At 44.1% G+C, this 144,179-nt stretch overlaps 1 protein-coding gene across 10 annotated transcripts; it reads left to right on the top strand.

Moving 5' to 3' along the window:
- Positions 1 to 53,591: 53,591 nt before the first annotated feature.
- Positions 53,592 to 118,294, top strand: UBE2D4 (ubiquitin conjugating enzyme E2 D4 (putative)). 10 transcript variants are annotated; one of them, XM_033949548.1, is made up of 8 exons: positions 53,603 to 53,844; positions 59,366 to 59,429; positions 63,828 to 64,000; positions 74,550 to 74,581; positions 74,690 to 74,767; positions 83,167 to 83,272; positions 108,057 to 108,150; positions 117,588 to 118,294. In XM_033949548.1, the coding sequence occupies exons 4-8, from the start codon at positions 74,573 to 74,575 to the stop codon at positions 117,631 to 117,633; spliced, it is 333 nt and encodes a 110-aa protein (XP_033805439.1). In that variant the 5' UTR covers positions 53,603 to 53,844; positions 59,366 to 59,429; positions 63,828 to 64,000; positions 74,550 to 74,572; the 3' UTR covers positions 117,634 to 118,294. The 10 variants fall into 10 exon arrangements, with proteins under 10 accessions (XP_033805434.1, XP_033805436.1, XP_033805437.1 ...); XM_033949551.1 differs by lacking the exon at positions 53,603 to 53,844 and adding an exon at positions 54,428 to 54,938; XM_033949543.1 differs by lacking the exon at positions 63,828 to 64,000 and having other exon boundaries at positions 53,592 to 53,844; positions 74,745 to 74,850.
- Positions 118,295 to 144,179: the final 25,885 nt, after the last annotated feature.

Raw genomic sequence — 144,179 nt, 5'->3', positions numbered from 1 at the left:
AAATCTGACTGGACTGCGGCCCTCGAGGACTGACATTGGACACCCCTGACCTAATTTCTTTTCTTTGTTTTGTTTTATTTCTGTATACTACTTTGGAAAATGGGACTAACACAGCTACCACATCATTTCACTCAGAGTGAAACACAGTATTGCAGCTATTCCAAAACCTGTCCTGGGAGAACCCCACCCAGTCTGGTCTTTGGACTATCCCATGGGTAGAGAACTCCGGTCCTCGTATTCCAGTTGGGTTTTCAGGATTTCCCCAATGAATATGCATTGAAAGCAGTGCATGCAAATAGATCTCATGCATATTCATTGGGAAAACCTGAAAACCCGACTGGCATACGGCTCTCGAGGACCGGAGTTCCCTACCCCTGGACTATCCACAATGAATATTCATGAGATTGATTTTAATACAACACTTCCTTAGATATCATTCATTGTGGATATAAATTTGACTTGCTAGAGAGCCCCCAGGTTAGGTTTGGGAACTCGAACCACTGGAATAGAGAGAATCTCCACAGTATTCTACCCATCCTACCTTACATATATTAGCTGTCTTCCCTAGGTGCATTAGAGCCAACCTTTCAAAATGATTGGGGAGCTAAACCCAAAGGAAATTACCCCTCCCTTGATACAGTCATAGAGTTTGCTCAATATTAGGGGGTGCTCAAGCACCCACAGAGTTGGCTCCTATGCCTAAGTGTCTGACAGGTTGATAAGCTCTATAATTCTAGAAGCTTTATGCACTCGCGGAAGCTCCTACAATAAATGGTGAAATTACCATCCATCAGTCATCTGCTACCTGGGTGGTCTTTCCTTACAAGCATTCTCTAACCTGCCAAGTCATCCCTGTGAGCGGGACTCCCGTCAGACTGTTGTCAGATACAGATCAAGTTCTGATCCACTTAACTACAGGGCTGCTGGCTGACTCAGGTCCTTCTGAGAAGGTGGCAAATGGAGGGAGAGAGGTAGTGGAAGATGGTCCTTATTCCTTCAGCCTCTCCACAGCAATTCATTCCTGCTGTTTGACTAATAATACTATCACTACTAGATGTGCACAGCACTGTACACAAACATGTAAGAGGCAGTCCCTACTTGACACAGCTCACAAGCTATTCATGACAGAACAGGACAAATAAGGGACTATAGAGTTATTTATTGTGGGCATGATTAAATCAAACATAGGTACTAAAGAGTTAAAAGCAGCTTTTAGCCTAGATTTGAATAACTATGTTTCCAAAATAACAGGGACAAAGTAACAAACAGAGTCAGAAAAAATGTAAGATAACAAAATGGAGACTGACTCAATCAATAAGGCCAACATATGAGAGGAACTGTCAGAACTGCCGCGAAGCTCAGAGACTTGTAACTCAAAAGAGGGAGAGATAATCCCTTCTTAAGTGAAGAGTTTTTCATCCAATCACAGCTGAACATGCAGTAAAGACAAGTCCAACTCAAGAAGGCAAATGTATGTAACTGCTTTCAATACTTTTTAAATGATTCAGCTTTCAAAAATTAGTGCAAAAAGTAATTGCATTCAGGTTGTACAGAAAGTGTGAAGATGTACTTAGCTTGTAATCAAAAAATGTACTCCCAGGGTCCCGACGCGGCCCCGTTTCGGCGTCTGCTTCAGGAGACCCCGCCACACAAGAAATGACTACTTGCAAAAAATCACATTGGTATAAATATTCAAACTGTGGTCGGTCATAAGACTGAAAAGCTCCGTGCAACCAAGCTCGTTGCACGGAGCTTTTCAGTCTTATGACCGACCACAGTTTGAATATTTATACCAATGTGATTTTTTGCAAGTAGTCATTTCTTGTGTGGCGGGGTCTCCTGAAGCAGACGCCGAAACGGGGCCGCGTCGGGGCCCTGAGAGTACATTTTTTGATTACAAGCTAAGTACATCTTCACACTTTCTGTACAACCTGAATGCAATTACTTTTTGCACTAATTTTTGAAAGCTGAATCATTTAAAAAGTATTGAAAGCAGTTACATACATTTGCTTTCTTGAGTTGGACTTGTCTTTACTGCATGTTCAGCTATGATTGGATGAAAAACTCTTTACTTAAGAAGGGATTATCTCTCCCTCTTTTGAGTTACAAGTCTCTGAGCTTCGCGGCAGTTCTGACAGTCCCTCTCATATGTTGGCCTTATTGATTGAGTCAGTCTCCATTTTGTTAGATTTGAATAACGCCAGAGCAAGGAGTACTAACTCAGGAAGCCTATTCAAGGCATACAGCACAGCAAGATAACAGAAATAGAGGCTGGGTTGGCCACGAAGTAGAAGGCTACAGATAAGAGTGATTTTATAAAAGGAAGGGAGTTCTCACAGAGGTGTGTAGGGAGAGATGAGAGAGGAATTTGAACTGTATATGGGAACGGATAGGGAGCCAATGAAGTGACTTGAAGCAGTGGCTTAGTAAGGGGGCGCGAGGGGGCGATCCGACCCAGGCGCGGTCTTCCTTGGCACACGGCACCCCTCCTCCTCTCTGCCCCCCTTCCCACTTCTCCCCCCTGCCACTCGCACGCCCGTGCTCCTTCCCCGTACCATTTTAACTTTGGCGCAAACAGTGATGACCTTGCTTCCCGCATCAGCTTCGGCACTTTCTCTGACATCACTTCCAGTACTTCCAGCACTCAGCTCTGATATGGCCCGGCCCTGAATATCTGGGTTTATGTTAGAAATGCTGCCCACCACTGGCTCAATATTAACCCAATTGTTTCTTGTGTGGATACAAGAATAGCAGGCATGTTTGCACAATGCATCAAAAGTATCCTAGTGAACTGTAATCTGTACCATTACTGATAATATTAAATCATCAATATGTTTAGTTACAGTATGTATTGGCAGCAGTTTTATTAACAAACATAACCAATTAATCACATGAGCAACCTTAGCCAAACTCTAACTCCTCTCTCAGACATAAGTCACTCAGTTTTTGCAGATACAAGGGCTCTCTCTTGGCCAGAAAGATGGATACTTGGACTTCAAAGGTACTTGTATCTGAAGTCCCTCCCTATGTCTCCCCCTCTCTTCTTCCTTGTTCCACCTCTACCATAAGAGCCAGCTCTGTGGGTGTTGTGGGTGCTTGAGCACCCCCAATATTGAACAAACTCCTTGACTCTGTCTAGGGAGAGGTAATTTTGAAAACTTGGCTCCAATGGTCTGTATTGTGATGATAGCCTCATGAATTCCTATTCTTTGTTCCCAATCTTCTTAAAGACAATTGTTCTGCAGTGGTAAGATTGTCTCCAAAACATCTAGACTTTTTAATCACACTATTCTTTCATATCCCGTAACACCACCATTTTGAATGCAGACACAACTAGATCCAAAAGAATGGGAGGAATCCAAGTAGATTTTAACCTAACTCAAGACATATCTGGTACTTCCTCTTGACCTTGAAAATAAACATGGAGTAGTAATGTTCTAATGAACCTTTCCAAATCAATATGAAATTGGAAAAGGTCCAGACAATTGGAAGGAGCAAACGACAAAAGGGATACATCAGAATCTGTTAATTGTTCTGAAAACAAATGTATTACTATTGATTCTGTTGTCTTGTGGCCCTGGCTTGTAACCTCAACCAATACTGATTCATCTGTTCTCCTCCTGAATGGTTCCCCTGTCCCCGGGGGGCCTGTTAATGTCAAGGACTTAAAAAAATCATCAGATGTATCTCCACTGCTCATGTGTCCATCTGTAGAGAAAACATCCTGCTGGCGCACTCCACCCATTTCCTTGGTCCCCCTTCATATCCTATACCCTTATAGTGCTTCTCGCTCTCTTTCCATTCTTTCAAGCCTCCTCCACTATGGGTGCTTCTCTCTCTCCTTTCAACCCTCATCTCCTGCTGCTTCTGTCTCTCCCCTCCCATCTAGCACTACTCTACTCCATGCTAATTTCTCCAGTACTCTCTCTTTTCCATGCTATTTCTCCAGTTCTCCTCCCTCCATGCTGTTTTTCCCTCCCTCTCTCCCTCCATGCTGTTTCTCCCTCACTCCATCCATGCCGTTTCTCCAGCCCTCTTCCATGCTCTATACCCAGTCTCCCTCCTTCCCTTCATGCTGTTTCTCCAGCCCTCCCTCCCTTTCTTCATGTACCTGGACAGTCCTCAAAAAAAATGACATGACCGGGTTTTCCAAAACCTCTGGTAACCCTGCCTTAACAGGCTATGGGGCACTGCATAAAGATAGGACTGACTTTTATGCAGTCTTATTAATGTGGTTACCTTGACTGGTTGAGTGCTTAATATCGGCACTCCGCACCTGGGATGCCCCTAATTTAACAGTTTTGAGTTTGGCGCTAATCAAATGTTTTCAGCAGCATTAACTGGTTAAGTGCCACTGATAGTGACTAGTTAGCCCCAAAGAAGCAATTTAACCAACCATGAACTGTTTCTGGCTTACTAAATCATTTTGAATATCAACCCTATTATTTTTATCATCAAGGGTTCCTTCTGTTGTAGTACTACATAATTCTGTTCACATGTGATATTTTCACCTTGATTAGTTTCAAGGCTGCATGAAAATAGTTATCTGTTTTCAGCCATTTCATAATTAGGATTCTCCTCAGTTGTCAAATTTAGGATACACATGAAAAAAACCCCACAACATTTTACAAGCTAAGAAAGGACTTGAGAAAGGATAAGATATTCATGACATATATATGGAAGGCCCTGCTACCATTGTAGGCCCAAACTGGCCTGCCCACAATACCTCCATTGATAACCTCATACTGATATATTGTGTGACCGGAAAAGGGCTAAGAGAGAGTTTTACCTTCACCATGCTGTACATTTAGAAAGGATAATAGAATGATCATTTATTGCGAAGGATGGAGAGAAAACATATTATGGGAGGTTAGATCTGGGCTAGACCCATCAGCAATACAGGCTGCACTCCTGAGACTGGAGCAGAGCACAGACCAGTGGCAGTGACCTCTCGAATCGCATTTCATGGGAAATTAAAAGGCATGAATGGGCCTGTCAGAGAGTTAAGGCCCTCTCTGGCCTCAGACAGCTTCAAACAGATGTTGGGCTCGTCCTCTGGCGATACACCATCTAGCTGATGGACCGTAGAATTAGCTGAATGCTCCGGAAGAGAAGATTCCTTTGTTACAACCTTGACTTTCCCATACTGGAAAGCCACAGCTGTTAATGAAATGTCTGCTTTTGCTGTCAGAGTGGGGGTAAGTGTTAGTTTTGGAGAATTGCCTGCAGCCCAAGAGATGTGAAAGGCAAAAAAGCTGCTTATCCCATTAGTGGCCTCTTATTAGCTTAATAATTGCCATTTCAAAGTTACGGTGTGCTTCCTTTAGTAAACTGGCATCTTGTCAATATGATCAGTGTAGCATGGACTCTTTTGGCAAACTGGCCTCTTTTCAATATTATTGGTATAGATAAGGTTACCAGACGTCCAGAAAATCCTAGACATGTCCTCTTTCTAGAGAACTGTCCAGGTGCCTGGAGGAATTTTGAAAACCCAGCAGTTTGTCTGAGTTTTGGAAGTCCCTGCCCTCATGGCCATATCTGGAGGGTGTCTACACATGCACGCCATCAATATGATGACAACATATGACATCATTGCATCAACATCCGTGCATGATGCTCTCCAGATGTGGTCCTGATCTCAGGGAGGTATGGGGGCCGGGCGGGAACATAACAGGGCGGAGCTGGAGGCAGAATGGAGCGGGGCTGGTGGTAGAACAGTGTAGGACCAGGTGTCCTCTTTTTCAATATAGGAAATCTGACACCCCTAGGTATAGAGCAGGGGTGGGCAATCACAACCCTCAAGATTTCCACAATGAATATAGAAACATAGAAACATGATGGCAGAAAAAGACCAAATAGCCCATCCAGTCTGCCCATCTGCAGCATCCACTATCTCCTACTCTCCCTGTGCCTGTCCCATGCTTTCTTGAACTCAGACACAGTCTTTGTCTCCACTACCTCTACTATTCCATGTATCTACCACCTTTTCTGTAAAAAAAAAGTACCATATATCCTTAGATTACTCTTGAGCCTATCACCTCTTAACTTCATCCTATGTCCTCTCATTCCTGAGCTTACTTTCAAATGAAAAGGGTTTGATGTTGGGAAGCGGTATTGGTTGATATTGCTTGATGTGGCTTCTGCATTTGACTCAGTAAATCATAGAGTGTTATTGGAACGGTTGCAATCATTTGGAATTTCTGGTGTTGAGACTTCAAGATCTGCTCTCTGTGACATTTCTTTTCCCATCATTCCAATTTCAAGATTATTTATAAACTAGTCTTTAAGCCCGTTACATTAACGGGTGCTAGAACATATGTGTGTGTGTCTGTCTTTATTTCTTTCTCTCTCTCTCCTTAGCGGCTTTCTTTCTTTCTGCCTTTCTTTTTCCTTGGCTGTCCATCACCACCCCTTGCCTGCTCCCCCTGTCCATTTTCCCTTCCTTTTACCTCCCCTGTGTCCACCACCACCTCTTCACTGCTCTCCTTATGCAGCAGCAGCCCTTCTCCCTTTGTTTTACCTCCCCCTGTCCAGCAGCACCTCTTTCCTTCTCCCCCTGTCCAATATTAGTCCTCTGTTCCTTTTTCTTCACCCCCCCTGTCCATCAGCATCTCTTCCCTTCTCCCCCTGTCCAGCAGTAGGCATCTCTTCCTTTTTTATCCCCCCTCCTCCTTCTTATCCCTATGATACTCTTACCTTGCTCTGCCCCTGATCAGAGATTCCCGACAGCCGCCCAGTTGCACCCATTGGAAAAGTTCCCACTGCCGCATCCCGCACCCCTCCTGACGCAGCTCCCGCTGTCCTTTCTGTCTGTCTCTGTCCCTGGCCCCCTTTGCCTGTCTGTCTTTTTGTGTATCTCCCTGGCCCTGTGTCTTTCTTCTTTTCTTTCTGTCTCCCTTCCTCCCTCTGTCTGTCTGTCCAAAGCAGCATTCCATCCCCTTCCATTTCCCTCCCCCCACACCAGTTCCCTGTGCACCTGCCCCTGTGTCTTTCTTATTTTCTTTGTGTTTCCCTTCCTCTCTCTGTCTGTCTGTCCAAAGCAGCATTCCCTCCCCCTCCATTTCCCTCCCCCCCACACCAGTTCCCTGTGCAGCAGCATTAGCGTTTCCTCTACCCCCCCCTTTCCCTTCCCGCGGTCCGGACTACAAACTTGGTGATTCCAGCAGCGCTTGCATCAGTCTCCACACGCTGCTTCGGGTCCTTCTACTGCCCTGATTTACTCTGGCTCGTCCCTGATGACATCATCAGAGACGCGGCAGAGCAAATCAGGGCAGTAGAAGGGCCCAAAGCAGCGTGTGAAGGCTGATGCACACGCTGCTGGAATTGCCATTCGGGCCCGCGGGAAGAGAAGGGGGTGGAGATCGGCGGCGGCAGGAGGAACGGAGATCGTCGTCTGGCTGCGGTCTGGCTTGTGGAGAGCAGGGAGGCTGTGGGGAAGAGAAGGGGGTGGGTGGCAAAGGAGGAACGGAGATCGGCGGCAGCAGGAGGAACGGAGATCGTTGGCTGGCTGCGGTCCGGCTTGTGTAGAGCAGGGTGGTGACGTAAAACGCGCGCATGCGCAGTCGTGTTTCCGCGACGGATCAGGGAACACGACTTTTGAGTGCGCATGCGCGGCCTAGCATTTTATTATATTAGATAAGTTAAATAGCACCAGTCCCAGTACAAATCCCTGCGGCACTCCACTATTTACCCTCCTCTATTGAGAAAAATGGCCATTTAACCCTACCCTCTGTTTTCTATCTGAAAACCAATTCATTTTTTTTTAAATATATTTTTATTAATTTTCAGTCTAAAAACAGTGCATAAAGGAATACATACCAGTAATTTGAAAAACATCACTTATATCAATCAATAAATATATGATGAACCATTTTCACCCTTCTCCCACCCATCCTAATTCCAATATATTCAATACATCATACAACAGTACATACATGTAATTAATAAACGAATCCAAATATAATATCTCTCTCCCTTCCACCCACCCTCCTTCCCTGGATGTGTAAATCATACTGAAAATAAGGGAATAAACTATTTAATTAAGATTGATAAAATTGGTCAATGGACCCCACTTCAGTTTAAACAACTTATTATTATCCATTAGTTCAGAATTCATTTTCTCGTATTTATAACACAAGCATAATAAATTCCACCAAAAAGTGAAATTTAATCTGTCATAATTCTGCCAATTTTTAGTAACTATTTTCATAGCTACCCCAGTCATTATACCAAGTAATCTGCTTTTATGTCTATCTATTGGAGGTGTAAGAGATAACAATGTCCCACAGATTACCGTTTCAAATGACAGTGGAATCACAGTCTCCAGAAACAAATTAATATGTCCCTATATAGATTTCCAAAAGTTAAGTATCAACAGACAATAGAACAACAGATGATCCAGTGTCCCTATGTCTAGATGACAGTGCCAGCATCTATTAGATTTTGAACTAACTAACTTTTGTAATTTAACAGGGGACCAAAAACTTCTGTGCAACAAAAAAAAAACATGTTTGTTTCATAGATGCTGACGCTGTACATCTCATCCTCCAAGTCCAAATCCATGGCCATTGAGTAGCAGAAATTTGTTGCTTTCTCTCAATGCTCCAAATGTCTCTTAAACTAGTTTTAGTTTTTTTATTCAGATATTCATTTATACCACTTGGCTGCCTGATAGCCAATTCCTAATCCACAACTGAACTTTGCCTCCTATCCCATGACTCTTTAATTTTCTCAGGAGCCTCTCATGAGGAACTTTGTCAAAAATGTTCTGAAAATAGGGGAGGTATGGGCTTTCCCCATTTCACTATATATCATTTAGCGGCCCAGGTTCAAATTTTGGCTACTTGGATAGCACGATCTCCAGCACCTTGGGTTCACCTTCATCAAGCATATATCCCTACGATACTGCTGTGGGCCCTACCGTGGCTGCCCTTAGATACATTGCGTCAACTTACATAAGAACATAAGAGTTGCCGCTGCTGGGTCATACCAGTGGTCCATCATGCCCAGCAGTCTGCTCACGCGGCGGCCCTTTTGGTCAAAGACCAGCACCCTGAGACTAGCCCTACCAGCGTACGTCCTTGTTCAGTAGAAATTTGTCTAAATTTGTCTTGAATCCCTGGAGGGTGTTTTCCCCTATGACAGCCTCCGGGAGAGTGTTCCAGTTTTCTACCACTCTCTGGGTGAAGAAGAACTTCCTTATGATTGTATGGAATCTATCCCCTTTCAATTTTAGAGAGTGCCCTCTCGTTCTCCCTACCTTGGAGAGGGTGAACAACCTGTCCTTATCTACTATGTCTATTCCCTTCAGTACTAAGTCACGACCCCATTGGATCTCCCACTGACGTCGCTTCTGGATGCCGCACATAGGAAGCGACATCAGAGGGAGAGCCGATGGGGTCTCGAGGAGCATATTGTTGACCGCTGCAAGCAACAACTTCAACTAGAGGTATGGGGGAAGGGAATGGGGTGCGCACAGCAGGCGGGAGCGGGGAAGGAGCATGGGGGCATGTGTGAGGTGGGATCGGGGAAGGAGCATGGGGGCATGTGGCAGATGGGATCGGGGAAGGAGCATGGGGGCATGTGGCAGGCGGGATCGGGGAAGAAGCATGGGGGCATGTGGCAGGCGGGATCGGGGAAGGAGTATGGGGCACGTGGCAGGCGGGATCGGGGAAAAAACATGGGGGCACGTGGCAGGCGGGATCGGAGAAGGAGCATGGGGGCACGTGGTAGGCAGGATCAGGGAAGGAGCATGGGGGCATGTGGCAGGCGGGATCGGGGAAGGAGTATGGGGCACGTAGCAGGCAGGATCGGGGAAGAAGCGGAGGGGGAGCAGAGAAGGGCAAGGAGGAGCACCACTGCCTTGGACGCCTCTCACCTTCTTTGCGCCACTGGTCATAACCATCAGTTAAACTAAGCAGTTATCTAGGGCAGCAACTTATGAAGGTCAGCAAATAACAGCTACAGTCAAAGCAAAACAATAGAATGTACTCTTGCTTGCAAGAGGAGGAGGGGAGGTAGTTTTCAAATAGCCATTTACCTGGATATATTACTTTTGGAAAGTGCCCTCTTTATCCACACACACATATACATATGAGAGATCTTCAAAACATTTCCACACACTATTTTTTTTTTTAAAACACCACTTATTAAAATATATCAAAAGCAAATTACATCACTTTTCCCCATAATCACCCTGTTTTGCAATTCTTTTCTGATGGCATTAAGTAGTTAGTGGCATACTGGAAAATGTATGTGCGGAAACTTTTTAAAGAACTCTCATACAAACAAAGATTGATTTTTAAAAGTTTGATGAGAAATTATGTGTTTTTACAGTATTGTTATGGGAGGGGTGTTGTTGAGAATTTAGTTGAGATTTCTAGAGCTGTTCAAATACACAGAAAAACAGTCCCTCATCTATAGAGCTTTGAAACTAATTAAGGCATAAGGCAGCACATTGGCAGTGAAGGAAAGCCGTATATAGACTTTTTTTTTTCTAGAAAATGATGTGCTTTCCCCAAAACGGAGGAAGGAAAGCATCTGAACTCTAGCCCCCAGTTTCATTAGTCCATGGGTACTGATAAAAGGGGGCTCTCCCTCCTCCCCACCACTGGTTTATTAAAATATCTAATTAGGGCAATTACTATCAAGCAGTGCCCACCCTCTAAGCCCCCCTTCACCTGTTCTCTCTCTAATTGAAAGGCCTAATGAGGTCCCCAGGGATGTTCCTGCAGAGAGTGAGCTAATTAGGGCTCACACATGAGCAGGGCCTGCCACACCATCAGACATTAAAAAAAAAACAAACCAATAACAGAATGGAGATACTTTCACCTGCTTTTTGCAAGGGGTGCAGAGGAGATGGCCATACCAGATGTCAAGATTCATGGCTAGAGACAGGAGGTTTACTGAGATGCTTATGGAGCTGCTGGCTTCCCTTCCAAAGCAGCTGTTGAAAAGGCAGAGGCCAGACTTAATACATATTAATAGGCATCATTAAATTCTTCCATTTGCTAATTGTTTCTCTCTTTTGATCTTTTATTCTGACCAGATTAAGCCTTGGGGGAAAGGGAGAGGCTGGCACAAGAGAAGTGGCCCGATAAAATGATTTCTATATTTTGTAATTTTTTTACCTCTGAATTTTTGACAAAACAAAAGACACTATTATCCCCTCGTAACCACAGTCACTTAAAATATCACCTTGTATGCAATTAAAACTGCTTCCTGGTGGTGTCTAGGTTGTATTAAAGCATTGACACCTGTGCTGATTTACATATGGTGCTGAAGTAGGACTATAATATAGATGTTAGTTGTTTGCAGGAAATCAGTAAAAGAGATTTTGTAGGGAAGTGACCTGAACCCTGTGGCCAACACAGTTTAAGAAGCAACAACTCTGTACTGGAAAGGTAGCTTGCAAATAAAATCAGGCACAATTGAATTTCCACAAGTGTTGGCACACGCTAACTTGGTAATATGTTATTTGTAAATGGCATGCTCCAGTAGTTCAGTGGCCTGGAGACCCACCAAAACTTGTAACTGTTCCCTTCTTTAGGCTCCAAAGCAAAGATTTATGATCCGCTAAAGTAGCCCTGTCCTCCATCACCACCTGTTTTAAATGTCTGTCTGTTGACTGGATCAATGTTTCTGAACCCAGTCATCTGGGCACATAGAGAGAGTTCGTTATTCAGGGTATCCATGATGAATGAGCATGAGATAGATTTGCATACCAAGGAGGCGGTGCATGAAGATCTCTGTCATGCATATTCATTGAATGATACAAAAAAATAAGTATGCTTACATATGCATTATATATTTGATAAATATTTTATTACATAAATTGGGGAGTGTATGGTGCAGTGGTTACAGCTACAACCTTGGTACCCTGAGCTTGTGGGTTCAAATCCCACACTGCTCCTTGTGACCCTGGGCAAGTCACTTAATCCCCATTGCCCCAGGTACATTAGATAGAGTGGGAGCCCTCCAGGACAGTTAGGGAAAAATGCTTGAGTACCTGAATAATTTGTAATCCACATAGAATTGTAGGATATGCAGAATATAAATTATTATTAAAACAAACAATTCATCATACAACCATCTATACTTAATAAAATGGATCACAAAATATAAACCTAAGAAGATTCTCTATTAAAATTGAAAACCTGGTATTGCAAATGATCCTTGATCAATTGTCCTTTCAATATGAAACATAGGAACAAATGAAAACCTGATGCGGTTACAGCTCCTGATGACGCTGGAATAGCGAAACACAGTTCTGTATTGGGCTGGCTGATAAAACTGTTAGTGTGATCAATGGTGACATAAAGACACAAGATACAATGAACTGATATTACAGTGTTTCATCTGATATAGGAAATACATCTTTGATATATATGGAATTGGAATTGACTTTTTCACATTGAAAGGACAATCGATCAAGGATCATTTTGCAATATCAGGTTTTCAATTTTAATAGACTATCTTCTTAGGTTTACATTTTGTGATCCACTTTATTAAGTATAGATGGTTGTATGATGAATTGAATTTTTGTAATAAAATATTTATCAAATATATATATGTAAGTATGGAGGGCATAATCAAAAGGGACGTCTAAGCCCGTTTATGTCCAACTCGCAAGTCGTCCAAAGTAAAAAACAGCCTAAGATACATTTTCGAAAAATATGTCCAAAATTTGTTTTTGTTTCGAAAATCGTCTAATTATATGTCCTGCCGATCTGATCATCCAAGCCACTAAATCGTCCATCTTTATACCATATTTTCATCCAACTTTTCGTCAAAGTCCAAAACGCCTAGAACAAGCCCTGTTGGACGTGGGAGCGGTCTGCAAAGTGATGGACTGCATACCCAGACATGCCACCTAAATAGTGGGGTACCTTACAGGGCACTGATGTGAACGTCACAAAAAGGGTGCCATATCTTCTCCTCCCTACAGCTCCCTTATAGGTTATAGTGAGCCCCCCATACCACCTCCAGAATCCCCTAGACCCATTTATCTACCACCCCAATAGCCCTTATGGCTGCAAGAGCCACTTATATGCCAGTACAAAATGGTTTTGGGGGTGTATAGGGGAGAGCACATGTTTAAGTATCAATGCAGTAATTACAGGGGCTTATGGGCATGGGTCCTTCTCTCTATGGATCCCTAACCCACCCCCAAGACGACTTAAGCTGCCTCTGAGCTGGACGACTAGGCTTTCCTATGCCAGGTGGCCAGGTGATGATGGTCTGGAGGCTGAATTTTAAAGATGTGATTAATATTTTTATGGGAGTGGGGGGAAGGGGTCAGTGATCACTGGGGTTGTGTGTGGGAGTCTGTTATGTGTTTTCAGTGTTTATCTTTAGGTGGGTTTTTGTGACTTAGACCATGTTTTACATGGTCTAAGTCACAACGTCCAAGTTCCGTCAATCATGGGCTGTAAAACTTTCGGTTATACATGCTGTACGACTAATTCTAAGCCGGCCCATGTCCCACCCAACTCCCGCCCTCAACACTCCTTCTGAAATGCCCCGTTTAGCTTTGGTTGTTCAGCGGCACTATGAAGACCTAGGTCGTTTAGAAATACGTCCAAAACCCGTTTTTAGCATCGGCACTTGGATGATTTTGAGAAATGTTCATCCAAGTGTCGACTTAGGTTGGTTTTTGGATGTATTTCTCTTTCAATTATGAGCCCCATAGCTTCTATTTTTTTGTATTGTTTAAATTACCTTGGAAGCTATTTAATGTGTTTGAAAATTCCTGATTTTGTATTAATGCATATTCATTGTGCCTATCCTGAATACTTGACTGGCTAGGTGTGTCCAGAGGAATGGGTTGAGAAGCATTGGACTAGAATAGATTATATATTTCCTAGAGCAGTGACTGTCTGCTCTGTGTCCATACAGCACTGCTTACTCCTTGTTGCTCTCTATCAGGCTCATAATCAAAACACATAGATGTCCAAAAAGCATTCTAAATCGGCACTTGAATATCTTAATCACCAGAACATCCAAGTGTCGATAATCAAAACCGTCCTTCTGTATGTCTAGTGAAGTGTTCCAGCCTGTGTGTGTCCAAAGCATGAGATGGGCGTGGTGGAGGCGTGTTATGGGCAGGCTTTGGGCAGTCTCAAGAGCAGGTTAGACATGGACATCTTGCAGCAATAATCAAACATTTTGCAAGATATCCCAGACCAAACTTTTACATCTGGAACTAGACCTGTTTTAGAAGGATCTAAGTCAGGGGTAGGCAACGAGGGCCGTAATCCAGTCAGGTTTTTAGGATTTCCCCAATGAATATGCATGAGATCTATTTGTATGTACTGTCTCCATTGTATGCACCTCCACATTCCTCCAGTTCTCACTGACTCCTTTCCACCACACAAAAATGAAAACAGCAGCATCTGGTATGGGGAAGCCTAGTAGAGCTGAACACAGATGTCTTAGGTAGCCTGGTGGTGGGCTAGTGAACCATAGAGTGGATTCCCTGGCCCATAAGTCACTCTAACCACTACAATTAGTGGTTAGAGCCTACCCAAACCCTTCTATACTACCTATAGGTGCCACCTGCAGCCATAAGTGCTATTAGAGTGGTACAGAGGAGGGTATAGTATGTTTTGGGAGGGTGGGAGGGCTCACCATAAATTATAAGGGGTTATAGTGAGGTATACAGCTGGCACCCTTTATGTGAAGTTCACACCAGTGTCCTCTAAGGTGTCCCATTGCTGTCGGGATGTCTATGTGGCCAGTCCTTTATTGTGTTGACTCCACCCATGTACAAATGGTCAGAATTAAGACGGTTTCAAAATGGATGTTTTTCTGATTGAATATAAGGTATAAAGTTAGACGTCCTGGTGGCCAAGACGTCTAAGTAGACAATTTTCAAAAAATATATATATTTGGAGGTCCAGCAGTTTGCCATTTGAAAATGGCAATTTTTGTTCCTCCAACTTTGGATGTTTGGCTGGAAACATCCAAGTTGAACTTAGATGGGTTTTTTTTACAAAATGCCCCTCCACGTATGTTTCACAGTAGTAGAGTCGCCTCCCTGAAATGAAAAATGCCAATCATCAAAGTCAGGCAAGAAGATTTAAAGACTGGCACTGAAGCTCACAAGTTTTACATTTCTTTATTTCTTTATTTCATTCGTTTTCTATCCCGTTTTCCCCAAAGAGCTCAGAACGGGTTACTTGTGCCAATTCTACCCCCATTTGAGGGGCTAGTTATATAACAGAGCACCTAGGTTAAGTGAGCTGGAAGACAGTATGCGATTTTATAAAATACTAATAAAATATTAGTGCAAATTCAGCAGCAATAGCATTCAAGGTGTGGACATTACACTGGCTCAAGAGCAAGTATAAATATTAGCATATATAAGCTGATTTGGGCTCAGGGCAGGCAGGTGGCAATGAGATGTTGAGCTGCTTCGAGTCATATTGCTGAGATCTGATGAATGGATGAATGCTTTGTTCGACAGGAATTGTATAGAGGAAATACTATTGATGCTGGATATTTTATAAAATATACATGAACTTTGTAGCTCCACCAATGCTCTGCCCAAACTCCACCCCTGTGCAAATGTACTGTAAAAGTATACCCAGGCATAATTAGGGTTACCATATGGCTCCAGAAAAAGGAGGATGGATTGAGACATCCAGGTTTTACTTCCATTGAAAGCAATGGAAGTAAGGAGGACAGATTGAGACTTCTGGGCTTTACTTCCATTGGATCAAATTTTATACGAGCCCATTCATGTACAAAGATGGTTTATAAAAATTACCCTCTGACCCACCAATGCTAGCACTGTGTGTAAACCAAGCATGCTCAAGGTGTCAGCCTCAGCAGCTGGGAGCACTGTTCATAGACAAACTTTTGATCCCATACTTATCATCAAGGATCCTCCGATCAAATAATCAAAATTTACTCTCTATACTGTCAATACGGGAATTATTTCACGACACTCGTAAATCCATCTTCTCAGTTACCGCCCCCTCTTTGTGGAATGTCCTTCCACTAGACATTTGATCGGAGAACTCCCTCAGAAAATTTAAAACCAAACTTAAAACCTTCCTCTTTAAAGATGCTTTTACTCTTTATCATCAGCCTCCACCTTTTAACTCTCTGATTCATATGTAGCTTTGAAACAGCTAACACTTCTTCTGAACTGATCCCCCTTCCTAATGTCTTTACCACTCCTCATTTACCGTCCTTTTTTAATTAATTTTACTTCGATGTATTTTAAACAACCTCTCCCTCCCTTACTTTCCTTCCATTCCATGTACATTAATTTGAATTTGTCCAATATTTTTTTTTAATATCTGATAAATTATTGTTTTTATTTACTTATTTTAATTGTTTTCTATAATTTTTTATAATGTACACCATCTAGACATGTATTTTTATAGACGGTATATCAAAAATAAAGAAACTTGAAACATGTTTTCAGCTAGTGGGGCTTGGGTAGGGTTACCAGATTTTCTGTTTGGAAAATCTGAACCCCCCCCCCTAGATCCGCCCCTAGGCCTGCCCAGTCCAACCCATCCCCGCCTCCAATCCCACCCTAGCTCTGCCTCAGCCCTGCCCCACACTGTCTGCTCTCGTCGACCAGGAGGGCATTTGCGCTTGCATGGATGCCTTCCTGCTGTTATGGTGATTTCTTAGAAGTTTTTCAAAACCAGGACAAAGTGTCAGGTTTTGAAAAGCCATTCGGACCCCCGGACATGTCCTCAAAAGGATGTCTGGTAATGCTAGGCTTGGGGGATCTGTGTCAGCTAAGATATTCTGTTTTTAAGATGAGTTGCAGTTTAGTTGGGGGGGGGGGCAGTTTGGAAAAGCTTTATGCCTAAGTAGGGTAAATATAGTCAATTACTGATATTCAGTTCATTAAAATACTATACCAAGAATACCATAACATAAAATTAATTAAATATTTAATTTATTGATTTCTTTAATTCAATTCATATCCTAAAAACTAATATAATTTATTTCATTTACATTTAAAATCTATAATAACATGTAATACAAAGTGCAAAGTGCTACTAATAACAAAATCATAGGCTGGAAAAAGCTACAGGTACTACAGCTTTATGCCTATCCATTCTCCCTGAGATTCTATATCTGGCATTCAGATTTGGGCATGCTACTGAGATGCAAGTGGAACATAATTGGCTAACAAGTTAATCAATAATTGTATGTTAACAACCAGTTATTGAAGTGAATTGGGACCAAAGAGCAGATGTGGTGCCAATTCACGAAAGTGGTCGCAGAGATGAAGCAGGAAACTACAAACCGGTAAGCCTCACTTCGGTTACTGAAAAAATAACGGAAGCGTTACTGAAAGAAAGGATAGTGAAATTCCTAGAATCTAATGGGTTACAGGATCTGAGGCAACATGGTTTTACTAAAAGTAAATCAGGCCAAACAAATCTGATTGAATTTTTTGATTGGGGGGACCAGAGAATTGGACCAAGGACATACGCTAGATGTAATTTATTTAGATTTCAGCAAAGAACATAAGAACATAAGAAGTTGCCTCCACTGGGTCAGACCGAGGTCCATCTCGCCCAGCGGTCCGCTCCCGCGGCGGCCCATCAGGTCTGCGACCTGTGAAGTGGTTTCTGACCACTTCTATAACCTACCTCAAGTTATATCTGTACCCCTCTATCCCCTTATCCTCCAAGAACCTATCCAAACCCTCCTTGAACCCCTGTACAGAGTTCTGGCCTATCACATTCTCCGGAAGCGCGTTCCATGTGTCCACCACCCTCTGGGTAAAAAAGAACTTCCTAGCATTTGTTCCAAACCTGTCCCCTTTCAATTTCGCCGAGTGACCCCTAGTGCTTGTGGCTCCCCACAGTTTGAAGAATCTGTCCTTATTCACTTTCTCTATGCCCTTAAGGATTTTGAAGGTTTCTATCATGTCCTCTCTAAGTCTCCTCTTCTCCAGGGAGAACAGCCCCAGCATTTTTAACCTGTCAGAGTATGAAAAATTTTCCATACCTTTTATCAGTTTAGTCGCCCTCCTCTGCACTCCCTCGAGTATCGCCATGTCCTTCTTGAGGTACGGCGACCAGTATTGAACACAGTACTCCAGGTGCGGGCGCACTATTGCGCGATGCAGCGGCATGATGACTTCCTTCGTCCTGGTTATAATACCCTTTTTGATGATGCCCAGCATTCTGTTTGCTTTCTTTGACACATTGCGCCGATGGTTTCAGTGATGTGTCGACCATCACCCCCAGGTCCCTTTCAAGGTTACTCACCCCTAGCAGTGTTCCCCCCATTTTGTAGCTGAACATCAAGTTCTTTTTCCCTACATGCATGACCTTGCATTTCTCTACGTTAAAACTCATTTGCCACTTTTTTGCCCAGTCTTCCAGTCTCGTTAGGTCCCTTTGCAGGTCTTCACAGTCTTCCGTGTTTCTAACCCTGCTGCAGAGTTTGGTGTCATCAGCAAATTTGATAACCTCACATTTTGCCCCTGCCTCCAGATCGTTAATAAATATATTGAACAGTAGAGGTCCCAGCACCGACCCCTGTGGAACTCCGCTCGTGACCCATTGCCAGTCTGAGTATTGGCCTTTTACTCCAACCCTCTGTTTCCTGCCTGCCAACCAGTGTTTGATCCATCGGTAGATATCCCCTTGCACCCCATGGTTCCACAGCTTTTTAAGTAGCCGCTTGTGAGGTACCTTGTCGAAGGCTTTTTGGAAGTTTTTGCCAAAGTTCCTCACAGGAGGCTCTTGAACAAACTTGAATGGCTGAAGTTAGGTTGATGGACAGACGCCAGAGTGTGATGGTTAATGGAATTCGCTTGGAGGAAGGAAAGGTGAGAAGTGGAGTCCCTCAAGGATCAGTGCTGGGGCCGATCCTGTTCAATATGTTTGTGAGCGACATTGCTGAAGGGTTAGAAGGAAAGGTTTGCCTCTTTGCAGATGATACCAAAGTAGACACTAAGGAGGGAGTGGAAAACATGAAAAAGAATCTGCAAAAGTTAGAGGAATGGTCTAATATCTGGCAACTAAAATTCAATGCAAAAAAGTGCAAAGTAATGCATTTGGGGGTTAGAAATCAGAAGGAGCCATATGTGCTAGGAATTGAGAGGCTGATATGCGCAGATGGGGAGAGGGACCTTGGGGTGTTAGTGACCGAAGATCTGAAGGCAAAGAAACAGTGTGACAAGGTAGTGGCTGTTGCCAGAAGGATGCTAGACTGTATAGATAGAGGCATAACCAGTAGAAGAAAGAAAGTATTGATGTCCCTGTACAGGTCGTTGGTGAGGTCCCACTTGAAGTATTGTGTTCAATTTGGAGACTGTATCTGGCAAAGGACATAAGAAGACTTGAAGCGGTCCAGAGAAAGGCAACAAAAATGGTAGGATGTTTTACACCAAAAGATGTATGAGGAGAGACCGGAAGCCCTGAATATGTATACCCTAGAGGAAAGGAGGAACAGGGGAGATACGATTCAGACATTCAAATACTTGAATGGTACTAATGTAGAACAAAATCTTTTCCATGTGTTGTCTGTAATGACTGTGTAACCCTCTTTTTTTGCCCATTTTTTATATTTTAAAATTTTATACAACTGTAAACCACTTTGGTAATAAAAGCGGTATATCAAGACTAACTTGAAACTTGAGGTTGACGGATAGTAGACTCAAGAGTAATGTTAGGAAATTCTTCTTTATGGAGAGGGTGGTTGATGCCTGGAATGTACTCCCGAGGGAGGTGGTGGAGAGGGAAACGGTGAATCAGAAAATAATGGTATACTGCATGGTCTGTGTCCCGTATATAGCCATTCAGTTAAGGATGGGCTGAGGTGGTTTAGACGGGCTAAAGTGATCTTTGACAGAGACTCTAGTAGATGGAATCTAAGCACAGTACTGGACAGAGCTCTGGGTTTCTGGCCCAGAAATATCTAAGAAAAAGAACAATTTAAATTATTAATTTAAAGAGAATGTATGGTTGGTCAGACTGGATGGACATTCAGGTCTTTATCTGCCTTCATTTACTGTGTTACTATGGGTTCCTTTTTCTAAGCTGCGATAGTGGTATTAACGCACGCTTAGCGCATGCTAAATTGCCACACGCGCTAGACGCTAACGCCAGCATTGAGCTGGCATTAGTTCTAGCCGTGTAGCGTGGGTTTAGCACGCGGGGCGATTCTGTGCCCGCTAAAAACGCTATTGCAGCTTAGTAGGATGAGAAATTGTATTTTAAATTCAAAAGTCCTTGTGCAGTTTTGATTGAAGATTTGGTATAGACAGAGTGAGATAAGAATCAATAGAACTTGTGAATCCCTTACATTGTGGTTTTAGACTGACAATTTAGTGAATTTTTTCTTTAAGTAACTGTCCTTTTATTCTCTTTCCTGTCAGTATCTGTCACGGTGACGGACCAGTTTAAGCTGGGTTGGAACTGACAGCTGATAATTTTGATCTTCTAACACCATTTCTTATATTTTTCATGCTAAACTTCTGCCTGTTCCAGGTAGTGCCCAAGAGGGGTACGGGGAACTCCCCAAAACCAAGGGCTCCTTTTACTAAGGTGCGCTAGCGGTTTTAGTGCACGCAGGGGAATACTGCGCGCTACGCGGCTAGAACTAACGCCAGCTCAATGCTGGCGTTAGCGTCTAGCGTGTGCGGCAATGGAGCGTGCGCTATTCCGCACGTTAATGCCCTAACGCAGCTTAGTAAAAGGAGCCCCATGTGTCTGATCTGCTCAAATAATTGTAAAACAATCACTGAATGAAACATGTTAAACAAAAGCATAACAGCCTGAACATTTATGGAGCACAAACATTCCTGCCTTTTAAATATATACAAAGACTCTTCATAATCCTATAGTCTGACTGACAATCTTAACAACGAAGCTGACCATGAAGCTTAAGATAGAAAGCAGGCACATCAGATAAGTGCTGAGCAGGGAGTTCAGCATACCGTTTAAGTTTCAAGTTTATTAGGTTTTTATATATTGCCTATCAAGGTTATCTAAGCGGTTTTATAATCAGGTATTTTCAAGCATTTTCCCTATCTGTCCCGGTGGGCTCACAATCTATCTAACGTACCTGGGGCTACGGAGGACTGAGTGACTTGCCCAGGGTCACAAGGAGCAGCGCGGGGTATGAACCTAATCTCTTTTTCCAGTGCAATAGGCATGGTATGCTGAATCATAGGGACGTACCTACGCAGTCCCCAAACTCTTGGGTGGGAAAGAGGAGCCTGCTCAAAGGACTGAGGACCCAAAAGCAGCATCCTCCCGTGCTGCTACGTCCACCCTGTGGAATTGCCTGAGCTTCCGCCCAAGAGGAGGCCCCGCCTCTCGTCCAATGCGTCTTTAAGGAGGTTGTTTGCTGCAACCGATGCAGGCTGATTATATAGTTCTACAAATCCATCTAGAGATGGTCTGCCTTGTCTTGCCTGATTAGTTAACCTGAAAAGATGGTCTGAGGGACAAAACTCATTGGTTACTTCCAGGTAACGCAATAGTACTCTTCTGACATCCAAAGCCTTCAAGGCCTCGTCCTTTTTTCTTGGACCCTAGGGGGTGAAATGCTGGCAGTCTAACTGCTTGGTTAACATGAAATGCTGAAGCAACCATCAGCAGAAAGGAGGGAACTGTCCACAAAGTTACTTTCGCTTCCATGATTCGGAGAAATGGCTCTCTGCATGACAGGGCCTGTAATTCTGACACTCTCCTGGCATACGTATTTGCTACCAAAAAGACTGCTTTGACCGTCAGATCCATGAGGAAAGCTTCCTGTAAGGGTTCATACAGGGCTCTGCTGAGTCCCTATAAGACCACATTAAGATTCCAGGATGAAAATGGTGCTCAAATTGGAGGCCGTAGTCTCAATGCACCCTTCATGAACCTGACTATGTCTGGATTGATCACTAGCGAAACTCTTTTCTTTCGGCCCCAGAAACAGGAGAGTCTTGCTACTTGAATCCTAAGGGATGCCACCGCCATTCCCTTGTCAAGGCCTTCCTACAGAAATGCCAATCCTGATGACATGAGAACATTGCCTGGCTCTAACTTCTTTTTGCTGCGCCAGCGCTGAAATGTCTCCCATTCCTTAGCAGACGCTGAAACCGTTGTTGGTTTTTGGGCTTTAAGCAGAGTAGCAATGACTACTTCTGAGTCCCCTCTATGGAATAGTGCTGCGTGCTCAAGAGCCATGCTGTAAGACCAAAATGTCTCAGATCTTCTAGGACTCCCATCATCTCTCTCATTGTCCCTTCCCCCCAGCTACACATCCAATATCTCTCCTTTTCACTACCCTCCCTCCCATTATCCACCATTTCTCTCTTATTTCCCCCTCCCTTGTTTCTGGGCCCATCGTTTCTTTCTGCAGTCCACCACCACCACCAGTGCAGTATTTTCCTTTATCTCTCATCTCTTCCCTTCCCTGCAACTAACTTAAAATAGCTGCAGGGAATCCTTCCTTTTCTCCCCAGCATGGCCCTGACATTTCTCTCCCTTCCCTCTCACCTTCTGGACTATGAACATCATTTTTTGTGGCAGTGACTCGGATTGGCTGCCTCGAAGCTTTCTCTCTGCCACATTCTGATCCCCTCTGACTCAATTTCCTGTTTCCACCTGGGCAGAACGCAGTATAGAGAAAGCTTTGAGGTAGCCGTTCAGCGTTGCTGTTGCAGGAAATGATTTTTTCATAAGACCAGAAGGTGAGGGAGAAGAGAGTGAAACATTGGGCCATGCAAGGGAAAAGGCGGGAGATGCTGGACCATGAAGACCTCTAGAACTTTGGGCTCAAGCAGCTGCCCTGTTTATGCCACCTAATGAGTGAGGAGTGGCCTACTTGGATTAAATCCAAGTACTGCTCCTTGTGACCCTGGACAAGTCACTTAATCCTCCATTGCCCCAGGTTCAAAATAATTACCTGTATATATGTAAACCACTTTGAACATGTAAGCACAAAAAGGCAGTATACAGGTCCCATTCCCCTCCCCCTTTCTCCAGTGCCAGCCCTGAAACTGGCACTATTCTATCACGGACAAGCATTCTTTATAGAACAGCACCTGGCACCAAACTTCTATTTTTGAGTACCATTTATAGAATTCCATCCCTCCCACCCCAAATTTGCCCTTTGCTATATCACTTATCTGAAAGAAGTAGTGGAAAAGCATTCCAGGCTGTTTGTTCCCCCAGAAATTACATCCCTGCTGAATCTTCCCTAGCATGCTTTGAGCTCTGAGTGGGGGTCTGATTCATGGTTAATGATTCAGCATACTTTTAGTGACTAGATTTTGATCTAGCAGGCGTTTGGTAGGCTAGGAGGCTTCTGCATGCTAAGAGTTTGCTGGTGGAGCTGCAACGTTGGCTTCCAGCCTTTCAAGAGAAGAGAAACTGAGACGGATGAGCTGTTTTAGTGGCACTGGTCTGGGCAGGCCGGACTCGATTGAGGATATGGAACTGGAAGCTGTCTGAGAATGACTGAGGCTTATTTTATTCTACTTTCTAATTTCTATTTTGGCTGGGTTGGTTTAATTTTGCTACTTTTCTTTTCTGCTTTTGTTTCTTTTATTTCTGTTTTGATACCGAAATTTTGAAGTTTTCTCTTATGTGTGCCTTTTTGTACTCCTATAGTATTAATAGTACACCTCTTCACTGTATATTTTTCTAGCATGTAAATAGTCCTCAGCTGTCATGGTATTTAGAATTATTGTATGAGCTACAGCTATGTATTTGTACATTTAAAAACTATGAACATCATCCAGGATGTTATGACCTTAGCATATGTCACACCGAATAAATCAGGTGAGAAAACTCTGCACTCAGTAAATTCCAAAAGGAGTTCATTTATTTAGCGACCATTATAATGAGTGATTCTGTTTATCCCTACACAGAAATCTGAAGAGCAGTAACTGCAAGTTTTAATTAATTATACATTATAGACATGACTAAAATAAAGCAAGTCTCAAGTTCTTTCATTCACCTCCAATTATCATTTCTATGCACATGGTATAGTAGAGAGACCTCTAGTGGCTCCATGAGATAAATGAATGATATTGTCAAAAAGTTAAATTGTACGTGTCGGGGGGGAGGGGGGGGTTCTGTAGAAATGAAGTCAGTGTAGGAAAAATTCTCATTAAATGAAAGAATTAGCATCTTTTAAAGCATACACTCAGAAAAGGTTTTTGCCTTTGACTTGGCCACTGTGCCACAGTTTTTGTGCCATTGGCTAAATTCCCAAACTGGGTTTCACAAGAAATTAGACTGTAGACCGGTGTCTCACAAACTTTGTGAAGCCGCGGCACACTAAATTGGGAGCCACGGATCGAGGGCATCTGGAAATGCGCAGAAGTTGACGCGATGATGTCACACGCATGCATGACACATGCTCGTTGGCATCCCCGTGTGCGCGGAAGCTCTCTAGATGGGGCCCTGAGCCACCAGTGAGAAGAAGCACGGGAAGGAGGAGAGGCACAGATAGGAGGAGAGGCGCTGGCGCCGGCTGACTGCTTCCAGGATGTGCCTCTCACTGCAAGAAGCACGTCCTGTAGGCAGTCAGCTGGCACCGGTGCCTCTCTTCCTCCCCAGCATCTCACGGCACACAGTTTGCGATACACTGCTATAGACTCTTTTTGTATGAACATATGTAGGGTGGCTAAAAGCAGATAGACAGGATTTATTTGTTATTTCTTTTTATTTTACAGGTCACATATAACATTTGTATGAAGTTTTTGTACAAATCCGTTCCATTTATTTATTTATTATTTATATACAACTTATATCCTAAATAGTTTACATTCAGGTATTTTATCATATTTCCCTATCCCGTGGGCTCAAACTCTATCTAGTATACCTGGGACAATGAGGGGATTAAGTGACTTGCTCAGGGTCATATGGGACAGCGAGGGATTTGAACCCACAGCCTCAGGGTGCTTTAGCTCTAACCCCTGCACCACACACTCCCTTAATTGTTTCACTTTTACTTGATTATCATTCAGTAGTGTATTATACCTATTCAATACCTGTAAAATAAAATAAAAAATAATGAATAAATACTGTATACATTTGGCCCACTGAGTGTTCCTCAGTGTAAAAGGTTTATAATCACTGCTCTATGCAGGGCCTGTGATGGAGGAGTTTGGGATGGTCTAAAAGGCCTCATAAGGAAAACGAGAAAAGCGGAGCACTTTTGATCCACTGAAAAGAGAATGATGAGTCAGAAGCATTTCCAGGGAGGGTAAGGATCCCAAAGTTCAAGGGACATCAGCCTGGCCTTGAAACTTATCCTACTTTGTGGTAACTGAGATGTTCTATGTATCTGGAAGAAAAACGGCAATAGTGTTTGGAAAAACTCTGGGGAAGCCCAAATTTTTCCACTGATAGTTCTAGTGGCACTATGGATGACATTAAAGCTTGGCGTTTACAACTACCGTATGTACTTCAGCAGAGAAAACGGTGTGAATTGTAATGTCTAACATTGTAGGCCATGTATCTTTTTATTACATTTTCAACCTTTTCCAATACATAAAAGACTTTCACTAAATGTTTTATGGTTCAGAACAAACATCTGGACTGGACTATGCTTTTTCTTGTAGCAGAGAGAGAACAAGTGAACCCAGCTCTAGCTGATCCTGTCACAGGAACCCTGTTCCCAGTAGCCAAATGTTTTGTCAAATGTGTTCTCAGCTTCACATCAGGTAAAGCCCCAAATGAAATGCACAAACTGTGGCAGTTACAACTATAAAGCGAATTACCTCTTTGGATGACGGCATTTGTATAACATTAGTTTCAACTTTTATTAAAATTTGATTTGAACCCATATATTTCCTTTCTGTTCTCAAGTGGTTTTCTTCTGTTATTCTCCATGGACAGTTTGATCTGTTATAGCCTATTTTTGTGATATGGCTTTTGTCTTCCTGTTATGCTCTTGGTTGCACTAATAATAAAAGTTATTTAAAAAAAAAAAAAAGTATTTCTAAGCGAAATACCAAAAAAAAAATTTTTAAGAACATAAAAAGTCATACAACTTAAAAATTATTCACAATAAAAATATTTTAGACAATACGAGTACATATACTAACTGGTACATAAGGACAGTAGGGGTAGAACTACAATTTGTTTTAGAAAAGAGAGAGGTAACATATATGGGAAGCACAATAAGGATAGGGGAGGGAAAATGTAAAGAGGGAAATAGAAATAACTTTTTTCAGAGAAGTTATAGGATTGAGGTGAGGTTCTACAAGCTGGCATTGAAGCTCAAATTTATTGTATTCCTTAGTTGGTTACAAGCCGTCACTTTTCATTTTAAGTTGTCTTTGCACTACAATTTGCAGATTTAAAGCGGCAATCCAACCTTAGAGACTCAGAACTGTCACTTGCACAGACGTACATGCTCTTGTGACTGGGCATCAAAACAGCAGATGACGTTTAATGTGAGCAAGTGCAAAGTGATGCATTTTGGAAAAAGGAACCTGAACTATAGCTACGTGATGCAGGGTACCATGTAAGGAGTCATAGCCCAGGAAAAGGGTTTAGGTGTCATCGTTGAGACTACATTGAAAGCCTCAGCTCAATGGGTGGTGGCGGCTAAGAAAGCAAATAGAATATTAGGAATTATCAGGAAAGGAATAAACAAAGATGAAAATGTTATAATGCCCTTGTGTCGCTCTATGGTATGGCCACACCTTGAATACTATGTCACCATATCTCAAAAAAGATATAGCAGAAATAGAAAAGGTACAGAGAAGGGTGACGAAAATGATAAAAGGGAAGGGATGACTTCCCTCTGAGGAAAGGTTAAAGCAACTAGGACTCTTCAGCTTGGAGAAGAGATGGTTCAGGGGTGATACAATAGAGGTTTATAGAATATTGAGTGGAGTGGAGTGGAAAGGGTAGATGTGAATCGCTTGTTTATTCTTTCCAAAAATTCTAGGACTAGGGGGCTTGTGATGAAGCTACTAAGTAATAGATTTAAAACAAACATGTAATTAAACTTTGGAATTCATTGCCAGAGAATGTGATAAAAATCAGTTAGCTTAGCAGGGTTTAAAAAAGGTTTGGATAATTTCCTAAACGACAAGTCCATTGGTCCTTTTATAAGGTGGTTGGGAAGGTTCTGGAATGTGCCTACCCTGAGACAAATCCCCCTCTGTACTGAAGCTTCCTGGCTCAGGGCTTTCCTATTTCCTGAAGCTATTGGGACTCATTTATCTCTCTCCCTTCCCAATGGGATTCTAGCCCAGGATTCCTCCCCCCCCCCCCCTCAACACTTTGTCTTTCTAAAGCTCTGAAGGAATCCAACGTGGCCCTAGGCCTTATGGGAGCAGTATTATCACCCTAAGCGTAAGAGAACTTTGCCTTCTATGGTTCTCCTCCTAATCCAAACCCAGGGGAAGATTCTCAAAACTAGGTAATTTTTGAAATCATTGATGTATCTGTAACATTTTCCAAAGGTTACAGAATGTTTAAAATAAGGACAAAGAGCAAACTAGATTTAGCTTCAGAAAAGGCTTCTCTTCCATCCCTCAGCCTGTCATGACACCTAACAATTCTACAGAAGAAAATTAGCATCCTCAAATTTCCAGTACTTGGCAAATTAACTGGTTTGTCTCACTGGCCAACCCCTCTGAGCTTGGTTCCCCTCTTGTGCCTGTGTTTAGGTGGATTTTGACCAATGACTGGTCTTTTTGGTGCATGAGGATCTGCTGCTTCTTCATAGATACAGGGTACTCATCTGGTTATTCCTTGTGGAACAGGACAGAAGATTATACTGACCCTGCCTAAAGAGGTACTCACGCTACTTTCTTCTTAAGAATAAGCAATAGAATTTGAAGGGGATAGAAAAACATTCCAGAAACCAGAAAAATATAGACTGTTTTAAAAAGATTTTTTTTTACCAGAGATACAGCACGCCTGAATCAGAGGTTAAACAGACTCAAATCTGTTATATGTCCATGAGTAAGTATGTTGGGCAGTCCTGAGTTTTTTGCATGAATGGACTTGACATTCCATTTTGGCAAGGAAACACAACCAGGACTATCCCAATCTTTTTTTTTTTTTTTAATGACATGAAGCTGATGCAATGGCCCACCCAGTATTCCCTGGACATGCCCATGAGCACTATATCACTAGCCCAAAATGATGTCCAGGTCTGGAATTGTTGTAAATGTAATTGTCATATTAAATGGATAGTAAGCTATTTTCACTGGAAATAAAAAGGGACACTCGCAGCACTCCAGGCACCTCTTGGATTTCTTTGGAAATATAAATTCCTTATAATACAAGAAACAGTTTTTCTTGGGCTTTCTTTTTTCAGTTGTCAGAAAGCGAGAGAAAATGAGAAGGGAAACAGGGACAGAATTTTTCATGAATTGTTTCCAGATGTGAGCGCAGCTAATGAATGCATTCAGGCCGTGCACATGAAGCTGGGGGAGGGGAAGGCCTGTATGGAACTGGAAACAGAATTAGACCTTCCTAAGGTTATCAGCTCACTCCAGGCCATTCTGACAAACTGATCTGCTCTTTATTTTATCCCACAGCACCTCTGCTTTTCTAGGTTCTGCTTTGCTACAGCTACAAGTTCTTAGATGTCAAAGGGATAAAACTAGAACTAGGGTCAGCCTGAACTAATGAACTGAAGCCCATCTGCCTCCTATAGCTGTCTACAGCATGCTTCACTACCCAGTGCCACAGCGCTAAGCTAGGCTTCCTGACAACTTGTGTGTCATTATTATAACCAGGTATCCAGACTAGAGGAGTGGCCTAATTAGGGTTACCAAATGTCCGGATTTCTCCGGACATGTCCTCCTTTTGAGGACATATCCGGGGTTCCGGATGGTTTTTCAAAACCCAGCAAGGGGGCATACCTGTTCATAGTATTTGAAGTAGGGTTACCATTTGGCTCCAGAAAAAGGAAGATGGATTGAGACATTTGGGATTTACTTCCAATGAAAACAATGGAAGTCAGGAGGACAGTTTGAGACATCTGGGTTTTACTTTCACAATGGAAGTAAAATCCAGATGTCTCAATGCGTCCTCTTTTTTTTCAGGAGCCATACAGTAACCCTAATTAGGAGGCTGGGAAACTAGAAGCTCAGATATAGCATGGCATACATATACTGTATACAAAACAATTAGCTGGTGTATACTCTACAGAATTGTGAAGTCTTATCATTGGATAGTGTAGTATTATAAGGTCACTTTAGGGATTCTGTGAAGAGGTCACTGTGAGGTCAGGTCCCTGACACCTGGAAACAAACTCTAAGACCACAAAAAAAAAAAAAAAAGTTTACACAGAATTTTTGAAGTTCCATTTCTTGTGATGGGGAGGTAGTATTCACAGGCCAGGGGTGGAGGAAGTCTCAGTCATTGCTCAATGGTGACACCTACTGTCTGGAATTAGAGTACACATGAACTAGATTCTAAATTTGGAATAGTCGTGTGTGGCTTCTAGCCAAGGACTGTTACTGCAATGGCCAAACTTCAGAAGATTATAAAAATAGAAAAGTATGCCCTGGTTAGTTGTGAATAGGGATGTCACCTGACTTCATGTCGTTAGCAACAAATTAATCCAGTCCTATTGCAATTGTTCCATTCCCAAGAAAATCAGAATTCCAAATTCATGCATGGAACAGAGTAAAAGCAAGAGTAGATAAGCCTGTTCTTTATGATATGAAGTTAGATGCCAACCCTAGTTGTGAATGAAGGCTCATGGCTCTATTACCCCCACAGACTGATTTTAATTGAACAGGTATCCCTAAGAAGCAGAAGAAAACTTCTGATCCAAAATGTAATAATTTCCCCTCCCTTTCTCAAAAACCTTCCAAAGATAACTTTCTCTCTTTTAGCTTATATAATGTTATAAGATGGAGAGAATTTGGGGCGGAGCTAGCCTTCAAGCTGAGTAGAAGCATGGTGTGAGGTCTTTCCAACCTTGAGGTTATTCTTAAGAACGTTTTGTTTTCTTAAACATACTTAAACTTATAACAAGGCGCACTAATTACATCATACAATATTCTGCTCTAAATCTGGGAAATCTGAGGCATTATTTTCTATATCCTCAGGACAGAAGAGGTACAAATTGGATCAAACCACACCTGAAAAAACAACATCCAGAGACTCTAATGCTTGATCAGATTTGAAGTTCAAAGAACTGCAATCTCTCAATGGTCTTAGGAAATCACAACTGGTAGTAATAAAAGAACAGAAAGATCCAGGGCTGTGGAGTTGGTACATAAACCCTTCAACTCCAATTCCTTTATTTACAATTCCAACTCTTTTATTTATATATCTATACATGTGTTGTACTATATGCAAGGTGTGGCTTCTTTGGATTTTGGTTTATGTTTATCATTTTTGGTCAGCTATTATGAATTTGCCATTTGTGTTCTGTGTGTGTGACTGAGGTATTCTGTAGTAATTTGGCTTGTTCAGTTGTCTTAAAAGGAAAATGCTTTCATTTCCTAAAATACAGGGCCCTCTAACTGTCAACTTTAAAAAGAGCTAGATGAATTCCTCTAGTCTTCTGGGCCTAAGGTATACCCAGAGAGTCGGAACTCCCTCCAGTGACCTCCTACAGATAAGGCACCTCCTTTTCCAGTGTGGCAGGTCTCAGTGGCATGCGGTCAGGGCCTTCCTTCAGGGTATTCAGTGAAAGCCCTGACTACCGGCTGCTGGCTGTTCGCTCCTGGCTCTTCCTCCATGCCTGCCTAGGCAGTCTCCAGGTCATGCAGTCAGGGATTCACTACAGGCACAGAATCCCCTGACTGCCAAAGGCTGACCAATCCCAGTCCAGCACAGTATGGACTCCTCCATAGTGTCCTTATGTACTGGAGCATGTTGTGCCATCGTCGATTCAGTACCTTGAGTGAATCTCATAGGTGTATTGTTTTTGCTTTGCTTTCATTTGATTGGTTGGGCTGGCAGAACTTCTGAGCATGCCCAACCAATCAAATTAAAACAAAACAGAAAACACCCAAGGGATTCTTTCAAGGCACTGAATCCCAGACTTTACATGGGGACCAGCAACTAGTGGCAGTAGAGAACATTGTTGATTGCACTGCCTTCTGAGGTCATTTACTCCAATGTTCAAATAACTATATAATCAAGATTTTGTTATTCTTCAGTTTCATGCCCAAGAGCAGAAATCCCTTATTTATGTTTTGGCTTGGTGTTAGCACATATCCATGTGAGTGCATAGAGCAATGGTCTTCAATGCAAGGCCCGCAGGAAACTCTTTGGCAGCTCCTGCAGTCATTCTGTTTTGTTTTGGGTTTTTTTTTAGTCTGAATGCACTCTCCATGTGTTTAGGTATTTCTCCTATCTCTCCCCCTTCCCGGTCCTGTACATTTGTGACTCTGCATCAGAGATTAATGCGGGCCATCATTGGACAGGCTGGCAGCCTTCTCTCGGCCAACTCCCACCTCCTCCCACAGCAGTGCCCTATTGCCGCATAGGTAGGATTGGTGAAGCTAGTCCCTGCCTCTGTTCTGCGACCACCACCTTTACCCTATCACTGACACCAAGAAGCACTTTTGCCTGCTCCCATGCATCTGGTATCAATGATTCTTCCTTCTGCCTCCCACTCTCTGCGGTTCTGGGGATTCCTCCTATCACTCCCTCCCCCTGTGTCCTATAAATTTGCGACTCTTCAGCAGAGATTAACGCAGGCTGAAATTAGACGGCCTTCTCTCATCTTCTCCAACAGCAGCATCCTGTTGCTGCACAGGCAGGAGTGGTGAAAAGAAAGCTTCAGGACTGCCTTCTGTCAGCATGCATTAATCACTGAAAAAGATTGCATGTTTACAGCATCTGGGAGAAGGTAAGAGAAACTGCCAGACCTGAGGGAGGTAAAGGGGAAGGCGATAGGGCCTGTGGCGTACCTAGCATATGTGACATCCGGGGCCCATCATTTTTTGACACCCCCCATCTATATGAAAAATATGATTTTTAGCAACAATCCACATATCGCACAACAAGAGTGTACCTAGGAAAAGACAGCATCTTAAACACTGTAGTGAGCACTAGAACACCAACACATACATTGTAAAACTAAACAAGCCAGATCCCGCACAGTCAATTGATCCTGCAGTCAGTGCCAACTGAAAACTATGTTCTTTTCATACACACAGAACAGAGATACACCCTCGCCCAATATGGAATAATCACAAACTAAAAATAGAAATATGTAGACAAAAGTTAAACTGAACTGCCAAGAAACCAGACTCTGCATACAATGCAACACCACAACACCTCAAAAACAGTAACACATGTCCTCTAATACTGTGCAAAATATAAAGACAGTAGATGTAAATTTGAAAAAACTGATACATAACAATCACCACTTTACAAATCTATATATATAAAATCGGAGGTATGTATGTGTGTATGTATGTGTGTGTGTATGTGCCGCGATCACGCAAAAACGGCTTGACCGATTTGAACGAAACTTGGTATGCAGATCCCTCACTACCTGGGATGATATGTTCTGGGGGTCTCGCGGCCCACCTGCACACGTGGGCGGAGCTACAAACATAAAATCAGATTTCACCCATTCATGTCAATGGAAAAAATGTAAAAAGCTGCCATTCTCACAGTAATTCAAAACCGGCTTGACCGATTTGAACGAAACTTGGTATGCAGATCCCTCACTACCTGGGGTGATATGTTCTGGGGGTCTCGCGGCCCACCTGCACACGTGGGCGGAGCTACAAACAGAAAATCAGATTTCACCCATTCATGTCAATGGAAAAAATGTAAAAAGCTGCCATTCTCACAGTAATTCAAAAACGGCTTGACCGATTTGAATGAAACTTGGTATGCAGATCCCTCACTACCTGGGGTGATATGTTCTGGGGGTCTCGCGGCCCACCTGCACACATGGGCGGAGCTACAAACAGAAAATCAGATTTCACCCATTCATGTCAATGGAAAAAATGTAAAAAGCTGCCATTCTCACAGTAATTCAAAAACGGCTTGACCGATTTGAACGAAACTTGGTATGCAGATCCCTCACTACCTGGGGTGATATGTTCTGGGGGTCTCACGGCCCACCTGCACACATGGGCGGAGCTACAAACAGAAAATCAGATTTCACCCATTCATGTCAATGGAAAAAATGTAAAAAGCTGCCATTCTCACTGTAATTCAAAAACAGCTTGACCGATTTGAACGAAACTTGGTATGCAGATCCCTCACTACCTGGGGTGATATGTTCTGGGGGTCTCGTGGCCCACAACTCTATGTTGCTTGCTCAAGGGTGGGTTCACCCAATAATTTATATGTTCTTGCTCCAGGAGGTGAAACTAAAATTGTTGTTTATAATCACGTTTTGCGTTAGTTGTATTGTATTCATTTTGTCAAATATTTCACATTATAATTTGAATATTGTACTTTTTATTAAGCTGTAAAAAAATAATTTCATTCACCACTAAAAAGTATCTTTATTTGAATCCATTTACAGTGTTATTGCTATAATTAAATACCCGTGCAACGCCGGGGCATCAGCTAGTTAACAAATAAAAATAAAACAAGTAATGAGAAATACCATTTTATTGGACTAATCCATTTTTCAATTAACTTTCAGAGGCCAAATCTTTCTTCAGAACAGTACTGTTATGGTATTCTGTCCTGACCTGAGGAACAGGGTTTAGTCCAAAAAATTGCCTTATTTCCATTTCCTATTTATAAAATTTTATCAATACAGTTACAATATTACTTGATACTAATTAAAGCAACAAAAAATCTTTCTACCTTTTGTCATTTCTGCTTTAATCATCTTCTCTTTGCTCTCTTCTTTCTATACAGCGTTTGTCCTCTCTCCCTTCCATGCAACATCTGCCCTCTCTTTGCCCCTTCCACCCAGCTTGTGCCCTCTCTCTCTCTTTCTCTCTCCCCCTTCCATCTACTGTCCACCCTCTCTCTGCCCCTTGCATCCACTGTCCACCCTCTCTCTGTTCCATATGACATCTTCCCTCTTTCTATGTCCCTTCAATAAACTGTATATCCTGTGCCCTTTCTCTCCTTTGTACATGATTCATTTTGGCTTCACCCCCTCCCCTATGCTCTGGCATCTCTCTCTTCTCCTTTCCTTCCTTCCCACTCCATCCCATGGTCTGGCATCTCTATCTCCTTCCCTTTTCTCCCCCCATGCCCTGGCATCTCCCTCTGGCACCTCCTCTCCTTTCTTTCCCTCTGGTCTGGCATTTTGTCTCCTTTAGTTTCCCTTCCTTCCCCCCATGCCCTGACATCTCTCTCCTCTCCTTCCGTCTCCCCCTCCCACTCCCACTCCATTATCTAGCATCTCTTCTCCTTCCTTTCTCTCCTTCCTTCCACCTGGTCTGGCATCTGCCTCCTCCCCCTGACATCTCCCCCCCCAACCCCCATGGTCTGGTAGCTCTTTTCCTTTACTTCCATGGTCTTGGCATCTCTTTCCTCTCCCTTTCTTGGTGTTCCTTCTCCCCTCTCTCTCCCCAGTTGGGTGCGACAGCAGCACTTCTCTCTTGTCCCCTCCCCAATTAGGTGCAGCAGCATTTCTCTTCCCCCTCCCCCCTTGGATGCACCAATAGCATCTCTCTTCCCCCCTCCCCCCCTTGGGTGCAGCAGCAGCAGCATTTCTCTTCCCATCGGCGGAGTCGCAAGCTTCCCTCCATCGCTGACCTCTTGCTGCTCTTCCTTGCTTTGGGCCTTCCTCGTTGCCGGGTCCTGCCTTCACGGAAACAGAAAGTAGGCAGGACCTGGCAGCCAGGAAGGCCCGAAGCACGGAAGAGCAGCAAGAAAAGTTTTAACTTCCCTCCGTTGCTGACCTGTCTCCCTTAGCTTCCCTCCGTCGCTGACCTTAGCCCTAGCAAACTCATACTCCGGGGCTCGAACGTGTGCGTGCCAACTTCTCTTCTCCTCTCCCCCCGGAACGTAACTTCCAGTTTCGGAGGGAAGAGAAGGGAAGCTGGCTCGCACACCTTAAAGCCCCAAAGCATGAGTTCGCTACGGGCTAAGGTGGGAAATCGCCAAGCTGGTGAGAGGTGGGGGTTGTTTTTTTAAAAAAATGTTGAGCAGCGGCGAGATTCACGATAGATGGCAGCCGGACAATCATCTAAATTAGCCGGGCGCAGCGCACAGCTAAAAGGCCCTAGGGCAGTGATAGGCAAACTCATTAGTCAAAAGAGCCAAAATCAGCAGAACAAGGATTAAGATTTTTTTTGAGAGCCATACCCCGTGCCCGCTTGTGCTACAATGGCTACGTCAACCCGACTGACACCCCGCACGACCGCACGTAGTCGAAATCGGTTTGTGGCAGAGCCTAGAGAATGACAGGGGGAAAAAATTTGTCTCCGTCCCCTCTCAGTAGCTCGGTCCCCATCCCCACAAACCACCTGATTCCATCCACAGAAGCCTTAAATTGTTTTATATTGAACTTATTATATTAAAGTATAAAAAGAAACAATATTCTGTACAATTGTCAATTTATAAATCAGCGTCTTCTCCCCACTCTCTCGTCCCAATTTCCCTTCAGTGTCCTCAGCCCACTCTCTCTCTACTTTCCTTCAGCGCACGCACATAAAAACAAGCAAGTAATTTTATATCATTTTCATTCTATTCATTCATAGAAATTAAAGTCTAAATAATGCCAGTCACGTAACAAAACATGATTTTACAAAAATAATTCCCTGCACAGTCAAGCCTGCAAGGATTACTAGATGTCTTTCAGCAGCTTCCCTCCCTCCCTCCTCCTTACCTTTGTGGCCAAGTCAAAATGATCTACCAACAATAAAATTTTAAAAACACAAAGCACACTGGACGCAGAGAAAATGTTAATTATCATTTATATTCCGCAGGTTTTCAAAGAGGTCAAGGCAGATGTCTTTATGCAATGTCACCTCAGTAACAACTATACAAAAATAGACAAATATATCCCCTCCCTTTTTACTAAACCGCGATTGCAGCTTGTAACGCAGGGAGTTGCGCTGAGTGGGGCACGCTGCTCTTGACGCTCCTAGGCTCCCTGCGCTAAAAACTGCTAATTTAATCTATTCCAATTTTTCCAATTATATGTAATTTGTTGAATGGCAACCCGTCATTACAAGTAATAATTTGTTATTATTTGTAGATATCTGACTTTTTGCTCTCATTGCCATACCAAACAGCACAGAAAAGTGCTTCTAAACCAAGAAACCAGAAAAGAAAAAGAAAGTTATTAACCCTCCCTCCATGCCTTCCAATCAATATATGGCTTCCACCAATGCAGGAACATACCCAAATGATGATGTTTCATTGCAATTAATTTGGACATACGAAATACATAATCAAATTTATTGACCACTTGAATTTTGAAGGGTATCGTTTCCTGACGCCATACAGCAGCCAATGCTAAGCGTGCTGCCGTAGCCATGGTTGCAAATATGAGAAAATTTAGAAGGAACCCCCGGGGGAGTCAAATTCAAAAGTCCATACCCCAAATCTTTAACCATAAGCACTCCACAGATATCAGATAAAATAGAAAACACCATATCCCAAAAGGGACCCACCTTTGGACAAGCCCACCAAATATGGTCAAATGTGCCTAGATCCCCACATCGACGCCAACGCTCATCTGGGACAGAAGGATTAATCTTATGAAGTCTTTCAGGAGTATAATACCATCGATACAAAATTTTATACCCATTTTACATCATATTACTTGCAATAGACGGCTTAAGGAGAGAACACAGTGTAAATTTCCACTGCTCTGCTGTTAAAGCGCGGCCCAATAACGTCTCCCAATAAGCAAAATAATGCACTGGGGGTTTATCATGCATAAGGAGCAGCCCATATAGTCTAGAAATACATCCCTTCCCACTAGAGGCTTCCCACACCTTATCCCAAGCAGTAGAATCTAAAAGAAGATTAGGCAAAGCCTTTCTCCCTAGAAAATCCACCACCTGATTATATTGTAATAAATCCACCCCCTGCAATCCATATTCCTCCTGCATTTGGGAGGTCGGGACCAAGGCCCCGTCCACCACAAACTGTCCCAAAGTAACCAACCCCCCTGCTTCCCAGACCTTAAAACGAAAATCAGAGTGGCCAGGTAAAAACAGGGGTTTGGGAAAAATACACCCGTCCCGAAAACAATTTTTCCCGAAATAACATCCACACACGCAAAATAACTCCCAATACCGGAGTAGCCCTCCTAACAATAGCTCTAAGTCATACCAGGGGACATTTACTTATAATTTTAATGCACCCTATTGTCTATTTTTCTGTAAACCGCTTAGAATCCTAACGGAGTTTAGCGGTATATAAGAAATAAATTACATTACATTACATAACGTAACGGTATGTCACCCAAAAGCCAAGCATCCATTTGTACCCATGTCTTATGTGACTCCTGTTGCCATGCCAACAGATAACGCAGCTGCGCTGCAATATAATAATAATAAAAATTGGGAACTGCCATCCTTCCCCTGTCCCGTGGTTGAAACAACATTTTACGGCTAACTCGCGGAGGCCTCCATCTCCAAATATAGGAAAATATAGTACGATGCAATTGCTCAAAAAAAGCCCTAGGCAGGAAATTCGGCAAAGCTGTAAACAAATAAAGAAAGCGAGGCAACCCCATCATTTTGATCACATATACCCTACCTAACCAGGAAATGGAAAGTCTCTCCCACCTTTCCAAATCCTCCCTCACCTGGTGTAATAAGCGGGGATAATTAGCATCATATAGAGAAGTCAAATCCACCGTAAAATGTATACCCAAATACTTCAACGTATGAGACGTCCAACGAAATGGAAAACGCTGTTGTAAATCCAAACAATCCTGCCCCCTAATCGTAAGATTGAGAATCTCGGATTTAGCCTTATTAACTCGAAGCCCAGAGACCCGCCCATACTCAGCTAAAGCTGCCACAATCCCCTGTAGGGACTCCCCCGGATTCCGAAGCGTGCAAAAAGGAGTATCTTCTGTTCCTGTCCTCCACTAGGAATACCCGCAATATGAGGACACTCTCGCACCCTCTGCGCAAACGGCTCCATAGGCAATGCAAAGAGGAGGGGAGACATAGCACACCTCTGGCGAGTACCTCTAGCAAGCTCAAATTCCGCACAATAAGCACCATTCACCTTAAGGGATGCCAGAGGTTTAACATACAAAGATTTAATCCACTCCAAAAAGTGACCCGAGATTCCCATAGTAGATAGTGTCTGAAACAAAAAGGACCATGAGACCCTATCAAAGGCCTTCTCTGCGTCAATCCCTAAAATCAAAGCAGGGGCCTTCTGAGCCTGGGCAGAATTAATAATATGAAACACCCTGCGGAGATTATCAAAAGTCTGTTGACCCCGAATAAAGCCCGCCTGATCATCCTGAACCAATACTCCCAGATAGCATTGCAAACGACGAGCCAACAGTCCCGTAAAAATTTTATAATCTGTTCCAAGTAGAGATATAGGACGATAAGAGGCAACATCAGTGGGGTTGCACTTTATTTTTCTGACTGTGCATCCAATATTTCTTCCCTTCTTTCAGCCTCCTGTATGCTTCCTCTCCTCCAGACCTCATTCCCTCCCCAAACTTTTTCTTTGTTTCACCCTGCCCCTTTCTTTTTTTCTCTCTCTATGCCTCCTTTCTTTCTGTATGTCTGCCTTTCTCTCTCTCCGTGTCCCATTTCTTTCTTTCACCCTGCCCCCTTCATTCTTTCTCTCTCCATGCCCCCTTTCTTTCTGTATGTCTTTCTCTCTGTGCCCCATTTCTTTCTTTCTTTCACCCTGCCCCCTTCTTTCTTTCTCTATGTCTGTCTTTCTCTCTCTCTCCGTGCCCCATTTTTTTCTTTTTCTTTGTTTCACCTTGCCCCCTTTCTTTCTGTCTGGCTCCCTGTTCCCCCCCCTTTCTTTCTTTCTTTCTCCCTCCCCTCCCCCATGCCACTGCCATTGGGAAAATGCTGCCACCACCGCTGGGGAATAGGCTGCCACTTCCGCCATCGGGAACAGGCCAGCGCCGAGTTCGCCCTGCTTCTCTTCCCCGCGGGGCTAACCAACTCTCACTGCCCGACATCAATTCTAACGTCGGAGAGGACGTTCCGGGCCAGCCAGGCAGCGATTGGCTGGCCCAGAATGTCCTCTCCGATGTCAGAATTGACGTCGGGCGGTGAGAGTTGGTCAGCCCCGCAAGGAAGAGCAGGGAGAACTCGGCGCTGGCCTGTTCCCGATGGCGGCGGTGGCACTCAAGTAGCTAAAGAGCCGCAGTTTGCCGGCCTAGGGAGAACACTGGAGGGTGGCCAGCTGTGCACCCCCTAGTGGCGTGAACCCGGGGTGGACCTCCCCCCCTTGGTACGCCACTGGATAGGGCCCATGTGCCTAAGGCCCCGCCCACAGGAGGGGCCTAAGGCTACTGGGCCTATTCTGGTTGGCCTAGGCGCCTCAGGCCCCACCTATGGGCGGGGTTTGAGCCGCCTGAGCCAATCAGGCCCTAAGACCAGCCATTCAACGCATGGCTGGCCTGCCGGCCAGCTGGGCTTGCCATCCGTCCATCTGTCCAACGATTTAAAGATACGGGGGGATTTGGGGTGGGGGGAATCGAGGAGTCAGTGGGGGAAGGGGGTTGCATCAAGGGCAGGAGGGCCTGGGAGCCCTCCTGCCTGTATCTTAGTGGGGGTGGGGGGTAGGGGGTGTCGCTGGGCCAGGAGGGGGGAGGGGGTTCGGGGAGTTGCTGGGGCAAGAGGGCTTCGGTTTCCCTGATCTTAGTCGGGGGTTCGGGGTGCCATGGAGCAGGAGAGCTTGGGCTCTCTCCTGCCTGGATCGTTGGGGGGGGAGGGGATTCTGTAACCGGTGTTGTTTTTGACAGACACTGGTTACAGAATCCAGCTTTTAGGCGAAGGACTGGTTCCTCCTTCGCCTAAATGCCCTTGTTTTGGGCGTTTGGGACTTAGGCTTTTTTGGAGTTCATTATATGTAGTAAGTGTAGAAGTGTAGACGTAGTGGTGGTCTGGGCGTTTAAACAGCTAAACGTAGAGGTAGGCCATTATTAAAAAAACCCTCCTTTTGGATGTTTTTTTTGATAATGGACATTTTCCTTGCTTCTGCTTTCTTTTTTTTTTTTTTAATATTTTTATTGAGGAGTCAACAAGAGAGACCAAGAGTACAAAAAGAAAAGAGAATAAAACAATGGTCAACAAGAATACAATAAGCTAAGCAGAAGTGCAAAGCACATCCAGTAAAGCCGCTTCTGCTTTCAACGTTTAAGGCCTTAGGCCAAAAGGGGACTTAGACATATTTTTTTTTTATTATGCCCCTCCACGGCCTTATGGAGCTCTTAGTGATCAGCTAACTGACAGAATCCGAACCAAGAGTCTCCCAGAGCAATTAGTTCTTCAGGACAATCAGTCCTCCATTGTATGCAAATAGATCCCATGCATATTTATTGTGGAAATACTGAAAACCTGACTTGGCGAGGGCTGAGGATGGTCACCCTGGTTTAGCTCATCTACTGAATCCCCTACTATAAATGTCACCACACATCATTGTAGGACCTCGACCTCTCATAATATATAATAGACAGGTATGGTGCAAGGGCATCCTAAGCAAATCAGCCTTGGGCCTTCCCTGCCAAGCCCAGCTTACTTCCCATTCCTCATCCTTAAAGCTGACACCATGAGCACGTTCTAGAAGACACATGGTCACAGGGCTACTATTTTCTGATATTAATATTATGATGCATGGTTCCATCAGGAAGTGCTGACCCTCAACCATTTATTTATTGAGCTTGATATACCGCAATGGGCCAGGAGACTTCTATGTGGTTTCCAGTGCCAGCCTTAAGAAGGAAGGGAAGGAGTAGTTCAGTCTTCAATGGCCCTGTCTGACCAACTTTTCAGCTGGCAGAATTTGGGTACTAAGTTGCTCACCCAGCTGGCTCTACTGGCTATTTATTTTTCCCTCAAATTCTGGCACTCCAGGAGACCACCAAGGATTGCCTAAGGATAGGGTCAGCCCTGATAGCGAGCAAAACTTGCCTGCAAGCTCAGATTTGAAAGCTGTCCTATGCTGAGCTTAGATGGTTAGGCCCAAAACTGGATTATCTTCCTTCCACTGTACTTTTGGATTCTGGAGCCTCCCTACAAATTGAGTTCTCCTCCAAGATTTTGGGAATACTTTTCGACTCTTCCCTTACCTTTAAGGATCAAATAAACTCTCTGGTTAAGAAATGTTTTTTTAGTTTACGAATGCTGAAGAAGGTTAGATCTCTTTTCCATCAACGTCATTTTTCTGTCTTGGTCCAATCAATTATACTATCTCGACTAGATTATTGTAATGCCATTTATCTTGGCATCACAAAGATCTGCCTTCAAAAATTACAATTGATTCAGAATACTGCTGCAAAGCTGATTTATGGAAAAAGCAAATTCGACCACGTGACTCCTTTGCTTTTGAGTCTCCATTGGCTCCTGGTTTATCTCAAAATCCAGTTTAAATGTTTATGTATTATTTTTAAAATTTTATATGGTATTTTTATTCCTCTTGTTCCTCTTCTAAGAACATAAGAACATAAGCAGTGCCTCCGCCGGGTCAGACCATAGGTCCATCCTGCCCGGCAGTCCGCTCCCGCGGCGGCCCAAACAGGTCACGACCTGTCTGAATCACCAGAAGGGGCTCCCTTGCCACCTTGGTTTCTCATTGAAGTCCTATCTTCCCATCGTAGTCCTAACCCTCCGGTCTTGCACATGCACGACCTGTTGGGTTTCTATACTTATTACCTGGTTAGCTTTCTATACCTGTGTTACATCCCAGCACCTCTCTCAGTATCCCACGATCCCTTTATCCCTCAGGAATCCGTCCAATCCCTGTTTGAATCCCTGTACCGTACTCTGCCTGATCACTTCCTCCGGTAGCGCATTCCAAGTGTCCACGACCCTTTGGGTGAAAAAAAACTTCCTTGCATTTGTTTTGAACCTATCTCTCTTCAGTTTCTCCGAATGCCCCCTCGTACTTGTTGTCCCCTTCAGTCTGAAGAATCTGTCCCTATCCACCCTCTCTATGCCCCTCATGATCTTGAAGGTCTCTATCATATCTCCCCTGAGCCTCCTTTTTTCCAGAGAGAAGAGCCCCAGCCTATCCAACCTCTCGGCGTATGGGCAGTGTTCCAGCCCTTTTACCAGTTTCGTTGCTCTCCTTTGGACTCTCTCAAGTACCGCCATGTCCTTCTTGAGGTCCTTCTATGGAATATTTATAGATTTTCATATGCGAGAGGCACTCAGCGATTTAAACTTTCCCTCCCTTCTAGGAAAGGAATTCAAAGAGTCAAGAATTTTAGCCTTTCTCTGGCTTTTAAATTTCCCCAATTATGGAATGAACTTCTTTTAATTTTGAGGTGTCCCAGTTCTTTCCAATCTTTCCGTAAATCTTTAAAAACTTTTCTATTTGCTAAACATTTTGAAAAGTAATCCTCTTGTATTTTAGCTTATTTTTTTAACTTATTGTTAACCGCATCGAGCTTCCTTTGGTTGAAGACCCGGTATATAAAGTTAAGTTTTAGTTTGGTAGCACCACATCTGTGTGGAGCAACTTTTGCATTCCCTGTGTTTTAGCACCCTCTAGCTGTAGAACGCTGAACTCATAGGCTGGATACTCCAGTTTGGAGCCCTGAATGTAGACCAGGAAGCAGTGGCGTACCTAGGGTATGTGGCACCCGGGGCCCATCATTTTTTGACACCCCCCCCCCCATGTAAAAAATATTTTTTGTAATGGCCATGAAATGGAATAAATGGTCAGAATAGAAACAGGCAGTGAAAATTTTCTTTTATTGAATCTCATATATATAACCATTATTCCAAACATAACATAACATAAATTATGTCTGAATTGTCATGACATCAGAAGTAAATATGGAGTAGTTGCAGGTGATACTTGGGACAGTTCTGATTGTGTTAGTTCGATTTTATGTGTTTTTTGAATAGAAGGGTTTTTATTTCTTTTTTGAAGGTTTTGTAGTATGTGGTCGAGGTCAATAGGTTGTAGAGTTGGGGGTCAAGTGTTGCAGCTCGGTTGGCTAGGAGGTTGTCAAACAGTTTTTTTCTTTTAACGTTTTTGGTTGGAGGGTGTGTGAATGGTGCGTGAGTTTTCCTATGTCTGGTTGAGGTGGATTTAATTATTTAGCTGAAGAAATTAGTTAGATGGGAGACCTGGACGTCAGGGGGGGGGGGTGGAAACCAGACACCGGGGGGGACGGGACCGGACTGGGAGCACCCCCTCAGGGCTTGAACCCGGGGCGGACCGCCCCACCCCCACCTTCCCCCCTTGGTACGCCACTGCCAATAGGAGCTTGACTCGGTTAACAGTAAGAGAAAAAGAGTAGGCAGATAAAATATAACTAATTTCCAAAATGTTTAGCAAACAGAAATGTCTTTAAAGCTTTCTGAAATGAAAAAAAGGATTTAAGTGTCTTAGGCAAATTATTCCAAAGCTCTGTCAGTTTAAAAGAGAAAGAATGACTTAATTTTCTGACAGATTTGGATTTACCCTTAAAAGAAGGGAAGGAAAGTTTCAATTTTTGAGAGCTTCTTGCAAGGTGTAATCTGTATACATTCCAATGTAAAGGGACAAGAGTGATAAAGATACCAAATAGGATCTTAAATGCAATGCAAATGCACTTGAATTTAATTCTAAGATGGACTGGAAGCCAATGTAATTCTTTGATCAATGGAGACACATGATCAAATGTATTCTTACTAAAAATGAGACTAGCAGCAGTATTTTGAATCAGCTGGAGTCTTTGCAAGCTGACCTTTGTTAAACCCAAGTACACTGCATTGCAATAATCCAGACAAGCCAAAATAACCGTTTGAACCAGAGCAGAAAGATGTTGTTGATGAAAGCACGCTCGTACGATCCTTAAAATATGGAGACTGAAAAACATTTTTTTTTTACAAGTGAATTGATTTGATTCTTGAATTTGAGTGAAGAATCAATAAGAACACCTAGTATCAATGAAGAGAATTCAATTTTCAAAGATTCACCTGAGTCCAAAATTACAGCGGAAGGAATGCAGTCCAATTGAGGGCCTAGACACAGAAGTTTTGTTTTTGCTGTTTTAAGATTCATCTGTGGACCATCGATGCCCAGGACTGGAGTCTAGCAATACAATGATTTATATTAGATGACAGATTGATAAGATCTGAATCAACCTCAAGTAGTATGAAAATGTCATCAGCATATGTCAAAGAGAGACTTTAGGGCCAATCCTGGTTTTAAAACTTACATCCCAAAGCAGTTTGGGATTTGCAGTCCCTGATTTTATGCACTTTATGTTTTTAATTTTGGGAAGGACTTTTACGTTAAGTGATTTTTTTTGTGTGTGTTTGGTCTTTTGTACACCATTATGGACTGTTTGGGATATGTGCAGTGTATAAATAAACATTTTGTATTTGTATGAAGCATTTGTTTGATAAATTAGAGGGGTGTCCAATGGCAATTGTTTGGGCTACTTTATGGGCTACTCTGAACACAAGTTGGGCTACTTTTTGCCATGAGTTTGGATGGAAAATGTTTTGCCATCTGGCAACCCTGGCTGTTACAGCTTCCATTCTGCAGCTCTCAGCACACAACATGGCACAATGAGTAACATGCTGACAGCTTGGAAGATCGATTGGGGGGGAATCTTTAAAATTGATTTTTGGTGGTTTCTGCAGTTAGTACTAGATTCCCCATCTCAAAAATCCCAAAATTGCTATTTTGTGTTGCTTCCCAGTATGTTTTTGGTGCTAAAATCACTGCCACGGTGGCCATCTTGGATTTTCCAATTTGAAATTAAAACCTTCTGTGTGCCTCAAAACACCTCATTTTTTATTAAAAACAGGTGGGATGGACTCCTCAGGTCAGGATACTTTGGATTCATGCCTTATTTGCGGGGGCTGGGGTGGGGGTGGCTAGAGAAATGGCATGAAGGAGACTGGAGAAACAACATGAAGGGAAAGAGGGAGGAAGAAACAGCTTGGAGGGAGGGAGGGCTGGAGAAGCATTATGGAAAGGAAAGAGCATAGAGAAAGATAGTGCTGGATGGGAGGGGAGACAGAAACAGCAGGAGAGGAGATTGGAAGGAGAAAGAGGGGCACCTGTGGGAGGGGGTTAGAGATTGGAAGGAGAATCACTCTTGAAGGATGATTGCCTAGTACAGTAACAGTTATTTAGATTGACTGCATGTCTGTATAATGGTAGTTGTTCCATCCATGACTTTAATGCGATAATTTGAAGCTATTGCTTAAGTTCCATTACACAGTTTAATTTTTCTAGGGTTACCATATTTGAGAAAGCAAAAGAAGAGGACACATGACTCTTCCCACAGAGCCCCCCCCCCCTCTTTCTCATCCTCTGTACCCTCTTAATGCTTCTCTCTCCCTTCCTCCAACCCCACACATGCAGCCAATCTGAATAACTGTTACGGCACTAGGCAAAACCTAGCAGAGATCTATTCCTCAAATCACTTGCAAAAATATTTTCAGGGATTTTTTATCACTCTCTTACTTATCTAGTATATACAGATTAAAGGATAGGCCCAGGAGGCATGTGCCTAGGGCCCAGAATTGTCAGGAGGGCCCTAGGGCCGGCGTTAGGGGGGAGCAAACAGGGCAGCTGCCCTGGGCCCAACAGATCCAGTGGGCCCCGTGATCCGAACTTCTTGACTGAACTCCTACATTGTCCTTTTTAGAGGGGCCCCGACACAGCAGCTGTTCTCACAAGCTGCCGGCGGCTGCCCCAAAGTTTTCCCTCTGCCACAATCTGCCCTGTCGGAAACGGGAATTGCGGCAGAGGGAAAACTTCGGGGCAGCTTGTGAGAACAGCTGTCGTGTCGGGGCCCCTCTGAAAAGGACAATTTTGGCTGCAGGGGAGAAGCGATCTCTTGCCTCGCCTCCTCCCCCCATACTGTCAGAACGCCTCATCTTTTCCCCCCCAAGGCAGGGCCAGCGTTAGGGGGAGCAAGGAGAGCAGCTGCCCCGGGCCCTTGCCTTCTCTTTTGAGCTACGATGGTCATCTGCTTTCCCCCTGCTTCCTCGACATGGCGAGCCCACAAGCCTTCTTCCTCCCGCTCCCCCTCCCCCCTCCCTCCGACGTCAATCCTGAAGTTCCCGGCCAAGCGATTGGCTGGCCTGAAACTTCCTCTGCAATATCAGATTTGATGTCGGGCAGGAAGGCTTGTGGGCCCGTCGCGTCAGGGAAGCAGGAGGAAATCGAGGGCGGTGGCTTGGCGAAATTAGCAGCAACGGCAGAGAAAGAGAAAGAAAGGGGAGGGGCAGGAATAAAGAAAGGGGACAGGGAGAGAGGAAGAAAAAGTTGGACTCATGAGAGATGTTGGTTGGGATGAGGTCTGGAGAGGAAGCATGCAGGAGGAAGAAAGAAAGGATGCACAGTCAGAAGGAAGTGCAACCAGAGACTCATGAAATCACCAGACAACCAAGGTAGGAAAAATGATTTTATTTTCAATAGTGATCAAAATGTGTCAGTTTCATCAAATGTACGGAGAAATTAGGTTCTTACCTGCTAATTTACTTTCTTTTAGCTTCTCCAGACCAGTAGAGGTTAATCTTTACGAATGGGTATATATCCAATCATGACCAGCAGGTGGAGACTGAAAACAAAACTTTGGGACAGTATATACTATCCTCCCTTCTCTATTTCCCTCAGTCTGCCGAATAGCCAAGCAGAACCAAGAACTGGAAAACAGAAAGAAAACAATACTCCGAACAGGAGTAACAAATAACATACCCAAATGCTGTTGGAAAATGCAGAGGAGAAATACCCGAAGGAAAAATGTCCCCACAGCTCGCCAGCTAAGCCAACCGAGCCACAGCCGCTGTTCTTTAATTCTCCCCGGCCCTAGAAAAATACTAGAAACCCGCAGCAAAAAACAAAAAACTGCCCGCGAAACAGCCCCAACAAAACAACAACAGAAAGGGTGGGGACCTCTACTGGTCTGGAGAAGCTAAAAGAAAGTAAATTAGCAGGTAAGAACCTAATTTCTCCTTCTTTAGCACTCTCCAGACCAGTAGAGGTTAATCTTTATGAATGGGACGTACCAAAGCAGTCCCTCTCACGGGCGGGACCCCCAAAGGGCCGATACCAGAACACGCTCACCGAACACCGGGTCTCGACGTGCCTGAACATCTACCCGATAATGCCTAACAAATGAATGCAAGGAGGACCAAACCGCAGCCTTACAAATATCCACCGGAGGCACGAGCGACGACTCAGCCCAAGAAGCCGCCTGACCCCGAGTGGAATGAGCCTTGAGAAACTCCGGAACCGGCTTCTGACTCAGAAGATAAGCGGAAGCAATCGTCTCCTTGATCCAGCGCGCAATAGTAGCCTTAGAAGCTCCAGCCCCCCGACGAGGACCCGCCAGAAGGACAAAAAGATGATCGGAGCTCCGAAAATCCCGGGTCCGCTGCACATAAGCGTGGAGGACCCGACCGACATCCAACTTGCGCAGCTGCCTTTGCTCAGAAGAACCCTCCCGACTACCCAAGACCGGGAGGACCACCGATTGATTGACATGAAAAGGAGAAACTACTTTCGGCAGAAAGGAAGGAACAGGCCGCAAAACAACCCGCTCCCTCGAAAATTCCAGGAAGGGAGCCCTACAAGAGAAAGCCTGTAGCTCAGAAACCCGCCTAGCGGAAGTAATGGCCACCAAAAAGACCGACTTCAGCGTAAGGTCCTTCAAAGAACAGCCATCCAACGGCTCGAAAGGCGGGCGCACCAGAACCGAGAGAACCAGATTGAGATCCCAAGAGGGAATCGAGGGCCGTATGGGAGGCCTGAGCAACTTGGCCGCCTGAAGAAAGTGAACCACATCAGGAATGGCCGACAAACGCTGACCTGTCACCAGCCCCCGAAAAGCCGACAGGGCCGCCAGTTGAACCCGGAGAGAAGACCAAGCCAAGCCTCTATCCAGGCCATCCTGCAAGAACTCTAGAATGGGAGGCAGGGAAGCGCGAAAAGAGACCACTCCCCGCGCCCGGCACCATTCCTCAAAAAGACGCCAAACCCGCACATAAGCCCGAGAGGTAGAAAGCCTCCGGGACCCCAGAAGTGTAGAGATCACCTTATCCGAATATCCCTTCTTACTCAGGCGGCCCCTTTCAAGAGCCAAGCCGTAAGACAAAAGGGAGACGGGTCGAACATGGGAATGGGACCCTGCGTCAGAAGATCGCACACGAGAGGCAGAGGAAGAGGATCCGCCACCAGATGTCTCACCAGATCCGCATACCACGGACGACGAGGCCAATCCGGAGCCACCAAAACCACCAGCCCCGGGTGGCGAACAATGCGAAGCAGAACTCTGCCCACTAATGGCCAAGGAGGGAACACATACAACAGCCCCTCCGTTGGCCATGGTTGGACCAGAGCATCCAGACCCTCGGCCAGACCGTCCCTGCGACGACTGAAGAAGCGGGGTACTTTGGCGTTGCCACTTGTGGCCATCAGATCCATCAGGGGCTGCCCCCAAGCCCGCACTATCAACTGAAACGCCACGGCGCCGAGACACCACTCTCCCGGATCCAAGAAGTGACGACTGAGGAAGTTCGCCTGCACGTTTTCTACCCCGGCAATGTGAGAGGCCGAGAGGTCCAGAAGATGCGACTCCGCCCAAACCATGAGCCGAGCCGCCTCCTGCGCCACCTGAGTGCTCTTGGTGCCCCCCTGACGATTGACATAAGCCACCGCCGTGGCATTGTCCGACAGGACTCTGACCGACTTGCCCAACAAAAGGGAGTGGAAAGCCAACAGCGCCAGCCGGACCGCTCTGGTCTCCAACACGTTGATCGACCAGGAGGCCTCCTCCGCGGACCAGGTACCCTGAGCTGAGTGACCCAGACACTGAGCCCCCAACCCAGGAGACTCGCATCCGTAAGGAGCACCGTCCACTGCGGAAGATCCAGACCCACCCCCTGAACTAGGTGAGGGGTCTGGAGCCACCAACGTAGACTGCAGCGCGCCAAGCCTCGCAGGGGAACCGGAACATCCATCCCGTGCCTCTGGGGAGACCACCTCCGGAGCAGAGCATACTGGAGAGGACGCATGTGGGCCCGCGCCCACCTCACCACGTCCAGGGACGCCGCCATCGACCCCAAGACCTGGAGGAAATCTCGCGCCCGAGGACACCGGGACGCCAAAAGCAGGCGAATCTGAGATTGCAATTTTCTCACCCGGGCCTCTGGGAGGAAGACCTTCCCCAAGGAGGTGTCGAACAGCACCCCTAGGTACTCCAGACGCTGAGCCGGGACCAACCGGCTCTTGGAAAGGTTGACCACCCAGCCCAGCGACCGGAGAAACTCCACCACCCGAGCCGTAACCCGGGAGCTTTCCTGCAACGACTTTGCCCGAATTAACCAGTCGTCCAGGTAGGGGTGTACCAGGATGCCCTCCGACCGCAAGGCTGCCGCGACGACCACCATCACCTTGGTGAACGTCCGGGGAGCCGTGGCCAGCCCAAAGGGAAGCGCACAGAACTGATAGTGCCGACCCAAGATCGCAAAGCGCAGGAAACGCTGATGAGAGGCCCAAATGGGAACATGCAAGTAGGCCTCCGTCAGATCGAGAGAAGTGAGAAACTCCCCCAGCTGAACCGCCAGAATGACCGACCGCAGAGTTTCCATACGGAAAGAGGGATCTTGAGAGCCCTGTTGACCCCTTTCAAATCGAGGATGGGCCGAAAGGTCCCCTCCTTCTTGGGCACCACAAAGTAAATGGAGTACCTTCCCGTGCCCCACTCCAGAGGGGGCACTGGTACAACTGCCCTGAGATCTAGCAAGCGCTGAAGGGTCTGGCGAAAAGCCTGCGTCTTCCCAGGAGTCTGACATGGAGAAGCGAGGAAAAAATCCGGCAGAGAGCGGGCGAACTCCAGGGCATAACCGTCCCGCACCACCTCCAGGACCCACTGATCGGACGTGATCTCGGCCCATTTGGGGAAAAAGTCGCGCCGCCGGGCCCCCACCAGAACCAACGGGGGCGCCGGCAAGGCGTCATTGTGCAGGACGGGAAGCGGGGGAACCGGCGGAGGGATTCCCTGCCCCCCGACGGGCCCCCCGAAAGGGCTGCATGCGCTGGAAGAACCGACCCCGGGAAAACCCTGGAGACTGGAAAGAAGCAGCCCCACGCCCAGGGCGATACTTGCGAAATTCCCGCAAACGCCCCCGGGCCGCACCACCCCGAGACGCAGGGCGGGCACGGTCCTCCGGCAGACGGGGAACTTTCGAGTCCAACAGAGTCTGAATCAACTTATCCAAGTCCTCTCCAAATAAAAACGACCCCCGAAAGGGAAATTTAGTAAGCTTAGCTTTGGACGCAGCATCCGCCGCCCAAGCGCGCAGCCACAACACACGCCTTGCGGCCACGCCAAAAGCCATAGACTTAGCCGAGATCCGCACCAAGTCATATAGAGCATCTGAGAGGAAAGAGGCAGCCATCTCAATCTTCGCTACCTCCTGATCCACCAGAGACCAGTCATCAGACTCTCGATCCAAGACACGCTCCGCCCACCGAAACACGGCGCGAGCGACCAGTCCCTCACAAATAGCCGCCTGGACCCCAAAAGCAGAAACCTGAAAATTTTGCTTAAGAATGTTCTCCAACTTGCGCTCCTCAGAGTCCCGCAAGGCAGAACCGCCCTCAACAGGCACGGTATGCCGCTTGGAAATTGCCGAGACCACCGCATCCACGACTGGCGAAGCTAACGTAGCCCGATCCCCTTCAGGAATGGGATACAGGCGAGCCATGCTGCGCACCAGCCGAAACGGCGTCTCCGGCGTTTTCCACTGCTCCAGAATAATATCCCGAATATCCTGATGCATAGGAAAAGAGCGGGAAACGGAACGGATCCCCCGTAACAGAGGGTCCCCCACACGCGGAGTCTCCGGCGGCGCGTCCTCAAAACGCAAAACCGAAGAAACCTGTTGAATAAGGTCAGGCAGCTCCTCTCTCTGAAAAAGGCGCACCACGGACGCCTCTTCACTGGAGAACGGGAAACCCGACAACCCGCCGCCAGCTTCCGTCCCCTCCAGAGGGTCCTGGAATTCCTCAGAAGGGTCCAGGTCCTCCTCCAGACCAACACGTTCCTCCGACCACAAATCTTTGTCCCACGACACCCGCGGACGCTTGGACAAGGGAGGCGGCGGAGGGGACGTCACGCCAGACGAGAGAGGCAAAGCCGCAGGGAGCGCGGAGGAAACCCCACCCCCCGAAACCCCCTGGGCGCAACCGGGACCCCCAGCCGCCTGAAAATAGGCTCTGCATAAAGAAAAAAAGAAATCGGGAGAAAAACCCCCCGAGGGTCCCAAGGGACTCCCTGCCACAGCAGGGGACCCAGCAGAAACCTGCCCCTGCATAGTCAAAACAGGGGGAAGGTCACCTGAGGTGGAAGACAAAATGGAGGGGCCAGACAGAGAAGATGGCGGTTTTCCCGCCAAAAAAAGCTCCCTCCATAGCCTGAAGCGGCTGAGAAACCTGAACAGTCTCAGCCGCTAAAGCAGGCAAGCCGGCATCAGCTGTCAAAAAATCAGCTGAGAGGGAATCCTCTAAAACCCGACCGTCGGCGGCTCGGGGAATCCCTCCGTGGGCGGACGGAGAAGACCGGGCTTCCCCACCGTTCCCTGCCGACTCGCGAGGCACCATCGGCGGGGAGCTCTGGGCGCCTGCAGCCGCTGCCGACGGAGCTCCTCCACCGCACCGGCCTGAACACCGCTTGCACAGGCCGGCCGCGAGTGCCTCGCGTCTGGAGCACAATGAGCACTTTTTCCCTTTAGAAGTGCTCATTGCTCCATACGCGACCTAGCTGTAAAAAAGTGCCGGTTAGTTGAAAAAATACAGTAAAATACAGTTTTCTTAAAGGGAAACAACCCTCCAGACCAGCACTACCTCAGGTTTTTTTTTTTTGTTTTTTTTTACAGAACAGACTCCACAGGCTCTCGAAGCAATATGCCTTGCTTGATTTAGGGGGCAAGGCTTACTGCTGAGGCTCCTCTAAAAAAATGTGGGGAGGTGGAGGAAGTGGGGGGAGGGACCCCGCTCGAGACCCGCCGGGTTTGACACCCCCGAGGTCGGACGAACCCCCAAACAGGGTCCCCCAAGCCCCCAACCCCCAAGCTCCGTCCGGCCAAAAACAGGGACAATAAACCCCCTAAACAAGTTCCAACAGCCCTACCAAGGGAGATGGGTACAGATCACATCAACACCTGCTGGAGACTGAAAGAAGACTGAGGGAAATAGAGAAGGGAGGATAGTATATACTGTCCCAAAAATTTTGTTTTCAGTCTCCACCTGCTGGTCATGATTGGATATATACCCATTCGTAAAGATTAACCTCTACTGGTCTGGAGAGTGCTAAAGAAATCTGCTATATTTATATTTTGCAGAGTATTAGGGGGTTGTGTGTCTTTGTTTCTGTGGTGTTTCACTGTTTGCAGTTTGGCTTCTTGGCAGTTCAGTTTAACCTTTATCTACATATTTATATTTATAGTTTGTGATTACTTATTCCATACTGGGTGAGGGTGTATCTGTGTTCCGTGTGTATGAAAGACATGGTTTTCTGTTAGCGTTGACTAGCCTTGTTTGACGAAATGCATCGAGCATGGTTCTTGGAAGCACCTTGAATAAACCTGATTTGAATCTCCTTTTTTTCTACCGATCTTCTTTTGATTCATGTTGAATTCTTTGGTGGACTGCTTGCCTTGTTGTTTCGTTACAAGTTAACATACATGGAGAGGAGTTACAAATTTGGTTGTTTATACATACATATGGGTTACAGTTGGTTGACATAGAGTGAGGCTATTAATATAGCCTATAATATATGGTTATTAATATAAACTTATATTTTTGATAATATTACTCCTTTACAATATATTTGAACACTTTTATATATGTATGGAAAGGACTCAGAGTTAAAGTACTGGGTAAGTAGGTGGGAAGGGAAGGAAGGGGAATTTAATCAGAGATGTTTGGGGGTGGCATAGAAGAAAAACTGTGCACTGGTATGCTAATCTTTGCTTGTTTTGAATTAAAAAAAAAGAAAGAAATACAAGTGGAAATAAAGAAGTAAATAAGAAAACAGATAAATGGGGGGCGGGGCAAGGCCAGAGGGAGCCCAGTGTACTTGTGTGCCTAGGGGCCCTCGAAGAATTAATCCTGCCTTGAGTATATACTGTAATTCAAAGACAAAAAATTATCACTCAATTGTAGACTGTCACTGTCTTCTCAAAATATTTAATCAAAACGAGCCTCAGACATATAGATTGGATCAGCAGTTCCAAGCCCAAATATTTTAAGCCAACAGGCTATAAGTTTATAATCACAGGCTCCTCGTGCAAGTCTGGGGGAAAGTTTCAGTAAAAAGCACTCAGGCAAAAAGTCTGAGAAAAACCTAAACCCCACCTGACTGCAGAGTAAACTAAACAGTGTATAGTCACAAGGCAGTGTGCCGCAAAGAGATCTATTCCTCCCAACTCCATCCCAGGCACATACAGAGATATTTGTAAATGTATATGTGTTTTGCTTGTTTTGTTTTTTTCTAAAGCCGCAGTGTTTGTGTGCGTAAACACTAAGAAATCCTGATATAAATTTTGCCTGACAATCCACGCCTGTGAACTACAGCTCCCAGAATGCCGCAGTGGTTTGGGCCTGCTTGGCGCAAGCGCATTACTCGTTTTCATAGGACGCTCAAAGATCTGTCAGCGGAGAGCGGCCCCTTTATCTCTAGTGTCCACGGACAGGGGGGGAAAAAAGACTTGCTCCCCCCCCTCCCACTTCACCTCCAGCGTGTGAGTCAGGGCCGCGCAGGCTCCGCTTGCTGTGTGTGTAAATTCTCCCCCTCATCACCATTCACATAATAAGGCGAGTAATGGCGCTGAAAAGAATCCAAAAGGTGAGGAGAGACCCCGGCGCGCATTTCTTTGTTAGTTTGTTGTTGGTTTTTTTTTTGGGGGGGGCGCCGTAAATTGCATGCGAGGTGAAGGGGAGTGAGAAGAGACACATTATTTTTGTACGTGTTTTCTTTAGTCATTTAGTGGTTCGGTCTAGTTTTTAAAACAAACGAGGTGGTGATGTATCCGAAGTGGGGCTTTAAAATAAAACAATTCTTCCCCCCCCCCCCCCCCCCGAAGCTTTATATGCGAATTCTGATCCCGCTCCTTCTGCTTCACTATTCCCAATTTCTTAAAAAAAAACAAAAACAACCCACCCAACCAAGGGGGGAATTGTACAACGTTATAGAGCTCACAGATCTGGCTAATATGGATGTATGTGGTCTGCAGCGATTGTACAAGGGCAGTTGAGACTGCAGCTGCCAAATTGTGAGCTGCAGTGGGTTGCTAGGGAGCGCACTGTTGCGGCGCATGCGCGTTGGGGGAGGGCTGGTAGGGGGCTGCCAAATAGTGCGGCCTGTGCGCACGTTTCCTTTTAAGGGGAGCTCGGGCCGGGGGCTGCTGTCTGAGTTTGTGCTGAATGTGCCAGTGATGGTGGGGGAGGGGTGGTATAGAGAGGCCTGTGTCAGTCAAAGGTGCCCCTCTCTCTCTCTGCAGGAGCTTAACAGTGAAGATGGTTTGGTCATGGGCATAGAAGAGGGAGTTTTCTGCATATAACATGAAGAAGTCTGTGCCAGTGTATAAAGGGACTGGTCACTAGAAGCGACAAGAATGCAGGCTAATGTTTTTCTTAATGGTCATGGAATAGTCTAATAGAGAATGACGAGAATGAAATTTGTAGAACGATTTTTGATGTGTAGAAGAATTAGCATTCAGAATAATTGTGGTCTGATTTACTGATGCATTTTACCTTTCAATGATGATGGAGAAAAAAAAATAGTAAATAAGGGTGCTGACAATACAGTTTTCACAGCTCTTCTAATGGACTTCTATTTGTTTGTTTTGATATTTATGTTATATTCTAAACCACTTTACAACAAATTTTATACAAATGTAAAAGTTCAATACTCTGAAGACTTTGAAGTCTGAATATGAGGTAAGAAGATGAGTTTCCAGAGTATAAGAAAAAAGGGACAGACGATATAATGCTACTCTGGAAATGAAGTTGTCAAGTAAACCAGATTCAGAGGAGAGAGATAGGGCCAATCCTGGTTTTAAAACTTACATCTCAAAGCACTGTGGGATTTGCAGTCCCTGTTTTTACGCACTAAGGCCCTGATGTTCTAATCTTACCGTGCCCTTAATGATCGACACTAAATCAGTCCTAACCGGTTTAGTGTTGAAGTATTTTAGCTTCCGATGCACATAATAGCTCTGCACAGTCTTTTCCATGCTTCATAGCAGGGATCTCAAAGTCCATCCTTGAGGGCCGTAATCCAATCGGGTTTTCAGGATTTCCCCAATGAATATGCATTGAAAGTAGTGCATGCACATAGATCTCATGCATATTCATTGGGGAAATCTTGAAAACCCGACTGGATTGCGGCCCTCAAGGAGGGACTTTGAGACCCCTGCTTCATAGCATCCTCTGATAATACTATGTGAATGTAGTACAATGAGGTCATTAATATTAAAATGAGCACTCTGGGCAATGCCCAGATACTGCCTGGTGATGCACAAAATGAAGCGCTGACCTTTAATGCTCTAAAATTACCGATAGGTCTGGAAATGCCTGTAGTGTGTTAAAAGTGCATCTCAGTGCAGGCCTGGGCTGCTGATTGCATGAGAGATGAAGATACATTTATCAAACTTGATGGGGGGTGCTATATACATATGTCTTAAAGGCACATCTCATTCCTGCATATGGCGGCAGGTCTGGGGCTGCCGATTACATGAGAGGTGGAAGTTTAAAAAAAAATGCAGGGCAGCATACTTGTATGTCCCGCAGAAGTAGTGTAGAAAAAAGCATTTGCATGGTTTCTATAGTAGTTCTCTGCCCCTTCCAGCTATCAACACCTGTGACTCACACTTATGATGTGCACCCATGATGCACTACAGCTGTGGTCCCCCAACCCTGTCCTGGAGGGCCACCAGGCCAATCATGTTTTCAGGCTTGCCCTAATGAATATGCATGAGAGATTTGCATATAATGGAAGTGACAGGCATGCAAATCTGCTTCATGCATATTCATTAGGGCTAGCCTGAAAACCCGATTGGCCTGATGGTTCTCCAGGATAGGGTTGGGGACCACTGCACTACAATAAAGCATGCCTATGATTGACGCATTCTACAACATAGCATTTCCTGACGTATGCCCACATTTATGCCTCTTTCCATAGACTGTTCTGTGCATGTGTCAAGTCGTTTTCTGCAATGACTGATCTGATGGAATCTCCGTGGACCTCCACAGCTCATTTGCATGCAGAGTTTTTGCAGCATTGCTCATCTTTTTGAAATCGGAAAACTTACTGGCACTACAGTGACCCATAGGATTTTAACAGTAAATTTAGAACATCAGGGCCTGAGATCAGTGCTGCAGGTTCCATAATGTATCAGGATGAGTTTGTGAGAAATTCAGGACTGTCAAAATATTCCTCCTGGAACTGGGTAATGTGGAGGCTCTGTGGGTATTATATACTTTTTTGCAAGGGAGGGGTCAAGCCACCTTTCCCTTGAGAAAAGGCAGTTGGCCAAATGCTAGTGCTGAGAAGTAAATAATTATATTTGATTGTTGAATAGTTAAATTCTTCATCCTGTAAATGATATCTCTTTACCATCAAGCATATACTTTTCATTCAATGCTATGGTATGTGAATAGTTAAATTCTTCATCCTGTAAATGATACCTTTTTATACCATCAAGCATATACTTTTCATTCAGTGCTATGGTATATGATCTGACCATCTTTTTTGTTTAAACTTGTAAGATGAGTTGATCAAGGTCATAAGACTGTTAGGGTTGGATTCTCAAAACTTACCGTGCTCTTAATGATGGTCGTTAAACCGGTTCCAGCCAATTTAACATGCCAGTTTTTACCGGCCGATTAACAAAACGGCTCACTGTGGTCTTTACCGAGCTTCATAACAGTCTCCTACTCTGTCATGCAAATGTAGTACAATGAGGTCATTAATATTAAAATGGTGGTAAAAGGGGCTCATTAATATTTAAAGGAGTACTCTGGGTGATTCTCTATCATTGCCAGGTGATTCCCTAACCTCGTTGTTCCACATTTACAGGCAAAATATTCCAGCAGGGTCTGAGATGTCATAGCCTTACTTTTCAGTCAATTGGCTCAGGCACTGACAGAAAAGTAAGGCTTAACAGCTCAGGACTCCTCCCCCCCATGGCCTTGGGCCCCTCCCTGGTGCATCCCGGGAAGGGGAAGGCCCCCATTTTGAACAGGCGGGCCTGCCGGCTGGAAGAAGTAGGCATCCCTTCAGCTGCCCTTTGTCATAGAGGTATGGGGGGCAGGGCGGGGGAACCTGGCTGTGGGAGAAAGTTGGCATCCCTCCTGCCGAGAGTGTTGAAGGGGTTGTCTGGGGGGGCAGGTGACTGGTGGTGGGAGGGAGTGAGCATCCTTCCTGCTGGGAGTGTTAAGGGGGGGCAGGTGACCCTGGTGGCAGGAAGGAGTGGGCATCCCTCTTGCTGGGGGGGGAGGGTTGTCGGGAGTGTCTGGGGACCCTAGCTGCAGGAGGGAGTGGGCATCCCTCCTGCCAATCTTGAACAGGGTGTGGGGGGCCAGGCAGCCGCAGACGAGGGGTGGTTTCGGCAGGAGGGGGGAACATTTCCCTCTGCTGTTTCCCTGCTGGTCAATCAGCTGAGCTGGCAGGACTCAGGCAGACCTGCAGCTCAGTTGATTAGGGCAAGGAGAGCAGCTTTGAAAGAAGGGAGAAGCTGTGTTTACAGTAGCTATTGCTCTTCTGAGCAAGTCCCAGGCACAGTTCCTCCCGCTCTTTACCGGCTATTCTCCACACAAATAGTGTGCATATAATTTGCATGCTACTATGCTGAGAATCGCCCGTAAAATAAAAATCACTAGGATTTTCTTAGCTTGGATTCTTGGGGAGTATGATAGATTGTTGAAGTAGGGGGTGGGGATTTGTTGGTATTTTCTATGTTACAAAATGGATAACTGTATTTTGTCTTTTTGCACTTATTATTGTATTTTTCTGTGCAAGTTATCAATAAAAAATTGTTGAAACATTAAAAAAATCACTCCCACTATGGCCACGACATCAACTTACCAGGTTTAACCAATGAATTTTGAGAATCTGGCCCTCAGCAGGGAAACAGTCTCCACTAGGCTGCATTCTTCCCTAAGCTGTGCCTATCATGATTCTAAGAATATTCTACTTGTCAAGAGATTATTTTCATAGTTCCATTGAATTTATTAATTTTATAGAGCTTCTTCCAAGTTTTTAGTTGAATCTAAAGATATCAATAACATTAATCAGATCACAAATCATCATACATAATAATAAAAACAAATAATACTATGCACGTAAAATGCTGTTAACAGCTCTGATAGCTCAACCTCCAGCCAATCCGACTCTCTTAGCTCAGGGTCCAGATCCCCCCGAAGAGGTTCAGTGGACGGGCCAATCATGCACTCTCACTCCATGTGGTGGCTGACCTGGCGCTTTCTCACTTGAGCTACTCATTGCCTTCTCGGGATCAATTTTTTTCTTGGACACCATTCTATAGAAGCGATTGTTCTACCTTCTGATGTAACTTTGCACTATTCAACATAGTTGGGCCACTAATTATCACAGGAAATTTGTTGGCTCAAGACGGAGCCTTCAGTTCACGCACCCTGATCATGTTATTTCTTCTCAACAGGATATTTTTTTAAATGTTTGAGCTGGTTAATTTTCATAGGTGTAAAATAAATGTGACGAAAATCACCAGAAACAAAAAAATGAGGTTTTAATGAATTCTGTTACAGAAAATAATTTGTAATACGACAGTCCAAACACCATTCTTTTATATGAAAAAATAAAAAGTTTACAAACTGTTTCAGACTGACTGATTTTTCTTACAATAAACATTCTCAACATTTTTGGCTAACTGGAGTCTCTCTTTTCCGCCCCCCCCCCAAAAAAAAAAAAATAGAGAAGGGAATGATGATGATGATAGATAAATCCTAATAAAAAATGATGTATAATTACTAGCATTCTTGTCTGCAGATGATTACTGTTAGGGATATATGTATTATATTTGTGGTCTTTTAATGATCTTTTTGGATTTTTTTCACTTCTCCACATTGTATAATCTTTGTAAACCGCATAGAACTTCACTGTTATTATTATTATTATTATTGTGGACTGAATAAGATTGTACAGTTTTTCTTTTTCTTTTCCATTTATTTTGTATTGAAGTCCTTTTTCTTTAGATGTTTCTTATGTTCTTGAAACATGGTAAATAAAAAATATTGCAGTATTTTTGCAGAGTATCATGTTTATTGGCCTTATAAAGATTAAGCTACAAAGCAATTGTAACTTTCTAATTTTTTTCTCTAAATAGGAATTAACAGATTTGCAAAGAGATCCGCCTGCACAATGTTCAGCGGGACCAGTAGGAGATGACTGTAAGTAATTTTTTAATGACAATTGTATAGGCCTCTGTGGAGAGTGCTATGTCTTCTGAGGATCCTGGAATGTTAATAACAATAAAGCATGATTAGGAGTTCCAGTTTATTTCCATAACCTCTTTGAGGTTATCGTTTATTCCCCCCCTATTGTTTTTTACCATAATTGTCTTCTTTTCTATCAGCAATTTGTATTTCTCTACCCATTCTTTCCCCTCGTTTTTACTGTTCATACTGTTGGTCAATAATTTGTTATGTTTGTTTAGCGTCTATTTGTTTTTGCTGTCCCCTTTGTTATTTATAATTTTAAAGATATGTACATCGCTTAGAAATTTGAGTAAGCGATTAATCAAATATACAATAAACTTGAAACTTGATTTTATCTCAAATATAAAATTCCTTTTTCCTCTTTGACATGTAACATTGTTAACTTAGCAGTATTTTTTTTTTTTAAAGGAAAGTTATTAAACCCTATGCTAAATCGTGAGATTCTATTTTCAGGGTTAGCTTTTGGGGTGTGGAACTCAGTATAATTATACAGGCTGTCATTCCTGAGGTGGCAACGCAAGCATAATCTCCCTTACTGACACCATCTTGAAGTCTTTTCAGTTCTGGATGCAGCCATTGTGATTGGGATAAGCAGCCATGTAGATGCAGAACACAGCGGGCAACCAGAAAATTTTTGTGTTTCCAGAAATGTTCATTTTGATCATTTTTGTTTGGCTGTTTTTTGACACAGGTGCAAATTTGTATAGTGCACACTCATTTCCTGATGGTTTGTATGTGATCAAAGGTGCATTGGTTGGGACAGAATACACCTTTTTTTCAAATAGGGTATACTCTTTCAAAAATGTTTGTTTGCACTGTTATCAGCAAATAAAAAAAGCACACATTTTCTGCTTATTTTTAGGTTTTTAACAGCATACAATGACGTAGGATATGTCATTGATATTTCCAATGTTGGTGCAAATGACAGCCCATCCTTAGAACAAAGCACCCCTTAAAAAACATGTTCGGCACCATTAGGAATCCCCTTCCCCTTTTTTTATCCATTTTTATTTGTTAATGGCATGGTATATGTCTTTTATGATCTGTTCAACTTTTCCATCATGAGACTGGGTTGCTCATCAGTTCAGACATTTATCTAAGAATCTGGGTCATCTGCTTATGTACACAATAAAATGAATTCCCCCCCCCAATCATAACCGTGCATATGTACACTCAGGGAATTAAAAAATGGGTGAGCCCATTGAAGTAAGAAATTCTTGATAATAAATAATACTTTAACATTTTATATATATATATATATATATATAATATAATAAAACGGTAAGCCGCGCATGCGCACTTCCTAAGCGTGGGTCCATTTTCTGTGAGCTGTAGCTAGGAAGTGCGCATGCGCGGCTCACCTGCCCTCTCCGTCGTCTCCCAGCTCCAGCGGCGTCACAGTTTTCAAAGAGGCGCGGGATTGTTTCCACGCGGAACCACCAGCCGTTAAAACTCCTGGCGTTGACTCCCGACGGTGGAGGAGAGGCAAGGTAAAAGAAGATTTCCGCCGCCCCCCCCCTTCCCTTACTGGCGATTTAAGCAGCGTGTCACACGCTGCTTCGGCACCTTTTACTACCCTGATTTGCTCCGGACGTGCCAGAGTAAATCAGGCCAGTAGAAAGACCCGAAGCAGCGTGTGAAGACTGGTGGACACGCTGCTTGAATTGCCATGTGTACTCGGACCCGCGGGAAGGGAAGGGGGGCCGCTGGCAAAGGACTCGGGTCCGCGTTTGGAGTCACGACTGTGGGAAGGGAAAGGGGGTAGAGGAAACAATAATGCTGCTGCACAGGGAACTGGTGTGGGGGGAGGGAAATGGGGGGGGAGGGAATGCTGCTTTGGACACACAGACAAAGGGAGACAGAAAGACACAGGGGCAGGTGCACAGGGAACTGGTGTGGGGGGAGGGAAATGGAGGGGAAGGGAATGCTGCTTTGACACACAGACAGAGGGAGGAAGGGAGACAGAAAGACAAGAAGAAAGACACAGGGAACTGGTGTGGGGGGAGGGAAATGGAGGGGAAGGGAATGCTGCTTTGGACACACAGACAGAGGGAGGAAGGGAGACAGAAAGACAAGAAGAAAGACACAGCAGCAGATGCACAGAGAACTGGTATGGGGGGAGGGAAATGGAGGGGGAGGGGATGCTGCTTTGGACAGACAGACAGAGGAAGGAAGGGAGACAGAAAGACAAGAAGAAAGACACAGGTGCAGGGAGATATACAGAAAGACAAACAGACAAAGGGGGCCAGGGACAGAGACAGACAGAAAGAAAGACAGCGGGAGTCGCGTCAGGAGGGGTGCGGGATGCGGGATGCCGCAGAGGGAACTTTTCCAATGGGTGCAACTGGGCGGCTGTCGGGAACCTCTGATCAGGGGCAGAGCAAGGTAACTGTATCATAGGGATAAGAAGGAGGAGGGGGGGAGAAAAAGGGACGCCTACTGCTGGACAGGGGGAGAAGGAAAGAGGTGCTGATGGACAGAGGGTGGGTGAAGAAAAAGGAACAGAGACCTAATGTTGGACAGGGGGAGAAGGAAGGTGCTGCTGGACAGGGGGGAGCTAAAACAAAGGGAGAAGGGCTGCTGCTGCATAAGGAGAGCTGTGAAGGGGTGGTGGTGGACACAGGGGAGGTAAAAGGAAGGGAGAATGGACAGGGGGAGCAGGCAAGGGGTGGTGATGGACAGCCAAGGAAAAAGAAAGAAAGAAAGCGGCTAAGGAGAGAGAGATAGAAAAAGAAATAAAGAGAGACACACACACATATATTCTAGCACCCGTTAATGTAATGGGCTATAAGACTAGTATATATATATATATATATATATAATTATTCAGTCAATTTGTCTTTATGTCCATCCAAAAAAGGTAGGAAAAAAACTTAACGAGTCCAGCCAACTTATAAATGTACAAAGAAACTGATGCTACTGATCATGACTCAGTTGCAATCATAGGTCAAAACTGCTGAGGTGCAATACAAAACATGCTGTAATATAAATTATTCACTAGAGCATTCATATATTGTGCTTATAACAAATGCAATCTTCTTGCAACAAAGAGGCAAATTCTAGCACTTATGGTGTGACACTGTCCCAACTGAGTCCACCGATGCACAACAAGCTTCTTCAAGGTACAAAAAATGTGCCAATTATTGTCCTGCACTGCATGTACCATTGGTAACTTGCAGTGGTTGCCTCACTAATACTGATGTATAACAGCTCCATGGTCAGTTAATCGCTTCTTCCAACAGCTGCAAAGTCAAGCACAAATTTCAGGTGGTCAAAGAACCTTATGAGCAATCCAAGCAACTCGATGAATCTCTTATGAGGGTATAGAATGGTATGAGGTCTGACAATTTAAGTTCATGGACTTGCCATATTGTGCTTAACATTGGCAGCACTGTACAAACAGCTCGGTAAGGTTTCATAACCGTGATATATCAGTTTTTCACAGCTGTGTTTGTGTCTTGCTGAGTGGCGTTCATTATTGTTGTTACATGTTTTTGTGTGCCATTGCAAGCATGTCGGAGCTTGAATTAAAATAATGAACAAACCATTAAATCAGGAATATGTTGGTCCAAGTTTATGGGGATAATGCCATGAAGAAAACAGCACTGTACAAATGGATTAAATATTTTTCTGAGGGGAGAGAAAGCGTCGCTGATGAAGAGAGGTCTGGGCAGCCAGTAATGAGCAGAACTGATGAAAACATTGCAAAAATTTGTCAAATTGTGTGTCAAAATTGTTGGCTTCCTGTGAGAAGCATAGCAGACCAAGTAAACATCGATAGAGAAACGGTTAGGAAAATCTTAATTGAAAATCTTGGCATGAGGAAGATGATGTGCAAAAATGGTCCCGAAGGAGCTTACCGATGAACAAAAGCAAAGGAGAGTCAAAATTTGCCAAGACCTTTTGGAGAGGCTAGGCAATGTTTTGGGCCTTGTTAACAATGGTGATGAAACATGAGTGTACCAATATGACCCTGAAACAAAGTGTCAAAGTGCATGATGGAAGTCAGCCAATTCTACATGACCAAAAAAGTTCTAGAAGTCCAAATCAAGAGTCAAAATGATGTTGCTAGCCTTTTTTGATATCAGAGGGATTTATGAATTTGTACCAACTGGACAAACAGTTAACCAAGTTTACTATTTGGAAGTGCTGAAAAGGCTGTGTGAAAAAGTTACACGAAAACAACCTGAACTTTTCACCAACAACTCATGGCTCTTGCATCACGACAATGCAGCAGCTCACACGGCACTGTCTATGAGGGAGTTTATAGCTAGTAAATAAATAACTGTTTTGGAAAACCCTCCCTACTCACCTGATCTGGCCCCCAATTACTTTTTTCTTTACCCAAAGATAAAGGAAATATTGAAAGGAGGACATCAAGGGTAATACGACGACAGCTCTGATGGCCGTTCCAGAAAAAGAGTCCCAAAATGGCTTTGAAGGGTGGACTAGGCGCTGGCATCGGTGCATAGCTTCCCAAGGGGAGTACTTCGAAGGTGACCATAGTGATATTCAGCAATGAGGTATGTAATACTTTTTCTAGGATGAGTTCATGAACTTAATTGTCAGACCTCGTATGGCTAATCCACTTAGGACCTATTTACTAAGCTAAGTATGCAGTAGTATCAGTATTAACTACCTAGTTCAGAAGGGGCAGGAAATGTGCCATGTAGTTAACACCACCTCAAGAGTTGTAGCAAGTTATACCACTTTATCTGCCATGCAGTTAACATGTAAACATTTTCTATGTTAATTGAATGGGAAACTATTGAGAATGTTACTAATAATTAATGCAGAAGTTTTACAGTTATGTGTTAAGATAACTTGCTATAACTGTCACACTTTAGTAAATGAGCCCCTTGATATTCAAGAGGTTCAGCATTCAACTGATATTTTACCCACCAAAGTGGAAATTCTGTATATTTTTATGTTGAGGCAGCCGACCTGAAAAAGGATAATCCTGTGTAACTGAGTTCATTAGAAAGATGTGCAGGGATAAGGAAAGGACAGATTTTTAGATTCTATTTTAGGACATTTGAAAACTTTAAAATAAGCAACTTGAAGAAGTATGCAGGGAAATTTCATGAGCCTCATTTAGGGTATCTTGGAACAAGGTCAAAATCTGAAATATATTTGTTTAGTTCTGACATTGGAGTTATCCATGTAACTGTTTGTGGTATAAACTGAATAAAGGACTTTTTCTAGTGCAATATGCACATCATTCTTGAACACTTGGGTAGTCAATCCCTTCCCATAAGATTTTGTGTAGCGAGCCTCATAAGCATTTTTCACTCCACCTCCCATCACTGTAATTCCTCAGTTTGTCTCTCTACTTGTGAGATGGTAGAAACCAACTGTTCTGCTTGAGTTTACTTTTTCTTTTCTTTAATTCGATTGTGAAGCTTTTTTTTTTAATGTAGAGGCTCTCAGCTTTGGGATATATCTGGCTGTGGGAGAGCTCAGACTCTGAGGTCAGAAGTCAGTAGCCAAGGGGTAGACTGTTTTCCAGTGCACCCGCTTAGCTGGTCTGCACCAACATTTTGGGAACTCAGGGACCATTCCCTTGGGAGCAAGACTTGACGCAGATTTGGTCCACAGAGGGCTTGAGCACAGGCTGAGTGGTTCCGTGGCAGTTTTTCTACCAGGTTTAGAGCTGACTTCATTTCCTCCCCTCTATTGTATGCGAGTTCCAATAAGGGTTCAGGTCTCTGGCTGGTCGGTGGGTCGGAGAGGCAGTGAGAAGAAGCAAGCAGTCTGGTTTCCAGGCTTATTTGAGGCAGAAGTTCTCCCATTTCTCTGGCTACAGTTTCAGCCCAGGCATCTCCCAGCATAAGCATGGCACAGTGATTGCAAGGCTGACAGCCAATGGAAGAAAATCAGGTAGGGGGGAGGGGGGGTTCCTTAACCCTTTCAGGACCATAAGGATCGTAGGCCAATTTTTGTGGTTTTTGACGACATTTTTATGGTAAAAAGGGCTTGCAGATGCCAAAAAATTGATTTTTTTTGTGAAATATCATTATTTTTATTTAAAAAAATCACACTTCTGGCTTATGGACAGTGTGGCAAGTGAATCTTCTCGTCAATCTAGCAACGACGCTAATGAATGAATGTCGGAACCAGTTTATTTACATAAAGGCAGTATCATATGGAATCCGTACATATCAAATTTAGAACTGTAGACTATCCCAATCAAAATTTATAGGATTTTAAAGTTATAGGACAAATATGTCCCTTGGTCCTGAAAGGGCTACAAGTGATTTTTTTTTTTTTTTTTGGGTGCTGGGGCTAAGAAAAAGGGTTCCCTACCCCTAAAATTGCTATTTTTTTTTACCTCTAGTGTAGCTCCCACAGGCCGTTTTTGGTGCTAAAATTGCTGCCGCATCAGCCATCTTGGATTTTCCAATTTGAAATTAAAAGCCTCTATTTGCCTCAAAATTCCTCGATTTAGCTTAAAATCAGGTGGGATAGACTCCTCAGGCCAGGATACATTAGATTCATGCCAGATTTGAGCTAGATGGTGCACCGAGGACCGTCGGTGTTCCATGTGCCGCATAGCATGTGAGGGGAAGTGGGAGCCACAGGCTTAGCCTCCTCTACTGTCCTTGGGGGTGTGAGATCTCAGATGGCTTAAGTTCCAGGTCAAAAGTGCTGGTTAGATCTAGGAAAAAGCAAAAGTGTGTCCCTAGTGAATCGCAGCTGCATACCTGCTGCAGAACCCCAGAAAGGGGAGCATCTGCAAGGGCCCTTGGGGGTGCCCTGGGCATGGTTTTGCTCCAGAATTCATTGATATGCTATATTAAGCATATTTATTTAACAGCGGCTGCATGGAACCCTCAGGGGTCACGACAGTGCTGTCACCAGGGTCCCCCTCAGTAAAGACATGCACAAGAGATGGGGGTTCAGTTAGAGGAGGACAGTCTCTCCATGCCTTTACTTTCCCAGTCTGGGTCCTTAGTGCATTATGTCTGGGAGAGACGGATCCTGAACAGGTGGAGGCTGTGGGCCTCGGAGAAAACCCAACTGTGTGCAGGCTGTTGAAGCCCTCAGTGCTTTTGGAGATACTTATGGAATGTCTCCAAGAATTAATGATAAGACTCCACAGATCTCAGCTATGCAGTTCTTGCTTATGAGCAACACTAAGGCTCACAACACATGCTTTCCCTCCCATTACTATAATGTTAACAGACTATTGGGAGGTCCCAGAGGGGCCCCTTTAGATGGCCAGGGCCATGACAAAACTTTATCCCATGGCTGCTGAATCTAATCAGCTATTTATCCCAACAAAGGTGAATTCCCTGGTGGCGCAGTAACTAAATGTATCTCCCTCCCAAGTGAAGGTAAAGTGGTATCGCAGGATCGCAAGAGAACATTTGGGGCCATAGCTGTGGGTTTGAAAGGCAGCAGCAATGACATCTTACATAGCTTGTCACTCCAAGCTGTCACCGGTTTTTCATGTCAGGAATGGATTATATGGCAGATGCTCTATGTGATACCTGCAGGATATTGAGCAAAGTTTCTACTTATGCCATTTCCACCTGAAGAATGCTGTGGATCAGACAGTGGGTGAGGGCACTCATCCTTCAAGGCAATGCTGAGCAAGTTACCCTTTAAAGGACAATTGCTCTTTGGGAAAGGTTTGGATGACCTCATGACACGTTTGTAGGATTGCACATCTGAGACTTTACCAGACAGCAGACCGAAAAACCCTAGGAGGTCAGGTCGAGAGAATTTTTACATCTCTAGGCATTTTTACTATTGCTTGGAAGGATCTTTGGTCCAGAGATCATTTCAAGAGCAAGAGACAGTGTTTTGAGGGTGCCAGGTACTCCAATTTTCAGGATCCCACCTGTCAGTCGCCCCCAATAAGCAGTTAAAGCGCCAAGGCACATGCCAGACTTCCAAAGATAAGTGGAAGGTTAACGGCCTCTTAGGAGGTGTAGGCAGTAGTGCTGCCCGATTCACGAGTCGAATCGGTTCACCGATTCACTTTGGGTGAATTGATTCAAATCGATTTAAAACAAAAACATCGGCCTCCCGATTCGGTAACTGACCCTCCCCCCTTGTCCCCTAAAGCAGGAGCAGCAGCACTTCCTCTTGCTTGCCGGCCTCTGCCGCTCCCGCTTTAAAGAGCGAAGGGGGAGGGTCAGTCGAGAAGTGCTGGTGTCCGGCTTCCCCTCTGGCCTCCCGCTGGTGTCCGGCTTCCCCTCTGGCCTCCTGCTGGTGTCCAGCTTCCCCTCTGGCCTCCCGCACACCATTTACCTAATATCAGTAGCCTGAAGACTCGCAGAGAAAATCACGGTGCTAGAGATCTTGCAAGTTGCCATAGGTCTTTGGAGCTGTTTCCTCTGCTGTGGTCCCGCCCCTCCTCTGATGTCAGAGGCAGAATCGCAGCAGAGGAAACACCTCCAAAGACCTATGGCAACTTGCAAGATCTCTAGCACCGTGATTTTCTCTGTGAGTCTTCAGACTACTGATATTAGATAAATGGTGTGCGGGAGGCCAGAGGGGAAGCCGGACACCAGCAGGAGGCCAGAGGGGAAGCCGGACACCAGCACTTCTCGACTGACCCTCCCCCTTCGTTCTCTAATATTAGGTAAATGGTGTGCGGGAGGCCAGGGGGAACATGCAGGCCTTCCGGGGGGGGGGGGGGGGGGGGACAGGCAGGCCTTCAGGGAGGTGCATACCTTCAAAGGGGGGGGACGGGCCTTCAAAGGGGGGGGAAAGGCCTTCAGGGGAGGAGGGCCCTGGGGTAGAAGTACATGGAGGGAGGGAAGGGGGGTTCAAAGAGACGTGCATATGCCGGACTTTGGGTGGAAGAATAATGGGTCTAAAAACAGAGGAAGGGAGAGAGATGGTGGACAATGGGATTTAAGGAGGGAAGGAACAGAAAGGGAGAGAAGTTGGACACAAGGGATGGTGTGGAGGGGGGATAGAAATACTGGATAGGAAGGTAATTGGGAAAAGAAAGGGAGATATGCTGAACCCTGGGGTGGTGGGGAAGGAGGGAGAGATGCTGGATGAAAGGGTAGTTGAGAAAAGGTGGATCTGTGGATGGAGATGAAAAAAAGGAAAGATGCCAGATCTCCGGGGGAGGGAAGGGAAATGGAAGGGGAGGACAGAGATAGATAGAAGATGGATGTTTAGCACGGAGAAAGAAGTAAGAAGGAGACCCTGGCAAGCAAGTTATCAGAAGACATCCAGAACCGAGGACCAACAAGATTTGAATAATGACCAGACAACAAAAAGTAGAAAAAATAATTGTATTTTCTGTTTTGTGATTACAATATGTCAGATTTGAAATGTGTATCCTGCCAGAGCTGGTGTTAGACCGCAAACGTGAGCTAGGATTTAACAAAGCTAGGATTTAACAGAGAAAGGAAAACTCTTTTTTGTTTGTTTATTTTGTTTACACCACAGCGCCAATGTGGTTAGGAGAAGGCAAAGGGAGTGAAGAGGCTATAAAATTAACCCACCAGGATGTTTGAAAAAAACACCCAATTGGGCAGGAAAATCTAATCGAAAAATTGATTCAATAGGCTGAATCAAATCAAAAATTTTTTTCCTGATTCAGGCAGTACTAGTAGGTAGGGATCACTTCAGACTGCTGGGTAATGGAAATTATTCAGGAGGGGTACAAATGAGTGCTTTTGTCCTCTCCTGGACCTTTTTCTGGAATCTACAGCAGGGAGACCAGAAAAAGCAGTTACAGTTCGAGTGACAATGCAGAGCCTCCTGGATCTAGCAGCCTTAGGAGCCGTACCAGATGAAGAATTTGGTTTAGGCAGATATTCCATATACAGTAAAACCTTGGATTGCAAGTAACTTGATTTGCAAGTGTTTTGCAAGACAAGCAAAACATTTGATTAAATTTAAACTTGATATACAAGCAATGCCTTGCAATACAAGCACAAACAGTATACACACATCACTACTGTACCAATGGTTCTTCTCTCTCTGACACTGCAAGCGTGTAGTGACTGTTCTAAACAAGCAGACTTGCATTACGAGTACATACAGTATACATTTGTCACATCATCACAATTGAGCTGATAGTTCTCTCTCTGAAGCTGCAGGAGTGTAGTGACTGTCCTAAATGAGCGAGGTCTTGCAATACGTATAATATTTTGTATTGAAGTTTTTGGGTTGTGGAACGAATCATCTGCGTTTCCATTATTTCCTATGGGGAAATTCGCTTTGATATACAAGTATTTTGGATTACAAGCATGCTTCTGGAACAAATTATGCTCGCAAATCAAGGTTTTACTGTACTTTAAAGTGCCCTAAAGAGATTCAGAAGACTGGAGGCCAAATCTGGATCTCTAGTTGGTCAATGTGGCCCTCCAGATACCCTGGTTCCACATGGAGACTATGCAGTCGGTCATTGCTTTGGTGGTGCCGGGGGAATTTCTTGCCCTTCTGGATTTGACAGGGGCCTATTTGCATATTCCCATTTTCCCAGAGCACAGGAAGTTCCTATAGGTCCATATTCTGGAGCAGCACTTCCCGTTCTCAGCCCTGTCATTTGGGACTGGGCATGGCACCACACAACTTCACAGCATACAAGGCGGGGGATATAGATGCATCCGTATCTTGACAACTTGCTGATAAGAGTCCTGTCCAAATCCCAAGGAAGGGCAACAGTGCAGCCTATGGTCCAGCTCCTGCAGAACAGGGCTGGGTGGTCAACTTTTGGAAAAGCCACCTAGAGCCGATTCAGTTCCTGGGGTAACTGGGCATTCTGTTCAACACAAGGAGAACAAAGTTCTCTGCCAGAAGCCCACAGAGTGAAACTCATGCTGCAGATCAGGGAGTTTTGGGACTGGCCAGCACTGACAGCTTGGCATTACCTGCAGGTGTTAGGGTTAATGATAGCGACTATAGAGGTAGTTCCCTGGGCGAGGGTGCATTTACACCTTCTCCAAGATGCGCTTCTATTCCAATGGTGCCCACAAAGGGATGCATTGCAGATGCATCTATCTTAGACATCACAGTCTTAACTGGTGGATGGAGCCTCAGTCACTGGCCCAAGGAGTTCTGCTCTGCATCTCTACATGGGTGATCCTGACTACAGATGCCAGGAGAGCGCATTGCAAAGAGCGTCCGATTTAGAGACTCACTGGTCCTCCTCCCAGAGGTTGATCAATTGGTTGAATCTGAGAGCCATCCATTTGGCCCTGCAGACGTTTGGAAGCACACTAGAGAACAAAGCTGTGCGAGTTTTCTCAGACAATGCAACGGCGATAGCTTCTGTCAATCATCAAGGGAGCACAAGAGTGCTTCTCTACACTTGGAAACTCAAATGTTGTTTAGGTGGGTGGAGATCCACCTACTGGTTCTCTCGGCAGCACATGTAGCAGGAGTGAACAAATGTGCAAGTGGAATTGCTCATCTGGAATATCTTAGATCTCAGAGAATGGGCACTTTCTCAAGAGGTGTTTGACAGCATTGTGAATCATTGGGGCACCCAAGTTCGATTTAATGGTGGCAGCGACCAACAAGAAGGCAGCTTGGTTTTTCAGTCGAAGATATGAACCAGGAAGTGATGGCTTTGATGCCCTATAGCAATCTGGGCCAAATGCAGAGCTTCTATATACACTTATCCCTCCGTATTCGCGGTTTCGATTATTCACGATTTTTAGCTTGCTGGTTCCTCCCTCAGATTACATCATCTTGCATAGAGAAATCGCTGATTCCCAGCATTTTCTTCACTGTGTTTTGCCTCTCCTTCAGGAACAGACCAGGTCTCCCACCATGTTGTTCGTGGTTTCACTATATTCACGATGGTTTTTAATAGAAAACATCAAATAACTTATGAAAAAGTTATTCGCGGTTTTTCTGTATTTGCGGTTCTGTTAATCCCCTATCACAGCGAATACGGAGGAAGAAGTGTATGTCTTCCCTCCATGAGCTGATTGTGATAATTGTATTATGCAGGATATTGGTTAACTAATATGTATTAGATACAATTTTAGTTAAGACCTTAAAAGACACTAATTTTATATAATAGTGTCTTTTAAGGTCTTAACTAAAATTGTATCTGAATAATAGAATATGCTTCAGAATAGAATAATAAAAATGCTTCAGAAACTTGTGACACAGCATAATGAATAACACACAGAGTACTTCGTTTTCTGTCATAGAACAAAAATATTGTGGTTTAATGTCTGGAACAAGATGCTGGAGCCATAACATAACAGTTCTCTGAAAATAAGCTAAAAGTCACACTAACATATTTGTCGCCTGTAAAGTTAGGGGAAATCATGTGACTATAACCATGTGATTGTAGCTTACAGAAGTGTATTATCTAGTAAATGAGAAAGTTTCTGTAAACTAGATATTTGCAATAGAATAGAACATGTCTGCAAGGTCAGCATGACCTCAGTGAGCATGTTCACTTCTATTGCTGACAGAGGTGAAACCAATAGCATGTGATGAGTTAAGTCATTGTTGCCAAGGAAAAGTACTAATGAAGTATAATTAACAGGAAACCAAGTGATTTGAATAGAACCAATAGAATATTAAAGAAGTATGCAATTTGTAAATGGATTGTAGTTGGAAGATGTACCAACTATGTATGTTTAATAATGAATTAATTGATGATGTCATTATCCCAATAAAATGGCCAGTCACTGGTATTTTGAGGAGACTTTGGCTGTCAGCTTACCAATTTCAGTAAGCAGTCAAACGCTCCTCAAGGCCTTGACTATTAACCACACTTTTGTGTTAGATTTCTTTCTTTGATCTCCTCTGAGATAGAATTAAGAACTGGGGATATATTTGAGAACCGAGGGGCCTGACAACATAGTTATTTAGACCAAACAGACCCATGATAGGCAGAGTCCTGCAAAGAATAATGTTGAACCGAGGGCTGGTAGTTTTGGTTGCACCAGACTGGCCAAGGCATCCAGGGTATGTAGATCTCGTCCATCTACAGAGGGACCAAAGTCTCGGCCTACTGTACCATCTAGGGTTGATCACACAGGGCCCAATCTCCCTGGAGGATCTGGAGTACTTTGGTCTTGCAGCATGGCTCTTGAGCATATGCAACCTTAGTGCAAAAAGGTTATTCAGATGTAGTGATTGCCACCCTTCAATGATCCAAACAGCAGTCCACATTAGCTCCCTATGCGAAAACCTTGGTGTGCACAGAAGAGTGAGGACCCAGTCATGGCTCTGATTTCTTTGATCCTGGCATTTCTTCAGGATGGACTGGCAAAGGGCCTGACAGTGGTGTGCTTCAGACCTCAGGTTATCAAGAAGACCTTGGCCTTGCACCCAAATGTGGACAGGGTTCTGAGGGGGGCTTTATGCCTGTGTCCTCCAGGATGACAACCCTTTACAACATGGAATCTTAATCTTATCTTGCAGGTGTATACTAGAGCCCCGCCTGATCCTCTGGAGCAGGCATTCATGTCGGACCTCACGGTTAAAATGGCGTTTTTTAGTAGTGATCACTTCAGATCGATAGGTATTGGAGCTGCAAGCATTTTCATGCATTGGAGCTGCAAGCATTTTCATGCAGAAGACCATTTCTCAGACTTTCAGAGTCTGGTATAATACTGCTTACTGTACCATCTTTCTTGCCGAAGGTAGTATCCAAATTTCACATCAGACAGGAAGTTCTGTTGCCTGCATTTAGACCCTCAAGGTCCAAAAAGAGTGACAAAGTCCTGAGATTGTGGGATATTCGCAAGGTATTACTTTGGAAGTGACTTCTGATAGAGGCCGACCAGCTTCAAAAGTGACCATTTCAGGATGGATTCATATGGCCATTTCTTCAGCAGGAAGCGTCTTCCCGTATCTTTAAAGGCACATTCCGTTAGAAATATGGCTTTTCCTGGGTGGAGTCTAGATCAGTTTTCACCAATGAAATCTGTAGTCACCACATGGTCCTCCCTTCATACTTTAATAAAGTTTTATAGGGTGGACGTAGCGGCCAAATTGGATATCAAATTTGGATCTTTAGTACTTTCAGCAGGCTCATCTGTCCTGCCCTAGGTGCCAGGGTCTGTTTTGATATGTCCCAAGTGTTCAAGAATGATGTGCCTATTGCACTAGAAGGGTAGATGTGAATCACTTGTTCACTCTTTCCAAAAATACTAGGATTAGGAGGCATGCAATGAAATTACTAAGTGGTAGATTTAAAACAAACTGGAGAAAATATTTCTTCACACAACGTATAATTAAACTATGGAATTCAATTCCAGAGAATGTGGGGAAATCAGTTAGCTTAGTGCTATTTAAAAAAAGGCTTGGATAATTTCCTAAAAGAGAAGTCCATAGGCCATTATTGAGATGGCTTGGGGAAATCTACTGCTTATTACTATCATAAGCAGCATAAAAGCATAGAATCTGCATTACTACTTGGGATCTAGCTAGGTACTTGGGACCTGGGTTGGCCAATGTTGGAAACAGGATACTTGGCATGATAGATTACCGGTCTGTCCCAGTATGTCAGTTCTTATGTTCTTAAGATTAGATACTTACCTCAATAATCTTCTTTCTAGTAAATAGGCACATCATTCTTGAAGCCCACCTTGTCAGATGTTCATTAGCCTGCTTGAAGTCTCACACATATCCATGTTACTGGATTCCTTGTTTTTGTCCCCTGTCAAATACATTCTGGGATAGGGGGAGCAACTGCTGTTGGGAAGAAACAATGGAGTATTTTTTTCAAAACCCTGTTAGTGCAGCTTGCTCTCAGGTAGGTAGCTTGTTCGTTCCACTTTGTTATGTAGTTAAATGTTTAAATATTCATGATTATTTTGTGCTGTATGTTATGATATGAGCAGAACAGACTTGTTTGTCAGGGAGAGTCCCCATACTCCTCCGTCTTAGGTTTCCTCTCTAAGGCTGACCATCTGCTTTGATACAAACTGAGGAATTACTGGACAGTTCAGACTGATGAGAGGCAGAGTGAAAAACGCTAATGAGGCTCTCTACGTAGAATCTCACAGGAATGGATTGACTACCCAAGTGTTCAAGAATGATGTGTCTATTTACTAGAAAGAAGATTATCGAGGTAAGTACCTAATCTTCCCTTTCTTTGTATTCTTTCCCCCACCTTTTTAGTGTTCCATTGGCAGGCCACCATCATGGGGCCGGTGAGTACAACGTCAGTTGACTACATCTGTTTTACTTTCTCTCATTTGATTTTTTTTTTTTTTCTGGTTCTCTCTGATGACTTGATGCCTGACATTTTGTCATTCTAGAATGATAGCCCTTACCAAGGTGGTGTTTTCTTCCTGACTATTCACTTTCCTACAGATTACCCTTTCAAACCACCAAAGGTAAGCAGCCAGCAGAGTTTGGGGAAACTTACCAATGTTATCTTCGTGCCTATGATGAAGCATTTCAGCATTGCAGACAGTGGGTCAGTTATAATGAAATACTATTTCTTGTTTTTTAAATTTAACATAACACATACACTGGATAGGTTTTTAGGTTAAACCAAAACTGAGAGATGGAATTTGTAGTGAGAAACAGAAACAAAGTGACATAAACATACATATTTGATTTCAATGGAAAAGGTATGTAGTAGTACCTATGACACAAAAGTATTGATAAACAGAAATTGTTTGCACCCTCCAAAGACAACTAATTAGCTGGAAAAGAAACACCTAAATTTATAATTTATAAACATCTAAGAATAGAAGCTCTGTCATATATACTCAAATATAAACTGATCTGAATATAATCCGAGGTGATCCTCTCAAAAAGGAAGAAAAAAGGTTGACTGGTACATAAAAAAGAGATTTTTCATAACAATTACAGAAATACTGTAAGTAGGAGCTTATATAAATTCTCAATTTATTAATTATACATCTAGATATAACAAGACAAAAAAAAAACCTTTACCTTTTAGGAAAAATAACTGAGTTGACTCATTAAAAAATATATCATATAGCAATGATTCCCTTGGCCTTTTAGGGAGAGGAGGTAATGCACTAGAAAAATGCATATTGTAGTCACTAAATGAATCACAAATGCTATATTAACCAGTAGAATACTAGCAATTGTTGGTAGGCAAAATCAGTATGCATGCAAAAGTCTACAACTACAATTTTTCATACCCACAATCCTGTACCACTGAAAGTCCTTTCACCTCTTATAATACAGCCAGTGTATATAATGCAACGTTAATATTCAGCCCACAACATCTATTTTTACAACTTTCAATAAAAATGCAGGATGCTGCTCAAGGATCAAATTATGCAATATGACAACCAGTGTTCCCTCATCTTGTTTTTTTATCAAGCCTGCTCTGATAATGCACAAAAACACCATAGCATGTCTCAGCTCTATCTAAATAGAAGAAGGGGGGAGTGTGGTGCACCCTGAGGTTGTGGGTTCAAACTCATGCTGCTCCCTTTGACCCTGGGCAAGTCACTTAATCCCCCATTGCCCCAGGTACAATAGATTGTGAGCCTGCCGGCCCAGACAGGGAAAAATGCTTGAATACCTGAATAAATTCATATAAACCGTTCTGAGCTCCTCTGGGAGAATGGTATAGAAAATTAAATAAATAAGAAACATTTGGGAGAGCCCCCCCAAAGCAGACTGGCAATCTGTATTGTCTAACTTTGGGCTTACCCATTGGTGCTGCTGGCGACTTTGTATGCTGCCTTGAGCATCTGCGCATGCTTGATGCCTATCAAATAAGTCAAAAACAAAAAAGGAGTGGAGGAACAAACACGCTAATTCACCAGGCAACTCCACAAAAGTTAATTGCACATGCGGCGTTGCTCACAACCAGAAAAAGGTTTTTTTAAATGGAAAAAAAGCCTCAGGTTAAAAGAGAGCCAGTTAGCCAGCTCAACTTTTCCAACATCACTGGCCTAAAAACCTTCCAGAATGCTGATATGGGATAAATTTAGGACAATGCAACCAAGTGAGCACCTTTCAAAATAAACTCCCCCTTCCAACGTGGACCTGCATTTCATGGGGTATGAGTGTGCCGCGTTGTTGATTCCCTCAGTCGGCTTCCACCTGCCTACCAGCTCCCACCTTCTCTGAATCTCAGAGGAGGTGGGAGCTGGTAGGCCTTGAGTATGTAGAGATGCTCAAGGCCCCGTATCAGATCAGCAAATGTAGTCGACAGCAGCACCAATGGGTAAACATGATGTTTTGGAGAGGTATGGAGGAACGAGCTGTACAATCAATGAATGGCTTTCTGGCTTCCTGGGTGAGACTGTGTGGTTCACCTGGGGAGGCATGTATGCAGGATAGTGGTGCCGGGAAGGGGAGTATGCATTCAGGATAGCAGCGCTGGTATTCAGCAGGAGGAAGACAAGATAGCAGCACCGGTGTTCGGGGAGCAGGAGTAGGACAGGATAGTGGCACAAGTTTTCAGCAGGAGGAGGACAGCCGTGCCGGTGGCAGGTAGTGGCTCAAATATAAACTGAGATCCCTGTTTTTGGCCCCAAAATCTCAGTTTATATTTGAGTATATATGATAATTGATAATAAATTACTAGAGAAATGAAGAACCTTGGGTTCAGTTGTCAGAAGCTGAAAACCACCTACATTTTTTTCAGAAGCATTAATCTCCAAGCAGACATTGATTCTGTTTCTTCATTCCACCTACCATGCTTATATTTTACTATAATACATTTGCCAAAATAATATGCATAAGTCGCAATATTACAGTGTATGCTAGCTTGCACATATAGAGATGTATTTTCAAAAAATTTATCCCTCCTTTTATCAAACTGCGTTAGCAGTTTTTAGCACAGGGAGCTGCGCTGAATGACCCGCGCTGCTCCCAACGCTCATAGGAACTCTATGAGCGTGAGGAGCAGCGCGGGCCATTCAGTGCGGCTCCCTGCGCTAAAAACTGCTTTCGTAGTTTGATAAAAGAGGGCCTTAGACTTACAAAGTTCAATAGTAACTTATAGAACTTTGTAAATGCAAGTGCTTTAAAAAAGAGCCCGTTGGTATTTCAGCTCTTTTCCCACAAAGCAGTTCTTTGTCATTTTTACAGGGGGTTTTCTAAACCATTCCTATTATTGCTTAGGTCCTCCATTGAATAGCTCTTTCCTCAATAGCCAAGTGATTGCACTTTTTTGTCACATGCCCAAGGATCACTAGAACAAGGTTCCTGAATGTGTGCATGGTGGAACTTCCTCCTTCAATGCAGAATGCAGACAGTTCTGTAGTCCACCTTAACAGACCTGAAAGAAATTCCCAAAGTGGCTTACAAACAGGTTAATAAGATACAATTTAAATACAATATGTAGCTACTATGTTTAAAACTTGGGCTTTCCTCTACATATAAAGCATCACCACAGATCTGTCAACATGTGGGCAGATTATAAAAAAGGTAGTACATAATAGGAACATTTAGCTCCAACTAGTGAAAGGAAGCAACAAGCAGCTGTGGGTTCACTATTGGCCATACAATATCTAACTTTATCAGTGAATCTATAGGAATAGCTAGATACCCAAATTTGAGTGGGCTTGAGCCCAAAGTGGGTGGTCACAAGAACCCCATCCTTGCCCAGCATCTCTCCCTCCTCTCCTCCCAAGTGATCGAGGTTCTCTTAACTCTACTCTGCCATCTCCCTGGTACCTTTTATTCCTTTAGTTCTTTGCCAGCAGTGAGCGGTGACTCATACCTGCTGCTTATGCCTGCCTCCGAGCCTTCCCTGTGATGCAACTTCTTGGTCCCACAAACAGGAAGTTGTACCAGAGGAAAGGCTCAGGGCTGGCACAAGCAGTGGATGAGTCACTGCTCGCTGCAGCTGAAGGCCTAAAGGACTTAAAAGGGGGAGAAGCTGGGAGTCTTCCACAGGCAGGACTTGGGGTCCCTGACAGTCACATCAGAGCTGTGCCTGTGGTGGGTGGGTCTGAGTTCAAAGAGGGTATACCTGTGCCCATCAGGCCTAATCTATAGCACTCTGCCTGGAGGATGGTAGAGTGCAATGACTCAGCCCAACTTTTTTTAAATGAAAGCTTTTATTGAGATATACACAAAATATAAAATATACACAAAATATGCAGCAAGAACAAGGAGCAACACACTGCACTCAAGAAAACACCAAAGGTGTTGCCAACAAAGAAAACATGTGCAATCCCCACAAACTTACAATAACAAACTACAAAACCCACCAGAACTCAGCCAAAACCCCCCTCCCTCCCCCCAGGAACGAAACACAGTACCTACAGCACCCGATAAGGTTAAGGATCTTCCAACCCAATGCAAAGAAGGGAGTATGAATAGAATATGAATAGGGTCCCCCCAGTCCGAATCCCCCCAGTCCAGCCTCAAACTCAACTCAAATCCCCACTCTACCCCTACCACTAACCCCCACAGAAGCCCAAAATCAACGCCAAATACGAGCATAGCTATGCTGTTTGCCATGCCGTAAAGCCGTCAAGTGGTAAAGAAGCTGCCAAGTAAGCAAGCGCTGCTCCACCATGTTCCACGTGGGAGAGTGCGCTTGATTCCATAAGGAGGCTAAAGTCAACCGGGCAGCAGTGAAAGACAACTTACAAAACAAAGAATCTCCCCAGGCTAGGTCCAATTGGTGCCAATACAAAAGGGCATGCCGCCAATCAACCGGAATCTGGAAATCAAGGATCCAGGACACCTGAGAGAAAACCCCAGACCAGAACCCACACTGCCACCACATATGAAGGTAGGTACCCACCTCCCCACAGCCCCTCCAGCAAAGAGCACTCGCACCCCCCCGCCAACGAGCCATAGCCTGAGGAGTATAATACCAACGGAAAAGAACCTTATATCCATTCTCAATCAACAAAGCTGCAAAGCCCGCCGAGGAAACTTCTTTCCAAATGTCCCCCCAGGCGTCCAAAGAAATAGCGGGCCCCCAATCACCCTCCCAAGACAACATATAGGGGAGCGGAGCCCCCCGACAATTAAGGCACCGATATATAGCAGATAGAGCTCCCTTCCGGAGTACCGGACCCAACAACAGCTCAAAGGGAGTCTTGCCACCCCACAAGTCCCCCAGGAGACCCGAGGTCCGGAGATAATGAACAACTTGCAGGTAATGAAACAGATCTCGGACTCCAAAACTAAACCGGCCCTGGAGCTCAGCAAAGGGTCGAATGAGGCCCAAAACCGGATCCCACAATTGTCCCACACAAACCAAGCCACGAGACTCCCAATTAGCAAACACTCCCTCACCCTGACCTGGTAGAAAATCTGGACTATGCCGCAACGGTGTATACCAAGAATGGCGCCTGCCCAACAATAAGCCGCCTCGGGTCAGATTCCAAACCCGTAAAGAAGTGCCAACCGAAGACAACTCTCCCGCAAGCTGCACTCTGCCAGGTACCCAAGGCCGATGTAACAACGGCACCCCGTCGGTAAAACTTTGCTCAATCACCACCCACGGTTTCGGGTCCTGCGTCTGCCATTCTAAAAGGGCACGCAACTGAGCGGCCTGATAATACTTTACCACATTGGGAACCACCAGCCCCCTTTCACTCCTACCCAAACATAAGACCTTCCTGCTCACTCGAGGTCTCCGTCCAGCCCAAATAAAGTCAAAAACATGCCGTTGAACCCCCTCCAACATACTCCTACTCACCCAGAGCAGTAACACCTGAAATAAAAACAGGAGACGAGGTAATATCATCATCTTCACAATTTCCACTCTACCCAACCTTCCAACTGGACAAGTCCTGGCGGATACGACAAAAGAGCGGAGGAAAATTAAGATCATAAAGATCCACTCCCGGCGGTCCGAAATAAACCCCAAGGTAACACAAAGAATGCTGAACCCAACGAAACGAAAACCGGTCCCGGAGGTAATTCACTCTGTCTAGGGGCAAATTAATATTAAGTAGCTCAGATTTCCCAACATTAACGCGAAACCCCGACACCCTGCCAAAAGCATCCAACTCCCGCAATATAGCAGGCAAAGAATTCTCAGGATCCTCCACCGTAAACAAAAGATCATCCGCAAACAGGGACAACTTATAGTCCCCTCCTGGCACAGTAACCCCCCTGATATCCCGATTCATCCGCACCCGCAGCGCCAGGAGTTCCACCGTCAGGGCAAAGAGGAGCGGGGAGAAAGGGCACCCCTGTCGCGTTCCCCGTGCAAGAGAGAAAGTCTCAGAATAACCCCCATTCACCTTAATACAACCGACAGGACGAGTATAAAGGACACAAATCCATTCCCGAATGCGTGGACCCAAACCCACAGAATCCAAAACCCGAAACAAAAAAGGCCAAGAGACCCTATCAAAAGCCTTCTCAGCATCGATAGACAAAAACACGGTCTCCCGCACACCCCCCTGGCCCTTTCAAACAAGTTATAAACCCGACGTGTATTATCACCCACCTGCCGACCCACTACAAAGCCCGACTGATCTGGATGGATCAACTGGGGAATCCAGCTCATCAATCTGTCCGCCAAAATCCGCGTGAAGATCTTAGTATCTACCCCCAACAGAGAGATCGGTCGATAAGAAGCACACTGAAGGGGGTCCTTCCCCGCCTTAGCCAACACCGTAACGCCCGCCAATCGCATGAAGAACGGAAGGGCACTATTCTCTTGCAAAGAATTAAGAAAGCGCAACAGAGGAGGCAGCAGAAGATTTTGAAAACGCTTATAGTACCGAACAGTAAAGCCATCCAGCCCAGGCGACTTACCAAGTTTCATAGAACGCAGCGCTCCACGAGCCTCAACCAGCGTGAGAGGACGGTCCAACCGGGCAACATCGTCCTGCGCAATCTTGGGCAACGCCGCCGAAGTTAAATAGACATCTAGGTCTTGCGAGGACCCAGTCGCTTCCGGAGTATAGAGATGGGAGTAGAACTCCACAAAGCGTGCACGAATAGCATCATCTTTCCGCAACAACTCTCCAGAAGCCGCCCGGATCGATAGAATCTGATTGCACGTCTACCGCACTTTCAAACGATGGGCAACCAGTCGACTAGCTTTATTAGAAAACTCAAAATATCTATGTTGCAGGAGCTGCAGATTAAATTGCAAACGCTCCAAATCCAAAGCCTGAAGATCACGGCAAGCTTGGAACAATCACCCACGCAGCTCTATATCCCAAGGTCTGCGCTTGTGTAAGCTCTCTAACCTGCCTATCAAAAGTAGCAAAGCCGCCGCAGCCGTTTATGCTGCTGGGCAGAAGCCAGAGCAATCAATCTGCCCCTAAGGGTAGCCTTTAACCCCTCCCAAACTGCCTCCATCGATGCCCCACACTCCACATTCACTTCCAAATACTCCTGTAGCCACCCCTCTATCTGCACCCCCACCTCCGGGTCATCTAAGAGACTGTCATTGAAACGCCAGAATTTCTGTCCCGAACCACCCCCCTCCCCCAAGAACCGTGCCCAAACAGGAGCATGATCCGATCACGTAAGTGATTCAATCACCGCCGACTCCACCCGACGAAGCAATCCCCGCTCCACAAATAATCAATTCTGGAGTAAGAAGAGTGCATCCCAGAAAAGTAAGTATAGTCTCTAGCCGACGGATGCATCCACCGCCAGCAATCGACCACATTAAGGGCAGCCAGCGCCTCCCGCAACAGTTTACGATCCCTTCTCCCATAATGATCCGCCCTCCCCGAATTATCCAAATGAGGGGTCACAGTGAGATTAAAATCCCCACCCAAAACCAGGGCACCCCCCTTAAACCAGAGAATTCTAGGCACCAACTCACGAAAGAAGGCCCCCTGACCTTCATTGGGGGCATAGATATTAACCAGGGAATACAAGCACCCCTCAATCATAGCCTCCAGCATTATATACCTACCCTGAGGGTCCTGCACCACCCTATGCACTTCACAACGAATCCCCTTACGAATAATAATCCCCACCCCTCCTCGCTTGGAAGTGCCCACCCAGGAGGCCCAAAAGGCTTGGGGGAATCGAGAATCTTTAACCAGGGATTCATGGGACGGAAGTAGATGAGTTTCCTGGACAAAACATATATCTGCCCTCAGTCGAAGCAGCTCTCTATAAAAAGCCCTTCTCTTATTGGGGGGACTCAGCCCAACTTAATGTTCAAGAAGAGGCATGCACACATGAGTTTAAGAAGTTGGGGGTGTTGCTCAGATCTAAGCCACTACAGAGAAGAGTAGGAAAGATGAAGTTATAGGGGCGGTCTAATCATATACATGTTGCAATCTGATCTTGCTAATATAAATCTGAAAATGAAACATTGGCTCTGGCTGCCATCAATGTTAGTATATGTTGTGTTTTGTATGCAGTAAGTAGGATCTTCTGAAGCTTTTTGATATCACTTCTTATATGAGTAATTGCAAGTATTATTTAATTTTCTGTGTAATCTTGTCAAGCATGCTTGATTGTAATAGTCAAATAAAATCAGATGTATAAAGTAGCAAAATCCAATTGAAAATATTAAGGGCTCCTTTTACGAAGCCGCCTTAGCGGCTTTAACGCACGCAACTTTTTAGCGCACGCTAACCCCTGCGCTAGCCGAAAAACTACCGCCTGCTCAAGAGGAGGCCGGCAAATTAGCATGCGCTATTACGCACATTAAACTGCTAATGCGGCTTCGTAAAAGGAGCCCTAAATTTGGTTGCACTGCTATTACCTTGGTTGCACTGCTATTACCTTGGTTGCACTGCTATTACCTTAAATCACTCTTGGGGTACTCTAAGTAGCTAGTGGTTTTCCATTAATGTAAGTGAAAATAGATGTAATTTAACAGGCTGTTTGTTTGTTCTTGCAGGTTGCCTTTACAACAAAAATATATCATCCCAACATCAACAGCAATGGTAGTATATGTCTTGATATTTTAAGATCACAGTGGTCTCCAGCACTCACGGTATCTAAAGGTAGGAACAAAACTTGTTTGTGCTAGAAAAGAATTTTATTTCAGGATACATACCGACTCCTCAAGTCTGTTCAGCCCAGTAGTTTCTGTAGTGGTGTCATGCCCCATGTTATGGAAAAATAAAGTTTTGTTTTCAGCTTTTGACACTGTAAATTGTGCAGGGGAGGTGGCAGTTTTGTAAGTAGGTGCCCCCTTTCTCTGAGGACAAACAGGACAGTATGTACTCATTTGTGGGTGACCTCATTCACAGAGCCCCAGTACAGATGCCATCCAGCATTCTATATATTCTAGAAGTTTTTGGCAGGTCCAACTGTGTAAGGGCCTTTCTGCCTGCCTGACTTGTATGAGATCTGCAGTTTTATCTCAACTGCAGAGTACATAAGAATAGCCATACTGAGTCAGACCAATGGTTCATCTAGCCCAGTATCCTGTTTCCATAGTGGCCAATCCAGGTCAAAAGTAACTGGCAAAAACCCAAGTAGTTACAACAACATTCCATGCTACCAATCCCAAGACAGACAGTGGCTTCCACTATGTCTCTCTCAATAGCAGACTATGGACTTTTCTTCCAGGAACGTGTCCAAACCCCTTTTAAAACCAGCTATGTTAACTGCTGTTACTACATCCTCTGACAACAAGTTCTAGAGCTTAACTATTCTCAGAGTGAAAAAATATTTCCTCCTGTTGGTTTTAAATGTATTTCCCTGTAACTTCATTGAGTGTCCTCTAGTCTTTGTAATTTTTTACGGAATTAACAAATCGATTCACTTGTACCTATTCTACACCACTGAGGATTTTGTAGACTTCAATCATATTTCCTATCAGCTGTCTCTTTTCCAAACTGAAGAGCCCTAACTTCTTCAGTCTTTCCTCATACAAGAGGAGTTCCATCCCTTTTATCATCTTGGTCACTCAGACTTACTCTTGAACAATTTTTTTCTCCTCATGGTAATTTTTGCTTTGTCTTCCTGCCCTTTTCTTTTAATAGTGTAGGCTATTTTTTTTTAATTTTCTTCTGTTCCCTTTATTTCTCTGGAGACAAGCAGAGGAAAAGCAGGCACACTTGTTGGTGAAGTCCTCAGACTGATCGTGTGTGTGGGTGCTCTCCCCTAGCAATAGTAAGCTTTTGGCTTACTGAGCATGTGCAGGGACTCCTGTCTTCTGTGGCTCCTCCGCTTGTTACTCAGTTTTTTCTTCAGCCGCTCCTAATGGTCGCAGCTCTTCTCTCTCTTTTTCTCCTCTCTCAACTAGATTTTTATTTTTAAAAAAATCCAAAAGAAGAAAAATCAACAGCCAAACAAACTGCTCTCACTGCAAGTGACATTTAAATCAGGAAAATGTATAAGCATAGACTGCTTCAACTAAAAATGCTTCAAATCGGTCCAATCTACAAGGAATCATCATATATGGAACTCGCAGATGATATATTGGGATATGTTGGGATGATATAAAGAAACCTTACCTCCCTGAGACTGGCATAAGCAATGGCGGTTCTCTTCAGCATGGCTCTGCGACCTGACGGGAATGTCTGAATTGCAACCAACAGCGGCTCTACTTCCCTCCCCCCAGGGCCCTGTATTGGCACTGCTAGGGAGGTGACTGAAATATCTGGATCGCAGCCACTCCGCTAGCTCCCCATCCCAGGGCCTTGTATCTGTACTGCAGGGTGAGGTGGCTCGCAAATCGCAGTGAACGGGGCTGGGAGGAAAAAAAAAAAAGACAGAGGCTGCCAGAACTATCACCTCTGGATGTGGCGGTATCATTGCACATTGCCAGCTCACGCTCTTCACAGACTGTAAAGCATTAGCATGGCCCAATGTTCAACTTCCTTGCTGCCAACCATTTTCATCACCAGTACAGAAAAATAGCACATATTCTACCTCAGTATTGAGGTGCCATTTCAGAACAGCAGCAGTCTACAGGAAAAGGTAAACAACCTAACCACTAGAAGGCTACCTTCCTCCCAGGACTCAGATTTGGTGCTGCAGGGGGAGGCAGGGCCGCCATCAGAAATTTCTGGGCCCCTTACTGAGCAATCCTATTGGGCCCCCCACGCACCCCTTCCCCCCCCCCCCCCCGACCTCCCCCCCTTCTTCCATGGGCCGAATACACACATACTTTTCTGCTAATGCTCCACCTAAGCCAGTCCCTTAAAATCTTCTCACATCCATTGGGTGATTTGGCATAGAGGAGATATTCATAAAAAGAACGTCCGTCAAGATCTTTACTCATAGACTGTGCCATTTGCTTTAAATCATCTTCCATCATTAATCCAAATTGCACAATTCTTTCTGTGTCTTTGTCCTGAATGACATCTGGCCACATTGCTGGATCCTTCCAGTCAACAAATTTATGAGCAGGTGCGGAGGATGCATTTTTAAACAAATGTAGTTTATCCTTGTACTCCTTCTGTAATTTTAATCATCTATGGATATGTTTGTATGTTTATTGTTCAAATGGTTTTATTTATTTCCCCAAATTTATTTTTGTTATACGCATTGAAAATATTTGATATTGCGTTTAAATCAAAATCTCAATAAACTTGAAACGAGTGCCCGTGAGATTGTGGGAGGGTTAAATACTCAAAACTTAGAAGAATAACAATTTACTTAAAGTTTTTGCTACGCCAGCTTTCTGGTATCTTTACATACAGTGGCGTACGTAGCATATGTAACACCCGGAGCCCATTATTTTTTGGCAACACCCCCCCCATCTGTAAGAAAAATATGATATTTAGTAACAAACCACACGTCACACATGAGTACCTAGGAAAAGGCAGCATCTTACATATTGCAGTGAGCAGTACATCAATACACCCATTGTAAAACTAAATAAGCCAGACCAGCACAGATCAATCCTACACCGTCAATCCTAACAGAAAACATGTCTTTCGAACACACAGAACACAGAAAACACCTTCGCCTAGTATGTAATATGTCATCACAAACTAACCCCTCCCCCTTTTACAAAACTGTAGTGTGGATTTTAGCCACGGTGGTAACAGCTCTGACACTCATAGAATTCTGAGCATCAGAGCTGCTACCACCACGGCTGGCGCTAAAAAACGCTCCACAGTTTTGTAAAAGGGGGGATAAAATAGAAATACACAGTTTCAACGCTCTAGCTCAGAGGTGCCCAAACTTTTTGGGCTTGCGAGCTACTTTAAAATGACCAAGTCAAAATGATCTACCAACAATAAAATTAAAAAACACAAAGCACACTATATGCTGAGAAAATGTTAATTATCATTCCTATTCTGGGTTTTTTTCAAAGAGGTCAAGGCAGATGACTCTATGCATTGTCACCTCAGTAACAACCATACAAAAATAGACAAATATACCCCCCATTCTTTTTATTAAACCACAATAGCAGTTTTTAGCGCAGGGAGTTGCGCTGAATGCCCAGCGCTGCTCTCGACGCTCATAGGCTCCCTGCGCTAAAAACCACTATTGCGGTTTAGTAAAAGGGGACCATATTGTAAAATATAGACAGCAGATATAAATTCAGAACTGTGCATAGTAAGTGAAGGGAAGTTTTCATCTCTGGGAATTTACCAAGTTAACTATTAAGTTATTTGGGCAAATTCCTTTGAAAACTGTGGTAATACTGCCTCCACTTTGCTAAATTTAAAATAAAATCATTTTTCCTACCTTTGGTGATTTCATGAGTCTCTGGTTGCACTTTCTTCTTCTGACTGTGCATCCAATCTTTCTTCCCTTATTTCAGCATGTATGCTTCCTCTCCTCCACACCTCATTCCCTCCCCCAACTTTTTCTTCCTCTCTTCATGCCCCCTTTCTTTTTTTCTGTTTCTCTTCTTTCCTTCTGTCTCCCTGCCTGCCCCCTTTCTTTCTGTCTCCCTGCCGTTCCCCAAGCCACTGCCACTGTCGCTGCCATCGAGGAACAGGACCCACCAATGAATAACAGGCCCCAAAGCCGACGCAGACGCATGCTCTCCCTGCTTCGGGCCGACCAGCATTCCTCTCCCCGACGTCAATTCTGCCGTCGGAGAGGAAGTTCCGCCCAGCCAGGCAGCGATTGGCTGGTCCGAACTTCCTCTCCGACTGCAGAATTGACTTCGGGGAGAGGAAGACTGATCGGCCAGATAGATCGCCAAGGCAAAGTGAGTCCTGGGTGATCGACTCACTTTGCCTTGGCGAGCTACTGGCGCCCCTGCCTTAGAACACTGCCTAGGACCTTGTGGGAGCCCGGGCCCCCTGTCAGCTCCGGGCCCCTGAATGCAGGACTGGTAGTACTGCCCTGATGGCGGCCCTGGGGGGAGGTAAAGTCAGGAGCCAGTCCTGCTTTGGCTCCTATCTCCCTCCCACACCTAGTTTTGCTTTCAGTGGCAGGGAGCTCTTTTTGGGAAGAGCCAGATCACCAGCATAGGACCTCAGCTCTTACCCTACAATAACGAGCCCTTCAACAACTTCTCCTGCAGGCTCACAGAGACTGACGATCCTGCATCTTGCTCAAGTTTTAAGCAACAGGGTACACATGCAGCAGTTTCTAAAACACAGCTTATTTCAGGTATCCTTCATCACCTGCTTCCTCCTCCACATATTCTGATAGATAGATTAAATAAAATTAATCAAATGAGAAATCGGAACCTTACCATCTAGTAACGATCCCTTTTCTCTGGCAACAAGCATGAAAGGAACCCTCAGGCAAGATTACAACCTTCCTTCCATTCCCTGCTCCAGAACTTTGCTATAAAGGATATGTTCAGGCACAAATAAAATCTTTCTTATATTTTTTCTGTCTTTTGTGCAGAATCTTCAGCTTTGTTGAAGCAGCCTCAAATATCTGTTATTCTCCTGTACAAAATATATTCACACCTGCTCTAAGTCCTCCATATATAGATTCAGCAGTGCCACATTAAGTGCAGAGAACTGTGTTTATTTCTATTACATCCAATCTAGATTCTGTTAAAATGGTGTTCAATTCCAACCTTTGAACCGGGTCTTGCAGAAGTCACACTCGCAGCTATCAGCATATCCCACATAGCAGTGGAATATGGTGTCCCTTCAGTTTTTTCCTTCTGCAAGCAAACCATGCAGAGGTGTTTCTATTCTGCTTTATTTGTCTTATTTTCCCTTTTTTTTTTCATCAAAGTTCTGTGTTTTCAGTGGCTTTGGAACTCTTATTTAGGGGATCTCTGCCCGGGAAAGGATTCAGGTTCTGCAGAGCCGGACTGCAGCTTCACAGGGCAAGCCTTCAGGTGGACCTGTGGGGCCAGGCTGCTGTGTGCCACTTCAGAGCTCTGGGTTTGTTTCCCTGTGAGCAAGCTTGCCTTCTGATATTTTCAGAGGCTCAAGCGCCAGCTGAGGGAGCCCTGAGTAAGAACTCTCTGGATATCAGGGTACAGGCTGCATATGCCCCACTCCCATCATGCTTTGAGGTTCTGTGGGAGTGGAGGTCTCAGTTGGGGTCTATCCAACTGGCAGCGCAGAGATCTTGTGGATTGGACTGTTTGGAAAAGTGTCTGAGGGAGAAAATCCTTTCCCTTCACTTCAGCTGCTGAAAATTGCTGACAGATAGGTACTGCACAGAATTGTGAGTACAGCCCCATTATTTCCTATAGGAAATTGAAGGTGGTCTAAAAAAGTCATTTTTGAGGGTTTCTAAGGTTAGGGTTCAGATTTCCCATTTCTAAAACCCCTATTTTTGAGTTTTTAATTTTTTTAAATTAAGTCTCCATGGGCCGTTTTTGGCACGATTTTTCTGGCAGCAGCCATTCTGGAATTTAAACAATCTTTTTTTTCTAAAGCTTTTTTCTGCCTCAAAACCCCTCAATTTTTACAAAAACCATTAGGGATAGACTCCTCAGCGGCAGTGGTACCAGGGGAATTCCTTGCCTCTTTAGATCTGACAGAGCCATACATTCATATTCCCATTTTCCCAGCCCAGAGGAAATACTTGAGATTCCATGTCCTTTCGGTTGGTAATGGGTCTATGCACCTTCACGAAGGTGATGGTGGTGGTAGTATATCCATTCCTCTGCTGGATGTGAGTACAGTTGCACCCATGCTTGGACAATTGGCTGATCAAAACCCTGACAAAGTTGGAGGGCAAGCTAGTAGCAAGTGGTAAATCTCCTACAGGCTGTATAGTAAACTTCAAAAAGAGTCATCTAGAGCTGACCCAAAGCAGAGTATTTGGGAGCTTACTTCAACACGGCGAAGGGCAGCACCTTTCTTCCCAAGCCACAGAAGCAGAAGTGCAGGAAGCAGATTGTAGATCTCCGAGAGATGCAAGATCCCACTGCCTGGCATTACCTTCAGGTCTTGGGACTTGATGGCAACCACTCTGGAAATGGTTCCCTGGGTGAGGATGCACATGTATCCCCTACGGGATTCTCTTCTCACCCAATGATCCCCGCAGCGTCATTCCCTCCAAATGTGGCTTCCCTGGACAGTGAAAGCAAGGAACAGCTTGTGCTAGTGGCTCCAGGTGGACTTCTTGTTGAGGGGTGTTCCTCTCCAAATCCCCTCATGGGTAATCTTCACAACCAATGTCAGCCTTGCAGGCTGGGAGGCACATTATGGCGGGTGTCCACTGCAGGGCCGCTGTTCTCTCCATCACAGAAAATGGTCTATGAATCATCTGGAACTGCGGGCCATTCAGTTAGCATTAAGGGCACTGGAAAAAGATCTGGAAGGCAAGGCGGAGTGTTCTTGGACAATGCCACTGCTGTAGTGTATGTGAACAGACAAGGGGGCATCAAGAGTGCTCTGTTACACCTGGAGGTACAGATGTTGTTCAGGTGGAGACTCATCTTCAAGCACTCTCCGCAGCCCATGTAATATTAGTGGAAAATGTGCAGGCTGACTTTCTCAGTCAGCACACTCTAGACCAGGGATCTCAAAGTCTCTCCTTGAGGGCCGCAAGCCAGTTGGGTTTTCGGGATTTCCCTAATGAATATGCATTGAAAGCAGTGCATGCACATAGATCTCATGCATATTCATTGGGGAAATTCTGAAAACTCGACTGGATTGCAGCCCTCAAGGAGGGACTTTGAGATCCTTGCTCTAGAGACCCAGGAGAATGGTCCCTGTCCCGAAAAGGATTCAACCTCATTTGCAATGCTGGGGAAGTCCAGTGATCGACTTTAATGGCTTCAGCCAAAAGCAAGAAGGCGAATTGCTTCTACAGCCAAAGAAATTAACGTGGAAGCGCAGGTTTGGATGCGTTGGTTCAGCCTTGGTCAGAAGAGAACTGCTTTATGTGTTTCCTCCTTGGCCTATAGTGGGCTGGGCCATTGCAGAATCATTATTCACCTGGGACTTATGATCCTAGTGGCCCCAAATTGGCCTCACTGCCGTAGTATGCAGATCTAGTAAGTCTCCATCCAACAGGACAGATGCATCAAGCTACAGGTTCATATGGAGCTATTCAGAGTCCAATCCACATGGAGAACCCAGATCACCTGCCTCAAAAATTTATTACCTACCTATTAAAGTAAAATCACAGAATCCTAACCAGCAGAATCTTTCTGCTGATAGTTTGGACTTGACTAATTTCCTTGAGAGGTCGAAAATTGAATCTCAGGCTCCTGCAACATTGTTAGTCTCACTTGCTATTGATTCAGACAGGGAATAGTTGATGAAATTGTTTTTTTAGATATAAAGAAGTTTCCTTTATGACTTTTAAAGTACGGATATATCCAGATGTATCTAGATCTACCCAGAAAATACGAAAACAATTTCTACTTATGAGACCACAGGTCCTACAGTTGGGAGCAACTTTCACACTGTGTTATCCCTGTAAATGTGTAATGATTTATAGAGAAAATAGATATGATTTTTATGAGCCGCAGCAGCTATCTAAATTTTTTCTGTTAAAAGGTTAAGCAACCTCCACCTCTTGATAAGGGTATCCAAGTAGAACCGCTCAAAGGAAATAGATCGGGGGGTATAAGGCCTCATCTTTATTTCCTTAAAAATTGTTTCTTGAAGGACTTTACTCAGTTTATTTTTCAGCTCTTTCTTCAATAATTGTGGACTAATTTATACTCTGAATTATTTAGTTAATTTCCTGGAAAATTACATTGAAACCATTAGCTCTCATTGTTTATCTTATTTGCAGTTCATTGTATTGTTTCCTATTTTTGATAGATGTTATTGTTAAAAGTTTAAAATGTATAAATAAAGAATTTAAAAAAATAAACAAGGAGTTGAGTCCTTAAGAGTGCCTCGAGATACCTCTACAGAAGGAGCTGAGTCCTTTTCATTGTCTCGACGTCGTTCTCCGACTTCCAGTTCTACTTCTTCACATAAGGCGTTGCCTTTTTCAAGGCACAGGACGAGAACTCCTCGACATTCATCTTCAAGGCTGGATCCCACTCAATCACGGGACCGTGATCCAAGGCATAGTTCTTCCCCCACATCATTTGTTGAGGCATTCATTGAGGCCCAGATCTTCTTCTCGAGACAGATCTCATTTATAGAAGCATCGAGACTCTTCGAGACTACCAACTCCTTTGTCGAGGAGATCTGTTGCAGAGCTTCACCATTCTTGTCAGTCGAGTTCTTCTCCTGCGAGGTTTTCTTCACATTTCAGAAGTGGGCGTTCGTCTTCATCTTTGCATATGGATTTAAATCTTAGAAATCGATACTCCAGAGAGGCTTCACCTTCGTTCTCTGCTGTAAAACGTACCTCGAGGGGTTCTCATTCACCTTCTCCTCAATGAGGTCATACTTCTTCAGATCCTTTACAAAATTTCTATGTCAAATGAGTAAAGATCTTAACATCACTTTGGAATCTGACTCAAAATACTCTAAGGAACATTTGGAAGAACTGGGTATGTGTCATCCTTCTAGGGATTCTCTCAAATTACCCATGAATGGCATTCTTTCTCAAACTTTCAAAAGAAATCTTGATACACCATATTCCATTTCCGCTGTGTTCCTTGTAAGGGATTTGAGAAGTTTCAATTATCTTTCAATCTCTTCTCGTGGAGTTTTCTTTAAAAAGAACCAATCCTGCCAAAGTTTATGCCACCGTCCCTCCTGGCTGACCAAGGACCATGGACAAGTTTGGTCATCGGCTGTATCAAAATTCAATGATGACAAACCGAATTTTGAACTATAACTTTGTTTTTACTTCTTATCTAAAGCATTTGGTCAATGCCATGCCTGATTTTTTCAAGTATCTTCCTCAACATCGACTTCCAGAGTTTCAACACATGCATCACACTCAGGGTCAACTTCGCATGTATATGGTTCAAGCTGCATATGACGCATTTGAAATGTCCTCTAGAGTCACTGCGTTCTCGGTGGCGATGTGACGTCTAGCCTGGCTCTGCACCGTAGATATGGAACTGAATCTACAAGATCGACTGGCCAACATCCCATGCCAGGGCAAAGAGTTGTTTGATGACTCTATTAAGGCAGCTACAAAACGCTTATCTGAGCATGAGAAATCGTTTGCTTCCATAATCAGGCCTAAACCAAAGCCTCCATCTTACCAGAAGCGTTTTCCTCAAAAGCCAGCACCTTATTCAAGGCCCACCTCTTAAGAAACAGCATTAGGAACAGCAGCGACAGCATAAACCTCAGACCCCTGCTGCACCCAAGGCCTCTTAGTCTTTTTGACCATCTAACACAGAGCATAACCTCAATCGTTCTGCCTCTATCCTTTCCTCTTCCCATTGGTGGTCGTCTCCATCATTTCTACCAACAATGGAAACTAATTACATCCGACCTCTGGGTCCTCACAATAATCAGGGAAGGTTACTCTCTTCACTTCCTTCAGGTTCCACCAGATCTTCCCCCATGAGAGTGTCCTTCCAATCTGTCATAGACCACTCTTCTTCTGCAGGAAGCTCAAGTTCTGCTTCGTCTCCATGCCATCGAGGAAATTCTCTGGAATAGCTGAGCACCGGATTTTACTCCAATTACTTCCTTGTCCTGAAGAAGACGGGGGATCTGCGACCTATTTTGGATCTCAGAGCTCTCAACAAATTTCTTGTCAAAGAAAAATTCCGGATGCTGTCTCTAGCATTCTTGTATCCCCTTCTAGATCACAAGATTGGTTATGCTCTCTGGATCTCAAAGAGGCTTACACGCACATTCCCATTCATCCAGCCTCTCACAAATTTCTCAGATTTCAGGTGGGAATTCACCATTTTCAATACAGAGTGCTACCCATCGGCCTGGCATCATCTCACAGAGTGTTCACCAAGTGCCTAGTAGTAGTAGCAACAACTCTGCGCAACCATGGTCTTCAGGTTTTCCTGTACCTGGACAACTAGCACATCAGAGATGCAACATCTGAGGGGGTTATAGTAGCGACCCAACAAACTATTTGGTTCCTCCAAAGATTGGGGTTCGAATTCAACTTTCCAAAATCCCAACTACAGCCCTCTCAGACTCTACAGTTCATTGGAGCTGTACTGGACACTTTGCAATTCAGAGAATTCCTTCCTCAATAACGTCAGGATACTGTCATTCAACTTTGTCAAAAAGTTTCATCCCTCACTTCACTCTCAGCAAGACACATGATGGTTCTCCTAAGTCACATGGCCTCTACAGTTCACGTGACTCCTTTTGCCAGACTTCACCTCAGAATCCCTCAGTGGACCCTGGCATCTCAGTGGGCACAGGCTTTCGACCCACTCTCAGCATATTACAGTGACTCCTTCGTTGAGACAGTCTCTCCACTGGTGGATGCTCTCTTCCAATCTCTCCAGAGGTTTGCTGTTTCAAACGCCCCCCTCATCGAAGGTCCTTATGACAGATTCCTTAACCTACACTTGGGGGACTCATCTCGATGGTCTCTATACTCAAGGGCATCGGTCCAGCACAGATCATTGGTGCCACATAAATCTGTTGGAACTCAGAGCGATATTCAATGCTTTTAAAGCTTTTCAGCATCTTCACGATCAAGTAGTCCTTGTTTGTATAGACAATCAAGTCGCCATGTAATATGTCAATAAGCAGGGAGGAACAGGATCTCTTTCCCTTTGCCAGGAGGCTCAGAAGGTTTGGAATTGGGCAATTCTTCACAAGATCTTTCTGAAAGCCATCTACATTCAGGGAGAGAAAAACTTTTTAGCGGACAAATTGAGTCGTCTTCTACAGCCTCACGAATGGACACTCAATTCGTCACTTCTCCATCACATTTTTTCTCAGTGGGGAACTCCTCAAATCGATCTCTTTTCGTCTCCTCACAACAACAAGCTGCCTCAGTTTTGCTCCAGGATATACCCTCATCACCTCGAGGCAGATGCTTTTCTTCTGGAATGGATGAACCAGTTTCTTTATGCATTTCCTCCATTTCCTCTCATTCTCAAGACACTCGTCAAACACGAACATGCCACCATGATTCTCATAGCTCCTTGGTGGCCCAGACAACCTTGGTTCTCCCTTCTACTTCAACTGAGCAGTAGGGAGCCACTACTTCTACCAGTTTTTCCGTCTCTGCTTACACAGTGTCAGGGGTCTCTGCTTCATCATCAGTCTCTGCACCTGACAGCTTGGTACCTTTCAACGTAACTGCCAATTTCCAGTTCTCTCAATCTGTCAAAGACATTTTAGAGGCTTCCAGGAAGCCTACCACTAGGCAATGTTACAACCAGAAATGGACTAGGTTTTCTGCTTGGTGTAATCTACCTCCTTGTCTTCAGTTCTGGATTACCTGTTGCATTTATCTCAATCAGGTCTCAAATCAACATCTACTAGAGTCCATCTCAGTGCAATTGCTGCTTTCCATCAGCCCTTAGAGGGAAAACCCTTATCTGCTCATCCTATGTTTTCCAGATTTATGAAAGGACTTTTCAATTTCAAGCCACCTCTCTAACCGCCTCCCGTGGTTTGGGATCTCAATGTTGTTCTTGCTCAGTTGATGAAGCCTCCATTTGAACCAATGTCTATGGCTCATCTCAAATATCTCACTTGGAAAGTGGTCTTCCTCATTGCTCTCGCGTCTGCTCGCAGAGTCAGTGAGCTACAAGCTTTAAGAGCGGACCCACCTTTCACAGTATTTCATCATGACAAGGTGGTCCTCCATACTCATCCTAAATACTTACCAAAAGTAGTTTTAGAATTTCATCTCAATCAATCCATTGTACTTCCAGTGTTTTTTTTTCCAAAGCCTCATTCTCATCGTGGAGAAACAGCTCTTCATACTCTGGACTGCAAGCATGCTTTGGCCTTCTACTTATAAAGGACTAAGCCACAAAAATCTTCTACTCAACTTTTTGTCTCCTTCGATCCAAATAAGTTGGGACATCCAGTTTCCAAGAGAACATATCTCCAACTGGTTGGCTGCTTGCATCTCTTTCTGCTATGCTCAGGCTGGACTGCATCTACAGGGTTGAGTTACAGCCCATAAAGTTAGAGCCATGGCAGCATCTGTAGCTTTCCTTAGATCTACTCCTATTGAGGAAATCTGCAAAGCTGCCACTTGGTCCTCGGTTCATACTTTCACCTCTCATTATTGTCTGAATTCTTTTTCCAGACGGGATGGCCACTTTAGCCAGGCAGTATTACAAAATTTATTCTCCTGAATTGCCAACACTCCCACCATCCCATTCTGGTTAGCTTGGAGGTCACCCATATGTTGAGAATATACTGCTTCTTGTCCTGGGATAAAGCACAGTTACTTACCGTAACAGGTGTTATCCAGGGACAGAAGGCAGATATTCTCACAACCCACCCACCTCCCCTGTTTGACTTCTTAGCTAGCTATCTGAACTGAGGATATGCGCGCCCTACGTCGGGCGGGAAGGCACATGCGCGGTACAGCAGTTGCGAACTTTCTAAAAGTTCTTCAAGCAAGTCTGCTTGTGAAGTTGTCCGCATCGGGGCTCCGTGGATGACATCACCCATGTGTTGAGAATATCTGCCTGCTGTCCCTGTATAACACCTGTTACGGTAAGTAACTGTGTTTTCTTGCCGTTCTACAACTCATCGAACTTCCCATTCCAGAACACACCATTCTTCACCTGAACAGCATCTAGGTGTTAAAGAGAAGGATATAGATCTCTCTCCTCATAACATAAGAACATAAGAAATGCCATCTCCGGATCAGACCTTCGGTCCATCAAGTCCGGCGATCCGCATACGCGGAGGCCCTGCCAGGTGTACACCTGTCGTAATTTATAGTCCACCATATCCTTACATGCCTCTCTTAAGGAGATATGCATCTAGTTTGCTCTTGAAGCCTAGGACGGTCGATTCCGCAATAATCTCATCTGGGAGGGCATTCCAGGTGTCAACCACTCTCTGAGTGAAGCAGAACTTCCTGACATTAGTCCTGAACCTGTCCCCCCTTAGCTTCATTACATGTCCTCTAGTCCGTGTCAAATTGGACAATTAAATAATCTTCTCTGCTCTATTTTGTCAATTCCTTTCAGTATTTTGAAGGTCTCGATCATATCCCCACGCAGTCTCCTTTTCTCAAGGGAGAATAATCCTAGTGTTATAAGTCTGTCCTCGTATTCCAGTTTTTCCATACCCTTCACCAGTTTTGTTGCTCGTCTCTGCACCCTCTCCAGCAGTTTTATATCCTTCTTTAGGTAGGGAGACCAATGTTGGACGCAGTATTCCAAGTGTGGTCTGACCATTGCCCTATAAAGCGGCATTATAACTTTCTCCGATCTACTCGAGATTCCTTTCTTTATCATGCCCAACATTCTATTTGCCTTCTTTGCCGCTGCCGCGCATTGTGCCGACGGCTTCAGGGTCCTATCTATCAGTACACCCAGGTCCTTTTCTTGTTCACTCTTCCCCAGAGTTGCACCTGACATTGTATACTCGTATTCCTTATTCTTATTGCCTAAATGCATTACCTTGCATTTCTCCACATTGAACTTCATCTGCCATTTCTCCGCCCATGTTTCTAACCGACACAAGTCGCTCTGGAGTTTCTCTCTATCCTCATGCGATCTGATCGCCCGGCATAGTTTTGTATCGTCTGCAAACTTGATGATCTCACTGGATGTTCCTTCCTCCAGATCATTGATATAAATATTAAAAAGGATCGGCCCAAGTACCGAGCCCTGGGGTACACCACTAGTCACTTTCTCCCAGTCGGAGAACTTCCCATTTATGCCCACTCTCTGCTTTCGGTTTTCCAGCCATTTGCCTATCCATCTTTGTATATCCCCCTCTATGCCATGGCTTTGTAGTTTCCTGAGAAGTCTTTCGTGTGGAACTTTGTCGAACGCTTTCTGGAAGTCCAAGTATATTATGTCCACCGGCTTCCCACTATCAATTTGCTCGTTCACGGTCTCAAAAAATTGGAGTAAATTCGTCAAACATGATTTCCCTTTCCTGAATCCGTGTTGACTGGGTTTCATCAAGTCGTGTGCGTCCAAGTGCCGGACCATGCTATCCTTGATCAGTGCTTCAACCATCTTGCCGGGGACAGACGTAAGACTCACAGGTCTATAGTTGCCCGGTTCCCCTCTCGATCCTTTTTTGAAAATTGGGGTGACGTTCGCTATCCTCCAGTCGTCCGGTATCTGTCCAGTTCTGATTGTCAGGTTTGCAAGTTTTTGCAATAACTCTCCGATTTCAACCTTCAATTCCTTTAAGACTCTCGGGTGAATTCCATCCGGTCCAGGGGATTTGTCACTTTTAAGTTTGTCGATCTGATAGTATATCTGGTCTAAGTCCACTTCAACTGTGGTGAGGCTGTCTTCTATTTCTCCTGCAAACACTTTCTCCGCTTCAGGTATTGTTGAGGTGTCCTCCTTCGTAAAGACGGACGCAAAGAAGGAATTTAGTTTGTCTGCGATTTGTTTATCTTCCTTGATGTACCCTTTTCTTCCCTGGTCGTCCAAGGGTCCGACTGCCTCTTTTGCAGGTTTTTTCCCTTTCACGTATCTAAAGAAGGGCTTGAAGTTTTTGGCCTCCTGTGCTATTTTTTCCTCATATTCCTGTTTTGCATCCCTCACCGCCTTGTGACATTTCTTCTGATCATCTTTATGTTTGTTCCAGGCTTCGGTTGTCTTTATGTATTTCCATTTTTTGAAAGAGTCCTTCTTTTCTTTTATGGCTTCCTTCACCTGTTTGGTAAGCCATGCCGGTTCTCTTTTGCTCTTTGATCTCCGATCTTTGGAAATCCTCGGAATGTAGAGATCTTGTGCTTCTGTAATAGTATTTTTCAGTAGGGACAATGCCTGATCTACCGTTTCAAGTTTGTCCACCTTCTTTTCGAGTCGTTTTTCTCATAATACAGTTACTGACTTGGAGCCAACACTATCTGCACCAGAGTTATATGGAATCACACCAGACCAGTCTCCCCCTCCACCAAGGTGTAGATCTCTGCCAGAGGGTCTTTCATTTACAAAGTACATCAGACAGCTTGGCAGAGATTTACCAGTTAAGCTTGAATTTGATGTAGAGCCTAGAATGGAGTTACTAGAGGCTTTGGACTTTGATGAACCTCCAAAAGAGCTCTTGAAGTTACCCTTACATACACTCCTCAAAGAAGCTGTTTTTAACAACTGGGAGGCTCCTCTTTCAATTCCATCAGCTCCTAGAAAAATTGAATCACTTTACAGGATTCTATCTTGTCGTGGATTTGATAAACCGCAGTTATCTCATCAGTCATTACCATTTGAGTCCACTCTTAAAAGTCATCCAGTTCCAGGGTCTTTGCTACAGTGCCACCAGGTCGTGAAGACCGTACGATGGACAAATTTGGTAGATGTCTGTTCCAGAACTCAATGCTTACAAGTAGAGTTCTTAACTACAACCTCTATATCAGTGTTCTTCAACCTTTTTACACCTATGGACCAGTGGAAAAAAAAAATTATTTTGTGGACCGGCAAACTACTAGGACTGAAATTTAAAAACCCCGTTTCCGCGAGCTCGGTCCTCGCAAACCATCTGATCCCATCTGTACAAGCCTCAGTTATGATTTTATATTGAATGTATTTTATTAAAGAATAAAAAGAAACACTATTCTGTACAATTGTCATTTTATAAATACAAATAATACAGAGCAAGGATCAACAAAACCCCTGTCTCCCCTCCCCTTCACATATATCCCCTCTACTATCAAGAAAACTGAATAAGCCAAATTATTACAGAATGCTACACAGAAATATCATGCTAACAGAATACCGCAGTCACACATAGCAGGAATAGGGTTAGGGAAGTGCAACTAGGGCAACTGCTCCCCTGGTCAGAGAGAGCCCTAAGCCACTGCCTGGACTTTGCAGTCCCCAGTTATGTCTAACACCAGCTCTAGCAGGATATATATTTCAAATCTGATATATTCTAATTACAAAATAGAAATAAAATTATTTGTTTCTACCTTTTGTTGTCTCTGGCTTCTGCTTTCATCTTCTTTTCACTCTCTTCCTTCCAGCGTCTACCCTCTCTGTCTCTTCAATCCAGCAACTGCCCCTTCCATCTACTGTCTGACCACTCCCCTTTCCATATGGTATTTGTCTTCTTTCTATGCCCCTCTCCCCTTTCTATCCAGCCTATGCCCCCTCTCTCCTTTTTACATGATTCATTCCAGCTTCATTGCTCTCTTCATTTTTATCTCTCCTACACCAGATCTAGCATCTTTGTCCCTCTCAATTTCTCTGCTGACCCCCCTTCCCATCTCATTCCTGTCTCTCCCCTTCCCTTCCTCTAATCTCCCTGCCAGCTGTTTCCTTCCTTTTTTTCTTCTCCCTTCCCTCCTCCCCCTGTCCAGCAGTAACTCTCTTCCCTTTCCCTCCTCACCTCTCAGCAGCATCTCTCCTTCTCCTTCCCTCCAGGTCCAGTAGCAGCTGTCCCTTTTTTCCCTTGCCCAGCAGTTTCCCAGACTCCTTTTCCTCCTCCCCTCCCAGCAGCATCTCTCCTTCTCCCTCCCTCCAGGTCCAGTAGCAGCTGTCCCTTTTTTCCCTTGCCCAGCAGCTTCCCAGACCCATTTCCCTCCTCCCTTCCCAGCAGCATCTCTCCTTCTCCCTCCCTCCAGGTCCAGTAACAACTGTCCCCCTTTTTTTTTTTACCATGCCCAGCAGCTTCCCAGCCTCTAACAGTGGCTTTCTCCCCTCCCAGCAGCTCTCCTTACTTACCAGCACAGCGATTCAGGAAGGCAGCCTTGGGTCCTTTGTTGGGTCGCGCCACCTCTGAGGAAAGAGGAAGTTGCATCATCAGAGGCGGCCGCGACTCAGCAAAAGCCCCAAAGCTGCCTTCCTGAATTGCTGCGCTGGTAAGAAAGGAGAGCTGCTTGGAGGGGAGAAAGCACACTGTCAGAGGCTCCCCATGATCTCTCCAGCTCTGCGCGGACTTCAGCTGTCGATTTTGCCGGCCCTGTGTGGACCGGCAGGAATTTTCTGCAGATTGGCACTGGTCCACGGACCGGTGTTTGAAGAACAGTGCTCTATATGACCTATTTGAAACAACTGATTAAGAAGTTGCCAGATTTTAAAGAGTACCTTTCATCTGACAAACTTGCGAAATTCCAAGATATTACTCAAAACCTGCTTCAAACACGAAAGTACATGGCAAGATCATCTTTCAATGCCTTTGATGTTACTTCAAGAGCTTCAGCTATGTCAGTTGCAATGAGGTGTCTCACATGGCTCTGACATGGACATTATTGTGCAGGATCAATTAGCAAACATCCCTTGCCTTGGAGAAGAACTCTTTGGCGATAAAGTGGAAGATGCCACACAGAAACCTGCCCGGCATGAGCAGAGCTGGTCTGCATTGACGGGCTCTAAAGTTAAAGCTCAAGCTCCTAGGATTACTCAAAGACCTTCTACCTATTCCTATAAGAGGAGTTATCCAGCCACTTCCTCTGCCTCCAAGCCTCCGCCTCAGAAGAGACAAAAACTGTAGACGTCTCAGAAACCTATAGTCCAGAACTGGAGTTTTTCTCCTTTCAGTTGGAAGTACATGTAATCGTATATGATTAATATAGCCATAAGTTTGTTGAGCACCTGAACTCCATATGTGTTTTGTTGCACACAGCAGGTACGCCTACATATGTTATTAGTTCATTCTAACTATTGTTCTTTTTCATGAGTTACAGAGCCAAATAGAAATATACTATTGTTTGGGGGGATTTCCCCTTGCCTTTCCTTCTGCTTTCTTCTGTTATAGTGAATAACGATTGCTTTGGTACAAACTGAAGAGGGCACTATGCTCTGTTGGTGAAGGAGGAGGAGCTAAAAGATGTGATTGACATCTTTCTGCAACAGTTCACGACTAGAGGATATTCACCTACAATACAGACTATTATGTGTATTAACAGAAAGAAGATTATCCAGGTAAGAACCTAATCTTCCAATACTTGTATGCACATTACAATCTGAGAACACTAGAAAAATACAGTTACCAGGCTCTGTGTTGTCATTTTATTCAGACTTAGATAATTTTCAGTTTGCAAGTACTGTTTATTTAAATAGAACAAACTACCAAAAAAGTTTAGGATGATGAAAGATTTTCTGAAAAATTTACAATTATCTTTTTAATGAAGCTTTTGCTGTCTAGACCAGTGGTTCTAAACCTTTATTCAGTCAGTTCACACCTCAGGAATGATACTCGCATATGTGTCTTGCTGCATACATGATCTTCACGGACCTTTTGGTCTGATACAGTAAAGAAGTTCTTATGAGTTCAATTGATTTATTGTAACATAATGATTAAGGAATTGCACCTTTCGAACTGTCTTCCCCTCAAATCTCCTTTGCTAACCACAGACTCACAGAAAGTACATATAAACCAGCACACAAACACATGGATAGGTACACTCAAACATAGATATACCATCTCTCTCCTCACACACACACACATGTATTTATATGTAAAGGGACTGGAAAAAGTTCCATGAGCCATGCTCTGCATGCTTTCTCATACTTGTTTATTCTTTCCAATCCAATGGAAATTGGAAAAAATGATTCAAAAGACATCAAGAAATTTTATAATAATAATAATTTTAATTTTATTCTTATATACCGCCAGACCACAAATGGTTCTAGGCGGTTCACAGCCGATAAGGCTGAACATCCAGCAAATATACAGCAAATATCTGTCTGTTGACAAAATAATGCCCTAAAACTTTAGCAGAACAGGATGAAACTTGGCATGTGGGACAAACTGGAAAAGAGTTACATTGAATTAAAAATTACCAAATTGTACTTGGGCTTTCAGAGAAACAAGCCCCGTCCAATCCCCAAACAAAAATTGGCAAAATATTTTTCTGTGGAAGGAATTCCAGTATCTGTAGCATAAAAACTTATATACTGTGACGCCCCCTCTGACTGCCAATTCCCAAAATTGCCCTATGCTCACCAAAATGCCATCACCCCCACCATACAACTGTCCTACTGTGTAAAAAAAAAACACCTCACACACACAAATTGCCCCCACCCAGAAAAACTAAACTTTCCCAATACACAAAAATATATATACTGAAGGGCCGGAAAGAATTCCATGAACTATGCTTTTCATGCTCTTTCTCTCTCTCCTTTTGTTTATTTTTGTTTTGTTTGTTAATACATGTAAAAAAAGACTAAATAATCAGCTTTGTAGTACAGGGGACTTCTACTTTAATGTACATTCATCACTGATTGTACCCATGTATTGATTGGAATGGACCAAGTTAGTTCAGCATATGCCACAATTCTGATTGCATAGGTGAAATCCTGCACCCTCTAATACAGTCTTGTCCAACCTACGGATTGAGGGTCAAACACCAAGCGCTTTTTTTGGCCCTCGGAAGTTTGACAATTCTTGTGGTGCATATAGCAAGATTCCTGTTTCCTCATTATGACTTGGCCCTTTCTAAGCTTGAGCCATGCAGTGCCAGAAATTGGCATCACATGGTTCAAGCTTGCAGAGAACCATATCATGGTGGGGAAATAGGAATCCCACTGTTTCTTCAGCAGCTGAAGTTAGGTGAGTGACAACTGGAGGGAGTACAAGGGAGAGAGCAGGACTGGATGAAGACTGGGGAGGGGACAATTCATTGTTGTATTTTGCCACTATTTGACAAAATATGCAACACATTACGCTGGTGTGTGTTTTGGCCCTCCAAATGTTAGAAAATATAAAATATGGCTCTCAATAGAAAAAGGTTGGACAAACCTGATCTAATATAATGTGTGATTTAGCAGCTGTTGAAAGGCCTGACATATAAAGACAGACAATAAATATAGAAAGTGCATTGCCAGCAACTGTTTGACATTTTTAAATCCCTATGGATGAAGTTTTAAAGCAGGAAATGGCCAGGTCATGTTGAACCCATATTAAGAAGAGAGGCAGCAAGTGTTAGCTGATGAATTCATTATTGATTGAACAGAGAAGTTTATGGAAAGTTAAGAAGTTTGTAAGTTGCAAAGGATTATATAAAATAGTTATTTTGTGGTTCTGACCCCCTCCTCCCCCAAACCACCCCATGCCTACAAGATCAGTCCTTGCATTCCCAGAACTAGAGCAAAGGAGATGGCAGAAATATCTGTTGGTTTTCTTCAGTTTGTATATGTTATTTTTTTTTTATAAAGTTTAGCCCCACACATTTATAGCAGAACAGCTTATTGCATACAGTATAAGCTTATTGTATATAAATATTTTCATTTGCTGCTGTAAGGGTTGTACAGTACATTATTTCAAGATAAGAATTCTTTTAAGCAGCAAACCAGGTCAACCAAAAATACGAGTATGTTCAGGCTGGCAGCTCAGCTGTTGATGAGAACAGAGGTATATGGAGACCAGTTACAGAGCCCCTGCTTTTTGTTCTGCTTCCTCCACTTAGAACTGTGGGTTTAGACTTACCCCCTCTTCTACAAAACTGTGCTAGCAGTTTGCAGCGTGGTGAGCCGTGCTGAATGGCCCGCGCTGCTCCCGACACTCAGAGTTCCTATGAGCATCGGGAACAGTGCGGACCATTCAGCGCGGCTCTCTGTGCTGCAAACTGCTAGCGCAGTTTAATATAAGAGGGGGTTAGATTGAGTTCTTTGGGTGGGTATCTTGCAATCATTTGAGTTACCTGGTAAGGTGCAGTGTACCTTGCATTATTCTAAGTTAAACAGAGACTGCAGGTACTATTTGTTTTTACAGATTGACATCTCCAGAGGCCTGCATGAAATATGGATATAAATGAAGAACCATTAGGTTAATTTCTTCTGGACTACAAAATAATAGCATCAGGCCTCGGTACAGCACCTGAACCATGAATGAAAATGCCTGTTAGAAAGCTTTTCTCACATGCATTCCTTGTCTATTTGCAAGCTTTTCTACTTTTTACATTGGGGAACAGAAGTTATTTAAAGAGGCCTGGAATATACTCGTGATTCCACATAAAAGGAAGCCCCTATGGTTGACTTGGTATGTGTGTAAAAGCTTTTAACATATCAAGCCTTATGATACATACCTAAGCCTGTGCAGGATTTTACTGAATTAAAATAGGACCTCCCCAAACCTGGACTATGATCCCAGGTTCAGTCAGATTTTCAAATTAATCATGACGACTTCACATTCATTGTATGCAAATATGTCTTGTACGTATGCCTTGTATATTGTTTAAAAATACCAATCAGCTGTATTTGTTCTGCAGTACGCTACAAGAGGCTTATTAAAAGCCATGGAAAAAACACGTAAGAAATTGAGATTTCCCAGTATGTAACTTGAGAAAAAGCAGGCTGCTGTTTGGGTTAAGGAGTACATCTTCAAAATGGGAACAAAGGGGCCTCTAATAGAAAAGTTTACTGCTAGGATGCAGTAGCCCATGAGCATGCAAATTAGTGCAATGTTAAAAAGTGTGGAGTGTCAGGAAAAAACTGCATATGGTGACAGAAATAGGCAGCTCATTGCTAAAATGTACCCCTTCCTGTTAGTGCATGAGTGGGGATTGGCTTACACACTGATAAGGGGGGGACATTAAAAAAAAAGCTGCTGTCTCTGCATCATTTCCTCCCCCCCCTTACTTAACCAACAGCACAAAATTCCAGAAGTTCTGATTAGAAACTCCCTGACTTGACAGATCCTCCCCTGACACAAAAAAATCTCTAGTAGGCTAGTGGCCCTTCCCAAAACTGACACCTTCCTGACATTAAAAAATCGTGTTATAGTCTGGCGTACCATCTTCCTTCCCCATCTATTTCAAAAAGTCAAAAGGCAGGAATGATGCCCACTGTCTTGCTTCTGATGCTGTCATCAATTCAGATTAGTGGTGCCTGACACCTAGCACTGCATTCTAATGCACCACTAAGGGTGAGCCTATCAGATAAAGTGATAAGTCAGAGTGCTACACCAGGTTTCATTCTACATAATTATTAGGGGTTAGGCATCATGATTTTGAAAAAAATTATTGTGAAGGGGGGGGCAGCCAGGGGCAAACCCCTAATGCACATTATCCCAGGACAAGCAGGCAGCCTATTCTTGCATATGGGTGACGTCATCCACGGAGCCCGGATGCGGACAGCCTCGCAAGCAGACTTGCTTGTAGAAATGTAGAAGTTTTGAGTCAGCTGCACCTTGCATGTGCGAGTGCCTTCCCGCCCAGCACAGGGCGAGTCTCCTCAGTTTTCCGTGGAGCCAAGAAGTCCGTCTTTGATACTCTGCGCTAAACTTCGTTACTTCATGCCTTCTCTCACCGCGGTTTATGTTCTTTTCATCGCGAATCACTGTTACTTTATTTTATTTCAGGGGTGGTTTTTTGTTTTTTTTTTAAAGAGACTTTATTTTTTTCTTCGTTCGACTGGCAGAGCAGGCCGCTCGGCCGCAGCCTGCAGGCTTCGACTTTGCTGCAGCTATTTTCCCTCCTATGTCCCGGCCAGCAATGGGCTTCAATAAGTGTAGCCAGTGCCAATGTGCGATTTCCCTCACGGACCCACACCGTTCATGCCTGACCATAATCCTAAGTTGTGCGATGCTACTCTTCAACCTCGAGCCCTTAAACGTCGTCGGTGAAGGGACACGTCTTGTAGTTTTCCTTAGGCTATGTTTGAAGCTGTAAGAAAACCAGACCCTGTTTGTTTTTCCTTCTCTGAAATACTGCAAGGCCATTTTATGTTTGAGAAGATGCTTGTTAATTCAATTGTTTTCATAGCTGTATTTGCAAGCAGCTTTAGATAAGAGGCTCTGCTGACCAAGGCACCTTTTGGACTTCAGCCTTTAGATAGTAAAATGCTTGTTATTTCTTTTAAAGTTTCATGTGACCTGTGTCCATATATGGTTTGTATTTACGTCACATGCTGACGACATTGACTCATGTAAAATGATATAAAAGGGATGTAAAGCTGACAATAAACTGGCCATGTTTGGGAGATAATTTCTTGTCTTGTCTCTAAGATATGTCCCCAGATGCATCTGTCTTGCAAATGACAGGAGAGGGTGGGGCAGGAATTGGGACCTAATCCTTTTCAGTCGGATTTTAGTGGAGAAACTTTTCGGGATGGACTCTTCAGTCACACCCTCGACCTCTGCCTCAGCCCCATCTTCCGCCAAGGGTCCTCCTTCTTCCACGACTCTGACCTTGTGCCTCATCAGACCTTCCTTGTTTGGGACATCCCTGACCTCGAGTACACCGGCTGTCTCTTCCCCTGAGCTTCCCTCAGGTCAGATACCTAAGCAGAAGGTTCCGGTGGTGGTCCTCAAGCTTTTCAAGACCTCTAAGTAAAGCACATCTCTACTGCCACCTTGGAGCCTATAGCCTCAGCAAGTAGTCCGGTTTCAGAAGCGGATCCATCTTTGCCGGCTTCTTTCCAGACCATGTTAGAGCAGCAGTTTGTTCAATTACTGACCAAATTTGGGCCGACGCTGTCTTATCTAATCCAACCGGGGCAATCAGCAGTCTTGCGCGAGGTCGAGCCTCTGCCTCGAGCTGAACCTTTACACTCTATGCAAGGAGCAGAGTCTTTGTGAGTGTCTGGTCTGGCATCTACGCACTCTATGCAAGGAGTAGATTCTTTGCGAGTGCCTTGACAGCAATCCTCACACTCCATACAAGGAGCAGAGTCTTTGGGAGTACTTCGAGATTCCTCCATCAAACCTCCTGAGTTTTGATCTACTGCTTCTAGCCCTTTCTATTCACCAATAGCATTGCCTACTTCCATCTCTAGGTCGAAGTCTCCTTGATCCTCGAGACCTGCTTCCACATACCACTCTCGTCGTTGATCGAGGCCTTCATTGAGGCATCCAGGCATAGGTCTTCTTCCAAAGAGCAACTTTCATCGTCTAGGCCTCATTCCAGACCTTCCAGACCACCAACTCCTCTATCGAGGTCTCCGCTTCTAGACCTCGAGGACTCAGCTGCTTCCATTGCTTCATCCAAGTCTCCATATTCTTTTGAGGGTCATTTCTCCAGAGAGGTTTCCCCTCCGACCCAGGCTGCTTCGAGGTCATCGAGTCCCTCTCGGGGCAAGGCCTTTGCGGATCAGCTGTCTTTCTCTGCTTTTCTTCTCTCTCAATATAATTGGGCAAAATATGCATGCTCTGCCTTTGTCCCCTCCCCACTCTATTCAAATAATGTTGGATGGTATGTAAGAATTTTCAGTGGCATTATTTGGATAGCGCCATTAAAATGTCATACATAAATAACTTATCTTTAAAGTGGCTGTCACTCTTTGAATAATTGCTTTTCAACATTGGGTCTATAATATCCTTTCATTATTGCTCTCTTAATTTTGGGGAGCTAAAAATTTGTTATTTTCATGTTGTTCAGTCAAACACTTTGCATTTTTGGGCCAGAACTGAAGTCTTATTTAGTATGTGTAATCTTGCATTTTATTCCTGAGGTGCTATTGAGGGGTTATTTTCCATGGCAGGTTTGGGCCGTGGATAATTCCCTTTCTTGCTCATATTTAATTATAACTTCTTTTTCTTGCAGTTCTATTGTCTATCTGTTCCCTGCTTTGTGACCCTAATCCAGATGATCCTTTGGTACCAGAGATAGCACACACCTACAAAGCTGACAAGGAGAAGTAAGACCTTTCATATTCTCTGAGTTTTTAGGGATTATTTCTGATATTATATATATTACTAAAGAACGTCCATCATAAAGCCCCAAACAAAATTATTTTGATTTCTTGAGCTTTGAAAATCTTTAATAAACTGTAAAAACATGCATGGCAAGGATATAACAGGAAATCCTTTATGATACAGTATTTATGGCCATTTATAATTGCTTCTAGCAGAATAAAAACCCAAATTTGTGAGGGCTTTTTTTGCAATCTTGTATGAATTGTTCACAAATTCTTGCTCCGTACTTTGACAGTGGTTCCTTGTGACTCTACACATCAGCAGACTATCCTACCCTACCACATACACCAATGCCTGGCTTGTAAGATTTCTTACTTTGACAGTGGTGTCTTGTGAAGATTCTGAATCATAGAGATGGTCAGTTTAGAAGCAACTACTCATGTAAATTGTTTCAAAAAGCTGCTATTTGCATGTACAGATACGTGGAACAGGTTCAGGGGGAGTGCATTGAGGACTTGATTTGAGTGAGCCTATCATTTATATATGTATTTCCTGTTTTTAAAGTGAGAGCATAATTACATAATTACAAAAGGCTCGATATTCAGCATGGTTTAAGTGGACAGGAGAGGCTGCTGCCCGCTTAAATCATACTAACCAGGTCATCCCAGGATTTTAACCAAACTGTTTTGCTGAAAATCCATTGTACCCACTGTGGCACTGTTCAGTTAGTGGTCTGGGGACGAAGTTGGGGTGTAATCAGAAGATATGCAGGCTTTGGTAATACTGGGTGCTGGTATCTACATACTTAACAAGATAGATAGGACCACATAAAAAAGCAGGCCTATATGTTTGTGGATACTGGCCATCATCCACATAACTTCAGGTCCACTAAAGCCCTGGATATTCACTGTTGGTGCCTGGGCATAGTCCAACATTGAATATCCAGGTTTAATTCAACCTGCAACTGCCGACATCTTTTAAATTGAATATCCAGGTTTAATTCAACCTGCAACTGCCGACATCTTTTAAATTACTGACTATTGTGGGCTGAATTGATTGGAAAGCTTTTTCCATTGGCTTTTGCACCTATTCCAAAGCCAGCCCAACTTTCATAAAAGAAATTGCTTCGGCATCAGAGCTTAATATGAGAAACCGAGGCATTAATGCCCTTCATTCCTTTTTTTTAATCTTCAAAGAGGGGTAATAAAAGCTTTCACAGGTTCATTCTCTAATTGGCCCCACTTATATGATTAAATTCCATTTTAGAAAGCTTGTATTTGTGACATAATAATAATAATAATAATAATAACTTTATTTTTCTATACCGCCATAGTCAGGCGACTTCTAGGCGGTTTACATTGTAAGAGGGCTGGACATTCAGCGAATAACAAAAGGTCTTAATACAAAACAATAAGTTTACATACAATACAATACAGTACAGTACAATACAGTGAGTCTAAATACAATACAATACAATAAGACTAGATACAATACCATGCAATGTGTCTAATACAATAAAATAGTCTAATGGGAAACTAACGTGCTAATTGGAGTTCTATGGGTCATTTAGGTGTGCACATGGAGACTGGGGACAGTATTTTTTTTAAAAAAAAAAAACCCAACAAAAAGCAGTGGTAAATATGGGGTTTGCCTAAAATAAGCATATCTTCTCCCAAGAGAATGCCTTGGGGGGAAAAATTGTGGATATCCATATTCAATTTTCTTGAAATATCCTATCATATCCACATGTAAAATATCCATAACTCAATTATAGATAAGTTTACATTTTATAACAGTGTCTGCAGTGAGGATGTAGTCAGTTGAATATCAGCAAGGGACTATGAGAGTGTTATGATCATGGTCATGTGAGCAACCTTTGCTTAAATTATTTAAACAAAGCACATTGGTTGTGGGTCTGAGCACTTCACATTTATATATAAAACTTTTTGATTCATTTTACTATTTATTATGTCCTGTGTTTATCTTAGTTGGGTTAAAGATACACAGTTTTTTCTTGATACACTCCTGGATTATATACAGTGTTGTTTAAAAATACCATCTTGGAAGCCCAGACCAGTTGTATTCTGCATATCAAAACATATGGTGGGAATGCAAAATGACAGCTGGCATGGTTAAAAGACGAGGCAAAAGAGCAGAAGACATGAAACTATTCAGAGTTGTCAAATTGCATACAGACTACATGAAATTGCAAGAGGACCTTGGGAGACTGGAAGTCTGGGCATGCAAATGACAGTTGAAATTTAAAGTGAACAAGTGCAAAGTGATGCACATTGGTAACTATAGCTACATGGTTCTAGGTTCCATCACGTAGGGATCACCACGGAGAAGAAGTATTTAGCAGTCATCATGTACAATATGTTGAATTCTTCTCAATATGCAGCGGTTTCCAAAAAAGCAAACAATGTAAGGATTTATTAGGAAAGAAATATTAAATATCATAATGCCTTTATGTTGCTCAGTAGTGAGTCCACATCTTTAGTATTGTTTACAATTCTAGTTACTGCCTCTAAAAAAAGATGTAGTTGAACTGGAAAAGGTATAAAAAAAGAGTGACCAAAATGACTAAGGAAACAGAGCAAGTCCCATATGAAGAAAGGCTAAAGCTCTTCAGCTTGGAGGATGGTTGAGGGGAAATGTACCGTATTTTCGCGGATATAACGCGCACCATTGTAAAACGCGCACAGGGGTATAGCGCGCAGAAATCACGATGATATGTACAAAAACTTTTCTATACCGCGCTCAGGCATATAACGCGCATGCTGCCCGACTCTCCTCTGGCCACCCCGACTCTCCTTTCGCTCTCCCCGACTCTCCTCTGGCCACCCCGACTCTCCTTTCGCCCTCCCCGACTCTCATCTGGTTGCCCCGACTCACCCTGACTTTCGGTGCACTGCCCCGACTCTCCTCTGGTTGCCCCGACTCACCCTGACTTTCGGTGCACTGCCCCGACTCTCCTCTGGTTGCCCCGACTCACCGTTCACCCGCCCTGACTTTCGGTGCACTGCCCCGCCTCTCCGTGCCTGTCCCCCTTGAAGTCCTGTCCCCCCTTGAAGGTCTGCCTGTCCCCCCTTGAAGGTCTGCCTGTCCCCCCTTGAAGTCCTGTCCCCCTTGAAGGTCTGCCTGTCCCCCTTGAAGATCTGCCTGTCCCCCCTTGAAGTCCTGTCCCCATCCTGAAAGCCTGATGCCCCCCCTCGACGTCCGATTCTTCTCCCCCCTCGGCAGGACCACTCGCACCCCCACCCCGAAGGACCGCCGACTCCCCGACAATATTGGGCCAGGAGGGAGCCCAAATCCTCCTGGCCACGGCGACCCCCTAACCCCACCCCGCACTACATTACGGGCAGGAGGGATCCCAGGCCCTCCTGCCCTCGACGCAAACCCCCTCCCCCCAACGCCCGCCCCCCCCCCAAGAACCTCCGCCCATCCCCCAGCCGACCCGCGACCCCCCTGGCCGACCCCCACGACCCCCCCACCCGCCTTCCCCGTACTTTGTGTAGTTGGGCCAGAAGGGAGCCCAAACCCTCCTGGCCACGGCGACCCCCTAACCCCACCCCGCACTACATTACGGGCAGGAGGGATCCCAGGCCCTCCTGCCCTCGACGCAAACCCCCCTCCCTCCAACGACCGCCCCCCCCCAAGAACCTCCGACCGACCCGCGACCCCCCTGGCCGACCCCCCCACCCCCCTTCCCCGTACCTTTGGAAGTTGGCCGGACAGACGGGAGCCAAACCCGCCTGTCCGGCAGGCACCCAACGCAGGAAGGAGGCCGGATTGGCCCATCCGTCCTAAAGCTCCGCCTACTGGTGGGGCCTAAGGCGCGTGGGCCAATCAGAATAGGCCCTGGAGCCTTAGGTCCCACCTGGGGGCGCGGCCTGAGACACATGGTCGGGTTTGGCCCATGTGCCTCAGGCCGCGCCCCCAGGTGGGACCTAAGGCTCCAGGGCCTATTCTGATTGGCCCACGCGCCTTAGGCCCCACCAGTAGGCGGAGCTTTAGGACGGATGGGCCAATCCGGCCTCATTCCTTCGTTGGCTGCCTGCCGGACAGGCGGGTTTGGCTCCCGTCTGTCCGGCCAACTTCCAAAGGTACGGGGAAGGGGGGTGGGGGGGTCGGCCAGGGGGGTCGCGGGTCGGTCGGAGGTTCTTGGGGGGGGGGCGGTCGTTGGAGGGAGGGGGGTTTGCGTCGAGGGCAGGAGGGCCTGGGATCCCTCCTGCCCGTAATGTAGTGCGGGGTGGGGTTAGGGGGTCGCCGTGGCCAGGAGGGTTTGGGCTCCCTTCTGGCCCAACTACACAAAGTACGGGGAAGGCGGGTGGGGGTGTCGTGGGGGTCGGCCAGGGGGGTCGCGGGTCGGCTGGGGGACGGGCGGAGGTTCTTGGGGGGGGGGCGGTCGTTGGGGGGAGGGGGTTTGCGTCGAGGGCAGGAGGGCCTGGGATCCCTCCTGCCCGTAATGTAGTGCGGGGTGGGGTTAGGGGGTCGCCGTGGCCAGGAGGGTTTGGGCTCCCTCCTGGCCCGATATTGTTGGGGAGTCGGCGGTCCTTCGGGGTGAGGGTGCGAGTGGTCCTGCCGGGGGGGGGATGTATCGGACGTCGGGGAGTCGGCCGGGCAAGAGGGCTTGGGCTCCCTCTTGCTCCGATCGTGGATGCGGGTGCGGGTGGGAGCGCGTGCGAGCGGTCGTTCGGGGTGGGGGTGCGAGCGGTCCTGCTGGGGGGGTGAATCGGGCGTCGGGCGGGGTGGGAACTATGTTTAAAAACTTTTGTATACCGCGCTCAGGCATATAACGCGCGAGGGGTATGCGCGGTACGTAAAATCACGTATAACGCGCGCGTTATATCCGCGAAAATACGGTAATAGAAGTCTATAAAATTCGGGATGGAGTAGAATGGGTGAACACAAGTTTAATTTACCAAAAACTGCAAAGACTAGGGAACATCTCCATGATGTTACACAGTAGTGCATTTAAAACATAGACAATATCTACTCATGCAGCATATGGTTAAGCGCTGAAACTTGTTGCTAGAGCAAGTGGCAAAAACAGTTAATCTAGCTGGGGTTGAAAAAGGTTTGGACAAATTCTTAGAGGGGAAAAGTGCGTAAATCATTATATTAAGGTAGACCTGGGAAAATCTGTCTTATTCCTGAGATTAAGTAGCATGGAATCTTGATGCGTTTTATGACTCTACCAGGCACTTGTGGCATTGACTAGCTACTGTTGGAACCAGGATATTCGGCTAGATAGACCCTTGGTCTGACCTAGTACAACTCTTAACATTCTTAAGGAAACATAGCTACATATGAAAATAAAAGAGCAGCAGCCATGAACAAGGTTTATAAAAAAAGAAGGGAAAAGTTAGATACAACGCACCCCCCCTTACATACGTTCTGATAAAAACCGCATTCAGCATTCACATACTTTGGGTACATATAGGAGTTCTCATCTTAATCTGTCCAGGCACTTGAAACACATTTTCAGAGGTTCAAATTGCCTCTCTTATAGCCCTGGTGTGTTGGTAGGCACTGTAGTATCTCTGTGATCCCGCTGTGGGGGTAATGAGCCAGCTCCTCTGAGGGTAGCCTCTTATCACCTATAAAGAAGAATGTACCTAAATGCTTAATGATTAGTGTGGGATACACAGGCAGCTTTTGTGTGCAGGCTCTTTGCAGATGCTTTGGTTAGGGTTGGAGGGGGAAAGCTAGGGCAGTGGTTCTCAATCCAGTCCTTGGAGCATATCTATTTACAGTCCAGGTTTTCAGGATATCCACAATGAATATTGATGAGACAGGAGAAACGGGTAGAAAATGTAACAGCAAAAGCTAGAAGGATGCTTGGGTGCATAAGGAAAGGAATAGCCAGCAGGAAAAAGGAGATGATAATGCCTATAAGACTCTTATGATACCTATGTCAGCCTAGCATTGCTAGCAGTCAGCATTTTCTGGTGGCCTAACCAATGTCAGCAAAGGCCTATGGGAGATCATATCATTCATATCTGACCTTAGGGCATGTCAGTGCAGACAGTCTCAGATTGCCCCAGAATGCTTAAATTACATCAGTGCTTAAAGGTAACAAAGGACCTTGGTACAGTTAAGAGTTGCGAAGATGTGCTAAAGACAGTGAAGATGTGTTAATGTCTGGTGCTTAAGATGGACAGTTTAAGATATACAGTAGCTCCAGCTGCATGTTCTAGCACAGATAGTTAAGGTAATCAGAAACCATTGTCAGAGTGATACTGGGAATTACATTTGACTCCAGTCTGTGAGGGACAGTTTCTCCCTCTTTTCTTCTCCAGTCTCTCACATCCCACTCACCTTATTCACCATTGTTTCAAACAGTTTACAAAAGATAGGGATACTTAACCTTCAATCGATTCTATTTTTAGAGCAGGTCTCAAATTTATAAATACGAGATAAATTATCTCTGGATCTCTCTCTCTCTCTGGAACCTGAAGTCTGGACTATCACCCCCTCCCCTCTCTCTTTCCTCTGGACTTTGTAATGCAGGTAAACAGTCCTCTCTCTCCTGGCACACACACAAGCAGTCTCTGAATCTACTCTGTATTTGTAAAGCTTATTTCTATTTCTTTCTGTACAATTGTAACTCAATATATGCTTGATGTATCTTTATAAATCTTGCTTTTCTGTAATATTAAGCCTATTTCTGCACATTATATTCTTTATGTAATCGCTTCTGGCTGTACTTGCCATTTGATTTTACTTCCTACTGAATCTTCAATGAGGGTATTGAACCCGGGTATTGAACCCGGGGCCTGGCAGATTGTAAGGCCGCCACATTATATCATTGGGGCTTATTTGCTTCAACATTACCCCTCCAAAATCTTACATTTTGGGGGCTAATCCTTATACCAAGCTGACTTCATCCCATTAAATCAGGGTTTGTCTATGTGTTCCACAATTTTATTTTTTAATTGTTTCCATTATTTTGCCCAGCACTGAAGTCGGGCTTACCGATCTGTAATTTCCCAGATCTCTCCTGGAACCCTTTTTAAAAATTAGTATAATATTAGCCACCCTCCAATTTTCAGCTACTACAGATGATTTTAGCAACAGATTACAGATCACTAAAAGCAGATCAGCAATTTCATGTATGAGTTTATTCAGTACCCTGAGATGTATACCATCTGGTCCAGGTGATTTATCACTCTAATTTGTCAATTTGGTTTAGTACGTCTTCCAGGTTCACAGAGATTTCTTTCTGTTCCTCTGCATCATCACCCTTGAAAACCATTTCCGATTCAGGTAGATCTCTTACATCTTCCATAAATACCGAAGCATTTATTCAGTCTCTCACTATGGCCTTATCCTCCCTGAGCACCCCCTTTGCTGCTTGATCATCCAATGGACCCATAGACTCCCTCACAAATAAATAAAAGGATCCAAACTTAGCCGTGCATCATTCCTCACTAATCCAAATTGGGCATCAACTCAGGACACTTTTCATTGCTCTCTCCACACATGCTAGCTCGAACTGGCGTTTGTGGAGAGAGAGCTGAAAAGTGTTCTGATTTGATGGCCAATTTGGATCAGCAAGGAAGAACGCACAGCTAAGTTTGGATCTTCTTATTTATTTGAAGTTCACCTTAAGAACATGCAGTGCTGATTGAAGAGTGATAGTGTTTCCTGCATGTAGTATTCATGAGTCATGCATAGAGGGCAGGAACAGAAGCAGGGCCAGGCTTGGGCAGCTGACAGGAGCAGCAAGAGATATTGGAGACTGAGTACAGGGTACTCTATCTGCACAAAGGTCTTCTGCTATTCTATATAATAGGTGATGATGGCAGCTGAGAACCAGTAGGCTCATCCAGCCTGCCCATGTGACTTCCTTGCTGAAATGTTAGATTCCCAGTGTTTAACCATCAGTTTTCCCTATATCTGCTTTCAACCCTGTACCTGCCATTACTCTCTACATCAGTCCAGGAGTCATAATCTTATGGTAAATACACGATCATACAGATATTAAATAAGGCCACACAACCTCAAAAGCACAAATGGGCACAAACGTTTGTTGTTACTACCCAACAGCATTCTTCACATGAAAGGTTTTCCCATGCAGAATGCCGTTGGGTTGTAATAGTGATCGATATTACAGACACAAAGTGTGTATGTGTTTTGTGCTTTCGAGGTTGTGTGGTCTCACTTAATATTTATTTCTTTATTCAATTTTCTATACTGTTCTCCCAGGGGAGCTTAGAGCAGTTTACATGAATTTATTCAGGTACTCAAGAGTTTTTCCCTGTCTGTCCTGGCAGGCTCACAATCTATCCAATGTACCTGGGACAATGGGGGGATTAAGTGACTTGCCCAGGGTCATTAGGAGCAGCATGGTCTTGAACCCACAACCTCAGGGTGCTGAGGCTATAGCTTTAACCACTGTACCACACTTTTCCTCCCATATGCATATGATTATGCATTTATCATAAGATTACAACTCCTGATGCAGAATTTTAAGTGCTGAAACATGTCCCCGTGTCAAGTCATAGCTTTGTGATGGACATTGTTGTTTGAACCTCTTCCCCCTTTTTGGGGGCTCTACTCTTCTTGACTGGTTTACTGCTGTGGGGTCTGTTGCTTTCCTTTTTTTGTTTTGAATTTCTGTCTTGCTCTTCCATCTGAACCCCCTTCCGAATTTCAGCATTATTCTCCCTCTCTTCCATTTCCTCCCCCCTCCCCCTACTACCCAGCATCTTGTGTGCTTTCCGTGCCCCTCCCTCACTTCTCTGACGTCTCCAAGTGCTGTAGCAGGTAGCCAGCAGACAGCACTGAAAACTGGCTGTTAGACTGGCGGGGCCTTTCCTCTGCCACATCCCACTTCTCTGTTATAACTTCCTGTGAGTGGGATGCAGAAGAGGAAAGACCCCGCCTGCTGGAGATGGCCAATTTTCAGCACTGTCTCTGCTACTGCTTGCACCCACCACAGCACTGGGGAGAAGCCAGAGAGACAAGGGGATGGAGTGATACTGGGCCGGTGACATTAAGGGGGGGATGAATAGGAGAGAGAGAGAGAGAGATGGAAAGGGAGGGGGGATAGGAGAGGGAGAGAGGAATGTAGGGATTCGGTACCTGTAGGAGAGAGCAGCTTCAACTGGCCCCTACTTTTGGGCAGCCTTGGTCATCTGCTCAATGGTAGCTATGCCCCTGATTGGGGATGCTCAGACACACACACAGCCAGCTTCTATGAGTAGAGGAAAGAATTGTAAGGGAATAAAATTGAAGTGAGGGGGGGTGGGATTGCTGAAAGAATTTCAATACCGAGGCAGCAAAATTATATTTAACTGGCAAGCAAATAAGGCCTCTTACACAGAGGGCAAAGCTGTCTTTAAACTGATGCTTCTATATTCTATACATTAAGCAATGCTATAGATACATTTGTTTCCTCTTTTTAATGTCATTCTTCTCTTTCTTTCAGATACAACAGGCTAGCAAGAGAATGGACACAGAAATATGCAATGTAAAAAGAAAACTAAACAAACTAATTTGATTTTACAAAATAATTTTCTTTTTTTTTTCAAAAGAAGAAATTAAAGAGACAAGTTTCTTACTTGGAACTTCAGTGCCATTTAGAAAAGAGAATAATAAACCATGGACTGGCTACTGATTTGTTTACCTAATACCATGTGCCATTCATGAAGAATCTTCTAAAACAGAAATATGAAGATGTGTGGGTTTCTGAGTACTATAGACTCTGCATTACTACACCACCTGCACCTATTTTACAGTCTTTTTTTTTTTAATTGGGTGAGTCTCTTGCCTAATGACAACAGCTGGTTCCAAGGCAGGCACTTCTGGTTGATACTGAAGCCATTAATATCACAGCCAGTCTACTACTTTGTGAGGACTCCTGAAGGATTTTTATCAGTCATCTCTTGTGTTTGGAGAAAGTTTTTGCCTTATTGGCCTGTGTGTTGTTTTTAGGTCTCAGCATAAGACATTTAACCCTTTTTAAAAAATATCCTTGGAATTGTACCAACTGTTTTGTAGCCACTAGGATTGTGAAAGTAATTCTGGGGGTAGACAGGGAGAGAATAGCTGTGATCTTGTGCTTAGAGCATAGGTTGGGAAGAACCAAGATGTATGTTTCAATTCTTACTCTGTCTAATGGTAGCTCTGTATCAATACAACCAAAATATACAGAGGTAACTCTGGGCAAGTCTAGTTACCTACCTGTGCCTCATCTGCAAACCCATTTCTGCTACATATTGTGTAGGACTTTGAGCAGATCCTGTTTTTATCTCTCTGTGCCTCAGTCGTAATCCTGGCTCTGCCACACATTCTCTGTGTGACCTTGGGCAAGTCACTTTATTTCTCTGTGGCTCAGGTTATACTATCCAAGTGTAAATGGGTAGTAATCATCTCTTCCCCATTTGGAAACTGTCATTTGATTAGATGAACTTGCAAGGCATCAGCCTCAGAGATGGCTATATATACGGTTTTTGAAGTCATGTAATTGTAAAGTACCTAGGGATCCTGTTTGAATGGAAGGTGCTATACAAATCAAAGTTATTATCAAATAAACCCTGTCTATGCACCTAAATTTGCCAGTTGTTCTTACAGAAAGCACCAACACTAAACTAATTTTTCAACTTATGAAGATCAATAGCCTTTCAAAACACAGTTATACCTCTGGGTTAATTAATGCAACACCTGTAATATAATTTATTTTCAGAGATATAGAGATCAGTAAAGAAGTAGTTTAAATGTAATCAGATTGTTTAATTTTAGTGGGAAAGTAGGTTAAAAATCTGTGTGGGTTTTTTTTTCTTTTGGAATCTTGCCAGGTGCTTATGACCTGGAATAACCACTGTTAGAAACAGGATACTAGGTTGAATGGACCTTCGGTCTGTCCCAATATGACAACTCTTATGTTATGTATCAGAAGAAATCAGTTTTCACTCTTAACTATATCTGAAACATCGAACATAAGAATTGCTGCTGCTGCTGGGTCAGACCAGTGGTCCATCATGCCCTGCAATCTGCTCACGCGGCAGCCCTCAGGTCAAAGACCAGTGCCCTAACTGAGACTAGCCTTACCTACGTATGTTCTGGTTCAGCAAGAACTTGTCTAACTTTGTCTTGAATCCCTGGAGGGTGTTCTCCCCTATGACAGACTCCAGAAGAGTGTTCATTTTCTACCACTCTCTGGGTGAAGAAGAACTTCCTTACATTTGTATGGAATCTTTTCCCTTTTAACTTTAGAGAGTGCCCTCTCGTTTTCTCTACCTTGGAGAGGGTGAACAACCCGTCTTTATCTACTAAGTCTATTCCCTTCATTATCTTGAATGTTTTGATCATGTCCCCTCTCAGTCTCCTCTTTTCAAGGGAGAAGAGGAGACTGTTTCTCTAATATCTTACAGTTTCTCTAATATCTCACTGTAAGGCAACTCCTCCAGCCCCTTAACCATTTTAGTCGCTCTTCTCTGGACCCTTTCGAGTAGTACCGTGTCCTTCTTGTACGGCGACCAGTGCTAGATGCAGTATTCCAGGTGAGGGCGTACCATGGCCCGGTACAGCAGCATGATAACCTTCTCCGATCTGTTTGTGATCCCCTTCTTAATCATTCCTAGCATTCTGTTCGCCCTTGTCGACAAGTACTTGCAAGTCTCTTTCCTGGGGGGTCTCTCCAAGTTCTGCACTGGACATCCTGTATTCGTATTTAAGATTTTTGTTACCGTTATGCATCACCTTACACTTATCCACATTAAACCTCATTTGCCATGTTGTGGCCCATTTCTCGAGTGTATCACATACAGTGAAGAACTTAGCTGGGCAATTATATCAATTTAACAAAATAAGATATTACCACCAGCTAGACTGCGCCAATACTTTATGAGTCATAGTTCATAATGTTCGATTTTTAAATTAAGTGTTGAGATGCTTTGATAAAACTGCTTCTTTAGCACTCTAGACCGGTGGAGGGTAATCTTTACGAGTGGGTATATATCCCAGTCATGACCAGCAGGTGGAGACTGAAAACAAAACTGTGGAATAGTACATAAGTGATACCTTCCCCTATTCCTATCAGTCTTCTTTCAGTCCCCAACAGGTGTTGAGTGAGCTGTACCTGTCTCCCTTGGCAGGGCTGTTGGAATTTGTTTAGGGGTTTCTAGTCCCTGTTTTTGGCTGGATTGAGCTTGGGTGGCCCCTGTTTGGGGGTCCGTCCGATCTCGGGATGTCAAACCCAGTGGGTCTCGAGCGGGGTCCCTCCCCCATTTCCTCCACCTCCCCACATTTTTTTTAGAGGAGCCTCAGCAGTAAGCCTTGCCCCCTAAATCAAGCAAGGCATATTGCTTTGAGAGCCTGTGGAGTCTGCGCCCCGCCGATAGTGCCTCGCAAGTTGGCAGGGAGCAGTGGGGAGGCCCAGTCTTCTTCCACTGTCCACGGAGGGATTCCCTTGACCGCTGATGATCAGGGTACAAAGGATTCCCTCTCAGCTGATTTTTTAACAGCTGATGCTGGCTTGCCTGCTTTAGCGGCTGGGACTCTTCAGGCCACCCACCAAGAGAGTCACCTTTCAACTCCCTCCAGAAGACCTTTCACCAGGAACTCTCAGCCCTTTTCTAACAAAACACAGTAGAACCCATTCTGTTTCCAGAGAGGGTTTGAGGTTTCTACTCTGAGTATTTTCTAATATCAAAAAAGAATGGAGGTATACCATTCTAGACCTCCATGGTCTGAACAAATACCTCATGAAGGGGAAGTTTCGCATGGTCTCTCTGGGAACCCTTCTTTCCCTGCTGGTGAAAGGAGATTGGCATATACTCACATTTCCATCTCACCTGCTTACAAGAGGTATCTCTGGTTTTGTATAGGATCTCCAAGACCATAAAAAGAAAAGGATCAAAAAGTGCAGAAAAAACGACATGTACACAAATAGCACAAATGGCCTGAAGAATGGGGACCAAAATGACTTTTATTGGAATGACCCGACATGGCACGTGTTTTGGCAAAAGGTCTAAAGTGCTAAACGGTCCTTTCTTGCTCAGCTATATAATGATAGTAAAATCACACTTCAAATATCTGCTAATCTAATCTAATCCTTAGGTTTGTATACCGCATCATCTCCTAGCCTTAAAATGTGTGAGTGGTTTTTATTTGTTGACCAACAAAGAAAAATGGGGAGACCCAATGATCCACAGTGAAAACAGTCCACCGATGAAAACAAAAAACTGGATACAGATGTTCTGGAGATAATTTATTATACACTGACATATAAAAACATGAAAATTCAATTTTAAAAGTACAATAAAAAATACAGTGATAAAAATCCAACCGTTATTTAGTTTGATTTATATCCCGTCCTCCCTGAGGAGCCCAGACCGGGTTACATGGTAACATAACAGTTAGCAAACGAGATACATTGCATTATGCCATTCAGATATTATGCCACTTTTGTTTCCTGACACTGCTTTTATTTTGGATCTGGCTGATACCCTTGCTGGGATTAGTCCACAGGGTCGTCCTGAGAGTTTGGTTTTGGCTGAGGACCTCTCTGTCAGCAGGCCTTTTATGCATGGTTTGTCCACCGTTTTATTGCTGGGGTTCTTTCTTGAGCAGAGACGCCAATGCACTTCCGCTTATAATTTACAGGGAATTTAAAGTCCTTTGTTGTCCCCTGAGGAAGGTGATGCTGTTGCCAAAACTTGGGTCCTAGTTGGGACCATATTCATTTTGCATATTAAGGACTTGTTTTGGGACTTTTGATAAGCTGCTAATAAAAATATATGTAACTGGAAGTTGGTTTAGACATCTCCTGTGCCACCTCCTTTTGTTCTGTTCTTTAACGGTAGACTGTCTCATGTGGGTGCTCGTTGCACACAGCAGGTTAGTTCCCCATTGTTCCTCAATGTTTTTTCTGGGTTGCCTTTGTGTCTGTTTATTACTTGTTGCATGTTTTGCAGAGCAGACCAGTTCAGAAATTGTTTTATGTTGCTGGGGATCTTCCCCCATACACCCTTGTCATGGATTTGTTCAGGTATGTTGCTTGGCTTTGGGACTCAACTGCAGGGCTGCACTATGACGTTCCAGTCTGGACTGGGAGAAAACGGTGCCTGGACTATGGGCAAGGGTCAAGCATGAAATCACTGTTTGGGAGTAACAGCGGGCTAGGAGAGCATTGGAGACTGGGAAAGGGTATGTAGGACTCAGAGAGGGGTGAAAGAGTATGAAGAGCTCTGGGAGTATGGAAGAGAAACCTGGAGGAGAGTGGGTCTCAAATTGCAGCTCTAAGGTGAAGCAGGCAGCAAGGAATGGAACGGGGATGCATATCAGCTCCAGCTGCTTTTTTTTCCAGCCCCAGGACCAAGGTCAAACAGCTGCCAAATTGAAATGGGGGTGAAATAGACTGATTTCAACCACCACCCTTCCCTTTTGTTTTGACATCAAGGTTTGCGGAGAGAAAGCGCATGCATCTGGATCGCTCTGCAGCGATCCATGGGATCGCTTGTGGGCGTGTGTCCGATCAGGTCATTTACACGGGGACTGTTTTGTGAATCGATTGCCCGGCAAGAGTCGGCCACGGATCGCCCATGGATTGGATGGAAAGGTGAGTATTAGTGATTCTAGCCCATAATCTTCCAATGATTACTTCACAAAAGTGATGTTAACAACTGAAGGATTAGGAGTGACTGATAAGGTGATAGATTGACTGAGAGTTTAACAACAAATTATGATAATGGACGTGGTTGACTGCTAGGAATATCAAAATTATTTTAAAATTAAGCCTTTAAATCATCATTCTGGACTAGATTCAGTAAATGGCACCCAAACTTGAGCGCCCTAAAAAATGAGTCAGACACCCTTTAAAGAATATAGCACATAGTGCTGGGATTTACACCAAATGAAAAATGTTGTAAATCCTTGTGTGTAAATTAGGCACAGATCCCTCAAATTCTATAATAGTTGTCTATTAGCACCCAATTAATGATGCTAATTGGCTTGTTATCAATTAAATAGGGTGCATGCCCAAATTTGTGCATGCAACATTTTGCACCATACATAAAACACCAGGGGTTTATTACTATCATACCATCTTAGATTAAGGATGACTTTTCATGAATAGGCCCTCACAGTCTATAATGTAGCATAGATTGTTAATCATGTGTGAAATTGTCACAGATGTCATATCTGCATCTCGCAGCAAGTGCTGTTTGTTCTCTAGGCTTGGTTACAATAGACCCCACTTCTAATTTATAAATAATATCTCATAAAATTTGACAGATAAGTTGGTATTTATCAAAGTTTTGAAATTAAAGAATCAGGACAAAGAGAAGAGTAGTTATTGGTAGTACAGGTACTGGTTAAATTGGTAAGTGTGGAACTCCTTTGAATATTCAGCAAGAGCTTTGTAATGACATGAACAATATGACAGTAATAACATGATCACAAGCTGGTACATGCCTGTTACTAAGTATATGTGTTTGTATAATGTGCTATTTGAAACAAAATATTGTTTTCTGTGGTATATGGTGTCCCACCCCTTACAGATTAACAGTATTTTTGCATCAATATCTATTGCAGAATCTCCAAAGTTGTGAAGGTTCATGATTGTTACCTGTGAGAAACTGACGTGCTAACAGGAAACATTCTGTATGGACTTCGTGAATATAAAATAAACCTGGGTGAAGAGATGTATATGTATTTGGTGCATTCTATTGAGCAGAAACTGGTCCTATTATTGGCAGACTTAACTGTACCATAAGAGCTGATGTGTTTTACTCTGAAACAAGTAATTCAATGCCATGGGTGTGAAACAATGTTAGGACTTAGTTATATTTGTGGCCGTTTTCTACACATCTATGTTAAAATGTGTATTGATGCTTTAAAGCCCACTTTGTAGCATAATTATGCACACTCGGGCCCAAATTCTGTATACAGAATATGCCATAAGTTGCATGTGCAAATCGGTGCGCACAGCTGATTGCAAGTGCAACATAATTGTTTAAGAAGCCAGTTGGTGCTGATAATTGGCAATTACCAGTAGCTGCTAATTGGCAGTAAATAGAAGTTACACAACTTGGTAAGCACATTCTTTAAATGCTGTGTGAATCTCAAAAGGCGCATGGTCAGGGGAGGAGCATGGAGGGATCGTGGACGTTCCTAAAAGTTAAGCACACTTATACAATGCACCTGATCCATGCACAGCTTAGATGCAGATATTTAGGCCTGGTTTTTCTTGGACTAAGTGGATGCACCTAAATGTTAGTGATATGTATAATTGCTAAGTGCAATTCTGTATATGGTGTGTGCCTTTTATAGAATCACAAATCAAAGAATAGTATACATCAGCAGATGCTGGGGATTGGCTTATTGGTGAATTATTGATAATTAGTGCAGCCAAGGAGTCAGCAATAATTTATCAATATTAACATTCTAGCTTTCACCTGTTAGAAAAGTAGTATACAACATCTTTAAAATGGGAAAACATGGTTATCTTTTGTCTTGAAACAATTTGTATAATGAGGTCATGCAAGATCAAACTGAAACTGCAGAGGTAGACCTGTTAATACAGACAACATCAGATCTCATAAATAGGACAGCGATTATAAACCTTTTTTTTTTTTTTTAAACCACATTTGACTATTTGATTTAAAATATGTGATCCATTCATGGCCATTTGGTAGGGTGTGAAAAATGAGTTGCAAGTCTTATTCTATTTCTCAGAAGATAAGGGTCTGCACCATGAGGGACCACTATTGTAGCTAAGGGCAATATAGGCATGATGATTTGCTTAATTCTGACCCTGAGCAAACGGTGTTAAGGAAGACAGACTCGCAGTACTGCTGTCCTATGGCGGAGCAGTGTATGGTGTGGCAAATGTCTTCTCTAAATGAAAAATAACAGAAATAGATTTTAAACTACAGTACTATGTTCAGTATATTTGGATAGCTGCAGTCACCTGTGGCAAGTGGAATTGCCCTTCATAGGCTGTTGTTCAAAGAAGCTCCAACAAATATTTTTTTTAAATTGACTTGGCACAGATAAATCAAATTTGTGACATTTTAGATCTTGTTATAACCTCCAAGTTCTAAAACAAAGGTGGTTGTCAAGAAAATTACAATGTCAGATGAAGAAAGTGGTATTTTTGGTTACCCTTTAGACGAGTGGTTCCAAACCCTGTCCTGGAAGACCACCAGGCCAGTCAGGTTTTGGGGGATAGCCCTAATGAATATGCATGAGAGAGACTTGCATATAATGGAGTTGATGGGCATGCAGATCTGCTCCATGCATATTCATTAGGTCTATCCCTAAAATCCGACTGGCCTGGTGGTCCTCCAGGACAGGGTTGGGAACCACTGCTTTAGACAAGATCACCAGGTTTTTTCAACATTATATAGTGACATAGTAAATTATGGCAGATAAGGACTAATTGACATCCTGCTATCCCATGTCTTTAACTTGGCCTCTCAACCCTGCTGTCAGTATGGTCATCTACTCCTGGTGCAATTCTGCACGTCTCATAATGCGGAATTTGTGCAGAATTGCAGTCATGCAGAATTCCTCCTTTCCCTTGCAGAATCTTGGATGGCTCGGCAGTGGCATAGCAAGTTTAGGAAGTGACCAGGGCAGTGGTGCCCCCATGCCTTCCTCTCTGCCCCCCCTACTCCTTCCCTCCCTCCCCCCAAGCCACACTCGCGCCATCCCTTCCCCCTGTACTTCTTTAAATCTTTGCCAGCATGAGCAGCTTCTCTGGCCTGCTGCTTGCACTGGAGCTGCCTTTTCCCTCTGTTGTCACTTACTGACCCCGTGACCTGGAAGTGATTTCAGAGGGGAGCTAGGTCGGCATGAGCAGCAGGCTGGAGAAGTTGCTTGTGCTGGCAAAGATTTAAAGAGGTGAGGGAGGGCAATGGCGTGAGGGGGTGGAGAAGTGCTGGCACCTGTGGCGGTCCACCCCCTCTTATTACACCACTGGCTATCGGATTGTGATATTGGCAGCGATTCTCACATGCTGCCTGCCACTAAACTGGAAGTCTCTCTGCGGCAGAGGGGGGAAGGAAAGTTCTGGCATGGGGAGGGGTGAGAAGAAGGAAAGTTGATGGCATGGGGAGAGGTGAGCGGAAGTGAAGATGCTAGCCACAGGTGAGGGGAGAGAGCCATGCATGGTGAAGGGAGAGGGTGAAATGTTACATATGATAATGGAGGGGAGGAAGGGAGAGATGGTGCATGGATGGGGATAGAGAGGTTTGATTCAGGGCATAAGGCAGGGGGAGGAGAGAGATTGTGAACAGTAGGAAAGAATCAAATATTGGATATGGCAGAGGAAGGGAGAGAATGCTGCATTGGGAGGGATGCAAGGAAGGGAAAGAGAGAGGTATTGGGACGTGGGAGTGGATGAGAAGGCGAGAGAGATACACGGGAGGTGGAGAGGGAGAAGGAGAGAAATGTTGGATCCAGGAGCAGGATGGAGAGTTGCCTGTCAATGGGAGTGAGGGAAGAGAGTGGAAGAAACTCTGGTCCATGGGGAAGAGTGCAGGAGGGAAGAGAGAGGGATATGTTAGGCCATGAGAGTGGGGAAGGAAGGAAGAGGGATCAAATGTTAGACTTTAAGGGTGAATGAAGTAAGACGCTGAGAATGGTAGAACCCTGAGGGAGGAGGAGGAGAGGGTGGCAAGGAAACGAATGGGAGGATAGATATAACGGTAAAAATATGGTAATGGGGGGGGTACATTGAAAATGAAACTGGGAATGGAGGGCTGAGGAAGGAATGATGAGAATTGGGAGAGAAGATGGAAATTTGATAGCTGAAAAAGAGAAGGGTAAGAAAGAGACAGAAAAGAGCTAAAAAGGAATGGTCAATATGTCGGCTGTAGTGAGGGAATAGACAGAGTATAAAAGAGAAATGGAAGCAGTCACTTGAAGGAGAATTAGCAGACGACAGGAAAGCAGACAAAAGAAACTGGAACCAACATGATGGGAGAAATAAAATATCCAGACAACAAAGATAGAAGAAAAACATTTTAAATGTTTTAAATGGAATATAGATAATAGCAAAAATTTTGTGCTAATTTTGTGCACAGAATTCCACCAGGAGTAATCTATCTGGTCCGCTCAATGATTTTAAAATTATAAATCATAACCGCTCTATGCATATTATCTCAGCCTCCTTGAAAACTTGACAGTGAACTACTCTCTGCCCATTTGCTTATATTTTCTCTAATTGCTTGTGCATGTAGGTAACAAAAATCTCATGCATGAATACAAGATGTCCAGGGTGGTACTTGGAGAGACCTCCCAGGAACGAGACTTGGGAGTTCTGATTGACAAGTCGATGAAGCCGTCCACGCAATGTGCAGCGGCAGTGAAAAGTGCGAACAGTGCTAGGAATGATAAAAAAGGAGATCACGAACAAATCAGAAAAGGTTATCATGCCGTTGTTCTGGACTATGGTGCGCCCTCACCTGGAGTACTGTGTCACCGTACATGAAGAAGGACACGGTACTACTCGAAAGGGTCCAGAGAAGAGTGACTAAGATTGTTAAGGGACTGGAGAAGTTATACAGCGAAAGATTAGAGAAACTGGGCCTCTTCTCCCTCGAACAGAGGAGATTGAGAAGGGACATGATCGAAACATTCAAGGTACTGAAGAGAATAGACTTGGTAGATAAGGACAGGTTGTTCATCCTGTCCAAGATAGGGAGAACGAGAGGACACTCTAAAGTTGAAAGGGGATAGATTCCGTACGAACATAAGAAAGTTCTTTTTCACCCAGAGAGTGGTAGAAAACTGGAACGCTCTTCCGGAGTATGTCATAGGGGAGAACACCCTCCAGGGATTCAAGACAAAGATAAGTTCCTGCTGAACCAGAACATACGCAGGTAGGGCTAGTCTCAGTTATGGCGCTTGTCTATGACCAGAGGGCCGCTGCGTGAGCGGACTGCTGGGCACAATGGACCACCAGTCTGACCCAGCAGCGGAAATTCTTATGTTCTTATGCTTCTCAAGTTTCATTAGACTGAGTAAATATTCAAGCTCCCTCCCTCATTTATCCACAGCCTTCTCATATACCTATGCTTCTTATCTGCGCTTGACATGTTTAAGTTCTGTAATGGTTTTGTTGTCATTATTTCTGCTGGTAGGCTTTCAAAGTTTTCAGAATTAGGAGTCTAATTCTCAAAGTTCATCCAATTTAGCATACTTAGTGAAAAGTTAGAAAATAAAGTGGAATGCATTTAACAGAACTGTGCATATTTAAAACTACTATTTTATGAAGGAAACAGTGGCTTAGCTAGGTAATATCACTTGATTTAGTGTTACCTCCCTATGCAATCTTAATTTTAATAAAGAAATTTGAAAAAAAAAATCTTTATATAAATCAGCTACAATAATCATAACATTTTAGAAAAAATACACTCAATACAGAGCAGAGAGTAAAGGCAACATAGCAGCATAAGACAAAAACAGAAATTATTAGTAAAATTAATCCCAACCCCCCCCCCCAAAAAAAAAAAAGAGTCCTCCCTTGCCAAAGAAACAATGGTTAGCTAGCGGGGGAGATCAATAAGTGTCAAGGGCTATGCAATCTTAATGGTGTCCTTACTGTTTAGAAAATTAGATTCTCTTTCTATATGTTACTGATAATTCAAGCTTCGAATATGAATGGCTGTGGATAGTGGTCATCTATTTTTGATTGCTGCTTGTCATTTTGATATTAATCAACTCAGTGAGGAAAGTGTTGCAGTATACCTACTCCTTAAAGTAGTCTTTCAAAAGCTAATGATTAGGCACATTGGTTATTATGGGGATCCCATGATCCAAAGACCATACAAATGCCTAATACAGCAGTAGAAAAGCATACATAGGGCTGAAATTTTGGTTATAGAGACATCTTTAGCTTTAAGAACATAAGAAACGCCCTCACCGGATCAGACCGAGGTCCATCTAGTCTGGTGATCTGCACATGCGGTGGCCCATTTAGGTACTCCTTTTTGGAGACCCGAATTTCCCGTATCCCTCAATATGATTTGCAAAAAGGTATGCATCCAACTTGCGCTTGAAACCCAGAACAGTAGTCTCCGCCACAACCTCCTCCGGAAGAGCATTCCAAGCGCCCACCACTCGCTGTGCGAAACAGAACTTCCCAACACTTGTCCTGAACCTGCTGCCACTCAGTTTCAGGCTATGACCTCTTGTCCGTTTCACATCCGAAAATGTTAGTAATGCTGCTTCCTGGTCTATTTTATCAAATCCTTTTAATATTTTAAAAGTCTCAATCAAATCCCCTCTCAATCTTCTCTTCTCGAGGGTGAACAGCCCCAGCTTTCGGAGGCGTTCTTTGTAGCACAAATATTCCATACTTTTGACTAGTTTCGTGGTTCACCTCTGCACCCTCTCCAGCAGAGTTATATCCTTCTTAAGGTATGGAGACCAGTGTTGTACACAGTATTCCAAATGCGGTCTGACCATTGCTCTGTAAAGTGGCATTATGACCTCTCCCGATCTACTCGTGATCCCCTTCTTAATCATGCCTAACATCCTGTTTGCTTTCTTTGCCGCCGCTGCACATTGAGCCGAAGGCTTTAGGGTTCTGTCAATCAGTACCCCCAAATCCCTTTCCTGTTCGCATTTAGCTAATGTCACCCCCAACATCCTATACTCATGTTCAGTGTTCCCTCTAAGCGGGCGGGTGTTGTGAGCAAACTTTTTTCACCGTGAGCCAAAAATATCGGGCGCCAGCAAGTTATGAGCCAACTCGCCCGATTCTCCTCTCGCCGCCCTGCCATCTGCCGTACGCCTCTTCCGATCGTGCGCTGTGACGAGAAACGTGTGCGCTGCGATGTAATATTTTGTGCGCCAGCGCACGCCAGCGCAGCTTAGCGGGAACACTGGTTTAAATGGTTTTATTTATTTCCCCAAATTTATTTTTGTTATACGCATTGAAAATATTTGATATTGCGTTTAAATCAAAATCTCAATAAACTTGAAACGAGTGCCCGTGAGATTGTGGGAGGGTTAAATACTCAAAACTTAGAAGTTTTTGCTACGCCAGCTTTCTGGTATCTTTACATACAGTGGCGTACCTAGCATATGTAACATCCGGGGCCCATCATTTTTTGGCACCCCCCCCCATCTGTAAGAAAAACATGATTTTTAGTAACAAACCACACGTCACACATGAGTACCTAGGAAAAGGCAGCATCTTACATATTGCAGTGAGCAGTACATCAATACACCCATTGTAAAACTAAACAAGCCAGACCAGCACAGATCAATCCTACACCGTCAATCCTAACAGAAAACCATGTCTTTCGAACACACAGAACACAGAAAACACCTTCGCCTAGTAAGGAATATGTAATCACAAACTAACCCCTCCCTCTTTTACAAAACTGTAGTGTGGATTTTAGCTACGGAGGTAACAGCTCTGATGCTCATAAAATTCTGAGCATCAGAGCTGCTACCACCAAGGCTGGTGCTAAAAACGCTTCACAGTTTTGTAAAAGGGGGGATAAAATAAAAATACATAGACAAAGGTTAAATTGAACCAGCAAGAAGCTGGACTCTGCATACAATGCTTCACAGAAACAGTGACACATGTCTCCTAAAGCAATAAATAAATAGAAATTTTTTTCTACCTTTGTCTTCTGTGGTTTCTCCTTTCCTCATCTTCTTGTAACTCTCTTCCTTCCATCCACTGTCTGCCGTCTCTCTTCCCCTATATGGCATCTTCTCTCCTTCTATGCCCCTTCCAGAAACTGTATGCCTCCCCCTTCCATCTCTCCTTTCACCCCATTGGTCTGGCATCTCTCTCCTCGCCTTCCCTCTCCCACACCTCTCCTCATAGTCTGGTATCTCCCCTTCCCTGATTCTCTGGCATCTCTCTCCTTTCCTTTTCTTCCATCTTTCGCTCCCCCTCCATGCTCTCACATCTCCCCCTTCCTTTTCCCTTAGACTGGCATACCTTCCTCCTACGCTCCAAGCCCTGGCATCTCCTTTAATTCCCTCCCTCATCTTCCTTCTCCCTCCAGCTGGGTACCGCAACACTCTTCCCTGCAGCTCTGCACTTCCCCACAATTGCCATGCTTCGGTTCCTCTTCTTCCTTCCTTCCTCCCCCCCCCCCCCCGCGGGACCCTGCGGCACCATCAACTCTTACTCCCTCTAATGTCGGCCCTGCAGCTCCAGACTTCCTCGCACCTTCTCCCCTCCCCCTTTGGATCGCTATTATTTTAAATGTTATAGCCGCGGAGCTGTATCCATCAGTGGAGATGTCTAACCTCGGCCTGCCCCGGAACTCTTACTGCAGCAGACGCCCGTCTAGGCAGGAACAGGAAGTCACTGTTGCAGTAAGAGTTCCGGGGCAGGCCGAGGTTAGACATCTCCACTGATGGATACAGCTCCGCGGCTATAACATTTAAAATAATAGCGATCCAAAGGGGGAGGGGAGAAGGTGCGAGGAAGTCTGGAGCTGCAGGGCCGACATTAGAGGGAGTAAGAGTTGATGGTGCCGCAGGGTCCCGCGGGGGGGGGGGGGGAGGAAGGAAGGAAGAAGAGGAACCGAAGCATGGCAATTGTGGGGAAGTGCAATCCCCCCAATGCGTCCCCTTACCTTACCGACGCGTGTGTGCGCTGTGAAGAGAAACTTTGCGCTGCGATGTAATATTTTGTGCGCGAGCGCAGGCCAACGCAGCTTAGCGGGAACACTGCTCATGTTCTTTATTTTTCCTTCCTAGATGCATCACCTTGCATTTGTCTATGTTAAAATTCATCTGCCACTTTGTCGCCCACATTTCCAGCTGGTTCAGATCCTTCTGAAGATCCTCGCAGTCACTTAGAGAGCCAACCGCCCAACATAGTTTTGTATCATCTGCAAACTTTATTATATCGCATGTTGTTTCCTCTTCTAGGTCATTTATGAAAATGTTTAACAAGATAGGCCCGAGAATCGAGCCCTGGGGTACGCCGCTAGTTACTCTCTCCCATTCCGAGAATTTCCCATTTATGTTAACCCTCTGCATTCTGTTCTCTAGCCATTTACCGATCCATCTGTGGACTTCACCTCCTATTCCATGGTTTAATAGTTTTCTCATAAGCCTTGCATGAGGGACCTTGTCAAATGCTTTCTGGAAGTCCAAGTAAATTATGTCCACTGGATTACCACTATCAATTTGTTTGTTCACCTTCTCAAAGAATTGAAGTAGATTTGTCAAACATGACTTCCCTTTCCTGAAGCCGTGTTGACTAGCCCTTATTAGGTTGTGCTCTTCCAAGAGGTGTACAATGTTGTCTTTAATTAGTGCTTCAATTATTTTCCCAGGAACCGATGTGAGGCTCACAGTTTCCTGGTTCACCTCTTGATCCTTTTTTGAAAATTGGAATGACATTTGCTATCCTCCAGTCATCTGGTATTTGCCCGGTTCTAATTGACATGTTAGCTACGGTTTGTATTAGTTCGCCATTTTCTACCTTAAGTTCCTTTAATACTCTCGGGTGAATTCCATCCGGTCCAGGGGATTTGTCACTTTTTAGTTTGTCAATCTGAAAGTATATCATGTCCAACTCCACATTTACTGTTGCGAGGCTTTTCTCTATGCCTCCCGTGAATATCTTCCCTGTGTCTGGCATTGTTGAAGTGTTCTCATTTGTGAAGACAGAGGCAAAGAATGAATTTAACCTATCGGCAACTTGTTTGTTTTCTTTAATTGACCCTTTCCTTTCTTGATCGTCGAGAGGGCCCACTGTCTCTCTTGCTGGTCTCTTTCCTTTTATATACCTAAAAAAGGGCTTGAAGTTTTTGGTCTCTTGCGCTATCTTTTCTTCATAGACTTTTTTGGCTTCTCTTACCACTTTATGACACTTTTTCTGGTCGATTTTGTGACAGTTCCAGGCCTCTATCGTTTTTTCCCGTTTCCATTTTTTAAATGAGTTCCTCTTTTAACATCACTGCATCCTTCACCTCTTTGGATAACCAAGCTGGTTCTCCTTTGTTCTTTTTTCGCCTTCCTTTGGATATCTTCGGTATGTGGAGATTCTGTGCTTCTGTGATGGTGTTTTTTAGTAGAGACCATGCTTGATCAACTGTTTGGATTTCTGCTTTGCCCTTCTTGAGCCATTTTCTAACCACGGTTCTCATGCTGTCATAATTCCCTTTTTTGAAGTTAAAGGTCTTGAATGGTTTCCCCTTTCCGATGCCAATGGTAAAATTGATCATATTGTGATCACTTGTCCCTAGTGGGGCCGTAACCTCTACATCTGCTGTCCTTCCAGTAATGCCATTTATGACCAAGTCCAGGATTGCTTTTCCTCTTGTCGGTTCTCCCATCATTTGCTCAAGGAAGCAATCTCCCATCGTTTCTAGGAATTTTATCTCCCTGCCGCAAATTGACGTTCCCAATTTCCAGTTTATCCCCGGAAAGTTGAAGTCCCCCATGATCGTTACATTTCCTGATTTACATCTCCGATTAATTTCCTCCATTATTTCTTTGTCTGTTTCCTCAGTCTGTCCTGGGGGTCGATAATAGAGGCCTATTTGTATGTCTGCTTCTTCTTGTCCAGGAATCTTCATCCAGAGGGACTCTAGTTTATCATTTGCTTCCTTCTCTCCTTCACTAATAGATTCTATATCCTCATGTACATACAGGGCAATACCTCCCCCTTTTTGCTCAATCCTATCTCTTCGGAATAGTTTATATCTTTGCAATGCTGTGTCCCATTCATTATCCTCATTCCACCGTGTTTCTGTTATTCCTATGATATCCAGTTGTTTTCTGTTTGCTAGTTCTTCCAGTTCGCCCATTTTGTTTCCTAAGCTTCTGGCATTCGTGTACATACATTTAAGTTCTGTTCTTGCTAATTTCTTGGATTTAGTGGTCTTCATATCCTTTTTTGTATCCATTTGACCTTTTTCATTGCCTCTTGTAGTATCATCGTGTTCTTGCCCTATATTTGCGCGGTTGCTTGAAGTTTCCTCCTCAGAATATCCTGGTGTCCGGGCCATCGACGGTTTGTCGACTGTCGGCTCTCCCCCGATTCTTTGTTGTGAGAACTGTGTTGGAATAATTACAACTGTGATTGATAGTTTCTCCTTTGTACTACATGTATAACAAAAACAGCACTATACAATTAATTTATATGGAGATGTCAGAACAGTCTGTTCTGGTGCAAAGGACATACAAGTCCTGACAATAGGGTGATATTCCTCAACTCGCAAGTTGATTGCACAAGAATGAAATTTACATTCTTAAGCTCTGCCTCCTCCAGTGCTGTAGAGCTCTCTTCAGTTTTTTTTCCTTCTGCAAGCAAGTTGAGAAGCTGTGATTGATCTCCTCTGATATTCTTTTATTATTTTCGGGCTTTTTATCCAAATTCAAGGCTTTCAGTGCTGGAGAGGTCCCCAGTGACCCCCAGGGCAGCTCTGCCTGAGACAAGACTCAGACTTTAAGTCAGACACTGGCAAGACAACCCTCGGATTCCTGTCTGGCCAGCCTGCATTGGATCTTGTGGAGTTGAGGGTGGTTCCCCATGAAGCTAGCTCTCATCCTGAGTTATCAGATAGAGAATGACACGGTGGCTGTTACGGTTAGCCGTGGGTAACCCAATGAAATGGTGGGGGAGGAAGTGCTCACTGTGGAGCGGTGAATGGCCTTGTCCCCGCAGTTAAAGGAGGGAATGCGTGTGGCACCCTCCCTCCTTCCCCCTTACCTTCGCGGCGCATTAGTTTCCAAAGTAACTTTCTCAAGCCGCCGGAGCCTGCCTGCAGTCACGTCTGTCTGTGGGCGGAATCTTCTCCTCTGATACAACTTTCGTGGATGGGGCAGGGACAGTAGTGATGGGAGTGGTGACAGGGACAGTGGTCACGGGGATGGGGCGGTGACAGGGTCGGTGGTCACAGGGATGAGGCGGTGACAAGGACAAAATTTTTCCCCGTGTCATTCTCTATTATCAGGTTCTTGAGTTAAGGCTGTTTGGCTTTGGTTTCAGTCCAGCAGGGCCAGCTGTGTAAATTATTCCTCCCAGTTATGCGTGGACCCATGGGGTTTGAGGTCTCAGTCAGACTTTGGTCTGACTGGCAGCCAAAAAATTCCAGCATATGGACTGGTTTGCTAAGCAAAAGGTAGTGTCTTCTCTATTCACAGCTCCTGTGACAGCTGTAGCAGGCTAACCCAGCACGGACAGTACTTCCTATTGAAGTCTATGGGAAAATTGGGAGGGGGGTGTCTGATTTTGCTGTTTTTATGTGCGTCTATGGCTTTAACTACAGTCCCCTACCTCCAAAAACCCCTTCCCAAAATTTTTTTACAGTTTAGGAGGGTTCCCCAGGCTATGTTTAGGTTAGCATGCGGCCATGGTGGCCATCTTGGATTTTCCTGATTTTGAATAAAAGCCTCCATCTGCCAAAAAAAAAAAAAAAAACACCTCAATTTGGTTTAAAACACTTGGGATGGACTCCTCCAGTGGTAACACCTCTATATCATGCCAGATTTTCAACAAATGGCCGACTGAACAGCTGAATAAATTCATGTAAATCATTCTGAACTACCCTGGGAGAACGATATAGAAAAATTGAACAAATAAATAAGAACCTTTCTAGAGCCTTGGGATGGAGAATGGGCAAAGCACAGAAAACAGCAAAGTGAAGCCTGGAAGGGCAACCCAGGGGTCCCTAGTCAGGGATTTACCCTGGATTTTGTTAGTTTATTTTATTGATTGATTTATAAATTTATATCCCGCTACATCCACAGTTCTGAGTGGGTCCACTAAAACATACATAATCAAGTTATAACAAAACAAACAACATGTAAAATCTCCTAAAAAATTTAAACTCTACTACTATTCTCACTAAACATTTTGCAAGAACATAGCAAACCAAAAGTTTACCTGCAATGAATAAAAAAATGTATTTATATTCATTTTCAAATAACAATGTTTTTACACTTCTCCTAAATTGCATACTAAATTGTAGTTTATTGTGGAAAGCTTACTTAAACTGTCGGGGGTCTTCCACAGCAGTGGAGGGGGTATTGATGGCTTTGCAAGGGGATGTGTCCTCTCCAAGTGTGCTTGCTTCAACAGAAATTCGTGATTAGGAGCCTAGGGGAACAGTCTGAAAATGACTGAGGGGACTGGAAGTCACATTCCATCCCTTCTGGGGGATTTGGGGTCAGGAGACTGTAGTCCCCCTTGAGCAAGGGAAGGCCTGACAGTACGCTACCTGTTTAAAGTGACTGTATTGCTGGAGCTTATTCCTGAGTCACTGTGGGAGTTAAACTTGGAGTCTCCACATGCTGCAGCAGTTCAGTGCTTGATTGAGTGCTTCCCAGACACAGATTTTATTTTTTCCGTTGCATCCAGATCTTACCACCCCAATTATGCAACATTGGGAGGCCCCAGAGGGCTCCTTAAGGGGAGCTAAGGTAGTGACAAGATTGTATACCATGGCTCCTGAATTTTAGCAGTTATTTGTCCATCCTTAGGTAGACTTGCCTCCCTAGTGAGGGGGTATAATCTTGAAGGATATGCAGGGCCACAGGATGGATGTAATCCTCAAACATTAGTTTGAAGCCTTAGCCTTAGGATTTAAGTGGCCTCAGTGGCCTCTTTTGTGACACATGCCTGTCATACCAGAGTCTGTCATTTCATAAGCATGGATGATGAAGTGTACCTGCAAATAGTCATGACAGAGACTGACTATGTGGCAGATGCTCTGTATGACATTATGACATCTTGAGCAAAGACTCAGCATATTCCATTTCCACACCACAGAATGCTTTGGATCAGACAATAAGCAGGAGATTCAGCCTCTAAAACCACCTTAAGCAGACTCCCCTTTAAGGGGCAGATGCTTTTTGGAAAGGGTTTGGATGATTTTATGGCCAGTGTGGATGACTGTCATCCTAAGACACTTCCAGACAGCAGACCTCGGAATTCTTGAGGGTCTACACTGAATAATTATCATGCTGCCAGGTGCTTTTCATCAGTACCCTGGAGAATGCTCCACCAAGAGAATGGTGCAGGGTTCCAGACAAAGGTGCAGTAATTTTGTCCGCTGACACAATGAGGTTGATCATTGGAGTCTCCCAGTGTCCTCAATCTTCTTAACATAGCAAAAACATTTTTGGTGACCAATTTAACTTGATGTTCCATGGAAAAAAAAGATTATCCAACTGCACTCCCAAGACTCTTGCCTGCATATAAAAATTATAATTTCTATTATCAAAACTTGATAGCAGATTATTCCTAACATTCTCTTGTGGGCCCAACCAAAGAAATTTGGTCTTATCTGTATTGATCTTTAATTTATGGGCAATTACCCAAGCCTCAACACTATTAAGAACTGATTTTAAAATACTCAAATCTTTGAAATCATCGTTCATCAAGAGCACAAGTAGGCTGATGTCATCTGCATATATATATATATATATAGCTAAATATATTAAGAGAGTCCCAACACTTTCCCCAATGATTACATTATTACATTAAATAACAGGTGACCCCTGAGGGATGCCATAATCCAAATTACAGCTTTCAGAGAATAAGCCTTTCATTTTAACTTTTATAACTTTAAAGGTTAGGTACCTACCTCGATAATCTTTCTGGAAAAAGGACATATGAGTCCTGACACCCCACCCTGACAGTCTGGAGCTCACCTTGTGTCTAGAGCTGGAGTTTTTCTCCTGTCAGATGTGTGCAAAAAAAAGGGGAAAAAAAGCGGTAAGTAAGACTCTATGAGTTCCATGATGGATGCATTTTGATGAATGGCTACTGTTCATTCCACCTATGTTGATTATGGTGTTGTTTAACCTTGTTAAATATTTCTTACAGAGCAAAACAGAAATGTTTTAACGGGGAGTCTCCCCGATCCCTTTCCTTCTTATTTCTCTGTTTTAGTGCTGTTCGATTGCTTTGGTACAAACTGAAGGCGGCTCTACAGCACTGGAAAAGGAGGAGAAGCTGAAGAATGTAAATTTCATCCTTCTGCAATCAACTTGCGAGTTGAGGAATTTCACCTATTGTTAGGACTCATGTCCTCCTTCCAGAAAGATTGTCGAGGTAAGTACCTAATCTTCCCTTTTGGCACTGTCAGGCTTGAAATTGAGATGCCAATGGATGAAAAAGTTTACTGACACATGCATACATAGTCAGTACTATCAGCTAGATGAATGACTAACATGGAGTGTGAGAAACTGTTAAACAGAAGAATAATATGCATGCAACTTGCCTATGACAGTTGAGTGAGGAAGAAGGAAAATGGAAAAGTAAAAGTTTCTTAATTTTGCACTGAACTGCTTTGTAATCCAATAGATTAATGGCTGAGAAGTCCTATATGCCAGTTGCATTCTGATTTACTTCTCATTGCTCTAGTCCTGCAGAAGTGTGCAGACCACGTTTGTGATTAGAATATAATTTACTAATCTGAGTACGTAATCATATGGATTAGGTTTCTGTACAAGGCCAACCTTAATTACCAAGAGAATAAAAGGATAGGTTTAACAAAACTGTGTATATCTTTTTCAGTTGACAAGCAGGATTGGCTGAAGCACACGAATATCAACATCATGATCCAGCAGCACAACAGTCTCATCACACCTTCGGGGGGAGGGGGGTGGGTTCCGCTGTTTTGAACAGGCATAGAACTAAGCTCTCCTGACTGAGGGTTTTTTTACTTCAGCTTGTCTTTGTTGTTGTTTTTCTCCTAAAACAAAGTTTTTTATTTTGTTCTGTAAAAATGTTTTGGAAAAAGTTGGGGTTCTGGCCTGTGTAGGAGAGAGAGCCCAAATGTCAGTATCCATTCCAGATGCTGGCTGGACTCAGAACATAGACTGATTGCAAACATTGTGACAGGCCATCTCTGTGAGGCCCAAAAGATTGCTTGAACCACCTCTTCAATCGCAATGAGGTGGAAAAGATCTTCAGTTCATCCAGAAAGAGGAACAGAGAATATTGTCTGTGCAGAGATCAACTGCCTCTGGCCATTCCTGAAGATTCTCCTCTGCAGATGTTGTCTCTACCTTCCTGTAGAATGATTTTTTTAAATAGCAACAGCACCAGGGATCTTTTAAACACGCAATCCCCCTCAGAGGCTTCCAGGCCCTAAGCAAAGTTGTTATCCGCAGAGTCCCACAAATCTGATTGCGAGACAATCTCAAAGATAACATCTAAAAGCACACACCTCCGTGCAAATGTTGTTTAGAGCACTACTTCTAAGTGCAAATTGTGCAGCTATCTCCTGTGTGCTGTCTATGCCTTTGAAACAGATCCGGCCAGCTGGTAGCATTGACCTTTATCTTGGTCCATCAGAGCAGATATCATGGAAGTCTCTCAGCGAAGATAGGTTAGTGTGCCATACTAGCACAAATGGTGAAAAGACTGCCACAGTGCAAGAATCATTGCACACTAAACAGCACAGGGGTGAGTACAGATGTCTTGCTCGCCTATTAATGCACAGACATCTCCCATGCAACCATCGACCAGCCTCACATAACGCCCATGCCAGTTCTTGTCACAGTAGTTGCTGAGTCTTCTCCATCTGTTTCACTTTTTCTGCCAAAGCAGCCACTGTTGTTTATGCAAAAGATATTTAATTTCATTTGATTGTAATCAACTTTGTTGCAATTATTTTTTTACTAAAGGTTTAATATAAAGTAATAAATGAGTATTTTTTAAGGTTACTGTAAAATATCTACCATCTGTACAATATCAACAGCCTACTGTAGTCTCATCTCAATTTACAGGTGTTACTCCTGTTCAGACACATTCATTCATCTCAATAGCTCATAGTCTGTTTGCTGTCTGCTTAAGCTTTATACAGAAAGGAGCCATTCCTTACCCCCCATGTCACTGTATTTAAAGCTTTCTCAAAGTAACCTAGAAAATTACCCAGACCTGGATGTTATTCCTCCAGAATCATCCTTAGAAGAAGAGTACTGTATGGGAATTTTCTCCAATCTATCTCCTCCTTTATGAAATAGATCTCCCTCTGAAGATATTTCTTAACTGAAATTTGTTCAGCACGTCAAGACAGGTTCACTTCCATTTACAATAAGAACCAGAACGCTATTTAGATGTAATTAGGCACTCTTAATTCATAGAAGCCCCAAGGCTATTGAGACATCCCAATTCATGACATCTTGCAAGAGCAACAGCTTCATATGTGGTAAACCCCACTAAATGATATAGCATATGAGTAAAAAGATTGAGTAAAATATAAAGTGTAATCAGCTCATGTATTAATGTAATACTGTACTATACAATGGACATTTATATCTTGCACTTTCCCAGTAAGAGTTCTTTGTGGTTGACAGGTAAAGAAGCTAGGTATTCCTAGGATTTACACAATATCACAAATAAAATTTCAAATTCATGTATTGATAAATTTCCTGAAGAGAGAGGTTTTTAACAATTTCTTAACTGCCTATTATTTGATATTTTTCTTGATATTGGTTGGTAAAGAATTCTTCCAATAAGCAAATTAACAAGAAACTAGACCAGAACAAGTTGTCTTATATTTGATATTTAATTCTCTGATTTAGGATGTGCAACAATTTGACATATATCCTGGAGCACATCCATGACTAATAAGATAAATCAAAATATATAATTTGAAAATGATTCATGCTTTTTCTTGAATCCAATGTCATTTTGAAAGCAAAGGAGTGATTCTTTCAAATTTAGATTTATAAATAAGATCTGCCAAGATCTATAGAGTTACAGTAATCAAGGTGGACCAAAATTAAAATTTGAACTACATGCCAGAAATAAGCTTGATCAATGCTAGCTCAAACCATATGTAACATTCTTAGTAAGCTAAATTTTCTTTGTTGTAACAGTTTTTATTTGAGGACAAGCAGGCTATGTATTCTCACATGTGGGTGATGTCATCCACGGAGCCCAGCACAGATAGTACCGCATGCATCAGTTCTTTCCCGTTTGATGTCAGCTCACAGGACTTCAGTTCTCAGTTTTATGCGGAGCTGAGTGCATCAAACTTTTGATACTTTTGTGCCTTCCTGCTTGTTTTTCTCTCCTCATTTTAGTCATATTCTGTTTTATTGCTTTTCCTTTTAATCAATTTACAAATTTTGCATTTTTGGGCCTTTGGGCTTTTTTGAGCCTGTTTTCAGGCCTTGAGCATTGACTCATTTTTTTGTATACCATCTGCCTAACCTCCCTGGACCATTGAGTCCTTTGATTTCGTATTGGCAGTTTTTCCTTCTATGTCAAAGGTGCCTAGCAGCTTCTAGCAGTGTACTAAATGCCACAGGACCATTTCAGGCAAGGATCCACATAACTGGTGTGAACAGTGCCTAGGTCCTAAGCATCAGGATCTTTCTTGCACATTTTGCTGTACACTGCAGAAGAGGTTGCTTAAAGCTAGGAAATTGTAGTTCAAAAACCTTTTTGGTTCAGTTTCAACTGCATTGACTATGACTGGAGAATCTGACACTGATGCTCAACATCGCTTGACAACAGTTTCACCCACTCTCCATTGATTCCAGCTTCACTGGGGAAACTTGTTAAGAAGCATAAACATCTCTCCCCCTCTAAACAGGCATCAGCATTGTCCCAGGCATCATCACCATCAATGCACCAATGCCAGATCACCAACTTTACAATTGGTGTCTCCACTGAGGCTTGACTCGACATCAACATAAGATCTTTAAAAGGTCTACTGAACTTCAGGAAGGCAATAAAAACCCACCCCTTGAGAGTGCTCCTACCCAAATTACCAAACCTTACAAAGAAGAGCACCAGCCCTTCGCTGTATGAGTTTCAAACGCTGATGTGCTTCGCCTACCATTCCGTGAACTGTTGCACTTTATATTGCCCATCATATAATGCTCTACCCTACCAAGTCACCTCCTGTGCTGTAATATGCAGCCCCAGTGTGCAAAATCCCACTATTCTATCTACTATATACTATGTCCAACTACATCATGCTATGCCAGACAATGCTTTGCCACAACTATGGGCTCCTTTTACTAAGCAGTAGCGTTTTTAGCGCGCGCTAACCCCTGTGCTACATGGAAAAACTAACGCCAGCTCAATTACAGGCTTGCTAAATTAAGCAGATTCTCGTTTTGAAAAAAATCTAAAAATTTATAGGTGAAAAGAGTTTTAAATTGAAAACAAGTTTCTAGATATAAGAAACTAGAGAATAACATGGGGACTCAGTTGCAATAACTCAGTTTCCCTGCCCCTGCCCATTCCTGTAAGCTCTGCCTTAACTGCACAAGCCTCGAACACTTATGATTTTTTTTAAGTTTTTCCAAAATACAAAGGCCCACACAGGCCATAAATTATACACAAGCAAACAGAAATCAAGTCAATGACAACAAAGCTGTCCACAAGAGAATTGTGAATAAGAGCAAACTAAACCCGAACGCAATCCCCACCCACTCCCCACCCAACTCGCTTTGTGAACACAAATGTGCAATAAGGGTTGAAAAAACAAAAAATTATCCCCCCACAAATACAACAATACAGCCACAAGCCAGTAAGGATCCTATACAACATATATCTCATGGCCAGCAAGAACATGCCAAAAGTCCCCAATCTTAAGATAAAATAATGATGTGGTACATTTGCAAGGGACCCCACAATAGCCCCACTTCCCCAACCCCCCCCCCCAAACGCAACCAAAGAAAAAAGACAACAAAGCTGCCCAAAGACCACCCCCCAACCTAAACCCCCGAGCCACCCAACCCTTCCAATCCCAGAATATCAACCGTACCCAAACCCGAATCCCCAGATCCCCCATCTACCCCGGAGCCCCAGAGTGATGTGAAGTCACCCACCAGGACACATAAAGGTCCCATACTTTATGGTAAGGAGCCAGGCGTTAAGAATACATAGTCCACACATCGGACCAAATAGTCCCAATCAGGCAGAAGTTTGGTACGCCAGAATCGAGCTAAGCCCAGCCTAGCTAAAGTAATTATAAATAAAGTTAGCTTATATTCCTGCCTGGTGAAGCCAGGAATGGGGGCATTTAACAAGCAACTAGCCAATAAGATGGTAAAGTGCTTCCCAATAATGCATACTATTTAATTGACCTACCCTATGCCAATATGCCTTAACTCTTGGACAAGACGACCATATGTGCAAAAAGGATCCTTCCTCCCCGCAAGCACGCCAACAAGTAGAGTCAAAATCAGGATATATATGGCATCATATACCAGCGATAGTACATCTTATACCCATTTTCAATAAGAACCGAAGAAATGGGAAGGGAAAAAAGACCCTTATACAGCAGCTGCCACTCAAAAGGGCCCCCAAGCTCCCCCAAATCCCGCTCCCACTGAATTCTATACACATTCTTTGAGGCATCCCGAATAACTAGTGCCCCATACAAATGGGATATCCCCCCCCTCCCAACGCCCCATCGTAAAGCTAATTCCAACATAGTTTCACCCAACACCAGATCCCAGAAAGCCCGTTTTTGTAAAAAAAAGCCTCAATTGCGCGTAAGGTGCACTAATCAGAGTGCACTAATCCAAATTCATCCTGCAAAGATTCAAAGGACACCACTGCCCCCTCCTGACAGACCTGTCCCACCGTACGCAACCCGGCCCCAACCCACCGATAACAAATAGGATCCTCTCCCCCCAGCACAAAATCAGGCAGTAAGCTAAGAGGTGTCTGTTTAGAGCACTGTCGGTCAGGAAACATTTGTCTCTGCTTCCTGTACCAAGCAGCAAGGCTAGTGTGCAAGAAGGGATTGCCAATTCCCAAATGGGAACATAGTATCGAAATAGGGGCCCAAGGTAAACGCCACAAAGCGATATCAGGTAGAAACGTCTGCTCCAACCGCACCCAAGGTCGATCAACCTATCCCAACCAGACCGCTATCTCCTGCAACAGAGCTGTCTGATAATATAAAAAGAAATTGGGCACTCCCATTCCCCCCTGCCATTTTGTCTGAAACAAGAGCACTCTCCTCACCCGCGGGGGCTTATGGCGCCAGATATAAGCAAACAACTTTCTATTCAAAGTGAGAAAAAACACAGCTGGAATCAGAATAGGTAAAGCCATTAAAAAATATAGCAGCTTAAATAATATCATCATTTTAAT

This window comes from Geotrypetes seraphini, chromosome 6, assembly GCF_902459505.1.
Source record: "Geotrypetes seraphini chromosome 6, aGeoSer1.1, whole genome shotgun sequence".
Classification (NCBI taxonomy): domain Eukaryota; kingdom Metazoa; phylum Chordata; class Amphibia; order Gymnophiona; family Dermophiidae; genus Geotrypetes; species Geotrypetes seraphini.
Note: the sequence above shows the minus strand (reverse complement) of the source record. Positions and strands in the feature narration are given on the sequence as shown.

What these genes read in the sequence shown, in the direction of transcription:
- UBE2D4 (XM_033949542.1), top strand. Translation starts at nt 53,821, where the DNA reads ATGGCGCTGAAAAGAATCCAAAAG. An exon ending in CGCTGAAAAGAATCCAAAAG is followed by an intron (nt 53,845 to 59,365) that starts GTGAGGAGAGAC and finishes TTCTCTAAATAG; the next exon opens with GAATTAACAGATTTGCAAAG. An exon ending in GGGACCAGTAGGAGATGACT is followed by an intron (nt 59,430 to 74,549) that starts GTAAGTAATTTT and finishes CCACCTTTTTAG; the next exon opens with TGTTCCATTGGCAGGCCACC.